Below are 121896 nucleotides of genomic sequence, written 5' to 3' on the forward strand. Positions count from 1 at the left end.
ACACAGGAAAGTAATTATTTGTAAAAGCAACCATTTAATATTAGTGTTGTGTAAATTATACAGTAAGGTTTTTTGCAAAAGTGCTTCATTGTGATTTTCCTTTACTTCTGATGCTTTATGGATAGCTGTCATGTCATGACATTTTAAGGTGTCCAGGCTGTAGCTTGTGGAGGGCTGTCTCACAAAACCAGCAGTAGCCTGAAGAGTGGGGCCGACATGCTTTTGCTATAAGTCCCTCTTCAATAAGTCTGAGCCAGGCAAATTTGTCCAGCCATTGCAGGTCAAAACTACCTTCTCTGTGTTTTTGAGACAATCTAGGAAGTTGAATAAAAAGTGTCATTAAAATCACGTAAACGTCAGCTTTGTGTTAAAGGTGCCATATAATGCATTTCTTCAGTATTTTAAAATTTTCTCTGGTGTCTTTATAGAAGGTATGTGAACTTTGTTTGGTTGAAAAATGCCCAGAATTGCTTTTACGAGCTCATTTACAACCTTATTATTTGGCCCAAGAATGAAACAACAATAGAATGGATGGGGGAAAGCCTTTGGGAGCCCCATCCCTGGACCAGTTGAAACCGTTGGAGAGCTAATAGGGTCAGGCCTGTTGGGGATTGGGGCTGGTGTGGTGCTGAGGCGTCGCCTGCTGCATGGTGGCACTCGGGTCCCAGTTTGAGGTGACTCATCTGGGTAGGCACATGGAACGTCCTGTCTCTCCGGCATGATGACCATCTTTCTCTGCTGTCAGGGGAGCTTCGTAAACTCTGCGTTTTAGTGCAAGCACTCTCTGAGGTACGCAGAGCGGGGAGTGGCCAGATCTCTGTAGGTGGGTAGACCTACTTTTGGTCTGGTCAATCTGACGGCTGCCATACTCAGGGAGTAGCTGTTGCTGTAGCGTATTGGCTCCTTCCGATGGTGTCTGATGTCACTCCTTTCAAAGAGTGTATTATGAGACTCAGGCTAAGGCACTCCTTGGGTGTCTTGTCTGTTGTCTCAGTGATGTCTCGTTGAGGGAAACATTTTACTCGCAACTTCGCTCAGTGGTTGATGGGTGCCCGCGAGGTGACACTCCTCTGGTCATGGGTGACTTCAATGCGACCACTGGCACTGACAGCGCTGGCTATGAGGATTGTGTTGGTCCCCATGGGTTTGGAGACTGGGGTGAAAGTGTCTCCATGTTCCTTGACTTTGCAAAAGGTCAGGGGCTGCGGGTCACTGGATCCTGGTTCCAACGCCCTGAGCCACATCATTGGACTTGGTACCCCAATACTGGTGGTACAGCGAAGGAAATCAATCACATCCTTGTGGGCAGATCCTGGAGGCTCCTGTAGAACTGCAGGGTCTACAGAAGTGCCTGGTTTGTGAATTCTGACCACAGACCTGTTGTTACTACTCTGAAGGTTCAGCTTAGATCCAGCAGGCTACCACCTACCAGGAGAACAAGTCTGGACCTGGCCAGACTCCAAGATCAAGCTGTTTGTGATGAGTCTGCATGTAGTTTGTGTGAGGAACTTGCAGACTTGGGTGCAACTGCTGACTCTAATGTGATGTGGGAGACCTTCCATGATAAGACCCTGAAGGTTGCCAAGGGCTGTGTTGATGCTGCCAGTGTTCCCAGAAGGAGGTGTTTCATCTCACAGGGCACCCTGGATATTATCAAGAGGAGTAATGGACTAAATGGACTGCATTGATGTAGCGCTTTTCTACTCCTACAAGTACTCAAAGCACTTTACAACTTATACCTCACATTCACCCATCCATACTCACATTCATACACCGGTGGCAAAGGCTGCCATGAAAGGTGCCAACCTGCTGACTGGGAGCAATTTGGGGTTCAGTGTCTTGCTCAAGGACACTTTGATGGGGTCAGGAACAACCAGGGCTCAAACCTGCAACCCTCTGGTTGCCAAACAATAGCACTACCTCCTGCGCCACCACAGCACACAACTTGGTGGCAACTCCAGTCTGTACCGGGAGCTGAGAAGGACCCGCAGTACAGCTATGAGGGCCCTGAGGGCAGAAAAGGAGGCGTTTGTTAAACGAATTTGTGAGCAGGTGACACACCATCTGTGGTCTAGTGACCCACATCCTGCTTACAGAGGAATCGAAGCATTACGCACATCTGAATCTGTTCCTCGGAGACTTGCAGTGATGGGACGGTCCTTACGGATGACACTGCAGTTGTGACTCACTGGGCCGGCTCCTTTGAGCAGTTGTTTAAAGCTGACCCTCCAGCTAGGATGTTGGACATCTCTGGGTCCACGGTTCTCGAGGCTGATCCTCCGATCAGCTGTGTACCACCTAGTCTCACTGCGATTGCATGGGTGGTAAATCAGCTGGGGGCAGGGAAGGCCGCAGAGATCTGTGGTATCCGGGGTGAACTTCTCCAGGCTGGTGGTAAGGCTGTCCTCCTGGCACTGCAGGCAATCTTCGCTTCCATTTGGGAGTCAGGCATCATCCCTACTGACTGGAAAATGGGACTTGTAGTCCCTATCTGCAAAGGGTGATCGCCTGGATTGCGACAACTACAGGGGGATAACACTGCTCTCAGTGCCGGGTAAGATCCTTGCTAGGGCCACCCTCAATAAGATCCGTCATCACTTGCTTGCCTGCTCTGTGGTCTGCAAGGTGGAGGAGTGGCTCAATGTGTGGTAATATTGTGCAGTACCACACATGCAACAATAATGTCTCTCTGGGGTCTCACTGGAACTGGGCTTTGAGTATGCCTATACCCCAGCTATGGGTTGGATTGAAGTTTGACTGCGGTCCAAGTGCTGGGTCAGGGTAAGGGGTCATCAAATGGGGCACGAGGAGGTACACTGTGTCCCAAAGTGGAAGACCATCCAGCTGTCAAATTACAAAGGGCATATACCTTAACATTTGTGTTAAAGCTACAAATTCAGAAGTTATGTAGCCTGTGAAAATTTGTTGTACAAAGGACATTCCCTATAAATACTTGAGTTGGGGACAGAGCCCAGGAGTGTCGCAAATGACCTTAAGAGTGTACATGGGTAGGCCCAAATACGTTACAATATAGTGGAAAATAAAATTTTGAAATGTAACAGTGTTCAGACACTATTAATGCTGTAGAATAATTTCCTGTTCAGGTAATTGGCTACATTTACTGAAGGAGCAGTGCTGTCAATGCGAGTTCCATCTTGCTACCCAGTGACATTAAGGAATCCTGCAAAATTCAGACAAATGTATTTATTCATATTGATAAAACTTTATTACAGAAACATTTATCGATGACTTCTAAACATCATACATGCAACTTGCTAGAACTATCCTTTAATTATTGCCAGAGGGTAACGTTGGATTGCATTTTATGTAGCGCATTTTTGCTACTCTTTCGAGTACTCAAAGCGCTTTACAGTTATGCCTCACATTCACCCATCCACACCACGCATTCACACACCGGTGGTGGAGGCTGCCATGCAAGACGCCAACCAGCTCACCGGGAGCAATTTGGGGTTCAGTGTCTTGCTCAAGGACACTTTGATGGGGTCAGGAGGACCCGGGGCTCAAACCTGCAACCCTCCGGTTGCCAAACGGTAGCACTACCTCCTGCACCACCATCGTGCAGTAGCCGTCTGAGTGCTGTGCGTACTCTGCGGACAGTATGACATGCCATTACACTGACAATGTGTTCGGTGTCTCAAATATTACATTAGAAGCCGGGGATGAACAGAATGTCAAACCAGGCTCTAATCAGCCTCTCCAGGTAAAAAGCTCTGAATAATATGTGTTTTATGCTGACCGATTCTTCAGCCGAATGACACGAGATAGCAAACTACTGAATGCTGCCAACTAAGATTTACCTTAAATTTGACAACACACATCGGTGTAACTTACTCGGCGTTGAGATGAAATGCAAATTTTCAGTTCACCAGACACCCAAGCCACATACCACTCCATCCTGATGCAGTTAAAGTCTCAGCACTCGCATAATAGGGAAAAGCCCATTTTCCATTATTAGTTTGCCATGCCAACCACTGTGATGTTCAATGAGACCCAACACTTAGTAAAAACTGCAAAACATGTCATGAGAAGGCCACAGAAGCCTCGTTTCCACCCACGCGGTGCCAGTGGCAGACTTTCTCCCATTCCGGAACTGGTTCCATGCATTTCCACTGCAAAAAATGGCCCTGGGCCAGAAGAAAACAGCTTCAGCTTGGCACCACAGAAAAGGTGGGTTCAGAATGCGGCACCGTAACAGCAGTGAAAGTGGGATGGGCTACGGTGTCCAAACCTTCAGTACACCTGGAAAATTCAATCCATAACCAACAGTTAGTCTAATAACAGCAGTGCTGGCAGTGAAACAACTTGCCAGCTTATTAGCAGAATAAAGTTACATCGTTTTTTTTTTTTTATTCTGAGAAAACTAAAAGATCGATCTGCTGGTCAGATTTAATAATAAAGTATAAATGTTAGATTGAATAAATAAAATATTGTGGCATTCAAGTGGCAGAGAGATCCCTAAAAGGACAGCAGTAAAACAGCCAGTGAGAATAAACTCACACAGACGGGGAGCCTTTACAGAGACAAAGAGGATACAGGTAATAGAATCAGGGCACAACAGGTTACACTCCAGAAACATCTTTCAGTTGAAATCCAAAAAACGAATTACAGATTAATCTTTACTTTACTTTCACTTCCGCCTACGTAACATGTCTGTTCCATACTTTTTTGAAACTGGTGGAAATGCAGGCTGGTTCTCAAAAGGCACCAAGCAAGAACCAGCCCAGCACTGGCAGCAGCACCACGTTGGTGGAAACAAGGTAAGAGTGACGTGGGCAAGACTTCAGTGTTGCTGGATATTGTTTTGAAGGAGAAAAAAAAATAAAACAAAAAAAAAAAAAAACCCATTCATACCATTTATATTTGCCATCCTCAAAAGCAAGGGACTCCAGGGCCGGCTTGGTGATCTATACTCACTCCATAAGACCGCCACTTAACTAGCAAATTAGGGGCAGGTATGCTAAACTGTAAAAAGCAGGTAAAAAGACTAATTTAAATATAGATTTCAGGCCACAACAGAGCACTCAATAGCTAATATCTTTAATTTTTAAATTCTGAAAATCCATCGTTTGCTCACTGCATATAAAAAAAGTTTAATCTTTTCAAAAATATATTGCATGTAAATCACTTACCTGTTACGTATCCCCACAAACAGTAAAATAACTACAACATTACAACATTAAAAAGAACTGAAAACATTAAAAGTTCACATTCAAAATATTCTTCAGTCAACATAAAAACTTCAGATTTTAGTGTTTTGCTTCAATCAAAATATTAATCTATGTACAATCACATATGTAACCATTTTTGGCATTAGCTATTTAAATACAGGAAAACACTAAGAAAAGTCATTGAAATGAAAAGTACATTTTAAAATATTTCAGTACACAAACATAGCAGTGTATTAGTGGTTCTATCATTGAAATACAGCATATACTGAACATTTCCATAAAGTCTGTCTGTCCACCCAACCATCTTTAACAAACGTTTGTCCAGGGAGGGTTTTGGGGGGCGGAAGCCTGCCCAGAGACACACAGGGCTTAAGGCAGGATGCTGGTCCACTGACTGCCGATGTGAGAAGCAGAGTGCAGCTGAGCTGTACCTCAAAGGTGCAGGGAGGTCAGCCCTACCATGAACAAATCTTCACGGATGAAGCAAAACTTGAAATAAACCACCGAGCCTCTGAAACACTCAGGGCATGTAAGTACTGTTATTTAAAGGGGTAGTTCACCCCAAAACCAAAAAAAGATCCACTCCCATTATATTCGAGAGAAGCCTGACATTTCTACAACAAATCTCTAAAACTTGGCAAGTCCCAGCAGAACAACCTAGATGGATAGATAGTACCAAAGCCCATCTAAAACATACCTTTTTTCAGCTTTGGGGTAAACTGTTCCTTTAATGATCAAACAATTGGTTGGGAGGAAGAATTTAAACACCTCACTGATGTACATGGCATACTACGCTAAACCACCTTTTTTTAATTAAAAAAAATAAATAAATAAATAAAAAACGGATAAAAGTACCCCCCCTTCCCCCCAGTCACAAGGGATAATCTATTGCTCCAAATCCAATCTGGGAATAATGGATGTTATAAATTCCCAAACATCTTGGTCAAAAAAACAATCCCTTTCCAGCGAGCAAGACTGGTATTCCTATCTGCGCGATCACCAAGAGAACCTGCGTGATTGTCAGACACGCAGTCATAAAACTCAGAAAATGATTGTCACGCCCCAGCTTGTCAGGAGCTGGAAGTCTCTGTGGATCTGGACCACTGCCACGTCTCCACAAGTGCTGAAGTCCACCAATCGGGCACAGCTGGACACTCTGCTCCTCCTCTTCCCTACTGTTGTATTCTGACCACCCCCCCCCCACAGGGTGGAGCCCGATCACGCTCAGGGTCAGATATCGTATGAAACATTCGAGAAGGTTATCTGATGCGAAGTGTGGCGTTATGCTAAAGGCAGTGTTGGTTAGGAGTTCCCGGGCTTCCTCCTTCCAGAAGATACCAATCACTGTCCTCTGGAAGCGTCCCCCTGAGAAGTCCTCACGCTCAGCTGAAGCCTCTTGGTGAAAAGATGTCCCACCCGGCCACAGTAAGTGTGAGTCGTCTTGCGTAAATCTTCCTCCAAAGGTAGCAGGAGAGACTCAACCAAATCCTCCCCAAACGTGTACTGGGGGGGGGAAACCATTTTAATTATCCAACTTGCCACCAGACACCGAATTCCTCATAAAGCTGACAGCTCTTTGTATATGTGAATGAATTTCACTTTTAATTACCTGTACATATTAAATATGACAAAGTCCTAAGCATACAAGTAGCTACTCCACAGACTTAAGACTTAAATCAGAGACTGTGTAATGTTTGCAGCTCTCCTGGGAGCGTGGTCAAGCCATGACAACCTCGTGCTGGAGAAATCTCCCCGATAATCAGAGAATCTTTAGCAAACGGTTCAGCTAAGGTTATAAGCAAATGAATTCTCTCAGCTTATTAAACACACGGACAGAGCCAGCAGCTCAAACGATGGACTCCGTCACACATTTGCCAGTTAATTAACGTGACTCTGAAGACAGAACAATAGTTAGGAGTGACCAATATGAATAGCGTGCATCTCGTTTGTAAACCAGAAAAAAGGTATAAGGTACTGCATGTACGAAATGCGTAGCGCTGTAAAGCTGTGAAATTCACCGCAAAATAAAGGGCGCTTTTCCACCGCACCAGGTGCCGTACTTTTGGATCTTCAAGAAGGCATGAAAAATACGCTACTTCAAGGTGTTGGTTTTCCACCGAGGAAAAACTGGTACTGTTGCTAAATGACATTACAACGCAAGGCGGGGAATTTTGTTCTGAATTCGAAAAATGACGTGTATTACAGGGCTGGATGATATCCTATATTAATACCAACATCACATGTTATGCACATCCAGTTTACATCGCTAGTCAGCTAGATTAAGATCAAGCTTTTTCTAATCTTCAATAATCTCCACAAATAATATAGCGCAGGGAGTTTAAGTCTTGCTATATCATTCTTACTATCACAGGAAAAAAAACCTAGCAAGTTTAGCTATTTTATTTTCAACATTAACTAGCATACGTTTAAAAATCAGACTGAAGTTTACCTCCGGTGCTTTTGCATGAGTGCTGCATGCCTTCTGAGACAATCAAAATCATTTTCATCCTTAATTGCTGTTGAAATCACTCCTAGACGGGTTAGTGAGAATTTAACTATATTCTGTTTCATTAATACCCCAATATTTTACAACAAAATCCCATTGCAATATTTGAAAGATTTCCAATACCGAGATGTCAGTATATTATGCAAAACACTATTTCTTGTTATGCTATCCTGATCTTGTTGCATCTGTTCTTATCAGATCGCGATTAAAGCTTGTGTCACTTCATTTGTCCACACATACATTGTTATTAATTTTATTTATGATACATGCATGTATATTGGGACAAGGACAGCATTACCCATAATGCCAGCCCTGCACCCCAGCCCTTCCTCACCCTCTGAAACGCCTGGTAAACCGCCCGGAATGACGGCTGCTTCTCGTCATGATAGACGCCCCGGTTGCCGTGGAGGATGAAGACGCCCTCCTGCTCTGCCGGGACGCAGTTGCTTCCGTAAATGCAGTGGTCTGGCCGGTAGTTCCACTGGCAGGGGACGAGGAAGAGGCTCTCTGCAAGGGAATGGTCTGCGGTCAGTCTGGACGAGGCTAACTCCGAGTCCATGGGCGTTGTCACACACTCGCATCATGACGGACAGGGAGGGCAGGGTGAAACGTGGCTCACCAGGGTTGTGGTGAAAGATGATGTTGAGCAGGTCCTGGTCTCCCCAGGTGATGTTCAGCTTATACTTCTGAAGCAGTGGAATTAGGAGGTCCTTCCACCGCAGGGCAACGGAGGTCATGTCATTCTGCCCATGGGACACATAGTAAAAGCAAAGTCACACAATTAGCTTTAAGATCCCATTTAATACAACGGCACACCCACTCTTCCCATTCAATCAAAGCATTTAAATTATCAGCAACTAGCCCACAAATCGGTTTCAATTTAAAAATCGTGGTCATTCATGGGTCGGAGTGGTGGCTCTGAGGCTAGGGATCTGTGCTGGCAACTGGAAGGTTGCTGGTTCAAATCCCATGAATGCCCAGAGTGATTCTACTGCATTGGGTCCTTGACCGGCAGTTGCTTCGCGCTGGGTATGATGTTAATCTACATCCAGACCGACAAGGAGGTCCTCCAACTTACAGGGAATAACTTGGGGGTTGGTGGCAGAATTGGCACTCCAGCCACTGGAAAAAACCTCACACTGCTCCATTCGGACTAGTGTGGTGCTGAGGTATCACGCATCACATGGCTGGACTCAGGTTCTCACCCCTGGGGTGGTTTGTCATGTGATGGGTACGGCAATGCACTAATTAGTGCATGCCCCTTACCTCAAGCTACTGCAGAATCACTATGTGATGCATGATCTTCAGTAAACTACCTTTTACTTTACTGAAATATTCTAAGCTCAGAAGACTGTTTAATTCAATCTTGCCACAGAAAAGCAGGCGCACCTTGAAGTGCTTCTCCCTGATCCTGGTCATGTTCATGAGCATGACCCCGGAGTTGAGGCCAGTCTTGCCGTAGTAGGGGTGCCGCGCGAAGCGGCTGTACCAGGCGATGCGCGGCTCCTCGTGTTCTGGCGCCATAGCAGCCAGTTGGCTGGAGTTGAAATGGGCCAACAGGGACCACAGATCCTCGACAGGCCTTAGAAACAGTATGTCCGTGTCCACATACAGCAGGGAGTCCACGTCCTTTAGGATGATCTGGAGAGGACACACACACACAGACATCAGTACAACTGCTACTAACTGGATTAAACATTCCAGACAGTTCTACCCATTCACACCCTCTATCTCAGTGCTTAGTCACTTAACATGATTATACGTAAAATAACCTCTTCATCTGTTGACCAGTTGCTAATTAACTGAGGGACCACTGGATTCTCAGAATGGGGGGGGGATCTCATCTACTTTACAGTCAAGAAGCAGATTTAAACAGACGCTTTTATCCAAAGCAACATACAACTGAGATTAATGGGATAAACCATCACCTAACGCCACCAGGGTGAGGACCTCCCTGAAGGCCAATACAGAGAGAATGAGGGGAAGCCTCTTCCCGCTCCTCATTCGGACCCTCAACAGGGCAACACCTAGGACTGACCTGGCTGTTAATCACCCCCCCACTACAAATGATTTATTACTTACAGGAATACCCCTGCTCGCTGTTGCACTGCATCATTTACACATATTACTATGACTGCCCATCTGTATTTAATGACATCTGCACCCCCCCGTTAGATAAGAAATTACTCATAGGAATCTAACTCTAACCCTATTACATCTGTATCCCACCGTTTTTACGTTACTGCGTGTCGTAAAATAACATTTCACTGCAAGTCTTACTGTATATTACTGTGTCTTACTGGCAAATGAATAAAATTTGAGTCTGATTCCTGCCTCAGTTCTGCGTTTTTGGATTGCTGCGCTTCCCCAAAACCTCTGCCAGATATTCCCACATGTGGCTTTGAGGACCTGGGGCGTCGAAATGAGTATTTGCGGGTGCGCGAGTGTCCCCCCTATGATGGGCTTGCTTCCCTGCCCCCCGCCATACCCTGGCTTTGCCGGTCCGCGCTCCAGACTCACATCCCCATACAAAGGACCAGCAGTAACACAGAAGAGAATGATGAATACTCATGTGGTGAATCTCAATACCAAGAAAGCAAAGACCGTACTCGGGGTCTTGACAAGACCGGTCTTGCTAACTTGCCATCCAAGAACGAACTTGGGGTGCAATGAATCATGGGATTGGTCTTGTTTGGCAAAGATGCAATCGATGTATCCTTGATATTTGGGGCAGAGCAAGACCAAGATTTTTACCATCCTCTGTACTTCTGCTTTTGAGTATTGGAACTAGACTTTGGCGATGGAAGATGATGTATAACAGGTAGGCGAGAGCACAAGCACGGTCAGGTACGCATGTGGGGATTCACTCATGATGCCGGGGGTTGCTGCACACGGGACTCACAGGCAGGAAGAGCCTCTGAGAGGCACAGGGCTTGAACAGCTTCTTCCACTCAGCAGCGTTGTCGGCAGGGAACGTGATTGGGTACAGCGTGTAGTTGTAGCGGGACCGGCCGGGGCCAGGCCACGCCTCCAGCTGCACAAAAAGGCGGGAAAGGTGAATACAGCACACAAGTGCAGCACACAAGTGCAGCTCACACGCCGCAGGTAGACGCACCGAGTAACAGTGCCAGCAGATACATTCCTGAAAAGTAGGACGGCAGGGGAAGGCTGACCAATATTCATAACAGGAAGCACTAGCTGATGATCTTTGCGCTTGACGCTTTTGGGAAACTCCTTTGGCCATTTTGTAATGCAGAATGCTTTGTGAATAGTTGAGATCTTTGCACTATGATGCTTTTCATAAATGCCTATTTTGTAGCTATCCCTGAGGTAGCTAACTAACTAGCTACGCAAAATATCATGCTATCCTTAGTGATGCACAACATGCATTAGTGATGTTATTGGTATTGGTCAATATTTGTTAATCAAAATTTTGGCGTCAGACTGATGTGACAATCTTGGTTGATATTTAAACTTTATCAATATTCAAAATTAGTAGCACCAGAGCTACAGAGAACCACTGAAATAACAGATGTTTGCATTGCCCGATCAGCCACTTTCTGCAGGAGGACAAGGGATTCATTGGCTCATCCACCATTTAGAAGAGGCCAGCGACATGTTTATAGTTCATTATTAAATCTGGCCTACAGGTCGATGTTTCGCTTTCCACGGAATAAAAAGCCCATGTAACATTGTGCTTAACAGGGCCAAGTTTAACAAGGGCTTGGCAAGTTTCACCCCCCCCCCCCGCCTGGTGGCGGAATTAATTTAATGCGTTTAATTTCTCTTTGTACAGTGAAATTTTACACTGGTTTGTTCTACCCCTGGTAATACTCGTGTATTTTTTAGAAGTTTGAAAAGGTTTGGACTTAGGCTATCAAAATAATCAATTCATCAATTAGTCGGATCAAATATTTCTAATTCATCAAATAGTTTCCTCAATGACCGGAATCGAATCGCCTTAGGACCAATGATTTACACCCCTACGCATGAGTAGGGCTCCATAAACAGGCCGTGCGAGAGTCAGACAGGTGCTCACCGCCGCTAACGGGCCGGGCGAGAGTCAGACAGGTGCTCACCGCCGCTAATGGGCCGTGCGAGAGTCAGACAGGTGCTCACCGCCGCTAACGGGCCGGGCGAGAGTCAGACAGGTGCTCACCGCCGCTAACGGGCCGGGCGAGAGTCAGACAGGTGCTCACCGCCGCTAACGGGCCGGGCGAGTCTCAGACAGGTGCTCACCGCCGCTAACGGGCCGGGCGAGAGTCAGACAGGTGCTCACCGCCGCTAACGGGCCGGGCGAGTCTCAGACAGGTGCTCACCGCCGCTAACGGGCCGGGCGAGAGTCAGACAGGTGCTCACCGCCGCTCTGAAGCCGGAGTGCAGCTCGTCTTCGGCAAAGATGTGGAAGTGCAGCGGCTGGCGGCCCAGGGCGACGGCGGACTTGAGCATGGTGAGCGTCTCGTCCAGCCTCTGCCCACATGCCACCACGGCGAGGTGCACCGGCTCCTGCCTGGATCCCCCAGCCCGTGACGGCTTCTCATCCCGCAGAATGTACCTGAAACGAACCAGGCGTTGGCCTGCTGAATGATTCCTCACACACCCCCTACAGAGCTGGGGTCCAGAACCCAATTGCAAGAGTGATTTGCACATGAGATACCTGGCAAGGGAGACATAGGACATTGAGGGTCTTAAAGGCAACCAAAACATTGCAGAATGACTGCCAGTTTAATCCCCTAAGCCAGAGAGAGAGCTGCATTTGTGCATATCAACCATCAGATGCCCTTTCTGTCTCAATATTAAAATTAAACTATATTTAAAAAACCTGATTAACCATCTTTGTAAAATGGGGTGCAAATACGCCATTTTAAAGTGCATTTTACATCATATAAAAGGCTAATTACTGTGGTTAAGTTCTTCCCCTTTAGTGAAACCAATGCATTATCCTTTAAGAATAGAAGCCTAATGTCAAATAAGCAATACGAGAAATCTTTAATCCATGTTTTCATTTAAGAAACATATTTTGCTTGCAGGGGTTGCCAGTCTCACGGCATGAACAGTGACATGGTCCCTGTCTCAAACTTCTTCTGCACGACACAAAAGCAGGGGGCTGAATTATGGAGATGGACCTGGCAGCCAGGGGTGCTGAACACACATCTGAACACAGCAGGCCAGCCCTGGCTCCCTGTTTTATCAAGCAGGGGTGGCCAATCTTATCCCGAAAGGGCCGCTGTGCGTGTGCGCACGGATTTTCACTGCAACTGCCTAATTAGATTAGTAGTTAGAGCACTGATTGGCAGAAGAGTCCTCACACCTAGATTTGAACAGATGACCTAAAGGTTATGAAAAACAACCTGCATACACACCGGCCCTCTGCAGATAAGAGCTACCAGCTATTATGCTAAAAGAGCATGTCAGGGGTGATAAACTCCAGTCCTGGAGGGCCAATGTCCTGCACATTTTTGGTTTCCCCTCATTTAACACACCTGATACAACTCTGTGCTAATTACCACACAGCTCTTGAGCTGAATCATGTGTGTTTGAACAGGGAAAAAACTAAGCTACACAGGGCTCCGCTGTTTAGTTAAATGGTGATCTTACTTCTTTGACCTAATTGGTTTAGTGTCTGGTCCAGGATAAGCCATGCCCTGTACAAAAATAGGTGCTGGAAAGAACCACCAATTTTACAGAGACCTAGAACAAAACCTGCTTAAGGGTCTCTTACAGTAAATGCTGCTAAACAGCATTTATTCTTGCTTAGCTTTATATGACATTACTAGCAATCTCCAGATTAATCTTCGTTCAGCAGGTAATCCAACAGAACATTATAGCTTTTCCTTCCTATGGCCATCGGGATTAGTCTCTGCCAAGCCTACCTAAAAGACGATTCCATTAAGCAGTTCATTCCACAAACAGCAGGGGGCAGCCTCCAATAGGGATTCCAGTAAGACACTGACAAACTCCTACACCTGACAGGAGGAGAAAAAAACAGGCTCTGCATAAAAGCGCCCCTCAATCACTCCAGTGATAAACGCCACCAAAAGCTGCATCTCCGCCACACAAAGGGAGCAAGTGTTGCTCAAGACACTCTTTATGATCATAAGCTATAAAAGAGCTGGTTATGTGATTGAAAGACTGGTGTCTTGCACTACCAAAAATACTCGGTTTTATGAGCGGATTTTATAATTTTAAGTACCGATTTATATTTAGGGGCGGCCTGGTGGTGCAGTGGTTCACACTGTCACCTCACACCTCTGGGACTAGGGTCCGCAAGATGCTGAGGCTACTTGGAGTTGCCAAATTGGCCATAGGTGTGCCCTCCTACAATAGGTTGGCGCCCCATCCGGCATATCCCTCCGGATGAGCAAAGGTGGAAGGATTAAATTTCATAATCTGACGCCAATAATGGTCAATAAAATCAAACAGCAGCATAGGGTTTCATTATTGTTGCTGGCTCAGGTCAAATTACTGATGGATTACATTGCACGAGTATGCACGCCATTTCGTTGAAATGGAAATGTATGAATATAAATGTTGAGTTTAACGCCCCATTACTGCGTAGTAACTTGATATGGAGGATATCATGAAAAGGAAAAACAGAATGGGTAATGTCTATCACGAACATTTCGGGTGCAGTAAAAATTATCCCTTAAATTTAAAACAGCATAGAGCTCAGCTGAATAAACACTGCGCGCCGCGTCCCCACACATCCCGTCTCACACCAGGACGAGGACATCCCCAGCAATGTAACCACACGTTTCCTGTTTGCAATGCAAAAAAAAGACAGTTTGCACAACTGTGCTACAATGCCAACCCCTTATAAATGCGATCCTGAATAAATCAAAGGCGTGTTTTTTGTTAAAACACCTAGCTTGCTTGGGAAATCTTCAACTCGAACAAGGACAGTGTCTGATTTCGTGACTCTCAAATCCTCCCCGAAAAACCAATTAAGCAGCAATAACGCCGCCGCCAAATAAAACCTCAACCAGACTGACAAGCCACAGCTGCTGAAAAACCACTTTAACAAACCAACAAGCAGGGATCGTTGTGCTTGTGGTTAAACCGACTTCCGGCGGCGGTAACTCCAGACCCCACAAATTCCAACACATATGCTCGCCGCAAAGTCTCGGTAACACATCGGAAGCGGGTTTATGTCCCGGAGAAACATTCACACATGCTTATCTCTGCTAGCTTCCTAGATACTTGGGAAGCCCATCGCTGCTGAACTTAAATTCACTCTTAACCCGTGTGGTTAATTTATTTCTGTTACACAAGGGAAGCTCACCTGTTATACCAATGCTGGTCGCCCGGCCCTGATTTCTGCGCCGCTTTCCCGGCTCCCTGGCGCCCGTCGCCGCGCTGCGCCCTCCCGTCTGTCCGCCCGGTCGCGCGCTCCAGCGAGGAGGCGAACTGGCTGAACACGTAGAGCGCGGAGAGTAGCGCGAAGAGCGCGCACGCCAGGAGCATGCGGAGGTAGCGTCGCATTTCGGCTAAAAACGCAACGCGAAAGCTGCTTGAACCGAAGCTCACGGCATGACTACATAGACGAGGAGAGGGCTGGTTAGCAGGGCCACTTGGGTAGCAGCCTTCCGGCCATCGTAATGATTTAAGTCTAATCTTCCACCGCTGTCAAATACGCTGCCGATGCGTTGGCTTCTGGGAGGAAGGGGCGATGGCAGACATCGCCGACCGCGTCGCCATAGGATAGGACCTTCTCTGTCATGAAAAATTAATCGACCGCGGGGCACGCTGGCCGCGTTTGGCGCATGCGCAGAAAAGACCGGGGAGGGGATAAGGGGCGGGCACAAGATGGCCGCTTGGTGACGGTTTAGGGGTTTTCGAGGTTGTCGAATAGCACATTTGATATAATAGAATTTACTTACCTTCTCTTTACGTTAATTTGAAAAGTCAACTATATCAATTGCAAAAGTGACCACCGGCTATATCCGCTCATGTTCATATCATTAAGACTGCAACTACAACAAAGACTGAGATACTGGTTCAAATTGCCTTAATTCTAAATTACCATAGACGGAGTTTGGGGGGGAGGGGATCACTGCTCCACCCCAGTCGTCTGAGCAGAAATTGTAATCAGTTTGGCAATACCATTTTCTATGCTGGCACTTTGCACCTGTGCATAAGCGGTTTGTCGGCACGCTATAAATAACCTATTCTTTGTGTATGTGTGCATCAGATACCTGTGTTAACAGAGTAAGCAAGACGCATTGAACGCTGTCTGACGACGACGTTTGCTCTCATCTGCATGTCTGTCTCATGGAGAGCATTATTTCTCCATGAGGATTAATAAAATATTTGTATTCTAGTCAATGATTTTAAATTCTATAAATTCTTAACTTCTGGGTGTAATTTGATATTGTTCCTAGTTATTTCCTATTGTTCCTTATTATTGCAAGTATTGCAAATGGTTGACATGTTTTTGTTTTGGATACTAAAATCCGTGAATTCACATTTAATTACTCTGGGTGTGGACGTCTTGTTAGCCCTGACAGTAGCTGTCACACCTAATGATGCATCATGTAGATGCAAAGCACCCTACAAATAAAGGGGATTGTGAGCACCTTGTAGTTATTAATGTATACCTGAGGAAAGTGAGACTACCAAAAGCCTGACTGATTTATGATATGGCAGATGAATGCTGCAGATGAATGTACACAATCGGCGAACAGTTGTCAGATCGAGTCCTAGTGTGAATCAAGTCAAATACATTCAAATTGGATTCGAGTACTAGTCACAGAATACATTAATTCTCTAAAAAGATTAACACATTAAACAATGGCATGCTAACAACAAAGCATAATTTGTCTACTCAACTTATTAAAATGTTGAAGTTTAAAAGTAATAATTTCATGGTTCAGCAGTTTTTAAACCTCACTATGGCACTAGAATGTATACCAAAACATCACACCCCAGTGCTAGCAACCCCAGAAATGTAAACGCCAATAACTTTAATTTCTGTTTTACTAAGGAGTCTAGTTTCTCTTTATTTTGTGATAATTTCTATAATATAAACCACTGTAAAATAATGACAAGCTAGCGTCTATGAAATGAACAAGAAGCAGACAGAGGTCAACCTCTTAACAACAAATTCATAATTTCATTCTTTTACTTATAAACATTTCTTCAGACAGTAAAACAACGTAATTAATTGAGATGTTCATACACATTTAACAGCACAGACTGGTATACCCAGGGGTGGGAAAATTAAACAAAACTGACATGTGCTGTAAGATATTGGCCTAACCATACACAAGTGTCCTTAAAGAATATTCTCTTTCTTAGTTAAGCCACACACCACGTACCTGCAGGTGTATGAAGCCACTGAGAACAAGTAGCTATGTCGTTCTCACAGTTATCAGTTCCACTGTACACCTCAAATACCCTTTTCCCATTATCTGCTATAATGCATATTCTATTGTAAATGTTTAAAACTCTGACCCATTTCATGCCACAACATTTTTTTTGGAGAAAGAAATCGAGTAAGAGTGTATTGACAATATAACACTGACTTTATGTAAAATACTACCACATTAACATGGCACTATACAATTCATACTCTAATTTGTTCCCCAGACAATACCCTCGTTTCTTAAAGTCATGAACAAAGGGCGAGAAAGTTCACTTACTATGATCTTGACAGGAAACCGGTCTCGTTAAAAACAAACCCACCAGGACAGAACACATAGTGGAAGACTTCCAATATGTCCACCTCATCATCTGCATGTCACAAACATGTGGTCTAACCTCACCTGAAATTGAGACTTGTGGTCTATCTTGGCAAAAAAGTTTATGACATGCGTATATTGCGTAATGACTAAAGTAACAGGGGTGTGGGGTGGGTCTGGGTGGGGGGCGGGGCTAGTGGGATTCCCCGTTGATTGACGATCCCTCTCCCCGGGGCGAGGACGACCGGGAGAGACCTCGCTCGGTGTTGTCGGAACTGGAGCCACTTTGGCTGTGCTGGTCTGCCGACGCCGCGCTGGAGGACGCTGGTGGCTTTGTTTTCTCCTTAAAGTCCGTGATAATAACAGTCAGGTCTCCGACTGTGACTTCCAAGTGCTGTGCGCTGCTCCTGTCCACGTTTTTTAATCTTGGCCTGTAGGGGCAGAGTGGAAAAGACCCTTCAGGAAAGATGGAAAACATGAGAACATACACAAGTCTCTGACTGCACTCATAATGTTATCCGGAAACTGATTGATAAAGATAGTAAAACTGAGATTAGCATCATTTGCAGCTTGTCAGGAGAGCCTTAATAAAAAAACCAGCAATTCAGGTGAAAGGACAATTCTTAGCCACGTGTAATCAGCTTCTTTTACTCTGAGGTGACAGTTCCCCACTTTCCACACCACATCTGCCGCAGAAAATAACTGCACAGGCAACTTGACTCTATTTCAGTGGAGGCTGTCGGTACAAGTCAGCTGAGCAATGAGGAGGCCAACTCCTGCTGATGATATTTCATTGTCACAATCAATTTTTCCCCTCTTCAGGTAGAACGCCTGGGTTGTTTTCAGTGCTGGAGTCCCATGCATTTTCCTCAGCGTCATCTTCACTGCTCGTCAGGAGGCGGAGACCGGCGTGGTTTCTCCATCATGACTAACTTTTCACTCTCCCCAAGTTGCATTGTACATCCTTCCTATACTGTTAAGAGTTCAAGGACCCCAAAAACATGATGCCGCTGATCTGCCCCGCCACAGATGAAGAGACCCGGCTTACAGTCATTTACGTTTAATCCCGATACAAACATGTCACCCAGAATTAGTCTCGCTGATTGGATCTCAATTTACTCGCCTAACCCTCATTTCTGAAACATTATCAGCAGAAACTAAATATACAGAAATTCTGAAACATGGTTATTTAAGCTGTTTGTGCATACACACATATACACACATGCGCACACACATATACACACATGCGCACACATGCGCACACACACACGAGCATGCATGTGTGCACAATTTTCCCCTGGTCAAATTAAATTTTAGTTTCTCTGTGAGAATACTTGTTTGTTTACCTCATCTTCTTCTGGCTGTTTTTTTTGACCGCTGGCTCCTTTTCATTCTTTTCTTTATCCGTTTTCTCTCTTTTTTCTTTCTTCGGTTGCGTGGGGGAGGCAAACTGCGGGGTTACTTGCTGCGCGACCAACTGAGAGACTGGACGGGGCTTCCTGGAAGTTGAGAGACAAACGAGGGTGACCTCATGGGACAGTTATGGCCTGTGGATAACAAGTGGGCGGCGCTGCATAAAGGCCAGCATTACATTAAAGCCCTAACCAAGCACGGTAATGACAAACCACCGCACTAATAGACGCCTCAGAACGTCACCTTTGGAACCAGTTTTGGAGAAAGTGATACAGCTGCGACTCGTAATTAGGTTTGGAGATGGGACGTTAGACACGATCTGGCTATTGGTGAAGATGATATGCCGGGTTTGGTAAAACCTATCAGAAAGATTCTAAATGGATATTTAGTATTGAATTACTGTGTTGCAAAGCAGAACATGTGAGACCTTGAAGAAAGCTGTATTAGTTCACAGACGTTCTGTGATGTTTAAAGCAAGCAGCAGTGATGTCACAGTGATAATGCATTTGTCTTTCAGCCAGTTATTTGCTGAAACAAAAGTACAATGCTGACTGGTTCACCTCCATGCTGACCCATTCCATGGCCTGCCACTGGCCTGCATGCCCGTCTACTCCACCAGTTTGAACCAAGGTTGCTCTCCTTCTACGGAACCTCTATTTCTATTCTGTTGCTAATTGCCAGAAGACGTATCAAAGTTAAAGACAGACGTGCCTGTTCCAGCATGCCATCAGTGTCCACGGTCACGGTACTGTTAATCACCTCCGCTGTGCTTTATCTGCAGCTTTGCCGTTCGCTTTTGATCTCGCTGCTGTCCATGACTGACTTTGAAGGGTATCTGCACATTAAAATTAATTAACGATCTAGCAGATGAGTGCCACGGCTTCAGCACCGAACCAGAACTGCTGATCTCCGATCCTCCCAGATTGCTCAGCCCCCTCCATCTCCTACATTCCCAGGTAATATTATATAGATGAGACCTTAACAGACGAAGCCTTCAACACGCAAACATTCTCCTCTTCCCTATAAAACAAGGGTTTGCTTTCATTTCGTCCAATCTGTCAGCACAATCCTCCGGGGCATTCCTAATCTCAAACGCTGCCTGATTAAACATGCTGCTATATGGACCTACACTTTCAGCTTTTTCCCATTTTGACAGCGAAGGTGGGGGCTTATCTGCACTTGACAACAGAAAGAGGCTAAAACAAGAGACACTGTAATGGCATTTCAATGTCAGCAAGAAAAAAAAAAAAAAAAAAAAGCTGCCTGCATCCATTAGGGATTAGTGGTTTCACAAGGAAGCACAAATCTCAGGACCGCACAGCAAAGCGCATCAAGCTGACATGAAATGCATGCTAATGCGGCATAATGTTAGCACCCTTTAGTCAATCACAAGATGAAGGTATTGATCTTGCTGAGGATTCCTTCGGGTTCAGAGCAACACCTCTGGCGTAAACACTGCGTTTAAAAGGCGTCAGTCAATACTGCTCTGGCGCGATCCATTTCCAGCGGCTTAGAGAAGCCCTGCGTAATGATACATAACGTCAAAGGACTTGAAAATAAACCACAGCCTTTGTAAATTTCCTTTACTGGGAAAACAATTACAGCAGCAGCCTATTCGCACTTGATGAGAACTTTTCTCCGCTTCCTAGTCTTCACCTTCTCGTCTCACTCTGTTGACAGGCCTCTTTTCATGCCCGACTCTGCTCCACTCACACTGCTTCCATCCTAATCCAGGCTGATCACTGCCGTTGACTTTCTGTCAGCTCCTCCCACGCAGAGTCCTTCCCTGGACAAGCTCCTCTCTTTCTTCCCCTATTCTTCCGCCTCCCGTTCACATGCAAACATGGCCTCTCGCTGGCAGTGTTCCCCATGGCTCAGTGGCAGGGTCACTATATTTTGCTCCTACTTTCCTCTAATCACACTGTTGCATTTCATCACACACCAACCATTAATCCCTCGCAGTGAATGAACACTAAACCCATCATATTCGTAGGAAGACATCTTCCATTATTCTATGAATACAGATTTACTTAACTGAATGGTACGCTAGCTAAACAACACTTTGGAGACTTGAATTCTAAAAATAATTAGTCTGCATGTGCTACCCAAAGTCTGCCCTTTAAGAAGAGCTCTAAAGAACAAAATAATCAGTAGATACTTACATATAGACACCTAAAACCTCTGTCCTTTCTGTCAGTTTTAAGCCCACTGCTATGACAAAGTGATCAAATTCAGAAAATCATTTTTCAATCACATTTTTTTCAGCTAAAGAAAACATTCAGACAGGTAACCACAAATATTTTGTCTGGCTCACATGTTCCTGTTTCCTCATTTCTGTTCCACATCTTTGGCAGAGTGCTCTGGAAAGTCCTGACCATTTTCCCTGGTTACTGTTGATGTGATCGGCACCAGCCAGCACTTGTGACACACGCAAGAGGCATTTTAGTCGCCCCCCCTCCATTTCTGTAGTCATTATACCACCCTCATGTTCAGATTTTCTGCAATGAAAGCAGAAACGACAAATCGTTTTACAACAAGAGCAGAAAAAACGACACCGCTGTACATGAAGAATTTTGTGCAATGCTGGAAATTAAACCTAAATGTGCAGATTTTCAGATATTTTCCACCCTATCTGCTTATTGCACTTGTTAGAGATGAGTCACGGTAGACAAGCGGTTATAGATAACCAGGGATTGTGATGGCAGCATAAACACAAAAATAAAACCAGTAAAATATTCTTAAGAAGTAAAAGAGGAGTTGTTTTCATTTGACTGCCAAGTTAGCGGATTCCTCCCAGGTTTGCCATGCTATGATGAATCTGCTGCTGCAACACGTTAGCTGACCTGCCAGGCATGGAACACAGCAAGGCGGATGTCAGCAGGCCACGCCGGATCAAACCCACATGCCCGGTACGGTCCTCCATGCCATCTGCACCATGTTGTCCTATGTCAAACAGATGGCTTTGGCTCCCATAGTGAACTACAGCTCCATCGACATATAGGGCACACGAGACACGTCCACACGTCTGCTAAGGTACAGGGTTCACTCCTCAATTGAGAAATTCCTGCATTTATTTGCATTAATGAATAGTAATTAATCAGCATTTGGCATTTCATATTTGTGCCTCCTTATTGAATTATACAAAGGAAATACAGGTGGGCTTCCCCTCACACACCTGCAGAGAGATGAGTCTGATAGAGGATGATGTGGAAATGGCATTGAAATTAAGAGATTTACTACTCGTGTCGAGAAACCCAAGAACTCTGGAACATTTTTCTAGCCATTTTCTATTCTGACTAAACATGTGAGTGTTTTTTTGTGTCAATGCAAGTTTAATTATACGAGTAGCGGTTTGGGGAAAAAGGGACACAGTTGAACAAGATTTTAAAAAAAATCTCTAAAATAAAACTTAACCAGATTGGATTGTTATTGCTGCAGAAGAAAAAAGAAAAAATGTCTCCTTTAAAAATGTCACACAGCTTTTATCAGATAAACTAGGTATCTGATACTTTTTGGTTTGGCAGATCCAATTTAATACATAACATATAGGCTTGTATACACTTGTTTATACAGCTGGGTGTCAATAGGAAAGGAGCTGCAATTCTTTACTCGTATCCCACATTTTATCAGGGTTCCTGAGCAGAAACCTACTGCCCACTATCACAGTGCTTATTGTAACGACCCTCATCTGAAGCCTGAGCTCTTTAACACCTCAGGAAACGGAACATCAACCAATGAAACGTGGGGGAAAAAGTCACAACACAAAGATAAATATGGAACCAATCAGACAACTATAACTACCCTCGAATTGAATGTAATTTGATGTCTGTTGATGTATAAATCCTGGACCATTTTTTTTTAAGCACAACCTACATATTTTAGCCATTGTTAAGTTATTTTCAGAAGCATGATATAATGTTAATTCAACCATTACTTGGTTCAAAAGCCCTACATCTCACAGAAGTAGCTGGATCTCCTGGAATGACATTGCAAGTTCTCCATAAATCGTTTTTGATCCCCTGTTACACCCTCCCCCAGCACTATTACATGACTAATGGCACAACAACGCTGAAGGTGAAATCACACCTACAACTGCCGTTGTCACCTGGGCAGCCGCTGTTTCCTCTTCTCTGCTGCGTAAAGAAGCAGCATCTCCTCCCTGCTGGAAGAGGCCATCAGCCACAGCCAGCCAATCTGTCTGCCTGATCGCAGTGATGGAGTCCTACTGCGGCTAAAGCGCCCAACATCTGAATGGGGGGGGGGGGAGGTGGCTGCACACAAACGAAACCACTGCATGCTAATGAGTCAGGAGCATGACGGTCCTGACAGCTGTGGTAGACCACTGGAGTTTGACCTCAATCCAGCTCCAGCAATGCCTCTGAGAGATTAGGTCATAGCACAGCCTTCTGCATGTAAAAATTCTCCATCACTATGTAACCCGACCAGGTTACAGAATGGGGGGGGGGGTTGTTATGAGATTTCACAGCTGCCGTAACAACATTTAAGAGAAATAGCTGGTATTTTCATTATGTTCATCACCAGGCAATGTTCGGTATACTGCATTCTCCACAAACGAGAACTGTACACTTCTAACATTACGGGAAATATGTAAGTTATTCCTCAGATTTAAACTGGGAGGTCAAATTAAAGCACTTTTGCCAAAAATTTCTGATTGTGACATCAACAGAGGTTAACACGCGCACTTACTGAGAGTCTTCTCTCAACTGATGTGCGTGACTTCTTAAAACGGCTTTCCTGTATTATAATATCTACATGACAGAGCAGTGGTCTCTGATGCTGAACTGCCAAGTAATTCCATCCCAGTAATCCCATCCCAGTAATCCCATCCCTTATTAGAAGCTAACGAAGAGTTCAGATGACGGGAAACACGTTGCTGGAATCGCCCAGTACTGACTTCGATCCAGATGCCAGAAAACCCAAAACTGCTCATTTTTATCAATTACCACTATTCATGACGCTTCCTTTTTTGAAGGAGATTCCTACTACAATAAAAGAGTAAGTATTATGCTTTGGTGAGATGTCAGACATAGACCTAATGGAACGTGGAATCTTGCTCTTTCTGACTGGAATACACAGAAGTCAGGAGAGATGTAAGTATAGAAACAAAGTTGTCAGCTGGCTTTGATAAAGGCTTTCCTGGAAATGCAGCAGTGCTTGCATGATGGATGCAGAGTAATCTATAGTGACTGAGGCCCCCTTCCCAAAGTCATGAACAGCTCCTGCCAGAAGATAAACACATCGTGGATCGACTGTACTCAGCATCCGAAGGGTTCAAGCAAACACAGAAGGATGTGACGTTTTTCTATAGATCAGCATAATATACTAATTTTGGATATCTCCCCCCAAAAATATAATGGCATTTGGCGACATCAGATTGGAAATATGAATGCATGGTTAATTTGTTATTCCGCCGCTTAGGATAAATAACAGCGCGTTAGAGAAAACTGGATTACCAATAACCTGTCACGTACATTGATCGCACCTAATTAAAACTATAAAAAACAAGCAAACGTGACACATCTGTGCGAATTAATTACGACTTGGTATCGTCCTGGAGGGTAAAATCCTGTCATGCTTTGTTTTTGCATTGCTGGGCGATTCTACGGTCATTCACATACGATAACCGAATCTGCCAAGTTTCTAAACATCTGACAATTGATTTATGTATACAGCGTTACTTAAATGCATATTTCTCGTTTGTCTTAAGTGTCTGACTTACGGCTCCCCCCTTATTTCACGGAAATACTGCAGTGTGGAAATATTACAAGTTTAATCGCCCACTAACTCAAACGACCAAGTCATAACTTTGCTCTCCGACACCAAGATGTATGAAATCGGATAAATTTACGGAGGGTATTCAGGAAACCGTCAGTCCTTTCTAATAAAAAGATTACACCATCACATAAGGAAATATGGCCTTTTCATTTGCTAGTATACAATTAACTAGATCGCTGATTAAGTTGAAATGCGTGTGATCAACCCGATCGCATGACATGTTATTGCACATTTACTAACAGTGGGAAGGAAGCACGTATCTGAATACCGAAGCGCAGCAAGCACGGACCATCAGCGCCGACGAGCAGATCGGCTTACCGTGTGGATGTCCCCTTTCTCACATCGCACATCATGCACTTGAAAGCCTCGGCGCTGTTCCGAAACGTACAGACGCTACAGTCCCAGTAGCCTTCGTCGGAGGAAGGCTTCGGCTGCCGCTTCGGCCTTCGGGGACAAGACAACAGGGAGAGAGAGCAGCGCTTTACTCTCGGCGATCGCACACAATCCGTGTGAATGTCCCGTCTGTAAACATCTGCCGCCAGCCCAGTCAACGGGGGAGAGCGGTTAGCTTCCCCGGGAGCAAAGATCGGACCGTGTAATGGAGCGGCCAGTCCGCCATGGCTGCTCCACTAGGAGGGCCACCTCTCAGTCACACGTACCTAGCACGATCGGCGCATTCATTACTCGCAGCACCGCCACAACACGGCCATAGCTGACGGACGCGGAGCGCGCTTTACCTTGTCGGGCTCTTCTTGTCTCCCATGTCGCCTGCCTACGGATGTTTTCAGGGGGGATGTGGGCAGAATTGGGGCATAAACCAGCGACGCGCTCGGCTCGCACAGCTGCCAGCTGTCGTGGAAACTCCGGTCGGGGGCCACCCACGTGACGCGGCTCCACCAATCATGGGCCGATCAGCCTCCCGACTTAAGAACGGCAGGCCGGGGGCGGCAGTTTTGCTTAAAGACGGCTCCGTATCAAAGCTCGTCTCTCGGGGAAAGTCGAAAGGGATGTGCGTTTTGGACCGTACGAGATGGCTTTCCCCCTTGCACCTCTCGTTCGCCTGTGCCTGATGGGGGTTTTCGCAATCGGTACGTTCCTTGTGACAGTCACCACGTGACGTCATCAGATGGGTATTCTCTTTTTGCGCAAGATTTCAATTGTCAGCTGTTATGGACAGAGAGCTGGATGTCAGCAGAGGCACAATTCGAAACAAAAACCATTAATTATGTGCGAAATATTAGGAAATAACGTAATTTTAGTTTGCAATGCGTGGAACAAACTTTCTGCATGCTCTGTAATTATTTACATTGACCTGTTTGCGGCATTTGCGTGTTAAGGTGAACCCTGATGCCCTGGCGCAGTATACATTAACAAATCCTCGTAGCCCACAATGACGAAACCTTATTTTTCCGTCCAACGACGTTTAGCTGACTGTTCTGATGGTGAACATGAAAGTACTTTATTACGATATGCAAATTAACATGTTTAACAAATGCTCATCAAAAGATACGGTTTCTAAAAACAATAAAATAATTGCAATATTAATGGATCTTTAAAATAAAACGTGCCTCATTTTGGGTGGCTGTCAAATGGGGATTTGTCAGTACAAATAAAGTAGGCCTACTAAATCAGCTCTATGTGCGAAATATGAATTTAACTAAAGGAATCTAAATGACAATAAAAAGAGAATGATAGGATTAGTCATTAAATCCTTTGCATTCAGGTAACTAAACATCTGAGCACTACAAAAGACATAACTACTTTATCATCGATTGTCTGTGTTAAATTTTATAGCTTTATAGGACACAATGATTCAAAGTGACAAAGGAACCGCTGTGGTTCTAAAACTGATCAATAATAACTCAGGTTAAGTAATTCTTTGCAATTAACCATCATTTCTTTCACTTTCAAAAGCATGATCACATCATACAACCTCCTGGTGAATGTGGGGAAAACTGACTGCACTCCTCTGCAATCTGGCGTATACACTAGGGCAGGGCTCTTCAAATCTGGACCTCGATTCCAAATCCAGGCCTTGTTTTCAGCTGTCCCAGGCAGTTAGTTTAATAATTACTGATTCTGATTGGTCGGAGGTTTCACACCTGGCTCACAGGTAAAGGAAGGCTGGAATACCATCAGGGCTTGGACCTTCGAGGACCGTGATTTGAATAATAGGGCACTAGAGTAAAGGTGACTCTTAGCTGGTCATGCACTGTTGTTTTAATATTTCTTTTTGACCAACAGAGGGGGGCAACTAAACAAGAGTAAAAGTAGAGGCAATTCCGGATGATCATCATCAATTTCTCCTTACTTCCCTCTCAGGCAGTTGCACAAAATAAAGTTATTAACTGTCATCTGTGCTTTTATGCATTACTTAAGCTATGCCTCACTATGCTGAAATTTGAACACTGTTGTCAGAAGTGGCATGCAAGATCTTCAAAGGAATTGATGACCTCGTCCACTCCTACACACAAGGCTTCTGGTGACATCTCCTGTCTGTGCCACTGCTGGTACTCTAGCAGTTGCATGGAATAAAAGCGTCAACTGTCATCTGTGCTCTTGTGTATTAATTAAGCACGTCTCACCATGCTGACATTGCAGCACTGGTGTCAGAATTGAGATGCAAGGTCGTCAAAGAAATCGATGACCTCATCTGCGCCCTACAGGCAAGGTTTCCCAGATGGCAGCAGAGAGGGAACCAGAGGGAAATCCCAGGAACTAAGCACGGCAACTTCCCAGGGTGACCTCATGGGTCTAGTGCTCCCTCATCCACCGTGCTATCTGGAGGAACAAGTCATGACAGAGAGGGGTGGGTTGAAGACCAGCTTGAATCTCCCTTTCTATAGTAGGATAGAATCCCTGGAACCTTATCTGTCCCAAGTGTGCCTGGCTGCCTGGCACAATCCATGGAGCAACGAGGAGGCCGTGGTGGACCTGGAGCTGGTGCTGGAAGTGGAGGCGCTCCAAGCCTTCCTCAGTCTGACCCCCCACAAGCAGTGGAACTACACCACCCTGGTGGTGGCACTAGAGCAGTGCTTCAGTTGGTGGCCATTAGAGGAAGTGATGAGGGGGGAGCTTTTGAGTTGGTGGAGGCGGGACAGCAAAACCTTGGGGACATTTGCAGATGACCTCCGCATTTACACGAGGAAGGACTATCCACCAGTACCATGCAGGAGGAGCTGGCTTTCCATGCCTTTGTCAAAGTACTAGCATGAACATGTACTGCACCAACATGTACAGCTGCGGGCACCGGCCAAGCTCGCCGAAGCCTTGGCAGAGGTGTTAAGAGTGGAGGCAATCCTGTCCCTTCCTGCAACATTTCACCGGCCGCCGGCCATGCTGTGTCAAATCTGCACCTGTAAGACTGGGGACTCCAGGGGTGATGAGAGCCAGCGGGTGCAAGTGGCCCACACTGAGCAATGGTGGAAGTGTCACCCACTATCCGATGCCCCTTGCTACTGCTATAGGGTAGTTGGGCATTCTGCTCGTGATTGCCCTGCCCCAGCCCCCCAGTTCAACCCTGCACTGCCACCAGAAAACTCTAGGCAGGCGGCACTATGAGGGAGTCGCCTGCACCGCCCACCAACAAGCCCTCACTCCTTCGTCATCAAGTCAGCTGACTGGATCACAACCACAGACGCTATGTAGACTGCACCGTGGAGGACACCCACTGCCAACTCCTGATGGATTCTGGGTCCACCATCACCCTTTTCCACCGGGGTGGGAGGCATGAGAGTGCACCCCAATGAAAGGGCGGTGGTGGCTCGGATCATGCTGGTGGGGTGAAACACTGAGCAGGAGGTGTGGTTGGCCAACATTTGGGATGCCTGCATCATCCGGCTGGACTTGTTTTGCCGTCGAGGCATAAACATCAACGTGCTCGCAGCCACATTCACCCTCAGCACGGGTGCCTCCGGCAGAATGGCGGCCAGCATCAAAACTGGTGGCAAAAGAAGCCACCATGCCCCCAACTGTTTTGAACAACCCTGACACACAGCTAAGTTCCTTGGTGCAGCGCAAAGGCAGCAGCGCAACTTTCCTCACAAAAGGTGCAGGCAATCAAAGAGCTGTGGCAGTGAAACAGCATGGGCTTGATCGCTGAGCATTGACAATGTTCGAGAACTTTGTTGGATGGGCATTTGGACGTCTTTGCTGCCCAGGATGACGAGTGCCATCCCACCATACTTGTCCACCACCACATTGATACTGGAGATGCCCAGCACATTTGGTTGCATCCTCACTGGCTGGTGCTCATGAAGCATCAAGCAGTGGAGCAGAAGATTCGGGAGATGGTGGCAGTGGGTGTCCTCAATCCTTTGGACAATGCCTAGTCCTGCGTCGGCAGTCCTGGCCAGGAAGAAGGATGGGACATGGTGCTTTAATGTGGACTTCCAGTGTCTGAATGCCGTGACCCAGAAGGACTCATACCCGCAGCCCTGGATCAATGACGCACTGGATGACATTGCCAAGTTGACATGGTTTAGCGCCTTAGACCACCAAAGTGGGTACTAGCAGAACAAACTGGCCCTGAATGGTCAACCTAAGATCACGTTCACTATCGGTTGCGGTCTATGGCACTTCCAGTTGATGCTATTCGGGCTCTGCAACGCACCAGGCACCTTCAAGAGGTTGATGGAGTGAGTACTAGCCTACATCCCCCGCAGCCAGGGTGTCATCTACAATGACCTGATCGATCACACCTGCACACCATCTTTGCTGCAATCCAGAAGACTGGCCTGCGCCTCACCTCACTAGAAGTGCTTCCTCCTGTGCCGAAAGGAGAAAGGAGTTTCTGGGTCATATAGTGAGCAGTGAGGGTGTGACGGTGGACCCAGGTATCCGCCCAGCTACAGCTGACCCCCCTGCATAGGCTGAGAACGAAGATGCAGTTGAGGACAGAGGTATGCTGTGGACTCAGGGTACTGTGACATGCAACCTGCGGCGGGAGCATCAGCCCCCTCATTGTTGGTGGGATTTTGTTTTGGATTTGGGTTGGCGGTCACCGGGGACGACTGACCCTTTTGACACTGCAAGGCTTAATCACTCGTAGACTGGCATTCATTGCACCAGACTGTACATAGTGTAAATACTTGTGTAAATAATGTCCGTGATATGTAATTATGTCACTGCATGTAAGTGTGTCATGTTTTCATGAAGTGCCAAATGTAGTGTTCGCGTGCTGTAGTATTACATTTCATTGGTGTTGGTTGAGTAGCCTCAGAGACTTTCAGCCTTAGAGACTGAATAAGTTGTGGTTGGTGGAGAACTGGACAGCTTAGAGTGTGCGGCTAAGAGAAGAACATTGTCCAGACTCCAGGCCATCATGGACAATACTGATCACCCACTTCACAGTGTGGTGACTGAGCTGAAAAGCACAGACTCACCAGCGTAAAGTACTCCACTGAACGCCACAGAAAATCCTTCCTCCCCACTGCAGTCAGACTCTATGACTCCTCCTACCGTCACTCATCTTCACAATAAGGTGCACGATAACTTACTGCTACCACAATACTTGTGCAATAGCTGATGCTACCCCTACTTGGTTTCTAACATATGCAATACATTTACCTATGATTACCTATGTGCAATATTTTTATTTTTACGATCTGTGACTCTGTGATTCCTGGGCAATATAATTAAAAAGTGCAATATTATTATTATCCATGATTCCGTGCAATATACCTCAACTTTTTCCCACAGTTTGAAGTCTAAGTGGCTTTACTAACTAGTGCAATATAACCACTTATGATATTGGTGCAATATATTGTTACCTACTGTTTAATATACTCCTGTACATTTTTACTTTTCCTGTAACTTTTCGACAAAGGTACTTTAGATTCCGGTACAGAGATTCTCTGTTTAATTTAATTTAATTTAATTTTATTAGAATGTTTAACGGTGCTTGTCACGTCTGGTACAGAGAAGCAAGCGAAATGAGCTTTGAATATGAACAAGATGGAGTTTATTGCAGGGTAACACACTCCAAGACAAAGTAACGTCAATGACAGACCTGGGGAAACAGACTTGAATGTGGACTAAATACAGGACATGACATAAAAATAAACGCAAGACAGCTGGTGCGATGGGAATTCACACGCGGGTAACGAGGAGGGCGTGGCACACATGAGGACTGGACGCACAGGTCATGACAGTGCTCCAATTTGCTTTACACTTCATTCCATTTTTATACTTATACTGTATTGTTCTTGTCTTCGTGTCTATGTGTGATTGTGCAGTCGCAATGTGAGCAATTTCCTCCAGGGTTAATAAAGTCTTCTGATTCTGATTCTGATTCACAGTGTTGGGGACCATGCATAAATTTTGACTAATATTATATCCAGTTAGAGGTCTTTTCTGAATTCTGGAGTACCTGTAGGAACCTTTCCCTGACAGTATAGGGCACAGAGTACCCTGGATGAGATGCCAGTCCATTACAGGGTGCCAACTCATACAATGGGCAATATATATAGATACCAGTTTACGTAACTGCATGCTTTAGGACTGCGGGATGAAACTGGAGTATCCACAGAAGACCCGAAAAACAAAAATAAAATATCCGTGGAATCATTATCTCCATTGTCTTAGTACAAACAATTTGTACAATCCGTTTAAAATTTATTTAAAATGCCTTTTGTATCATCAAATGGAAATTTTCTTTGAATCACCTTTAGATTGCTTGTTGAACATCATACACTATACAGTGGTACCTTGGTTTACGAGCATAATTCGTTCCGGAAACATGTTTGTAATCCAAAGCACTCGTATATCAAAGCGAATTTTCCCATTAGAAATAATGGAAACTCATATGATCCGTTCCACAACTGAAAAATATTCATATAAAAATTATTAATACAAAATATAAAGTAAAAATACATAAAACAAATTAACCTGCGCTTTACCTTTGAAAAGAATCGTGGATGGTGTGAGGGAGACGAGAGAGGAGAAGAGGAAGGTTATTTTGTAGGACGATTTTCACTACAACTAACGGAATCACTGCTATCTGTTGGCTCACTGGAATCTTTTTCTGTTTGTGCGACTTTAACAAGGAACCCATCCAATGACAGGCTCTTTTGCCTCCTTTTCGATTTCGCAAAAATGTGGACATTGCATTATCGTTAAACAGATTCATCGCTCGCACTGCTACGCCCTTATTCTGGTGGTTCTTTTCTACTAAATTTTGACTATATGACTGAGGCATGCCGACTGAGACCGAGCATGGGAGATGATTACCCACAATTCCGCAGCGTGACAAAGTGAATAACCATTGGTTCAGTTGTGATGACGTGCGCTCGGCGTCAAAACAGGAAGCGCATGCGTAAAAACAAGAAAAACAAGGAGCGCATGTGTGCCATATGATTTTTGATGATATTTGGCGCTCTTAAACCAGGACTTGCTCGGTTTCCAAGTCAAAATTTATTTAAAATCTTTGCTCGTCTTGCGGAACACTCGTAAACCGCGTTACTCGTAATCCGAGGTTCCACTGTATTGCCAAAAGTATTGGGACACCCCTCCAAATCATTGAATTCAGGTGTTCCAATCACTTCCATAGCCACAGGTGTATAAAATCATGCACCTAGGCATGCCACTGGACTCTGAAGCAGTGGAGATGTATTCTCTGGAGAGAAAAATCACGCTTCTCTGTCTGGCAATCCGATGGACGAGTCTGGGTTTGGTAGTTGCCAGGGGAACGGTACTTGCCTGACTGCATTGTGCCAAGTGTAAAGTTTGGTGGAGGGGGGATTATGGTGTGGGGTTGTTTTTCAGTGGTTGGGCTTGGCCCCTTACTTCCAGTGAAAGGACCTCTTAATGCTGCAGGATTCTAAGCCATTTTGGAGAATTTCATGCTCCAGACTTTGTGGGAACAGTTTGGGGATGGCCCCTTCGTGTTCCAACATGACTGCACACCAGTGCACAAAGCAAGGTCCATAAGGGCATGGATGAGCGAGTCTGGTGTGGAGGAACTTGACTGACCTGCACAGAGCCCTGACCTCAACCTGATAGAACATCTTTGGGATGAATTGGAGCAGAGACTGCGAGCCAGGCCTTCTCGCCAACATCAGTGCCTGACCTTGCAAATGCTCCCCTGGAAGAATGGTCAAAAATTCCCATAAACACACTCCTGAACCTTGTGGACAGTCTTCCCAGAAGAGTTGAAGATGTTATAGCTGCAAAGGGTGAGCCAACTCCATATTAAAGCCTATGTATTAAGAATGGGATGTCATTAAAGTTCTTGTGTGTGTAAAGGCAGGTGTCCCAATACTTTTGGAAATATTGTGCACATGTATTACTATTGATGTGCCATTATGATACATCAGCTGAAGCCATTATTTGTGTCAGTGTATAGTTAGTTCAGGTGCCACATTGGTCCATTTTCCTGGTATTTTTTAAATCCTTGATTTCATGTTGACATAAATTCAGATTTTTATTTTTGGAAGTGACTTCTTAAGCTAATGATTGGGAGGAGGACGCAAGCTGTACTATTAACTGGTTGAATAAATTTATGGTACGGCTGTTGAAATCATGTGACATAATACTTCAGTGATAAAATGATAATGCACAAAACTACTCCTACGGTTTGGAGTATCTGGTGATCAAGAACTGCCTATTATACCTGTCGAGAAGTTCTCCTCTGCGCTTATGATTGGCGTCTACATTCTGTCGCAGGAAAGCACCACACTTGGATATAAGATTTACAATATCGCTGCTAATTGTAAAAACCTTCATCCTTAGCCGAAATCATTGCAGGGTACTTCATCTGTCTCCGGCCACACGACAAGTAAGGAAGCCTCCCAATTTGTAACACGCATGCACCTGGGTAAGAAATGGGCAATCGATAGCACTAGGGCAGAGGACTGTGCCACGCCAAGAAGTACTTCACCTGCTAGATAATGTCATTGTCTCTCACTTCCCAATTAACTCCATTACCAGTAAATTTCCCCAGAGTGGGATTTTTGGGATGGGGCAAAGTCCTGGAGCTGTGTATTATAACACCGATAATCAGGTGTCTTCTAACTGGAGCTAAGACTGGAGCCAAGTCACATGATGTCATTTCAGGCTGTTCCAGGCATCTCTTCCTTCATCTCTTTCTTCCTACCTTTTACCCTGGGCTGTTCTCCACTGTCACCTCTTTCACTGTCCTCTGTCAATGTATTTATTTTCCTTCTGCACCATCCTGTCTCTCCTCCATTTCCACTTCCCTGTCCCACAGTATTTTTCCCTTTTTTTCTGGGCCTGCATCTCCATGTCTTCGGTTATCCAGAGTCTAAATGAGTATCGGTTTTGCTTGAATACATTTGGCAGCATGTGTATGAATGAATTCTTTGCCGTTTCTTGCAAATTTGCCTAAACCTGATGATGAGTGTCCAACTTCTCTGCTGTCTTCTTGTCTCTTCTCTGCCTCCAACATCCAGATCTGGAGCCCTTCTTTAAGATAAGCTAAATACCTTTATTGTCACTGCCCACAGAGCCACGGAATGTTGTCTAGCAGCACCCCATTAAGTAGAACAGTGTATAAATTATCCATACATGATGATATAGAAACATACAGGGATTGACAGGTCCAACCTGCCCTATGGGCAACATAGGCGATCGCACTTATGTGTAATGAACTCCTCGACAACTGCACGTGTTTGTATTGTGCTGCTTGCCTAACCTTTGGACAAAAGCGTCTACTACATAAAAATAAATGTATAGGTGACCATCCAGATTCGCAGAATTGACATTTGCGGTTGTGGTTATTCTTGAGTTGGCCAGGAACAATTAAATTGGAATATTTTTGGAACTTGAAGAAAGATTGCAGAAACTGGTAGATGATGCATAAGGATGGATGCATATGGATGGATACGCAGCGTTTGCCAGGTAGTAAGAGTTTGGATAAGCAGTGTCTGGGTTGGAATGGGATCTTTGGCCACGCTGAGGGATTTCAGCTACAGGTGCATGAGCAAATCCATCCCCTGTGGATGGTAGGGCACCTGCTCAGCCCCGCACCAGGTGTCATTGCAGAAGATGATACACATTGCTCAGGCCATCATCAACACACATTTGCCTTTAGTTCTACACTCAGAAATGCAGGCAACATCATCAAGGACTCTTATTACCCTACAAAGACTATTAGAATTAACTAATGATAATTAGAATGAACCAATGATCATACACTCGATTTATCATCACCAATCTCATTTGTGATGCAATGTCTGTGCTGTGGTTTTTTTCTTTGTTATTTGTCTGTCTCTTCCTGTTGTCATCATTGTCTGATGTTGCCACATATTTATTGTTTGTTAATATCCTGTTAACTAACAGGATATACGCAAGCAAGCTTCTCATCATACTAAGTAGTTGTTCCATTTACAATACATTTATTTAGCAGTGAGTCAGTCAGTCCCTTAAGCAATCGGGGTTAAGGGTTCAAGGACACAACAATGAAATCATTTTGCTGACCATGGGATTTGAACCAGCGACCTTTCACTCATGGGCATGGTATCCTGACCTTCTATCTCTTAGTTTTGATACATTATAAAATATTGTCATTGTGTGCATTGTGCTGCAATACAACAATTTCCAAACATTGTTTTTCAATAGTTCTGTCAAGTCAATAGTTCTGTCAAGCTGATTATTCTCAGAACTTAATTCATAATATGAAAGTCATCAGTCATCACTGAAAGAAAATTATCTGTGTATGTCTTGGCCAAACTGGCATCGTTCAGTGTATCCAGTTTAGCCTTCTTGTGCTAGTCAGTTTCCTGGGGTTCTTGGGCAAATGAGAGCTTTTTTTTTGTTTTTAAGCTTTATTTTATTTGATAATTTTTTTTCTGTTGCTGTTGTTTTAGAAAGCTGTGCTGGCTTTATAAAACAGGATTGTCAGTGGCAGACCTCACACGGCGCCCTCGACTGGAGGTTCACTGCATGACCGTTCCAGACTGTGTGAGGTTCTGTGCGAGGTCACGATTGACCATTCGCCATTCAGAAAAAGACTTTTCGTTTTTGCGAGAACGAAGTTGATTACGATGGCTAATTCTGAAAGAACCTTTTCAGCTTGTTCAGCCAGGAGCCCAAAAGCATGCAGCGACATTCTTCGTCTGCGCAGCGATTGGCTCGTGTGTGTGTGATGTCACCGGCGGTGTCATTTATGATCTTTACTTTGAAGTATGGCAGCGGTCATGTTATTTTCCGTCCAAAATCGTTGATTGGGCTGCCATGAAGCTCACACTAGGGGGTACTGACTGGGCCTGAATGAGCTGCAGAGGAAACAGAACTCGTCAAACTCAGCTGAACAGAATAAAAGGGGTGGTTCTGAGTGAATACCAGCTCTGTGGAAGGGTCAATGAATAGGACTGATGTGCTGTTACCATGGATCCGCCCGGCCCGCCATGCTGGAACCCCAAGGCAACTTCAGCACAGAATATGCAGGCTCTTACCCACAATGAAGCTGAATTTTCATTCATCTTAAATTTTGCATATTTATGTCTTATTATTGCATCATTTTAATCAGTCATGGCTACTGAATTCACAGCATTAAAGTACAGAATGATCTCACGTTTCTAAGTTCCAGTCACATGCTGGCTTGGTGAGTTGTTCAGTGTTGAAATAAGCACGCATTTGCACTAGAGGGTGCTGTTTAAGTTCGTATCGCGAATGGGGCTGAAGTTCAGCTTTTTGGTGATTTATCAGCTTTTTGGTGATTCATCTCTCCATCTATCATGAGGTCAGGGTTGGGCTGGCATTAAAAATCAGCATATATATATGCTGTGTATATATATATATATATATATACACACACACACATTCCATTTCAGAGTCCAATTCGGTGAATTTAAGTGAGAACAATGTAAGTTCTATATGTTGATAATAGTAATAGTACAAAAATATTGTCATACATACATTCATAGTGTAGTATGTCAATTGATTGTGCTGTGATTCCCAATTTATTCATTAATTCTGCTTATTAGGAGCACAATATTATGTACCTGAATCTGTGTGACATGTATCCTTATATTTACAGCCCCTGACTGAGCAGTGTAATTATCCCCTGGGGTGGGGGGGGGGGGGGGCTGGAGCTCATGATGGAAGGGCACCCTTTCTGATAGTGACAGAGATTTCACAGAATTGTCAAAGACATCAAAGACGAAACGCAACTCATTGTGTGCACCACACACTCGGATGTCAGAGTTCAGTAGAAGCTTACATTTTGGGTATGACACACATGTCGTTTGTTGAACCTCAGTCAGATCACCTTGTTAATAAAAATGACTTTGTGTCATTTCAGAGTTTGTTTATTGTTATCAAATTTTTAATACTGTTATACTGTCCAGACATTGTACCACGGTATACGGTATTTTAACAGTATAAACAGCAACACTATTCCAGCATTTCCCGATAAAATTGGCCAAGTGAAGAGGCGGGGTATTTTCACCCGAAAATACTGCGGCATATGTATTTCCATAATGCTGCCCAAGCCTAGCTAGCCCCTCCCCTTGCCTAGCTAGCCCCTCCCCTTGCCTAGCTAGCCCCTCCCCTTGCCTAGCTAGCCCCTCCCCGAGCCTAGCTAGCACCTCCAGTTCTCCCTCATCCACCTCCCTGAAATCAATATGCCTGAAGTGGTATGTTTGGTGCTGTAATACTGACCTGGCTAACTATAGTGAACATCAACTAATCTTTAGTTGGGAATTAAAAGGCTCTCTTGCTATATTACTAAGTAAAATCAAAACTTTTGATTATTACATTTTTATATATTTCACATTAAATGTGTTTGTTTTTAATTAAACCAATTCTCTTTTACTATTATTAATTTTTGGACAAAAGCCTTTGTGAATCTAAAATGTTTTGAGGAAAGTTGCCCCCAGAACTGGTCAAAAATCGTCTTTTGCAGACTGCAGATTATGTCTCTTTCAGTCCAGGTGGCAGATTCGACCTCAGGGTTAATCAAGGTCTTTAAAGAGGTACGCGGTTCCTTTAAAAGTTATATTACTCAGTACCAGCTTTTATGCCTATGAAATATTACAATACAACAATGAACTGTTGACATCATTGCTGATTGCCAATTTTGTGCCGGAACTGAAGAGCTAACCCTAACAGCGCTGGTAAATGTTGATTATAAAAGACATTAAATAAGGCGTGCCAGTTAAGATTGGCACAAATAAATTCACTTCACACAAAGCCGGATAATTTATGGCCATGGTTTTAACTTTGCTATGAGATTGTTTAAGGCAAACGTGTCAAGACAAGATGAAGAAAAGTCAACTCTGGGCTGGACACAAGCAAGCCAAAAAGTTGTGATGCTTACATCTTAGGCTGCCTTCGTAAATATGGAGGGATGAGAATGAAAAGGAATAAGTTAAAAGAAGAAGAAGAAGAGTGTCACACCTACATCTGAACAGACCCGATCCTGCCCACACTCAGCTGAATTGCCATTCTTCCAAAGATTGTCCTCCCCAGAATGCTGAACAGCTGCAACTCATCTCCAGCAATCACCTTCCTGATTTAAACCCAGCACTTTACAAGTTCCCATGTTTACGTGATCTCTGTGTATGAGTTTTATTTTTGACTTCCATGGCTACCAATTCTTGCTGTGGTGTTTTCTTGGATTTGGGTGCCTCGCTGATTGCCTCTTCATTATCGACCTCTTGCCTGTACCTCCGTTTGTGCTTTTGGCTTTCCCCTTCGGCTTGGTTTACTTCACTGCATTTCTATTTTGACCCTGCCTGTTTGTGACTACGGTTTGAGCCTCCACATTAAGCATCAATTCACCCTGCAACTGGATCCTTTCAGTCTGCTCATTATAGAACACTATGCCTTTACCATAGATTCAGCAGAGGTGGAAAGGAGCACGTCCTGCGCTTGGCTACTTAGGTGAGATCCTCCGAAGTAATTAGTACATGTCAACGTAAAGTCACTGTTCCAGTGCAATTGTACTGGCAGCATTCATGTGTCTGTTTTTTTAGCTTTTGATTCTGATCATTCTTCCTGGACACCACCTGGGCCCCTAAGCTTGGAATGCATGTTACTGTTCGAGAAGTGGTGTACTGCTAGCGGTGTATCGGACTTCGATCAACTCAAGGAGCTAATGCTGTTAGAGGAGTTCAAGAATTGTGTTCCCGATCGTGGTGCGTTTCAATGAGCAGAAGGTCACTTCTCTCGCTGAGACTGCCACCCTTGCCGATTAATTTGTTTTAACTCATAGGACTGTGTTTACCCCACTCTGCTACCCTGAAAAGTCCATCCTTGTCCGGTATCGCCTCCTGGGACATCTGCTCTGTCTACCCCGCCTGTGGAAAAACGAGTGTTTCTATTGCCATGAAGTAGGTCACATTTCAGTTTGCCCAGCACTTAAGGATGCACGTGCTGCAGCTAGGAAGGTATATGTTGCTGCTTGTACTGATGATGCCTCACCAACCCAAACTGTCAAACCCGCCTGTCAACCACTCAGTGAAAGTGACATACCTTGCCCTGTGACTATCCTGCGGGATTTGGGTGCTGCCCAGTCTTTCTTGTGGAAGGGATTGTCCCCCTTTCAGACACGACCTATTGTGGCACTGATGTCTTGGTACAAGGAATCAATCTGTTGCACCAAAGTGTACCTGAGTAAAATTGACTTTTCAGGGTATGTACGTGTTGCGGTCCAGACGCGACTACCTGTTCCTGATGTCGCGTTCATTCTCGGAAATGACATCACGGGAGAGAGACTTGTCCCTCTACCCCAAGTCGTCCCCGAACCCCTGCTATGTGCCAATGACGTTGCTAACGAGCTTCCTACGGTGTTTTCTGCCTGTGTTCTCACTCGTGCCCAGCGGCGCAAGCTTGGGGACATCGATTTATCGGAGACGTTTATGTCCGAGCCAGATTTGGATGCCTCTTTGGAGGCGTGCCGCAACTCTATTGTAGTAAAAGCTGACCTGGGGAAACTGGTGGGTCGTGGTGTGGTCAAGCCTCTGGACATAAAGGTCCAGGCTATTAGCTCGTTTCCAGTCCCCCCCATGAGAGCTGAAACGTTTTCTCGGGATGGCTGGCTACTACCGGTGCCTTTGCGGAAATTTCTCACATTGTAATGCCCTCTAAGAACACGTCTTATGTGGTCCCCCGCCTGCCAAGCCGCCTTCACGTCCGTCAAGTTACTGCTCAGTAGCTCTCCTGTGTTGGCTGCCCTGGATGTTACTAAACCCTTTAAGCTGGAAGTGGATGCCAGTGGGATGGGCGCCGGTGCTGTCCTCAATCACCTCGTCTGTTATTCCAAGAAGTTTGAAACACCATTTGGCATACAGTACCATAGAGGAGGAGGCCCCAGCCCTTCTGCTTGCATTACAGCACTTTGAGGTGTATGTGGGAGAGAGTGCTCAGCCGGTGGCTGTTTACACGGACCACAACCCATTAGTTTTCCTGGCCTGTATGTACAATACTAACCAGCACCTCATGCAATGGGCTCCAATCGTTCAACGTGGAGATTAAACAAGAAAAGGGGGCCAGTAACTTCGTGGTAGATGCCCTCTCGAGGACTTGATACCTGGTCATCTTTGGTTATTCGTGGAAGTTTTCTGTTTTGTTTATTGGTGCTCATGATTGTACTGCTCGTGATTGTAATTGTGAACACCTGCTGGGTTCACACGTGTGGGGGGGATGTTGCGTGCCGTAAGGGAATCCTGTGTTGTCTGTGTGTGGCCCAGTTCTGCCTTCAGCCAGCTGCCTCTCCAGCTCTGCCCTGCACTCCGCCTTCCGGATTCGGGCCACGCCTTCCAACATCTGCATGGCTCCTGGCTTCCAGTCCCTGAGGAGAAAAGGCCGCTGTTCACCACCCCTGCAGCTCTGCTCATTACCTCGATTTATTGTTGGTTTGCTTTATTGGTTTTCAGTTGTGTATGACTGACTGTTTTGTTTATTGGTTTTCTGATTTTCGCCTTGCCCCTTTCTGTACTTTTGCCTGGTTTGTTTGCATTTATGGTTTCAATCTCCCACCTGGGTGATTACTCTTTTGCTCGCCCCCACGGACACTGCCATTTGTTTATGCGACGTGTTGGTTTGTTCGTCCGGTTAGGGAGTCAGGTTCTAGGATTGTTTGTTTCCACTTTGTTTTGTTGCACTTGGGTATAGGCTAGATTTGGGACATGTTTGGTAGGTGTTTGTTTTTTGGCCTTGGTCACTCCCAAAGTCTTGTTGCACCAGGTGATTTGTGAAGTGTCTGTGGTGTGAATAAAATATAAAAAATTACAAAAATACCCCTTTGTTTACTTGTGTTCCCTTTTTCCATTCCCTGTGTCTCATCTTCCCCTTTTTCCTTTCTGTTGGGCTCCAACCCTAGACTGGAGCTTGTAACAATCATTTACATTGATTATCTGCTCATCTTTTTTTTTTTTTTTTTCAGCCAGTTTTTACAGAGACCTTGGGAATACAAACTATTTACAAGGCAGAAAAGTATGTGTTCCATCTCCTTCTTAGGTCATGTTCTAGGTCCATAGGAGGTACGAATGCACAAGGGTTAAGTACAAGCAGTACAGAACTGGTCAGTCCCTTCCACCTAGAAAGCGCTCCAGCAAATCCTCAGCTTCGCAAATTTCTACCGGAGGTTTCTGTGAAAGTTCAATTCCAATACGGTGTCTCTAATGGCCATAATGAAGCGGAAGTTCTGTAAACTTGGACGGAGGAAGCCCACACAGCTTTTCAGGAATTAAAGGGGCACCTCACTTCAGTGCCTATCCTCAAACAGCCTGTTGTCATGCTTACCTTCATGGTGGAAGTGGATATGTCTGAGGTAGGAGTCGAGCAGCACTCTTGCAACCTCATGGTTTGCCTTCTGAATTATACCCATGTGTGTTTCTTTTTCCTCACAGAAGCTGTCCTCAGCAGAACATAATTATGATGTAGGAAACTGGGAACTACTGGTCATCAAGCTAGCCCTGGAGGAATAGCACCATTGGTTGGAGGGATCAACGCATCCATTTATAGTATTGACTGCCCAACATAAATCTCAAGTAAATCTGGAAGCTATGGATCTTAACCCTCAACAAGCCAGATGGGCTTGGATTTTGACCCAGTTTCAGTTTACCGTAACTTACTATCCTGGCTCCAAGAATAGCAAAGCAGATGCCCTGTCCTGACTCTACGACCCTCTTCATCAGACCTCCATGCCAGAGACCATCTTGTCCACCTCCACTGTAGTGGCCCCAGTACAGTGGGAAATACGGACATACTGCAAGATGTCTTGCAGACCGATTCCAGCCCTCCTGACCCTATAGTGGGTAAACGGTATGTAGCGTCAACAGTCCATGGCCAACTGTCGCAATGGGTCCACACTTTGAGTTCTGGCCACCCTGGCATCACTCAGGCTTTGAACCTGTTAGATGGGCATGGTGATGGGCAGAGGGATGGTCTATGTTGCGGCTCAAACAAAACAAGGAACTTTAACCATAAAATAAGGAACAGAACTCCACAAGAAACCAGAAACAAAGGACCGTGACGAGTCAAAAACAAAGCAGGCAGACAGGAACTAAGACAACGAGCAACACAAGAATAATCACACAGCAGCACAGGAACAAGCACAATGACTGACTGAGGAAAATAGTAAGGGAAGGCACTTAAATGTACACAAGGGCTTCAAGAAAGCACAGGTACGGGCTATAACTAATCTCAAAACAAGAGACTAGGGCTAATGATGAACAGGTGAGGGTAATCTCAAACACTAGGAATTAGGGCAACACAGGAGATGCAGTGAACATAGGTGATATAATAAAACTAGGTACATAACGATAATCAGAAACAGGTACAACACTGAGAACCAATACAAAAATAACATGAATGAATTCAACTACATGGCTGCCCAAGGACCAGGGGAATACACTAGGGACAGAACAGACCTGGGAAACAATGGGAGATGGGATAGCCAATGACGCCTGCTGACCAAACGTGAAGATGCCTGAATGGACCAATCTTGACAACACCTCCTATCCTGCAAGTTCTGGTGGCCATCAATGACAGATGATATCCAAGATTATGTTCTCACCTGCCCCGTTCATTCCTGCCCAGGCTAAAACCCCACAAAATGTACTTGCTAAAATGCTGGAACCCCGGCCAATTTCCCAGAGACCCTGGTCACACCTAGCTACGGACTTCATCACTGACTGAGCTCCTTCGCAGGCTTTCACAAGTGAATAGATTTTCAAAAATGTGTATGTCCCTCATGGAATGTTTATTTAATCAGGTTTTCAAGACATTATGTCAGATTGTGGGCCCCAGGCTTTCAGCACTTGAGTACAGGTCATGGTAAGGTCATGGGAAGCCTCTAAGCATCAAAGAGGAGTAAATGGTAAATTGGGAAGACTGAACTCCTGCAGGGAAGGCCTGGGTACTGTTGTGTGACATCCTGGACCTGTCCCATGAAGAATTCCAGTGCCTGCACCCCACTCATCTGGCTCCCCGTTATTGTAACCTCCTGCCTCGCAGACATCTGTGCTTCAGCAGCCACTCGTGTCACATCACATCTGAACAGACCGGACCCTGGCCAGGCTCACTCGATCTGCCACACGTCAAGAGACGCCCTCCTCAGAATACTACACAGCTGCAACTCGTCTCCAGCAATTACCTACCTGATTTAAGCCCAGAAAGTATTATGTGTCTGCACCAGTGTTTCCCATGTTTATGCGATATCTGCGTATGACCTGTGTTTTTGACTCCCGATTCTTGCCTTTGTGTTTTCTTGGACTTTGTTGCCTCTCTGTTTGCCTCTTCGATATTGGCCTCACGCCTGCACACGGATTTGTACTTTTGGATTTCTCCTTTGGCTTGGGTTGCTTCACTGCCTTTCTGGTTTTGACCCTGCCTGTTTGTGACTACAATTTCAGCCTCCACAACATCAATTAAACATAAATTCACCCTTTCTGTCTGTTCATTACAGAGAGGGATCATTTTTTTAACATGCGATGCAAAATACTTAAGTGGACGACCGTATGTGGTGCAGAATTTCCCACATTGATGTTTGAGGGCACAGGGGTGGAGCCCCCAGTCGGTGACACACTCTTCTCATTTGGAAATCTTTCTGTTGAAGCCAGGCAGTCCAGGGTGTTGAAGTTGGAGGTGCCAAGGAGACAGTTGTATGAGCTGACAATAGGATTGTGAGGAGGCCAGACTGAGAGTGTGAGAGGAGTGCTAATGCCCTAGTGCCCCCATGGCAGGAGAAAGAAACTGGTCCTTCACTATAAATTCAAAAATCTGATCCTCACATCCCAAAGAACAAAAGCCCTTTGATTGGCGAGTTTTTATTCAGCTTTTCCTCTTCAAAATTAAAGACCGCTTCCTGACAAACAAAAAGGTCACTGAATAGAATTTTATCTATAGAATATCCTTAATGCAAAAGTGTATTGAATATATTGGGCAATCTTAACATCATTGTAATTCTTCAGCTGAGTGGCACTGGATATTTAGGTCCAAAAACAGAACAATACATTAAGGGTTTTTGAAAATTCATAGTACGAAATACAGTTAAGCAATGCCATAGCAAAGAGACTTTTAATTTGTTGATTACTATTTAAATTTGGTGAAAAACTACATCTCTAGCTTCTGTCAGTGCTTCTGAATGCTGTTAAAACCTTTTTTTTTTGTTGGCTCATTGTGTGAGCATTTGAGTGCATGTTTGTGTCCAACGAAATAGATTTTAATAGTTCGACAGTTTAACAAAACACATATGAAAGACAGCTTTTCCCAGAAGAAAGTGTGAAATGTTGATGCTCTTGTTTTTGTCTCCCAGGATTTCCAGCATTATCGTCAGTTGCTGAGGAAAATTGGAGCTGTTTTTGTTCTTCATCTGACTGCGCCTGGTTACCAGCGCTCTGCTGGGTTCGTGTACCATGGCTGCCCGGTTGCTAGGGAACTGAGGCACCCAAACTGAGTTACATTGACATTTTGAAGTAGCCTCTCACTACGTTCCTTCAGAATATGAAGTGAGGCAATTACAGGTGGCCTCTAGTTAAGCCCTGAACTGAATGAGCATGCAGGATTACTATGGCATACACCGTAAGCACAACACAGGCATATCATCTGTTAATCTGTTTACTGTCTTTAGAAGATGAAACCAACAAACCCATTGAAAAGCTTATCCATTCATTCATGGGTGATGACATAAAAATGTAGTTTTTAGATTACCTAACAGACAATTCAGATGATCAACATATACCTACATGTGAACACGCCCACAGTGGCATTTTCTCTACCTTGAGCAGTTATGCTTTTCACTTTATATGTATTTCCCCTCTGAGCCCTTTTGCAGAAGTACAAGATATACTAAGATATACGGTAATACTCAACACCATTGTTCAGTACTGTTTGGGCAGAGCCTAGTTCAGTATATAAAAACACAGACAGACAATGTGAGCATCATGCAGTGTACTTACCATGCACCCAGACAGCCACATAAAACTGACTTTTGTCAGTTATAAGATCATTTACTGTATGTGTAGCTTCCAATTGCAGTATATTTGCTGTCTTTGCAAAGCTCATTTAGGTATTAATGCGCCAATGGTGTTGATGTTTGTGATAATAACTTGGCACATCTGTGAGCAACGGGGGAATAATTACCACTTCATCTTCCAGACAGATGATGGTGAAATCCTTGACAGCAGTTAGACTGAGGGACTCAGTATTATAAAAAAAAAACCTAAAAGGGTATATGCTGCATTAGTTAGTTTGTGTGTGTGTGTGTGTGTGTGTGAGAGAGAGAGATTTAGTGAGTGTAAGAGGGAATGTGTGTGTGTGAGAGTTAGTGAGTGTAAGAGGGAGTGTGTGTGTGTGTGTGACAGAACGCTGTTGCAGTAGCTGGCTCTGTTTCCACTTCATTTGTGTCACCTTGACATGGCTTGGGCTGCTGCTGTCACAGGGCTCTGGATTATTCCCTCTCAAAGTCGGTGTTCTCTCATTCTTTCCCTTCTCTCTCTCTCTCTGGTTCAGGCCCCTGTATGACAGTGCTCATCTCCCCCTGATATCTAGAGAGCTTCATGCTGCAGCACTGGGTCTTCCTGCCCTACAGGATACGTCTGGAAAAGGACACACAATCCTTTTTGGGTGTAATATTGTTATTTGTATAATGACCGGCTTCTGAATGTTGTCTGACTGCTCATGGGTAGTGTTAGCTATTGCATAATCACCCGCTCAGTGGGTGGCACTGTTGTCTCACACCGCCAGGGTAAAGGGTTCCGATCCCACCTCTACTGTGAGTGTGCATGTTCTTTCTGGCTACAATCCAAAGACATGCAGTTAGACTAATTAGAGTCTATAAATTGCCCATAGTTGGTGTATGCATGTGCTTTGTGATGGACTGGCAACCTGTCTAAGGTTGTACCCCCGCAAAGTGCACTTCACTGCCTGAAATAGGCTCCAATCCCCCCAGGACCCTGTCCAGGATATGCAGTTGGATGATGGATATTACATCACTTTGCAGTCAATCTCTTTTTATATGCAGATAATGATGAGCAAACATCTTAAGCCGTATAATAATGTTTTTGGTGTTTGATCATATTCAAGATGACTTTAGGTGGACGGTATTGTGCATATCATGAGCTGTCATTTGACTTTTAATGTCTGAGTTCTGCCTTCATGGCCACCAGTGGTCACACGATTCATTAGATGAGAGGCCTTATCGGCAGAGACCTAATGGAAAGTACAGAGTGCTGCCTCCTGACGTCATCCTGTTTGATCCTGCGAAGCGGCCATCGATTCTCACCCCACACCCCAGGGGCTGAAATAGTTCAAGTCAGACAGCGTAGCTACTTGTCAATAACAGTGACACTGGCTTCTACGCTGCTTTAAATAAGAGCTTCAAAAGAAGATAAATGGAATTGCTGTCACCCATAAGGGTGGAGTGTGGAAGATTAATATCCAAAGAAAAGGTCAAAAAATCATCCATACAAACTGTGGATTACACTGTAGATAAGCCCTCCCTCCTCCAATCTGATTGGGCAGTCCACGGTTATTTATATCACAGTGTTTCCCACTGGGTCGGGTTTCTGTGATGTCGAATGTATGTCTGTGTAACGCAAAACCAATAGCCCTGATCCAAGACCCCCTAAACTGAAACAGGTCGGTCTCACTGTTCTTCCATCAACAAGCCATGCCAGACGAGTTTGACGGTTTCTTTCATTAAATCGGAGAAACTGCTCTCCTCCACAGTCATACAAACCCCTGCCCTCAGTACAGCGACCTCATTCATTCTATTCATATAATAATATATCACTGCTTCTCAGGTCTTATTGACCATACATGTCAAATTCCTTTTCATTGAAATGATCGACTAGTCCTCCGCACATCGACCCACATTCCAGTTATTTTTCTATTGCCAGCGTTAGATCGCAGTAGCCGAATCACCAGCTACAGGATCATTTGTGAGTTGGGGTCCACTGTGGCTTTAGATTTTAAAGAGACTGTTGTGAATACTTTGGCACATCTGGATCTCCTGTGTTGTAGGCAAAAGCTAGCGCAGGTCCTTCCTTTGTTCTACAACGTTCTCATTTAAGTGCCAATAGCTACCACACTGTGTCAAAGGAAAAACAGAAAAAAATACAGGAACATATAAAACAAATATTGAAAAGATATTTATCTATCTTTTCAGTTTTATTTGTCATTTGAGTGTGTTCTGGTGGACCTTTACATCTGCACCCACACATATTGATCCCCTGCAGACCTGCCCTGTATTGTAGTGATTCACTGCATGTCCTTTTGGGTGTTTAATGGTTTGTCTCATCTCGTTTCCATTTCATTATTTCTCTGTTTCACTAGGTTTTGTGAGATTTTTTGCTGCACTGGGTTTTTCCGTTTCCAACCCTCATATGCCTGTGCCATCACAAAGCTCACTAGGAACAAGAGGTCCTCAAGAGGTCTTCAAGAGGTCCTCAAGAGGTCTTCAAGAGGTCTTCAAGAGGTCCTCAAGATTATTTGGTTTTGAACTTTGGACAGATACCACAAGGAAACTGTATATAGCAACACTAAAGAGATATCTACATTTTTTGAACAGACAGCCACACACACACACACACACACACACACACACACACAGAGAGAGAGAGAGAGAGAGAGAGAGAGAGAGAGAGAGAGAGAGAGAGAGAGAGACCTGTACTCATATCTTTGTGGGGACTGTCCCAACTAATCCCAACAATAACAACCTTAACCCCTACCCAGCCCTAACCTTAACCATACTGTAAGTAACCAAATAAAATATAAGACTTTTGGCATTTAATTTGTGGTATTTCATTGCAGTCACAGATTTTTATAAAATTTAATTTCCACTTGTGGGGACCAACATCAGAATAACAGGTTTTTATCACATTGTGAGGACATTTGATGTGGGATCACTGGTTGTGAGTCCTGCATCATTTAAAGACAAATTAGGTTCATTATGTTAATTTATTCAAAACAGGTACAATGAACAACACTGGGGCAACATCTTTATTTAACTATTAAAAATCGTACAAAAAAGATAAAAGTGTTGCAGGTAGAGGAGTAGATCTTTCAGTTTGTATGTGAGTGCTTGGGAAAAACAGACACTGTTATTTAAATACTGTATTGATTTGCAGTAGGTGTTTAACCCAAACGTACTTCAAGAAGCAACCATGTCAGCCTTGTGTTTTAGAGAAAAATAACGTAATAGTTTAAACGTACTGAAATGACTAACTTCTTCACACAGATAGGCTACCCCCATGTTAAATGCTTTGTCTTGTACATAGTTTATATTATGCGAGAGCCATTGTTTGTTCGGTAAAATTTGGTTCCCACCAAAATGACACCACGATTGCTGTGTAATTGGTATGAGAGGCTCCTATAACTTTAAGTGTGCTAAATGTCCGTGTCCCTTTCGAACAATTCATATGATTCAAGCACGCTTCACACAGCGGTCGAGGTTAAGTGTATCGGAGAAAGTATGAATGACCTTGTAATATATGTTTAGGAAGGAAAAACAACCCTCGCGGTGAATAACCAAGCAGGCAATTGCAGACTAATGGTGACAGACTTCGAAACTTATTTTTGTGGAGCCACAAGCGAGACCTGTAGGCGTCTCCGCTTTGGTCGTTCATCGTAATGTATTTCTTAGCCTGCGGTATTTAATAAATAGCGCAGTGAAAGCAGCTGTCAAAGTTAATTAATTGAAGGCTCACCTGGAACCCAAACCTGAATTTCCGCGGCCTCCGGAGACTCGAGCGTGACCCATAACTTACACCTATACATTTTGAAGATGTAAGACTCCATTGAATTTTATGGAAATAATAATAATAATATGCATTGCTTGCTGTAAATTTCTATAGCTGCGCTTTTTCTACCTTTTTTTCCTTTTATTCGACACCCTACTTTACGAAAACGATTGAACTACATTTTGAGTTTTGCCCTGAAGGTTTATCAAATGTTCTTTTGACTCATTGCTTGAGAAATCGGAATTTGGGTACATTTTATTTTAGTAGGCCTATTTCATTATAGGAAAATGGCAATCTGCGTAAAATGCGGTTGTGTTGTACAGTAGGCTATGTGTCTGTGGTTTTTTGTGTTTTTGTAGGACCATGAGTGCCAGGGTGAAATATTATTACTAAAATCTGACCATTTCGTGTTGCGATTCCGCTTGTGGAAATGGAGCAGCTCCTCCCGGTGCCGCTGCTTCCTTCTGGGCTGTGGGCGGCGCACACGCCCAGTTATTCCCTTATTATTTCAGCGCCCCGAGCCCTCGGCTCCTAGAGCCACCCGCAGCAGGGCAGAGCCGGCTGTCAGATGTGGGGACGCCGCCGGCATGAGGAAAATCTAGCATCTCCGTGCACTTCAGGAGTATAATTCCCCCAACGAAGACCGCTTTTTCCCTACTTATATATATTTTATAATTTTGTCTCCAAGTATTCTTTAAAGAGGGAATATGGAAATGTCCATAAAAAGAAGATACCTGTTATTCGCTCAACTGTTCTTCATTTGTCAAATAGGTAAGGTTTTAAGATTCGTGATTTTGTTTTATTTTGCGCATGTACTAGGGTGTTATTTCCTGTAAGCAATAAAAAGATGCGTTAGCTAAAGCTCACGCATTTTCTGCCGTGTTCAGCGCGCTGCTCCGATTTGCCTCTGACAAGCGGATGCTTTTTGCGTAAACTTCATCTTCGCAGTTTATTTTGCGGCTTCTTATTTACTTTAGATTACGAATTATTTATGGACATGATAGACTGTTGCCTTTTTTGTGTCACACTGTTTAATTATGGAAATTCCAGTAGTTCATAACATCCTCAGAAAAAAAAGTGATTTGGACAAGTATTTCAAAAGCAATACGAAACGAAGTATTTTACTGAAAAAGCGAGAAGAAAAATCTCTATACAGGTGTTGAAGACTTAATCTCCCGCTGCTCTAAAAAAAATATCTACTGCATTGATTCTGCTTTGGTGCAGAGTGAATAGACACTCAATGTTATGCTATTTATGAAAATTAAATGCGCTTAACTTGCACGCCCGTTTTAAGAACTGCAGTTGAATGCACGCTGTACTGTAACGGGAACGAGAAGTCCTTTGGGCGTTTGATTAGGCGGTATCAGTTGAGAATTCATTTGTTTGCTTTTTCGGTTTGTTGATACCAATCGGTAAATCCAAGGTGCAGCTGAAAAACCTGACAGGAAAGCGTAGTTTGGTTTGAGTAAGGGTTTTCTGAAGTTTAGATGTGAAGTCAGAGTTTATCTCCCTAAGGTTTTCTGTCTGCCAATCAATCAATTTGTCTAGGCCTATAATATAATTCGAAAGGAAATATTATACTCCGTGAATTATTAATGCCTTACAACGTTAACTGCAAATGAGTTTGTGTGTGTATTTCTCAAAGGGTTGTATGTTTATCCTTTTATTAATACTCCGAAGGATCTGTTGATGGTTTTATCGATTGTGCTGGTATCATGTGAATCAGCTCTCGGTTTCCACTAAGATAGTGGACCCTGTCTGCCGGGAACAGGGAAGGTGTGAAAGAATGGGTTTGATTCAGCTGTTCTTAGCTGTATTTCAGGTTGTGTCTGAACTGAGCTTAGCTTTCTACTCATGTTTAGCCAAGGAGGTGACTGATACTGGTTGGTTTAATCTTTTGGGCGTAAGGGGTTGCCAAGGATTTTAAAAAAAGCTCGCCGGAGCAGAGCAGCTTGGAAAAAGGAGCCTTTTATGGAAGAGGCCTGGCACTGACTGATTTTAATGTGTCAGTACCTGCTCAATACCCGCTGGGCACCCCCTAGCCAGACCTGTCTCTCACTGTGAATGCTTTAAATTTAATCTTTGATGAATTATAGGGCACAAAATGGGGTCTCTAGCCAGTGCCTTTTAGAGGAAGAAAGGGAGAATCTATGTACCATCTGTTTGTTACTGTCAAAATTACAGCACCGTCCCACAGAAAGTTGTCATATCACTAGTATAAGGTTAACGTAAATAAAAGGGCTAGATTCGCATAGGCCTAGTGCTGCTTAACGTTCATAAGTCACCTTTTGTCCTATGAATTTCACTATTCTCGTGCAAATGCAAACCTGCCACACAGCCGTCTGCAAAATTGGATTGATTAATTTATTGATGTTTAGTCAACGCTTGGATTTTATCCAGTTCAATGTACAATTTTCCATACCATAATCAAGGTACAATGCTGAAAGGTACGACAGCAAATCTCCTCCTTTAGTATTTATTAATACGTAATAACTGGCAGACTGCCTGCAAGCCATGTGGTTCTTGTTTTTTTAGCTATATGTTCACTCTTGTCAAGTATGCTTATGTTTTACTTTAAGTAATTAGTCATTATAAAGGAGTCGGATTATTACCTTAAGTCTCAGCTACATTAGGTACATGTACAGCTTGATGGCTCTGTATTCAGTCGTTTCAATGAAATGTTGCTTAGTGTCACTGGTGAACAGCATTCTTGTCTCTGTCCTTGCTCCAGAGGGCTTCTGCTGTTGATCCAAGCGGAGATAAGACACAAACAGAGCACCATTTTCTCGACTGTAGAGGGGACATCCTGAGAGGCTGAGTGGAGCGGGAGAGCTGACCTGGGACTTTGCGTTACAATACAGAATGGAGCCCTAGGAACAGTAACGGCGTGGGGGACTGGGGACCCACTGTGTATGAGAGAGGGGGTGCAAGGGGAGGCATTTAACATCACTGCAGTAAGGATGTTTGACGATGACATTCCATAAGGGTATTTGTGACATCCGGCCTCGCATCAGTGGCTGTGTGTCTGTGGTGTCCAGCCCCCGCGTCGGTGCCCGTGCATGTGCGTCTGTGACGTCTGGCCCCTGCATTGGTGCCCGTGCATGTGCGTCTGTGACGTCTGGCCCCTGCATTGGTGCACGTGCATGTGCATCTATGACGTCCGGCCCCGTGTCAGTGCCCATGCGTATGCGTCTGTGACGCCTGGCCCCTGCATCGGTGCCCGTGCGTATGCGTCTGTGACGTTCAGTCCCACGTTGGTGCGTGTGCGTCTGTGATGTCCTACCCCTGCGTCAGTACCCGTGCGTATGCGTCTGTGATGTCCTACCCCTGCGTCAGTACCCGTGCGTATGCGTCTGTGACGTCCAGCCCCTGCGTCGGTGCCCGTGCGTGTGCATCTGACGTCCGGCCCCTGCATTGGTGCTCGTGCGTATGCATCTGTGACATCTGACCCCTGCATTGGTGCCCGTGCGTATGCGTCTGTGACGTCCAGCCCCTGCGTCGGTGCCCGTGCGTGTGCATCTGACGTCCGGCCCCTGCATTGGTGCCCGTGCGTATGCGTCTGTGACATCCAGTCCCGCGTCGGTGCCCATGCGTATGCGTCTGTGACGTCCGGCCCCGCGTCGTTGGCCATGTGTGTAATGTGTGGTCCAGCCCCGCATCTGTGCCGGTGCGTATACATCTGTGAAGTCTGTTCCCGCGTCGGTGCCCATGCATATGCGTCTGTGACGTCCGGCCCCGCGTCGGTGCCCATGCGTGTGCGTCTGTGATATCTGGCCCCATACATGCTTATCTAAACCCTGTGCCGGCAGGCTGAGCTGCAGAGTTGTGGAAGACAGTAATACACCAGCCTCCTGTGAGTCTCAGCTCACCTACGGATGACACCCACACCTCCGCTGCTGTCTACACACCCCTCAGCCAAGAGGAACGTCGCTGACTTGTGTTTTCACAGTGTGGCCCCTCACCCCAATTTGTCACCATCACATTGTTAACCTCGGCCTCCTGCCCTCTGTTTATGTCGTCGGTGTCCCTGCTCCTCATTCCTGACCCCTGTCTCACCCTGATTTTGCCTGTTTTATATGGCTTTCAGTTTGGATTGTTTGCTCCCCCCCTCCGCATCATGGCTGCTATGACGGGCCCTTGTGGTTCTCTTTGTCTCTCAGCCAGCAGCGTCACCCTCCTGACTGAGACATTTAATGAATTGTGGCAGACAGGGGCAGCCCATAGTCCAAGGCCGTTTTGAGGGGGACCCAGACAAAGCTACAAGTATAGAACTTCCACTTGGGCCTAAAACTGTGCTGTGAACTTCTGCTTGTCAGTTCTTGTTCAGTTTCCGCTGTAAGCAAGCTAGAAGTGGCCTTATCCAAAGCTTTACTACCTTGCCAACGGCTTCTGGTCTCAGCCACAATTAGGTCCCTTTGAATGTTGCCTCATCCAGTGTAGCTAGCAATGGAAAGTGGAATGAGAAAAACCAAATTTAAGGGAATTGTCTGCTCTCTGGTAGGTCAGGGTGCCCTCTTAATAGAGAGCAGGTCTTTGTGGAATTACAGGGGGTCCCCGGGTTACGACATAATTCCGTTCCTACGACAGTGACGTAACCTGAATGTTGGTGTAAGTCGAAACACACCCTTTTTCTGATCTCTTTACAATGTTTAACTTCACTTCCATCATGATGGCTTTCCTCTTCACAAACGGAACACTTGCGCTTTTAACAATTACCGCGTATTACTCCGCCACGCACAACCGAACTACTTCGCCTGCGTAGTCCGTAAGTACGACACTAACGGCGTAAGCCGAAACACTCGCGTCTCGATTTTTTTAAGAAATTATTTTGGGAGTGAGCGTTGTAAACTTGAAACATCATACGATGTAACCCGAGGACCCCCTGAATTCACGTTACTTTGGTGGCTTTGGCTTGAAGAAGCCAAACTAAAATAACCGAGCAGAGTGCTTTCGAAGGAGCAATGCAGCTGTGGTTTTTTGTTTTTATCAAAAAGAATTTCTCGTCATATGCAGCTTGTAAACACTGGTGTGGGGGGACAGAAGAACAAGAATCAGTGTTACCGTATTGCCCTGCATGATGCTAGATTAATCCAATCCCTTAATCCTCAAATTTGCTAACTTTTTAGATGTTTTTTTTTAAAGACTACACTCTATAAGTGGGTACATTGCAAAGATTTGTAGTGTTGTTGCTTTGGCTGAAATCCTGAGAATATATTGTGCCCAAACAATCATAATCTTGATGAGCTCTGCAAATAAGTCTGTACATTTTATCTACTAGATGATTTTCCATGTCATGATTTTTGAGGTGAATCAACACCTTGTGTAAGTATGTTGGCCAAGGGTTGACCAATCATAGAGCAGCTTCCCACTGCCACTCTAATGTCACTGTGGATTTCAAACCCATTCAGTTAAGGTATCATTCAGAAAAGCTTACTGCACCGTTTCCAAGACCATCAGATACATTGAGTAATTTCAAGGAGATATTCAGTCATCTTCTCAACCGCCATCACCGGTCTTAACATCTTCACTGAGCAACATGAATGGAGAGTCAACCAAGTATAAAACTGCTAGCATATTGAATCTCTAACTGCTGCTATGTCCCAGTTTCATGGTTTTCACTTGGAATTAGGTCATTAAACAGTATTGCGCTTCCATTATAGCCTTTTGGGAGCATAAATCCATCAGGGAAATTAAATAGTACAATTTTATGTAGAATGAAAACCATGTAAGGATTCTGGGATGTACTGCTGCAGGACCGTGTGTGCAAATACATTATTTGAAAGGTTTTAGTATCCTTAACAAATCTTATGACAAAATCCGTGTTCTGCATATCTGTGAGTTTTTGAGGGCTGAGTCATTGTAAGCTGAAAAGAAAACTACTTTGCAATTTTAAAACTGTAAGTGATAAACCTATAGATGTTTAAGAGAAAGTCAGGCTTGATTATAATCCAATTTGTAAGTATGATGTTGACGTTTGAAGGGTTTGTGGTTTGCCTACAAGCTATAACCACGCTAATACTACGGAGATGTCATGCGGGAATAGTCACATGAACGGATGGAGAGAGAGCAGGCAGAAGGCGAGGGGATTGGGGGATTGGGTATTGGCGCAGTCTGCCTGTGTGGTGAGTTAAATGGGTCAGATGAGTGCCTCCACACTGCCCTCCATTGAAAGGGGGGGGCTGATATAGGCATCGCTAGGAAGCACCACCCAGGATGAGCTGCGTGTAGTTTACGGCTGAAGCCAATCCATGCGGCGCCGGGGAATTCTGTGAGGAAGGGAGGTTAGGCTGTTACTGAGCTCCAAGCTCACATCCATCACCTGCCTTTGTTCTCGATTTGACGGCTTGGACTGTCATGCGAGCCCAGCTCTGTTGGCCTTTATGAATTCTGATTATAAGTATGCGAGGTCGCATGGGATGGTACCGTATATCATGCAAAGGAAGCTAACCTTCTCAGCGAGTGCTTAAGAACACTCTGGGCCAAAGTACATTTGTTTCGGCCTTTGCTTGGGTGAGCAATGACACACAAGCAGGATTGTTCTATATCTGCTTTTGGGCCACTATTTCAATGCCCTCTTTCCTTCAGGGCTATATTTTGTACCTCCTGTTATGTAAGTATACAAATGTACAGAATTGGGGAGGTGCAGATGTATTTGCTTCCGTTGCTGTTTCTGTTTATTCCTAGTCTTTCTCTTACAGGTTAGCTGTATTTTGTAAGCTGGGTATATGAATATTTTTTAAAATAAATCCCCTAAACCCCATGTATTTATGCTGTTCTCAGATTTGAAGCCATTTGCCTTCACATTATGTTAGGCTGAAACTGAACTTTTAATAGCAGTGGAATGAAGGCATCCAAGCCTCGATCCCAGCGGAGGTTTCTGGAAAGAGATTGCAAGAGCAGAAGCTGAGTGGGGCCACACCATCGTGCTGGAGAGTCGGAATTACAGCAGAGCCCCTCAGCAGAGGGTGTTTTGATTACAGCATCTTTTGGAAGTAATCCATGTATGCCTCATGTGCCTTCCTCAAGAACTTGGCTCTATGACCGGAAATAGGATATGCCTGAAATTCACTGTAAACTAATCAAGAGTAACCAACTGAAGAGTTTGATGCTACAGTGGTGGAATGGGTGATAGAGCTTTAATTAAATCTGTATTTCTACTGTTTCCTTTTACTGTGAGAGAAATGTTTAAGGTAACTCATGTTACATACACAAAAATGTTCTAAGGGCAAAAGGAAAAACAATGATTCTCTCTCTGAACCAATCAGATTTGGTGCTTCCATTTGCCTTCGGATCCGAGTTTCGGTTGCCGAGATTACGTCACGTCCGCTAAAACTCAGGGAAATCCGAGTTGGATGCGTTCCATTTGCCACAGAAGTAGCAATACCATGGACCCGTATCAAAAAGGAAGATTTTTTGCTTAGCCGGACAACTTGTCGGATTTAAGGTACCTCAGTTTAAATGGTCTTTATCTTCGTTCACTTATAGTTAGCCCGAACTACCGTAAATCCGACAAACAATCCAACTAATTATGAAATCCAATTCTAGCCCGGTTAATTGTTAGCAATATCACTTGATAACACATTACGCGCGGTGCTTTACGTATAAAACTCCTTAGCAACACGTCCACAGATAAGTTGGACGGTATAAGGTGTGCGACCGATTTAATAAGCCACAAAGAAGTAGTGCTTAAACAGTATAAAACTACAACTTTCCCTTCTGCTGATAAAGGGAGCAGCCATCTTGGATTTTGAACTCGGGATCCTCTGTGCTGCTCCGAGATATTTGTCGGATCTCCGGGAAATGGGAGCGTGCATGTCGTCACTTCCGGCTTCAAAACTTGGAATCCGACTCGGAAACCGAGTTCCAAGGGCAAATGGAACGCACCAATTGTATAGAAGGTGGGTCCACGGAACTAGAGGAGGTTGGACCAACCAATCAGATGTCTTGTTCCGGCCTCCTCCAGTTGCTTGGACTCACCTCCTCTACAATCTGACTGGGTCAGAGAGATGACCAATCATTTTTTTGTTCTGTCCTCAGAACATTTTTGTGTAAGTAAAACCCCCAGGAGCTTTTAAGAATAGTGAGGATAAACCCTTAAATGTCCTGACAGAAATGCCATCTTCAAATCATGCCATGACTTTTCACAGACGCGGGTCTCAGTAAATTGTCTTGCTGAAGTAAGACAGGGGTTAGCTGATTGGCAATGTGGAGTTTTTGCTGATTTAATGTTTTCTATTCACCAATACACATCAGCCTGTAAGGAAAGCATATTGTTATCTTCAGATTTGCCTCAAAATGAACATACTGTTATGGTCAAGATAAGAATGGAATGGAATGGTTTTAAGGATGTATGCATTTCTTTTTGACAAGCAGGAAGTTGCTGGTGGACGTCATGGCTAAAAAGGGATAGAAGTAAATAGTTTTCAGGTTTGTGATGATGAAGAGCTCTTTTGCAATCCGCTAAATAAACAGCATGCTAAATGAAGTTTGTGTTTAAAACATCTGCACTCTCATGGTAAATGTTTGAAAATGTTCAGTCACTAAAGTCACTTTTGGGGTGGGGCCAGAAAATGTTCCTTTTTCCTGTTTTATTCCCAAGCATCTTCTTTGAAAAGTCGTTCTGAAGTTATCCACGCTGCTGACAATGGTGGGAATTGTGTGTGAAGCCCCAAAAGATGGGGCCACTGAAAAGGTTAACCCGTCTAGTTGACTTCAAATGGGGCCGTTTCAGGTTGGGGAGAGCTTGGCTGCATGCTATCTCGCTAAAATGATACAAACTCATATGGAGCCCAAGTGAAAGGAGAACCCTTGAATATGTGTCCATGGTAATGGGCGAGGGGCCGGACAAAGTCACAATGGTGAGGAGGCATGAGAAGGTTTGCTTGTTTCTGTGGAGTCAAGTTGGACACGTCCTGCATGTTAATTTCTCGGGGCCGGGTCTCTGGCCTAAGGTGTGCAAAAGCGACCCCAGTCACACGGCTGCTGGCTTCCACCTCGCCCATTCCGGCTGCCGTGCTCTCTGTCCTGTACAGATAGCAGTGTTTTAACTGAGTAGGAAAGCTGTCAATCCCTGTCAAGTTTGTCACCAAATCAAATTTCTTTTTCTGTAATATTCTGGTAATTTGTTGACTTAAGAAACCAGTAAATAATGCTGAAATTCGTGCCGTCTTCTGTGTAATTTTAGAGTATTATTCCTCTCCAACTTTAATAATCTGCTTGATACATAAATACATTACTTTTTTGTTACTCATTCCTATACTGCACTGCTTTGTCTTGTACTGTCTTGTCTTGCATTGCAGTGCAGTTCGTCTTGCCCTGCAACTGAGTTTCACTGTGTTCCTTGGAACACACGTAACAATAACACTTAAAACCATCTCATTTCTGCTATTCAGGTAGACAGTTCTGCTACATTGTCATATCCTCCATTCATCTGCAGAGGCTCTTTGCATAATAATGGGAGAAACGGGACATTGAAATGCAGGGAGGGTCCGGTTACTGTATATTGTCAACCACTGCTTGGTTTAATCCATAATTAGCCAGTAATCTAATCATTTGGAAGTAGGGTTGCAAAATTCTAGGAATTTTCAAAGCTGGAAACTGGGAATTAAGGGAAATATATGGGAAGTAATGGGAATAAACTGGATATTTGCAAAATGGCAGGTTAGCCTATAACAGGGATCTTAAGTGTAGTGGGGGGAAAAAAAAACATCTTGATCACAGTAGTAGTGATATCACTGTGTAACCAAGTGTTTGGGAGTAATTATGTGTGTGTAAAAATGCCCTAAAATAAGCACCTGCATCAAAACACACTGCTTATAAGTTCTAATATATTCTGTGTTTGCTTTCTTAGCTGTATCTGACAGCTCTTGCAGAGTTCCACAGACTTCAATATTTCCAAACTTCCCTAGCTTAACTTCCCATGGAAAGTTTCTGGAAATTCAACAGATGTGTTCCACCCCTTTGCAACTCACATTGGAAGCGATTAAAGGTGGCCATTAATGGTAATTCCGCTCATTGCTACTCTGTGGGTGAGCAGTATTTTGAAATCTGACTTAATCTGTCATTTTTATGTTCTAACCTTACAATGTTTATGTTTTTACTGCTGAAGAGCTTTATTTTGTGAAATAAATGATTGTGTGCTTAAAAATTGAGTCGTGTTGTCATTACATTGTGTATCACAGTTGTGACTCATTCAGCCTAAGTGAATTTGACTGTCCTAAAGCCAATGTCATTCTTCATGAGTGTTGTTCATAATGGTTTGTGATTGGAGACTTTTAGCTTCAGGTTGTCTTTTTTTACAATTTGTTTTTACTTTTATCTAATCAAGCTATCTAAGAATGAGGAATTTCTAACAACCTGGGTTTGTTTTTGGTTCAGCAAAGTTATCCACTGATTGCTTGTGAATTTTCAGGAAATGGGCTTCATTCAAAACAACTCCAAAGCATGTAGGTCAGTTATGGAGGGCGGGAGTTAAGTCTTCAAAAGACAATCAATTAAAATCCTAGCTAATAAAAGCCCAATGTCCACTTTATCATTGCAATATTTTTACAAAACTGGGATGTGATCTTCACAGCATAAATTACAAACAGAGCAAAGTCACCCCCCAAATGATGTGTGGTTGCACATGTATGTTTGAGCACGTTTATACAGGATGGATTAGCGCTGGCCAGTATCTCTGTGGGCAGGAACTGCGCTAGCTACCCCAAATCCCAACACGGGAGGTTTACTGGGACTTCATATCTCCACATGGGCAGTGGTCAAAGTCATGTGCTCAAAGGGAATGGAGATTCAAAAATAAAACTCTCAACTCTAGATCTCTGCCAAGCTCTGCAAATGGCTCGTGGGAGTTTTACTTGCGCAAAAATGTTCTGAAGACAGAAGAAAATAACCAGTTAGATTGTAGAGGAAGTGGGTCCAAGAAACTAGAGGAGGCAGGACCAATACATCTGATTGGTTGGATCTAAGTCCTCTACAATAAAAAAGGAGTAAAACTCCGATGAGCCTTTAAATGATTACGAAAGATGTCCACAGGGGTTTATGACCTTAATGTTTTCAGCCTATGAGCTTGTGATTTGACCAGATAGATACAGATATGCATGTATGTTTTGTGTAGTCCTGGGTAAGAAAATACCCAGTGATAAGCTTTTCATGTCTGTGACTGGCCTGATTGTGTGTGATGTATGTTTAAAACTCAGCTGTTCCAGCATGCAAGTGCCTCCCCCACCCCCCAAACCTCATGCCATTCTCACGGTTACTGTATGTCACATGTGCGTGGGCAACAGCTGGATTACGGGGCACAAAAAAGTATAGGCTACCAGTGCCATCAGTCATGTGCTATAAAGAAGTGTGTGGAATGGCTATATATACTGTTACTGAACTGATTCCTACTTTAGCAAGTTCAGCTGTGGACACCCTGATCATCTTTGTCCCTGTGGAATTTTGTTAGTACAAAAGGTGACATGACGTGTTTGACATCATCAGACCATGTGGTCTGCAATTTCCTGTTGGTATGGCCGGTGACACATGTGTGACATCATCAGACCATCTGGTCTACAGTTTCCTGCTGCTATGGCAGGTTACATGTCTGACATCAGCACATGTGGTCCATCAGTTCCTGTTGGTATGTCGGGTGACATGATGTGTGTGACATCATCAGAACCTGTGGTTCACTTGAAATGTGGGTGACATCATCCACTCCGTTTTGATGGGGTGCCATGTGACTTGAAATATGTGTGACTTCATATTTCAAAACCACATTTCCCACGATGTGACTCCTGTCTCATGAAACCAAATGTCTGATGCTCATTCCCACAGTCAGCTGATCAGAGAGGGACTGTTTCCCTATGCTGATCTTGCAGTTTTGGGATGCCTATTCATTTGAAGTGGGACCTTGTAGATGGCTGTGTCTGCTTCCATGATCTGACCCTTTGATTCTTCTTTTTTGCTCCGTCAGTGTGAACAGACAGAGCATTCCAGCATGTTTGACTGATGGCTGTCTGAACTCAAATGGCAGATGGATATGCTTCCTTCTGCTGACACGAGGGCCTGTGCTTAAAGACTGGAATTTAATTAGCATCTATAAGCATCAGTCTACCAAGTGCAACTGGATATGGGGTGAACTGGGGTCTCTTTGGCATTGGATACCCGCTAATGAATGTTGCCATTTGAAACAGAAGTTTCCTTATCGTCCGTCCGCCGTTCTTTATACTCCACAGCTCCTTCCTCTTCATTACCGACTGCCAAACGGTGAGGATAGTTCTCCGGCAGCGCCGGTTCCGGAAACCTAAAAAGAACCCATTGGCTGTTTGCTTACCCAGCATAAATAACACATTACTCTTTTTTTTCCCATAATGCAGACAATTTACACCCTGAGAAGTAAGTTCGCCATCCAGGAAATGAGCACCCGGTGCACAGAATTGTTAGTCGGACATTGACAGCTAAGCTATGGTCTCCCTGAGTTCCAGCCAAGGGTTTCCGCCAAGAATCTCCTGGGGTATAGCTAATCCTCTTAACCAATCCCAGCCTGTGATATTACACCAGCAGAAATCCCCCCTCCCCCCCCCCTGGCGGCAGACAACCATCTCTTGCTTACGGGTCTGCGTCTGTGGATCTTAAACAAGGAGAGCCATCTTTCCTGCTAACTGTAAAAGACGTAAATATTAAGAAGCCTCTATGGCTTCGAATGAAGTGATAATTTAATTAGTCTTGAACAAATTCTTTCCCAGCAGCCACCTCTGTGCAACAACTGCCTCAGACTTCCACTCTTTTGATCTATAGGGATTTATTCTTCTGTAATGCCACACTGCATTATACAGGGGCTGTCCTCTCTGGCTTGTGAGTCCTCTGACCATTTAAATAAAAGCAAAGATGGTAGCATCTGACTCTCTGAGGTCAGGAAGGTAGCCTCATGTGTTGATCCTGACGGTGATGCCTTATCTGATCCCAGTCGGGAGTAGGAACAACTGTAACCCTGATAGAAGGAGACAAACGGCTCTGATGCTGGATGTTATTCCAGAATGAATAACCCACCCAGCTGGCCCTCACTGGCTGGGGGGAGCTGTAGGCATCTCTTCAGTCTGATCGAGTTTCTTCAGCTCGGTTGGTTTCTAAAACAGTAGAAGGTCTTATAGAGATTAAATTTTATTGATCCCATGGGCGGAAATTTTTGTTGTCCAACTGCATTACAAAAATAACTCCCAGCACAATACCCACCCCCCAAATAAATAAGTATATAGAACAGTACAGATTTTATTTTGAAACATACCAAAATAGTTTCTATCTAGCCAGAATCTGACCTCTCTTGCGCAAGACAAACATTTCATTTGCTGTATCTATGTCATATGGGTTTTGTTTTCCAATCTGGTTGGTCTGAGCAAAACTGGCTGCTTTGGGGGCTCGATTGAGGTTTGATCCTCGCTGGCGTCCAGCTCGCACGTTTTGCAGTGCCCTTTGCCCAGCAGAATAAACAGGTGTGTCACCCTGTTTAAAGTGTGTGGACTCAAGTATTAGGACAATAACAAAAGGAAGCAGTGAGTCTTTAATGCTTCCCTTTTGCCTGTGTAGGCCTGTGAAGGAGAATGAGGAAGCATTCGCCACAGTCTGGAAGGTCCATCGGTGTGGTGTCTTGTCTCGGTGAAATGGCGTGGTCCTTTGTCACCGATTACTCGATGTTTCCGGATAAGGCCTGCTGAGGCACAATGGGAAAGTGTGGAAATGTGGCGCTGCTTTTGAGGTTAATTATGCAAGCTAACGTGATTTGCAGTGCTGCCAATGCTCAGGGAATGATTTCTTAAATTCTGGTTTCCGCGGTTATTACTGTGGGCCTGTTGGATGAGCCAGTAACTGTTTATTTCCACATGGACCATGTTTCTAGCAGTTGTTCTTCCTGATAGTCTAAACCAGTGTTTCCCAATCCGATCCTCGGGGACCTGCAGACACACATGAGAGGGAGCAAAAATGTGGACACTTGCAGGGAGCTTGGAGGAAGCAAAAATGTGGACTGGCTGTAGGTCCCCTAGGACTAGATTGGGGAACACTGGAGCATTCAACCTTGGATGCTCTTGTTTCAGCCTCCTTGCTCCACTATGGCCAGTGCTTAATAAATGAATAAACGTTACCCAGAAGTTTTCCAGTCTCATTGTCTAATTAATTTCTTGTATTATTTGGCTAAATGTGTAGGACTGATGCCACGATGAAGTTTTAAATGAAGACTTGTTGCAGCTCTGTGTATTAAAGTTCAACAACGGAATGTTTTGCTGTATTTACATAGTAATTTGCTACATGTTTAGACAAATGTTTAAAGGAGTACAATGTGGCAGTCCGCATATAGCCTGTAGTGGCTAATAGTGTGTGTGTCTGCTTGCTCATACCTATCCGGTATCTGCTGTTGTTGCCAATGTCTGTTTCCAGTAAGCTACTTGGCACCAACATGGTTACATGGGCTAATCCTTCTTGTATTGTAGGGAATGCAGGCATAGCTCTTCAGAACAGCCTTTTTCATTTAATTTAACACATTGAAAATGAGAGCAAGAATGATAGTGGCAGGGATGTGACTGAGGCCTCACTGTTTCTCACACCACAGGTGGGATTATGGAAGCTGAACCAGGTCCCTCGTTCTCTAGCATCCTGTTAGTTCGTCTCTGGTTCCCCTAACCCAACTCAGTCCTTGTCTATGCCTCAGGAAACAGCAGCAGAGCTCCCAGCCTCCTCTTCGCCAACTGTTTTAATTAGCTTCAGTTAATTGGTGTCAGAAACACCAACTCAACTCAAGTATCGCATACGACTGTCTTAACCATAAAACCAGACGATTTTTGTCTCATAAAAGCTTGTTTAGGCTCGTAAAACGCATTCTTCGCTGAAGCCTGCAGATGTTCTTAGTGCAAAGATGAAACGTGTGTGAACATAGTTTTGCTGTTTGTGTGGGTTTATTTTGTAATTCATATTTGTGTTTTATTTCAGCTGATGTTGTTCATGGGTATTTCCGAACGCAGCGGAAGTTCACAGAGGACATCGATTGGTCGTACGCAGGTAGGGAGCATGCAGTAACTGGGGGCTTCTTGAAAGACTCTCTTCCACACTGAGTATCTACTCAGTTTTGGATTTCTGTACCCCCAAACCCCACCCCCACTCTCTCATTTCTTCATATAGTCAAAGTGCTAAGACTTGTGTGTGGTCGTGCAGAAATTTGCATGTACCATGATGTCCTGGATGACCTGCTTTCAGTGGGCCTTGGGACTTTCTACAGGCAAGGGGTCCAGCATGTTGACTCACCGTCAGAGAGTGATTCAACCACGCTGCTGATTGGTTGGTTCAGTCTTGCAGAAGTGTGTTGCCTCTGCCGCCCACACGGGCCAGGATTGGTAGGCCTCTCCATCATCAGCAGGCCTTTGGTGTTGGTATATCTCCCCAACTGGAGTGAATTAATGTTAATGTTACTCATTGACGTTTCTGCAAATGCCGATTCCATTTAACAGACAGAAAATCGGACTCACTGATTGTGGAAATAGTGGGAAACTTTAAAAAAAAAAAATGCAAAAAAAAAACAAAGAATCTGCCTGCCTAATTATTACCTGTTTTCTGTTTCACAACCCTGAATCCTGCTCATTTATGAATCCCATTTCCATCTTTTTTGTTTATGTCATCTTTGAAACATAATTGCTGTGCGCCAGACATTCAGAGGTATTAAAAAAAAGGAAGGAGATGTGGACGGCTTAATGATTTGGCTAACGACTAGACGGCCGATTTGTCAGGGTGTGTGAAACACAGACTTGGCTCCCTATGGGATTTTAATTTATTGAATTGTTCAGTGAAAGTAATTCCAACAGAAGTAAAAAATCAGGATGCGACGCATCCAGTTATCCGTCTGGCTCTTGCTTACTGCTGTTCTAGCTCTTCTTAGAAAGTGCAGATCAGAAAATCCGGACCCGGTGTGGAATTCCGATGAGGTGGGTCTGGCGAACCGGGTGACCTCCATCCGGAGGGGAAGGGGCCGACATCGGCGGCAGGAACGTAAAGTCGTCAGTGTGACGACAAGAGTGTATTGCTGCTGTGTTTGAGTTGGGGGAGGGGGGGCAATGCCCCCCACCCCTGTTTGAGCTCTGCTTTCCTGTGTCCCAGAAATTCCTGGGGATTGGGTGCTGGTGCCACCTCAGCTGCCCGCCGACTTCAAGCTGGGGAGGCAGCGAGCTGTCAGTACAAAGGGGGCATTATGAGAGCCAGACGTGGAGGAGGGATGGGGGGGCATTGGGTGACGTGGGGTGCTTTTGTGTGACCCTCCACTCTACTCAAGGCTTAAACGTTTTCTGCATTCTTACACATATTCAGTAGCTTCCTGTAGGAGTTGCTGCAGTAATCCTGCTCCCCACGGTCTGTGTTATTGAGGTGCTCTTTTGACGTAGGCCGACAGGTAAAGTATGTATTTATAACCAAAGCAGACGGATACCGTGCCACTCTAGGGCAGGCCAGTCTGGGGCAGGCTGCTCTGATGCAGGCCGCTCTGGGGCAGGCCGCTCTGAGGCAGGCCGCTCTGGGGCAGGCCAGTCTGGGGCAGGCCGCTCTGAGGCAGGACGCTCTGGGGCAGGCCGCTCTGAGGCAGGCCGCTCTGGGGCAGGCCGCTCTGGGGCAGGCCGCTCTGGGGCAGGCCGCTCTGGGGCAGGCCGCTGGGCTCTGCCGTGGGAGCTGTCGCCTGAGACATGAGGAGCTCTCGTCCCGTCGGGTAGGTGGCTGTCAGAAATAGGGATCAGTTCTTTTCTATCTCCAGAATAAGGCTGGAGATTTGTGTGTCAATACAAGCGCCGGGGCATGAATAATCGAATTTCCATGTGAAAGAGAGCACTTGAGTGTGAATATCAGGGCACCCTGGTTAACACAGAGAGATTCATAAAAGGGCCTATTGATATTCCCCTGATCAGAGCTTAAAGAAAGGCTTTTCCGTGGAAGACGTGTGTATCGCCGCAGTGTGCATTTCAGGATGACAATATTAATTTTTATAAATAATTAGCGGAACATAGTCAGGGCCTGTAAGCAGTGACCGAGGTGGCGTGTGAAAGATGACTGATGGCTGTCTGACTATGTGCTGCACGGCCTGCAGAGCAGTGGAAACAGAGGAGGCCAGCCTTGCCGGGACTGTGCAGCAACCCTCCCCACCCAAACGTGCACCTTTATCCGCAGGCAGCACTGGCATGTGGTGGTGTTCTCTTCCTCCGCCCACGCCTCCGGGGCCACCGGATCTCCTCCGCTGGCTCCTTTCCCTCCTCGTTGGCTTTCACCTGCCTGTTCCGTCTCCATCTGTTTCGACTGTGGCCTTTGCCTTGAAATGACGCCCTGATTATTGTGCTACACAGCTTGGGATCAAAACTCTCTCAGCCTCTGTCCCTTGCTGGGTCTTTGGGGGGGGGGACTCATGGCAGACAGCTCATGGCAGGAGTGTGATTTAAGGGTTCCTCCATGAAAAGGTGGAAGTGAACTGGCAAACTCACAGTAAGAAGATACAATTTGTCTGTTTGCAACATCTAATGAAGTCTGCAACATCTTTGTCAGGTGTGATTCTAGGATTTTTTAAGGTGGGGGGGCATGAGAGGGGCCATAAGTTATACAGAGGGGCTAACTTTATCAATAGCCAATAATATGTTATGAATCAGTGAGTGACAGGGAAATAGCACTGCGGGGGCCAATCATCTTTCAGCGTCCCTCTGGCCACGCCTTTTTATACACTCCTGGTCATGGTCAATCATCATTTGGCTTAATTCTTCTCTCCCTAGTGGACAGCCTCCAGTCCCAGAGCAGATTGAGATATCGGGTTCCTGGCCGCTGGGGTGGGGGTTGGTTTGGTATGATGTGGTGGTGGTGGTGGGGGGAACTGGATACTCAGCCATAGAGAGGGAAGCCAGTCATCTTGAGCACTAGGGGCTGCTCTTTGTTAACTGTAATCCTGTCTCACATCATGAGCACAAAACCAGAATCCACCGGGCCCTGCGTTTAAAAAAGGCTTTTATTTGTGTCCAGATCCACAACTTAATTTGTCAAGAAAGGAGAATCTGTGCTCTGCTAGGAGAGCTCTGCGGATTTTAATGAGGATGAATTTCAATTTCTTTTTTTTTTTGCTTCAGCACCCTGAATAATTACCTCAGAGCCTAACCTCAGAGTGAAACCCTAAAGGATTCCCTGCACATTCACCTGAAGACTAGCAGGACGTAATATTCATGAATGCGTTCTTTTCTGTCTTCTTTTGACAGCCATTTTTCCAGGGTCTTGAATTACAAGAGAGACTGGATGAAAAAGCTCTTTTGAAGGCTGGCCTTCATTTCAGTATTCTGGGGCTAAATGCCTGTGGCTGAGGCTTATTTGCAGCAAGAAGTTGCATCTAGTGTGAAATATGTATGCTGCAACACAGTAGTCACAAGACAGTGGCTATTTGTGAATTGTGATGTAGCTGAATCAAAGAGGGGATCTTGTAAGCAGGTGGCATGGCTGCTGGAACAAGGCGTCCAACTCCTCCCTTGCGATTAGCAGGCTGTAGTGTTGGTTTCCTCTGCTGGAATGCACACCTTTTTAGGGCGGTGACCAGAGGGAACGCTCCCGTCCTTCAGGCGTCTCAGATTCTAAGTGTTTGCATGCAAACGCCTCTTAGTTCATGGTCTCTCTCCACACAACCTCTGTACTCCAGTCCTCCTCACCTGCGAACGTCTTCATTACGCCCCCCGGGAGGCGGAGGTCAGGTCACGCACCCAGAGCAGGTATATGTGTCATTAGTAGGACAATGCTGTCCCCCCAGAGATCTGATTGGATCCTGATTGGATCTCTGAGATACCTGAGTGGGCGGGGCTCCCTCTGGGACCAATGGAGGGTGCCAGTGTTATTATTTGTTAGATGACCAGGCAGCACCTGGGTGCTCTTCTAACCCTACCAGCATAGTATAGGGTATTTTATCGCCTCATGAAAGACGACACACTCATCCCACTGTATTTGCCAGTGCAGTATTTTCTTTCTGGCCATGGAAGGCAGCTACTGTTGTCCTCATTTTACCGATTTGCGCAGCGTCGTCCTTATGGGGCTCCTCAACATCACTGAGCCGCCGCCGATTCCCCGAAAGTCAGGAAAAGAGTGCTAAAGAGACACGGGCGACAGGCAGATCGGCCCTGAAAGCTGCTGTTCACTGCATGACAGGTGAAGTGCACACACAGAGCAGTGTGTCACAGTGATATTCAGGGGGAAAGCCGTTTGCGAATGTTATGGGCTTCAGCTGATGGTGAAAGAGACGGCGGCTCAGTCTCAGTGTGATGTGACTCAAGGCGATGAATGATAAGCCATATAAGATGATGTGTAGACATTAAATGGTGAATTATGACTTGATGGCTTTACAGCGAGATGATCGGGAATTAAGGTTCAATACACACCGAATCCTGCTTAAGCGAAGTGTTCTCGCTGTGAGATCTCCAGATGGATTACCCTTCCTTACCAGAATGTGCTTCTGGACGGGTGATTTTAATTTAAGGAAGTCTCCTTTTGTACAGTTATTCCTCAGTCCTTATGACCATAGAAAGGCGTCTTAATCATGCAAATGAAGATGAATTTATGTCCCGGGGAGGGGGCTGGTAGGAAACTGACAACAGAGCCCAAATTATTTCACAGCGCCCCATGGTGGAGCCTATTGAGATGTTAATGCAGAGTTCTGGATGACCTAATTCTGCGTTGTCTTTGTTAAGACCCCAGGAGCAAAATACTTCTATATGTATTTTGTTTAAAGCCATCTATAAGACTGTGTCTATTTTAATTATTTATGAGTCTCATTACATTGGAGTTGAATATCTGCATTTATTGCTGATTTCTGTCAACAACAGGTGGCGCCACCATGTCTCTCCTCCCGGGTTATGAGACCTGCGTGTTTGTCTTTTCTTGTCCTTACAGTGTTTGTTATTCTGCTGTGCCATTATGGCTACTTCTGGAATGAATGGATGAGCAGAGAGCATAGTTAAGGGCTTGGACTAATCAGCTTCCTTGGGGGGTGGGGCATCCCAATGGGGGTGCTGCCCTCCTTGCACACTGGACCCCAACACTCCAGGGGGAATAGATTGGTCATTAATAGCAGACGGATGGTTAATCTTCATAGTCATTTTTACATTTATGCGTAGATTTTGTTCTATAATAATCTGGCCAGATTTTGCAATGGGAAGCTCGCTCAAACAGCAAACGGCACAACGGTTAGTCTATATTTGGTTCATCTGCTGTGGGATGCATCATTTTGCGATAGCTGAAGAAGTCCTCAAACTCTTCAGAGTTCATACGTTTAAGCGGTACCTCATGGCAGCTAATCCTGCAGTGCATTGTGGGAGTGGATCAGTGACATGGGCATCACTGGTAATTACTGGGGGGGGGGGAAGCATCCAGTTAGTCAGCAGCCACCCACAAGCTGCCTCTCTGCTCCTCTGCCCACAGCTGACGTGTTTGTTTTCTTTCCCTCTGTCCTTCAGCCCTCTTCCTCCTTCACTCTTGCTTTTATCTCCTTGCCATCATCGCCCCTGGCTGCTGGAGATTGAGCCAAGGGGCTCTCCAGCCCTCTGCATTACTCATGATTGATTGTCACCTTACACTGTGTTTTTACGCCTTCAGACTTTGGTTTAAATCCAGCGGATGACCAGGGAAGCCAAACGTGGGATATGCCATGATTTGTTAATGTTCTTTAATGTTGCTAAATATTTATTTGCACTATAGGTGTTTGCTGGCCATAAGCAGCCATTGTACTATTATTTGCTAGTTGTTATGGTTCTTCCCTCCCCAGGGACTTTAAACCAAAAGAACTGGGCTAAGAAGTACCCATCCTGTAGCAATGCCAAGCAGTCTCCGATCGACATCGAGGAGGACTTCATCCAGGTCAAGGTGCAGTTCCAGCAGCTGATACTGGAGGGCTGGGAGCAGGCGACCCCGGACAGCACCACCATCCACAACGATGGCAAGACTGGTAAGAAAGCATATGGACTGTAACGCGGCCCCTACGTCCCACATTGCAGACGCAATACTCTGAGTGTGTTGAAGTGTGTGTATCGTACGGAACCCCCTTTGCTCCACGTTACAGACACATTGTTGCTTATCTGTAGAAAAACAGGCCTCTGCTCAATTAAAGAAAGAATACATTGCTACAAAGCTGAGATTAAATGAGATGAAAATGTAATTTTGTGGCCAAAATTATCACAGTTCTCAGTATATCGCTGAAAATCTTAAGCTACTGATACACACACTGCAATCATTTTGCCAAGTTCTGTTTTGAAAACCACAGTTAGCAGCATTATGTACATTTTCTTTGCATAAACATTAAAATAATAACTTAGCCAATACCCATGTAAACTTGTGAAAACCATATTGTCTCCTAAGAGTTCGAGTATTCACTGAATTTATTACTTATTGTATGTGTTACAGTATTTTTTTTTGGTCTGTTTCTTTTCTATTGCGTTTTATTTACTGGCTGTTGCAACAAGTTAATTTCCCCAGTGTGGGATCAATAAAGTCTTATCTTACCTTACCTTACCTTACCTTCAGATAAATACAAATAATGCTGTCACGTCATAGTTACGCTGGAAAATCCACACAGAAGAAGGAAACTGGTCTAAATCGTTCTGTTTCAATATATTAATACCAACTATTGCGGAATTAATTCTTAGCAAACGGGTATTGAGCTTAGCTCTGAGGCAGAGAAATGCCACCTCCACTGCACCACTGACAACGTGTGGTCCTCTTACAAGTGGAGAAAACACTGAAAGCTTCAGGTTACATAACTGACAAACTATTAGCAAGTTAGACGGACAAACCATGACATTTATCCCCTATTCTGAAGTTCTTACCTGGCATTCGCTATAAAGTAATACATGGTGGTCGTGAAGATTAAAATCCAAAATACGGCCACACCAGCCTTAGTCCTCTTAAAAGGCTGAATCGCCAGAGCGCTGTAACTGCCTCTTGCCATGTGTTTACTGACGCGTTACTTGTGTCCGGGAGGCTGTTACCTTTGGTTGATGCTGGACAAGTTTTTAAAAGCACCGTAATCGACTGCTGTTTTAACAATTATTAAAATTTGAAACAGTAACACTAACTATTTGGAATTATACCATGAACCCAGTAACCATTTCACACCCAGTACAAAGTAAAGATTGGTTTGAGGGCCATAGTAAATAGTGAATTAAAAATGTCGCCGGGCCGCGTGAAAGTGTTTCGTGGGCTGGATGTAGCCCGTGGGCCTGTAGTGTGAGACCCCTGCTGTAAGGCGTTATTCTGATTGAGTGTGTTGTGGTGTATGTACTGTTAGGGGGGCCCTACTCTCCACATTACATACTCTGCTATGTATGGTGTTACTCTGAGTGTGTTGTAGTATGTGTACTGTTAGGGGGGCCCTACTCTCTACGTTACAGACTCTGCTATGTATGGTGTTACTCTGAGTATGTTGTAGTATGTGTACTGTTAGGGGGGCCCTACTCTCCACGTTACAGACTCTGCTACTGTATGTATGGTGTTACTCTGAGTGTGTTGTAGTATGTGTTACGGACACAGCGCCGTAACGTTTTATGCTAATTGTGTGTGTGGTTGTTTCAGTGGCCATCAGCCTGAATGCTGAGTACTATATCAGTGGGGGAGGACTAAGGTCCAGATCCCGCGTGGGCCGGATCGCCTTCCACTGGGGCAGGTGCAACGCCTCGTCTGACGGGTCTGAGCACAGCCTCAATGGTGTCAAGTTCCCCCTGGAGGTATTTCCAATTTACTGTAGCTCGCCGGAAGACCAGAGTATGATGAAATCCCACCCGACCCGAGAAACACAGCCACATGCTGTAATCCCTAAGGTTAATGTAGCTGGTGTTGCTATGGTTGCTGCCATTATCATTAGTGATGGGAGAGACAGCACATTGCAGGCCACGGTGGGTATGATTAATCACCCACTTCCTGTTGTTTAGTGAATTAGTTCCCTTTGGGTTTCTCTATTGACTGACCAGCCCCCTGTCACCCCACAGCCTTGTTTGTCCCATCATTAAGTGCTTTTTTGCAATTCTCTCCAAGATACAATAATCTTCATGTCCTTGTGGCACAGACCATCACAAAGCAGTGTGTGATGACACAGGCCGATGCAATTTGTTAGAGAAAAATTCCAGAAGAAAAACTGACAGTGAATCTCAGGAGCGGACGGTTGTGTTTTTCGTGAGCACTCAGTGGTGTTAGCAGTATTTGCCCATCTGGTCTGCCTGGCTATCCTACAGATGCAGATCTACTGCTACGAAGCGCACAAGTTCAAGTCCTTAGATGATGCCCTGAATGATGGCGGAAGGATCACTGCCCTGTCTGTCCTGTTTGAGGTGGGTCTTTTTTCCTCTGAGGTGAAGTTTAGTGAGTGAATGAAACAGGTGTGTGTGTGTGTTGATGGTGCAGCTACACAATGCACACCTGCGTCAACAACGCTTCCGGTGGAGCCCGATTGTTTATCGAGGGTGTTTGTTGATGTTTGTACTTGATCATTCTTGTGTACCCGTTTGATGTCATCTTCCATTGCTAAAGTACAGTTCCAATATTCAAAAACAGAAGTACGGTGGACAGTAAAAATACTTAGATGTCGTTCTTGCCCATCCCCAAATATCAAAGATACATTGGTCGCATCCTTGTCAAGCTGAACAATCCCATGATTCATTGGGTTCCACATTCATTCTTGGGAGGCAAGGTGCAACAATGCTCCTGTCAAGAACAGAAGAATCCTGAGACGCTGTGAATCTTGCCCAGAGCTCCCATGCTTGGAAGCTCATTGGGATTTCTTCTGCGTGGATTCATGGTCGATGTTGAAGCCAGTGAGTGTTTGGGAGTTTCTCAATTTGCTTGTTATTTGTGGCTGGGCAAGAACAACATCTGGTGATTTTTTTTACCATCTTCTGGACTTATGTTCCTAATTTTTTTAACTGTACTTCAGCAATGCAAGGTGACATCACGCAGGTATGTGAGAACTGTCAAGTACTTACATTAATAAACACGCTTTGAGAGACTTGCAGCAATGGAAGGGGAGTTCGCATGTGTGTGTGTGTGTGTGTGTGTGTGAGAGATGGGGGGTTCCCATGGATGGAGGTTCCAGCTCTTCATAATGTTTCTCAGTGCCAGTCAGAATATTATCTCAGATGGGCTCTCTGCAGGATCTGGAAAGGCACAGAGGGCCCAGACTCTCATATGTGGCAAAGCATGCTGGGCGGTTATCAGACATGCGCAGTCATTTATTCGGACGTCTCAGCTGGGGTGGGAAAGCAGGGACAGGGCAGAATCCGCTGCCTGAGGCGTGGTCATATCGGCCCTGGATGCTCCAGAGGAGAGGAGAGGAGAAGGCAGGTGAATGGAGAAGATGTGTGAAAATGAAGCGAGTGGAGACAGCTGGAGGCGTGTTCTGTTCCAGCTGCTCCACGGAATCCAGGGCTTGTGGAAGTAGCTGGTTACCTGGTGAAAAGGACACAGATTAATCTGCAGAACCTGAGGGAAAACATTACATCATGTATTAATTTCAGAAAAAAAACAGGTTTACAGTAAGAAAGAGCTGTGATTTACGCATGTCAAGGGGTCTACATTTCTTAATAATTTTAAATAATTGCACAGCATTTGTCTTGTGCTGGTGACACATTTCTGTGAAGGTGCTGCACACATTTTGGGTGGGTTGGGGGTGACAACACAGTAAAATGATCTGCCTGTCTTCTGCAGACCAGCCTGACGGATAACGAGAACTATGAGGCGGTGGTTGAGGGGGTGAGCTCTGTGAGCCGATACGGTACGTCGCTGAATGGCCTCATGTTGCATTACGTTGGCCGGTTTTTGAAAGCATTTTTGAAAGGATGAAAACACTCAGCCAAGCAATCTAATTAATTCATCACCATAATAGCATCTAAGTGCTTGATCCTGGATCTCCGTGTGTCTTTAAAAGCTTCTACTAGAGATGGGATCTGTCCTAACGGTGCTTCATAAGGGATCTCAAGTGAGTCTGGATTTTGTGGTTCTGTGCTATTCCAGGTAAAAGCAGCACCCTGAGGCCGTTCCACATGCTGGGTCTGCTGCCAAACCAGACCGAGAAATACTTCACCTACAATGGCTCTCTGACCACGCCCCCCTGCTCGGAGACTGTGGAGTGGATCGTGTTCAGAGACACCGTGACCATCTCTGAAAGCCAGGTGAGGGGGAGGGGAGCCGTTTCTAAAGGGGGGTTGTTCTGCTTCCGTTTGGTCTCCTACTTCCAAATCACTCGCAGACAAAAACATGTGCACGCTTGTGTGAGGTTTGCTTGGCTCTGTCTGCGATGTTCCCTCGTCGTGACCTCTGGCGTGCGATGCCGCTCACCAGCGCTTCCAGTGCCGTTGGTCTGAAACTGCCCTTTATATGAAGGCGGTCTTCACAGACAGATTCTGCTGCTGTATGTAGGACTACCTGCCCACCAACCAGTTATTAGCATTGGTCGAACAAATAATTATCTTTGATTTCTCACGTCCCCCAGTCAGCCAGGTAGAGTGGGTATGAGTCACATCACGAGGATTACACAACACGGGAATCTGTGGGTAGAGTGAAGGGTCACCGCTGGGATGGTGGGGGACATGGATATAGTTCCATCTCCTCCTGTTTGGCCGCTCAGTGAGGTCATCGTGGCAGAGGCACTGATAGCAGCCTAAGCCAGCAGACCAAAATTAGATCAACTTGGGGCAATGAGTCTAGGAATAGGTCTCACCTTAAAACTCCCAATGTCGCCATTCGCTCACAGAGAAACGTCATGGTTACAGAGCAGAGACACCTCTGGCTTTCTTAGCCTGACATGCCTGATACTCATAATGGCCTGGGATCGCTTTGCCGTAACACTGTCATGTAGTCAATCCAGCTTGCTTGGTTCCTGCCTGCTGACAGACACAGGATGAAGCAGTGAAATGATCCAGGTGCCAGGATGGGTTCCAGCAGGGCCAGGCTGCATAAACTGGGTCACTGGTTTACACTGCAAAGCTCTCACGTCAATGGAGTCTGACGAAGGCTGCTGGGGCTGCTCTCGTGTGGAGAGAAAGAGACCGATTTAACTTAGACTCCCATTCTGACCCTTTTCCCTGCATTTCCCAGCATGCCCAATAAATCCGGTCTCTCCGGATCGTTCCGCGTGCTGTCGTAGCCCAGTGTAGAACATGGAAGGCCACAGATGAGCATTTACAGATCGGTCATATGGAAACCCGGAGTGATGCTGAGCGTTTGTCTTGCAGCTGGAGGTTTTTTGCGAGGTGATGACCATGCAGCAGGCTGGTTACGTCATGCTGATGGACTACCTGCAGAACAACTTCCGCCAGCAGCAGATCCAGTTCATGGGCCAGGTGTATGGCTCCTACACCGGCACAGAAGCGGTGGAAATGGCGAGTATGTACAATACCAGCCCTCTTCTGGCTCGCTTACTCCAAACCTCAGGCCCAATTTCGCTGTCCAATAAGCACACAGTTCATTAAAATGTTCTAAGTTATTATTATGACCTGTTTTGGAACAGACAATGCTGTTTTCCAGTCTAGTTGATGTATTAAACTAATTAAAAGTTAATAATATTAGTCCCCTTTATTTTCAGTTTGGTAAATTAAATCCCTCTACAAAATTATTAGTCAATAGAAAGTTGTTCAAGGGCTAAGAGCAATTAAGTGATTCTAATTAAGTTGAATAAAAATTCATTTTAAAGGGTGAAAACATTTTAGAATGTCGATTGTTTTAGCCATAACTGTAATGAGGCATAGAAATTAATTTTAACTTGACTGGAAAATGAAGCAGCTTGCGGAACGGATACTGGGTTTAATGGAATTGGATGGCTGCAGCGCATTCAGGGTTTTGTTTGAGGCTGAGAAACGAAGGCTGCAGCTGTAATGCAGACCGGCGCGGTCTATGGGCACCGAGGACCTTATCGTCTGACCCCCGTGCTGTGGCTGTAATGCAGACCGGCGCGGTCTATGGCCACCCAGGACCTAAGCGTCTGACCCCTGTGCTGCCTTTGTAATGCAGACCGGCGCGGTCTATGGCCACCCAGGACCTTAGCGTCTGACCCCTGTGCTGAGGCTGGATGGCAGCCAAGCTGCTTCATTGAGGGTTATTCCAGCTTTGGCTTGGAGACATTTTAGGAAATGTCACAAAGGAAATCACTGCATGATTATGGGCATGCCCCTTCAGATGGCTTTGTTTAAAGCCCTTGTCTGAAATCTGCTGCGGATGGACCTGTTTTTAGTCAAACGTAGGATCTTTCCAGTCTCCACGTACGGCTGAGCCTCCAGGTTTTTGAAGCCCCGTAAGTCCTGGTGTTATGCGGGTGTTGGTGCTGTGACGAGCCGCAGGCCAGCAGGATTAACGGCTTTGAGGGAATTTCCTGGCTTTTCGCTTGGCCTGTGCCTGAAAGAGCCGACAGGCATCCTTGTGCCTCTCCGGAGAGACTATAATATAAAAAAGCGCAAACAGACCCCAGGAGGACAGGGACAGGGAGATGAGCAAAAGCTGCATCACATAGCAGGAAGAATTCACCCCGCAGACTCGCATTTAATATTCCTTAACTGTGTTTAGATTTCTCCTGAAATTGTATCTTTATCTGTACTGCACTGCATTGTACGGGTGGCATGTTGCTAGGTAACCCTGCTCTTGTTCATTACTGGTGTTATGGTCGTCTTTTGAAATGTAAATGCTTTGTACTAATCCAAAGTGGTTTGATAGTAAATAATGCTATAACCATCATAGCCGTACAAGACGTGGCAGCGTATAGCGGATGTCGACCAATATGGTACTGAGGAGACGGGTAACTCTGCCTGTCTTTACTGCTGCTGGTTTTTCACTGGGTGCCACTGGTTACCACTGGTTACTCATCTGATTTGTTTCTCTAAAGTTTGCCGCTGCCCTGTGGTGTTGAAAGAAAACTTCTGAGCTAGTTTTTAAATCTGTAATTAGTAACAAAACACGTCATTCACTGTCTAAAAATATGAAAAGAATTATTCATAAAATTCTGTGATTGATACTTTCTTACAGTATGTATCGGTTTATGAGCAAACATGCCGCCCCGTGATCACGTTTGCCCACGCCTGTCATTCGTGACGCTCCGCAGCTTGCAGCTCGGAGCCCCAGAACGTGCAGGCCGACCCGTATAACTACACCAGCATGCTGGTGACGTGGGAGCGCCCCCGCGCCGTGTACGACATCAACATCGAGAGGTACTCTGTCACCTACCAGAGCCTAGAGGGAGGGGACCCGCCCAAACTGGAGTACCTCACCGATGGGGACCAGGATGTGGTAATCTCACGGCGCCGTTTAAGAAATATTCGGTATGGTGTTTGACGTGGTTTTTATTGGATGATTGCAAACACAAATGATGCTCTCCCTCCAGTAAAGGCCCCGTAGATTCCCTGACTGACACTAAGATCCCTGAATTACAGTCATGTGATCAAGTTACTGCTCAATAGCGCACTCTACCCATCGGCACCAATCATTGCTGTTTATTTTGGTGATGCAATATTATTTGTGTTATTTTAATACTCAGAGTAATTTGTTGCATTGTGTTGATTATCTTGTGCACTACTTATTGGTCCTTTGTCCGTACTATTCGATGCTGCTACTTAATATACTGCTGACTCACAGTCCGGGGATGCTCGAGTGCGCCTCCCATTGTCCAAAGTACATATGACAATAAGCTTGAACTTATTGCGCGCCAGGGGGCCATAATCCAGGATCTGCTGGCCGATACCAGCTACGTGGTACAGGTGGTCGCCGTGTGCATCAACGGGCTGCGCGGCCGCGTCAGTGACCAGATGATCGTGGACATGCCCTTGGATGACCCCGGTAAGCAAACCCTGCCTGCTGACACTTTTCACACATGTATAGGTGGCCGATCTGTTGTGCAAATCAGAATCTGAGTGTCAAAGTCGTGTTTTAAAATCCAACGCTGTAGCACCGACCCAGTCCACTATGTGGTCAGTTGTAACTGGTTCTGGTTCATCTTTGGCTCAGGATCAGACTCATGTTGTCAGACAAAGGGAGTCCTTAGATCAGGTCTGCAGCTGGTTTTTGAGGATGTTTCTGCAGTGTTCCATTTTGCAGGGTTTCCATGTGTGATGATCCCCTACAAAGAGGGAATTTTCTCTCTCGGATCTCGCACATCCATGTATGTGCACCCTGCCCTGTGTTACCCTACTTCAATGCTACGTCATCTTTACATCCTGCTGTTTGAATATTTATTTTTATTTGAAATTCAGGAATAATTCATACCATACTGTAAAGCTCACTCCATGCTTTTACAAAAGATGCCTGTTTTTGAACTCACTATGTGTATATTGGCTTTTTACCCAAATGGGTGAAAATGGTTCTGCCATTGCTGTTGAAGGAGATCAATTTTTGTTGCCCCGTGACTTGGAGACATTGCTAACTCGTAATATTGTGTTACTCTTGACAAGATGAGCTGCGGTTGAGATTCATGATGGACATGCAATAAATTCACATCCACCCCTCTCTCACTTTTAAAAACCCCTTTCCCAAAAACGTCCACTCTGTCCATCGTAATGGAGTTCCCCAGGAATCTTAACACCATTGCAGTGTAACTTAGCCCCGCCCAGCAGGTAAGAGCCACGCCCCTCTCCCCTGTACTGCTTTGGGTGAGCTGGTGCATGCGGGAGCTTCTGGTGTGCTGCTCTGGGTGTTTATAATCAGCCTTTGGTGATCTGAAGGATGTTTATAACTGAGAAAGACCCGCATCTGTTGTGATCTACTGCTCCTACTTTTGAGCTCATGTTCTAATCCAGTGATGAAATATATGCAAAGTTTTCGTCATCAATGCTGTTCAATCTGTATGCCATTGTCACAAACACATTTGCTGCGATTAAGTTCAATCGAAACTGAGATCATGTTAAATGAATGGATTCCTTTTTATATTCATGTAAATAATTCCACGACCAATGAATGCTCACTTTGTATGTGTCAGGCTTTATTGAAGGACGATTTCCTTCTGAATGTCTGTGTCTAAGACCAGCCTGGCTGAGATTGTTTGTGAGAATTGGTGTGTTTTATTTTTAGAAGGTATTCAAAGCCTCAGGACAGGCAGCATTAATCTACTTCGTAGACAAAAACAGCTTTTAATTATTTCTTGATTGATTTTTGTGTTTTTTTTTTGTCATACCCCTGAGTCCATGTGTGGCTCCTCATATACAGATAATGTCAAATGTTTGATCTGTAGGAGACTGGTTTTTCTTTAGTGGAAACAAAGACTTTTCTCACAACAACAGTGAACAACATGTGATGTGTGTCTTCCAGCTGATTCTTGGTAGCAGCCTCTCTAGCGCCAGTGAGAATATCTATTCTTATGCACATTACTAAACAAACAGGCATTGTGCTCATCCTGACTGATGCATCTGTTTGCTTCCAGAATCAGATCCAGTCCCCTTCTCAGATTCGACCGAATCAGAGGATGACAGCAAGGTATTTATCTGAATTTTGCTTTTTTTGTTGGATATTATGTAAAGTATGTAAAATATGGTCTGCATAGACATAGCTGATATAATTTTCCATTTGTTTTGTAAAGATTTTTATATGGCAACTAAAAAAAAATTATATAGCTCTGGAAAAAATCGAGACCATTTTTAGTTTCACTTATTTCTCGCTTTATGGTAATGCATCTGTGTAAAATACACATTTTTTGCAAACTCCAGCCTGGCTCTTCCCTGCTTCTCATTGATGAAGGGCTTCTTCCTTGCTTTATGGGTCTTTAGGGGCATCTAGGAGTCCTAACTGTCCTAGCAGTGCACTTCACACCTGTATTCAATGGTTTCCCATTCTTTTTGAAGGTCACTCGGGGTCATGCTCCGATTTATGAAGCACTGTTGGAGAAGTTGACAGTCATCTCTGACATTAGAACATTGCTTCTGCCCTCTGCCTGGCTGGTTTTTGGTTATTACCAGTTTCTCCTGCTTCACCTTGTTCTTGTGTACAACTTTGAGCCTGGAAGCAGCCTGCTGGCAGAACCAGGATCAAACCAAGATTTAAAAATGCAGATTTTAAAAAAATATAGAGTGGTCTCTTTAATGTTTTTCCAGAGCTTTATATAATTAGTTACATTTTTAGAATGTGAGCTCAGTCTACACCTTTGGCAAATAAGTCTTTTTGTCTCTCTGGTGGGTTAATAGCCAAACCCATCCAGTGCGCCAGAAGAAAGCTCAGGAAGCACATTTGAATGGACCTCTCTGAGCTCGGTTCCGGCCACCACCCCCTGGGACCAGCAAGGTATCCGGCATCCGAGCTTCAGAACCACGAGCTCCTCGAGCCCAAAGACGACCACGGAGGAGAGCTCTCAGCCATGGTCCATTCAGCAGAACGTAGCGAGGGAGTTTACGGGGCCGCCCACTCCCCAGACGAGCACGTTGGGTTCTGGGATACCAGCGCGGGACCAGCAACCTGCCAGCAGGGGCGAAGATGACCCCAGCATTCACAGGACAGAAGCTGTGACGACACTAGTGCCACCCCTTAGTCACGAGGGCGTCGTTCTGGGCGCCCCTCCCATGGAGCACTCAGAGGGCTCTGCGGGAGGCGTGGCAAGCCCCACCCCCACGGCCACTATCGAGGACTCCTGGGTATCTGAGGCCAGCCCTGCCCCTGAATCCCCATTCATTATAACCTCTGTCCCCTCCCTCACTGAGACGCCACTGTGGCCCAAAGGCCAGGACACCCAGTACGTCTCCACCCCAGCCTTCAGTGACCTTTTCTCGCAGACCACGCAGCCAGGGTCCACTGGTGAGGCTACCCTCGCGCCCCTCCCTGTATCTAACACCCTGTCTTACCTCGAGTCAGTCACCTGCTTGCATGCTGTTACTTTGTCAAGAGGGATGTTGTTTGAGACCCTCTCCAGCCTGCCCTCTGTTGATGAGAGCCTGTCTGCTGTTGTGCATGCTTCAGCTGTGTTGCTGTCTGCTGATGGTGGTGGTCCCTCCCTCGAGTCTCTATCCTCTCTCCCATGGCCCTCTGCTGGTACGTCCACCTGGGAGACAGCCGACATTGCCAGTGGTGCTGATGATGATGCACTGTCTGATTTAGTGCCTGTGGTCACGGGTGATCTGTTACTTATGCCTAGTCATACTCTTCACCTTCAAACTTTACCTGGTTCGTCTGCCGCTGTGCAGCTCGCGTTGGCCGATTCTAACTGGGATGGCCCTCATCCATCCGGATATCTCAGCTCTGTCGCCGCCTCACAGACTGCTGCTCTCTCTCGTTATGATGAATCACTCCAGCCGTCGGCTGCCGGGTTTAGTGAGAGTGTTGGGCCTGCTGATCTCGCTGATTCTCTTAGCGTGCGCTGTAGTAGTACTAGCTGCTCCATGGACGCCTCAGTGGTAGATGGGGATCCTGGCTATTCTTTAATCAGCCATTACAGGAGCAGCAGCTTCTCCCTGCTTCCCTCTACCGTTTCCGCGCCTCCCACTCGTCACTCATTCAGTGTCGATATTCCGGACGCTTCCAGATCCTCCGTCTCCATCTTCCCGGGTTCTTCAATGTTGGGTGCGCCCTCTGGTGGCGGCGACTCTGATAGCATCTTGCCTTCAGAATTTGTTCCATCCCTGCATGCCAGTGATAAAGTAGATCCATCTCTTGTTCCCCTAGGTCACTCCTCAGTTGACCCCTACAGTTATATGCACATTTTTGTTACAGCCGCTACAGCTAGTGCTCAGAGCAGCGAATTAGCTTTTCCCGCCCTGTCCCCCACGGTCTCCCTTGATGCCAGCGATGTCCGCCCTTCTACGCTTCCCTCCACCCGCCTGCTCTCTCAGGAGGGACAGATAGATGGAAGTGCTTCAGGGAGTGCAGCTCATGAGTGGGAAATGGGCCAGAGTGCCCACCCAAGTCTCCTTGTGCTTATCACCTCTTCCATGGCCAGTGTGGTAACGCCGTACAGTGACGGTGCCACTGGGCACAGGAATGGGAGCAGTACCCTCATGGATGTCAGTATGGGTCCCAGTTCCAGCACCTGGCCACTGGGCGAAGAGAGCGGCTCTGGTCAGAGCGTTCCCAGAAGCTCCCACGACAATGAAACGTCATCAGACTCCAGTATTCCTGCAAGGGAAGTGGAGGACACTCCAGATCCAGGTAATGCCCACTGTCCCGGAGTGTCCCGGCTTTCCAGTAGAGGGCGCCGTGACTGGCAGACTGAGGCAAGTACAAGTCGGTGCTCTGAAAGCTGGAAACGGAGGTGACAAGTCCACCGCTGGAATGGGGATGTCTGGAATCACTGGGTAATGGAATGGCTCGCTAAACTCTCTCGTTCCACAGAAACGTAATACAGGGGGACTTTCGTAAATTCCAGTAACAAATGAGTAAGGTAAGGTTTAGGGGGCCTTCAGTAGAATGTCATCTAACTCACATCAGGTGTGCAAAGTGATCACCACGACCTTTTCACTCTGTAGGAGACCTAACTGTGTGTAGAGGATCATACATATAAATCCAAGAGGGAAAACTGCAATCAATCATTGCATGAATTGCAAAGCTGTCTTTTGTGGGCTGTTTGCTTGTTATTTCATTGTCTGCATGTATGTGCATGGATACCCCATGAAACATGCTCTGTTGTAGTCATTCCCTAGAATCTATACTGTGTCAGACATACAGTGTCATTTGACTGCCATTGCTTTTAAAAAGAGATCTAACCCATTTAAATCCCTGCCATGACTGATGCATGATGGGTAACATAATGGAGCGTAGCCATGTGATCACTAGTCTGCTTAAAACATGCCATCAGCCATAATTATCAATGATCAGGAACTTACAATCGGCAAAGCAGCAATGAGGTGAGTGGGCCTTCAGAGTATGCTTAGCGTTTAAATCTTACACCCTCCATAATGAAATGCCAGTTAACAGAAAGGGAGAGTTTCGTAATGGTCCATTCCATTAATGCATGGCCTTATTTTTGAACCCTAATGAGTATGTGACACTTATAGGATGTGTGTGTGTTGTGGGGGGGGGTGATTTATCTTCTATCAGCATTAATGTAAAAGCATGGAGGTCCACAGTAACATAATTATTTTTCTTAATTTTTTAACTGCTCTTTGAAAATATTTGTTATTGTTTACGCTTAACAGAAAATGGATGAATGGATGGATGGATGCTTACTATTACATGCCAGTGACCAAGCACGTTAGTCATTAATAGCATTAACCAAACACTAGGTAGCAGCAGAGTTCTTCTGCTGTTGGCTGGTAGAACTTTAAGAATATGTCTGAATGGGTCAGAACATGGAGAATGTGTCTGAATAGGTCAGAACAGGGAGAATGTGTCTGAATGGGTCAGAACATGGAGAATGTGTCTGAATAGGTCAGAACAGGGAGAATGTGTCTGAATGGGTCAGAACATGGAGAATGTGTCTGAATAGGTCAGAACAGGGAGAATGTGTCTGAATGGGTCAGAACATGGACAATGTGTCTGAATAGGTCAGAACAGGGAGAATGTGTCTGAATGGGTCAGAACATGGACAATGTGTCTGAATGGGTCAGAACAGGGAGAATGTGTCTGAATGGGTCAGAACAGGGAGAATGTGTCTGAATGGGTCAGGAAGCCTCTCCCCCCTTTGTCGAGTGCTCCTTGAGTGGTGAGGTGCACCACTGTGTGGTTATGGTAGTATTGGGCTGTTATTTGTGGGTTAGAGGGCCTGTTTTGTTTTAATGTTGACTAAAAAATCCTTGGGGGACACTCTTGGTTCTCCCGCACAATTTCTGAAGGAGGTATTTCTCTGGACGTGTTATTTTTATGTCGAGGTGGTACTTTTGTCAGAGTTTTTGGAGGAGCGAGAAAGTGACGTGCGGTTGTGTTCATACCGACCCCTCATCGCCCACAGAAGCCATCAACAGCAGCCGTGAGTCCCAGGTGAGCCTGTTGGGACGGGGGGAGAAGGACAAGCGGACCGTGGTTCCCCTGGCTGTGGTGTCCTCGCTCACCATCCTCTGTCTGATGGTGCTACTGACAATCCTCATCTACTGGAGGTAATCCCAGCATGGGGTGTGTGCCAACATCATCCCTCAGCCAGGCCATAGCAAGCTGGACTTCAGCGATGCTAAATTTCTGGGCCTCTGGAAAAGAACAGAGCATGACTTCTCTGAAAAGCACATATGTATTTTTGGAATATTTATATGTTGTTGGCCAGGGCAGGATTACAGGAGAGGAATGTTGGGTCGCTGGACCTCTTGTGAATTGTCCATCACTCTGGAGGACAAGATGATTTTATCAGTTATATAAATGGGAGAACTTCAGAGAACTTGGAATTCACAGCTATTTACATCACCAGAGTCTTGGAAACTTTGTTCATGTTTTCTGTGTTTTCCTCAGGCTTTCCTGCTTAGTAATCAATTTGATGATTAACAACCTTGAGCATCACCTAGAGATTTTTTAAATGCACATGTGTTAATAAGGTAGTAAATATTTGCAATTTTAATGTCTGTAAGACATAACTGTAGCTTCATTGTGGTGTTTGTGATCAGATGAAAACACGGCACTTCTGGGTTTTCTCCACGTATAATGTTGTCTTCCGCTCCCTTGACACTAGAGTCTGGTGTTTGATGTGAAAGACAGAGGATCCAGTGCTATTGGAGACGATTCAGAATAGAACCTTGGAAGTGACCTTCCTCAAAAGTGACCTTTGTTTTACAGGAAGTGCTTCCAGACGGCTCACTTCTATATTGAGGACAATATGTCCCCCCGGGTTATCTCCACCCCGCCAACGCCCCTGCTGACAGCCGCAGGTACCACACGCACGCCCCTGCTGACAGCCGCAGGTACCACACACACGCCTCTGCTGACAGCCGCAGGTACCACACACACGCCCCTGCTGACAGCCGCAGGTACCACACACACGCCCCTGCTGACAGCCGCAGGTACCACACGCACGCCCCTGCTGACAGCCGCAGGTACCACACACATGCCCCTGGCTTCTGCTTATAAACATGCTGCATAAATCAGAATAATCAGGAAAGTACAATGTTCGGACGTGCACAGGTTTCTCTAAGCTCGTCATTAACCTTGAAATCTCATTCCACCTCTTGATCTCTCCCTCTTTTTAGATGATCATGAACCTCTGTCTTTGAAGCAGTTTGTCAAACATGCAGCAGATCTCTACAACACAATCGGTTTCTCCCAAGAGTTTGAGGTGAGGATTGAATTGCCAGTGGCCTGCACCGATCCCCCACTGTCCTCGTGGTACCAAGATGGCAGTGGTACTGGTTTTTGACTGTAAATTGGTACCAAGGTTTCATTTCTCACCCTCTACTGACACGTTAGTACCTAGCACACTGGGATTGCTATACATATTTTAAAAGCAGCTCATTTTTATTTCAGTACCAAGAACAATCCATTTTCCTTTTAAAATGGCTCAGATTGTAGTTGGGTCATGAGCTGCATTGGGTTCTGTGATTGATTTTTGAATTGGAAAGCTAAGTTATAAATGTGCGCGTGGGTGGTGCAGCCGTTCACGCTGATTCCGGATGGCTCTCTTGCTTGTGGTCCCCATAATGTCGGCTAGCATGGCATCAGTGCAGGCAAAGGCATGCTGGGTAGCCGTCGGCTATCCCGCTCGGTGGCGCGCGGATGCATGAGCCCACGCGCTGCGTTGCTAAGGTCCATTTAGCGCATGGATGACTGCCTTGATTTCTGCACTAATATTCCTCATGAAGATGCCGTGTGCCATTTTGTTCGGTGGCCATCCTGGAGTTCATTGCTGTGCTCTCTGCATTCTCACTCTCATTAGATATTGAAAGAGTCTTACCAGGTAAGGCACCCTTACTTTTTTTTTTAATCACCATTCCATTATAGCTTTAGTCAGTCGCATGTGCATGTCTGTCTCGTGCCTCCTCGCCTGCTCTGTTCTCGCACGACCCTGGGATCACGTTGCCATGCGGGGGCCAAACTTTGCCGGAGCCTAATGGGTCCGCCGACTGACTGATCCTATCTTTGCAGGAGATCCAGTCATGCACCGTTGATCTGGGAATCACATCGGACCACTCTACTCATCCAGACAACAAGAACAAGAACCGATACATAAACATCTTAGCCTGTGAGTTCCATAGAACTTACTTATTGCTCACTACAACCCTCATATTACTTATTGCTCACTACAACCCTCATATTACTTATTGCTCACTACAACCCTCATATTACTTATTGCTCACTACAACCCTCATATTACTTATTGCTCACTACAACCCTCATATTACTTATTGCTCACTATAACTGTCATAACTTATGTAATACCTAATGTCACCCACCGCTGTTGCTTCAGATGACCACAGTCGAGTCAGACTCTCAGCCAGCACCGACAAAGACGGCAAAGGCGGAGACTACATTAACGCTAACTATGTTGACGTAAGTTGCCAGCCACTCTGTTTATACTGTGCAGTCATATAACAAGATTTTATTACATGGAAGTATGTGTTTATACTTGCATTGTGATTGTGATCAAGTTTTGAAAACACAAGTTATGTCTGTTTTTGCCCCTAAGGAGTTTCACCATGTATAATAACGATAATAGAAAATATGTTTTGTCCTCTGAGCTTCCTCCTGGCCACGGGCCGATTTCGGCCGATAGTTGGTGGTTTTTACCTGGAATTTGTGACATTGAGGGAGGGTACTGAGCCGCCCTTGACCCCGCAGGGCTTCGACACGCCCAGGGCCTACATCGCCGCCCAGGGTCCCCTCAAGTCCAGCACGGAGGATTTCTGGAGGATGGTCTGGGAGCAGAACGTGGGTGTGATTGTCATGATCACCAACTTGGTGGAGAAGGGAAGGGTGAGTGTTTATTAGCTTATCATTATTATTATTATTATTATTATTATTATTATTGCTATATTGCAGCATCATAGATAGATGCCTCAAAAGTTAATACACAGTAGTATTAAAAGAAAAGAGAAAGCTGACAGACACCAATGACAGCAACTTCTGTGATGCATGTAGAACAAACTCTAATGCCAATGTTGTTACTGTAGCAGTTCAACTCATGTGTGCTGCTAATCTTTACGTTATAATCCATAAGCTCTAGGCTACCCTCGCTACCACCCTGTTGCGCCTTTGCAGCTTGTTAGCCCCGGGCCGATCTGTTGGTATCTTGTCATTGTTTCCGAAGTAAGGGAGGCCGTGGGGGTGATGGGAAGGTGACGAGGTAATTCAATGGGACTCTGTGTTCCACAGAGGAAGTGTGACCAGTACTGGCCGCTGGAGAGCCAGGAGGAATACGGCTATTTTCTTGTGACCTTGAAGAGCACCAGAGTCCAGGCCTACTGCACCCTCCGGACATTCACTCTGAGGAACCTCAATGTCAAGAAGGTCTGCGTCACCATAGATGTATATTTTTATGTTTTATTTGTTTAGCAGGAGTTTTTATTCAAAGCGACATGCAACTGAGAAAGTGGGGTCATGCAGTCCCCGGGGCAATTGAGGGCCCGACAGAGAAATCACTCGACCGCCCCTGAGATTTGAACCAGCGACCCCCCAGACATGGGCACAGCCCCCTACCACACTGAGCCACACACCGACCCCTTAAGGGTCGGAAATGTCTTGTAAATACAATTTACAATTTATTTGAAAAATATTTCAGTTTATGTTTCAGTTTCTTCCTATTCATGTTTGAGCTGTTAAAAAGATCTAGCATCGATCTGTCCTGAGCTGTCAAGTGGATTCTAATTCCATTTCTCCTGTTGCCCCAGGGTTCACTAAAGGGGCGGGGTCACGAGCGGACTGTGGTGCAGTACCACTACACCCAGTGGCCAGACATGGGCGTCCCGGAATACACACTCCCCGTGCTCAGCTTTGTGCGGAAGTCATCTCAGGCCAGAACTGCTGATATGGGCCCCGTGGTGGTTCACTGCAGGTAGGATGGGGTCACCCCTCTCCCTCCGAAGTCATTTGGGTGTTTTGCTGCTATGGTCGCTGTTTATGAGAATCGATTGATGATTCTACCTCGAGACACGTCTGGGAGAGCCAGCAGATTTTGAATTTACACGGTAAAGACTAAGAAGGCCATCTTGGTCATTTGGAAAGGGATCACATCGACACAAACAAGGGGGACGCTGCTCTGTTTTCTCTCGTTTTATTAGTGCCGGTGTGGGCAGAACAGGCACATACATCGTCCTGGACAGCATGTTACAGCAGATCAAGGAGCGTGGAACCGTCAACGTCCTGGGATTCCTCAAGCACATACGGACACAGAGGAACTACCTGGTGCAGACTGAGGTGAGAGTAAAGCCAGAGTTCAATTACCTATAAGCCAAAATCTATAACAAGCACAGGAAACTAATTGCAGGAATGAAATGATCCTTATGAGATCACAGTGTCCCCAGTGTGAAGCAGCAATGACAGTTCATAACTGCATAAAATACATATCATCTTAAAATATATAGGCAAAAGTCCAAAAACTCTATTCTCTAGTTGTTATTGTTTTGCTGAGTTTAAATAACAAGTAGTGTGTATATATAAGGACCAAAATTCACCCTTCGGCGTGGGACACTTTTAATATGACTCAGACAAAGTAGAAGATCCTAAGGCTGTTTGGTTACCTCCCTCCAGGAGCAGTACGTGTTCATCCATGATGCTCTGGTAGAGGCCATTCTCAGCAAGGAGACGGAGGTGTTCTCCACCCACATCCACAGCTACGTCAGCGACCTTCTGAGCCCAAGGCCATCCAGCAAGTCTCAGCTGGACAAGCAATTCAAGGTAAAGTTCTGAGTAAAACTTAAATATCTGTGGAGACCTTATATGCATGTCTGTAGGCTAATCAGTACTGAAAATATAAGCAGGAGAAGAGGAAAAATATATGCACAAGCACGTAATCAGTGCAGGGAGTCTTACATAGGTTCTGATCACTTTTTAGAAATTAATTTATGATATTTTTCAAAACAGTAGAACAGAAACCTCAGAAAAGCGTAACTGGCTTTGTGTATGGAAAGATGGTAGATCGCGTAGATTGCAGTAGATTCGCAGTACAACAGTTAACAACCATACTGTGTGTGTCCAGCGTTTAGTGTGCATCTGTACACTGGAGTAAAATATCATGTGTTTGCAGTTGGTAACGCAGTTCGATGCTAAAGGATGCGACTACTCAGTAGCTCTGAAGGATGGCAATAGAGAGAAGAACAGAAACGTATCTCTCATACCTGGTGAGCATCAGCACTGTTACCCTCTAATCACACAGCATTTACCTACATGTGTGTAGACATCCATATCAATCAGTTTCAGTCTGCTTCCTTCCAAGGGTTTTTCCTACTAGGGAGTTTTTCCAATCCACTGCTGCCTCTGGCTTACTGTCTGGGGACTTTGGGTTGGGATGTCGTAACGCGATTTGAAACAATGTCATTTTGTGAAAAGGCACTATACAGAAATAAATGTATCGATTTTGATTTAATTTCTTTCTACAAAAGCCTATTCACTTACAGGACCTATTTATTGCTGTTCTTTAATGATATTTCCTTAAGTTTGAAATAATGTTTTAAATAATACAGTTGGATTATACATACTAGCGTAACTACAGAATAGTTTGACGGCCGTAAATTTGTGTTGCAGTGGAGAGGTCCAGAGTGTATCTGTCTCCAGTGACAGGAGAGACTTCAGACTACATCAATGCCTCTTACATTATGGTGAGGAACTTTTCCCAGAAACCCCCGAGTGGCTAGAGGTTATACCACGTCACAGCACTGAGGTGTAATGCTTATGTTTCAGGGCTACAACCAGAGCAATGAGTTCATCCTTACCCAGAACCCACTGCCCAGCACCACCAAGGACTTCTGGAGAATGGTGTGGGATCACAATGCCCAGATCATTGTTTCACTGCCAGACACTCAGAGCATGGTAATTAATTATTGCTGTAATGCAGTGGTTCCCAACCCGGTACTCGGGGAACCCCAGACAGTCTGAGTTTTTTCTCTTGACCAGTTCCCTCCCAGCTCCTGGTGATGTGCACCAGGGCCGGAGTGGCCAATCACAAGACTCTGGAGAATTTCTGGTGGACTACTTATCTGTTGTCAAATATTTTATTTCTGACCGGCACGAGTTTAAAACTCACCTGTGTGATCGCTTGGGCGCAGTGCGCAGCTGCAGAGGTGCTACAGCTAATCGCTTGCTATTGCTAATCAATGGAAGTTTCTCAAACACTAGATGATGAAGGTACCAGGCAGGGCTGACTGCTTAAACAGCTCAATATTTATTATTTATTTGTTTCTTCAGTGTCAACAATACACTTATCAGGATAAGAAGAATGGAACTGTGGCATTTTTTTTAATCAAAGATCCACCTGAATGAATTCAAAATGGCCTGGCTTTGGGCATAGAGCTCCTGGGCTGAAGATCAGTCCGACTCCGTGCCTGAAGTGGCATCACAAACAGCGCTGTAATCTCCATGTGCTCTAAATAAACCGTAATGAATGAAACTACTGAGAATCTAAAGCATTCATCCTCAAGGGCATACTGTACCTTTAGGTTGAGCAATGTGGGGGGGGGGATTCAGGTTTCCACCCATTTAAAGGGGTCCTGGGGGTTGTATTGACTGGGTTTGATTATTGGAGGGAGTTACAACCACCCATAATTTACACCCATGTTCATCCTAATAGTACTACCATAATGTACTAATAATATGGAGTCTTCATCTTAATTGATGATAATACCGAACTGTAACACAGGAAGTGTTGTGTGTGCTGTGTTCTGTTATTGGTAGATGGTTTGTAGCTCAGCTGAAGGGAACTTATGGAAAACACTTTCTCATTTTCTCAGGCTGAAGAAGAGGCATTTTATTGGCCCAACAAAGAGCAACCAATCAGCTGTGAGATGTTCACAGTCACCTTCACAGGAGAGGATCATTTGTGCCTATCTAATGAGGAGATGCTAGTGGTGCAGGACTTCATCCTTGAAGCCACACAGGTAGGATTAGTCTTACTAACTACTCACATGAGCCCAGTTTAGGACTGAGGACCGGACGGAGCATTTTTGTAGGAACAAAAACCTTTAAACGTTGTTTAAAATGGGTTCTGTGCCCTGCAGGATGACTACGCGCTGGAGGTGCGGCAGTACCGTGCGCCGAGGTGGCCCAACCCGGACAGTCCCATCAGTAACACCTTTGAGTTGGTCAACATCATCAGAGAGGAGAGTGGGTCTCGAGACGGCCCTGTGGTAGTCCATGACCAGTAAGACACATTCTTCCAGATTAATGATGATTATAATTTTTTGATTCCCATGGGGAAGTTCTCCTTTTGCCTCCCCCACCTTGATCTCCAGAGGTGAGAGCAAACTTGGCTGCAAAGGGGCAGCCATCTGTAGCAGCCCCCAGGGAGTTAAGGACCTACAGACATGCTGAGGCTGGGCTTGAACTGGCAACCTTTTGATCTTGGGCACTGAGTCTTAGCCAACTGAGCCACATAAGAACATAAAAAATTTACAAATGAGAGGAGGACATCCGGCCCGTCAAGCTCGTTTTGGGGAGAACTTAACTAATAGCTCAGAGTTGTTAAAATCTTATCTAGCTCTGATTTAAAGGAACCCAGGGTTTTAGCTTCCGCTACACTAGCAGGAAGACTATTCCATACTCTAACTACACGCTGTGTAAAGAAGTGCTTCCTCAAATTCATTTTTAAATGTTCTCCTGCTAATTTCCACTTATGGTCACAAGTTCTAGTATTTAAACTAATATTGGTGTAGCCATTTGGCTGAACAGCATCCAGACCTGTTAGAATCTTATATACCTGGATCATGTCCCCCCTAAGTCTCCTTTGCTCGAGGCTAAACAGATTCAGCTCAGCTAACCTCTCCTCATAAGACATTCCTCTAAGACCAGGAATCATTCTCGTAGCCCTACATTGCACCCTTTCCAAGGCAGCAATGTCCTTTTTAAGAGAGATGTGACCCAACATCCTATTGGCCTTTTTTTATTGCTTCCCCATGCTGGCGAGAGTGGGACATGGAAGCATCAACATACACACCGAGGTCTTTCTCATAATCACATGTTGCTTCAAAGTGTGCCAGTCATCTGAACATAAATCAGAGGAGTTAATTCATTCAGTAATAGAACATGTTGTTCTAAAATCCAAAGACTCACACAAGCTGCTGCTGATGATTTTTTCCCATTCATTTGATGTTTACATTTCCAAGAGGCAGAATTGCATTTAGTCATTTTCGACGGCCTTGTGGTTTCAGCAGCAAGTAAATTTTTTTTTTTCCCGTCGCAATATCTCTAGGCGGCGCCGACCTCGTTATTCCCAGCTTTGAGGGGGGGGCTCTTCAGCTCCTCCACTGTCTGGAAACCAGTAGGCTGCGGGTGTTGCTGCCTGGGGAGTTTTGCCATGACCTTGTGTCAAGTAAAAGAAGCAAGAATGAGAGGAAATGAGGGAACAGTGTTAACTAGGGGCCGAGGGCTACGAGCTGATAATATTTCTTATTCAGCTAAAGTTAAGTTGCCTCACATATTAATTAAAACAATTTAGCTGTATAAATGGATAACCTTATATTGGATTAGATTAGAAGTAAAGTTCCTTGCTGAAGCATACAGCATCAGAGTCCCTCCCTGTTGGTCGACTCAGGTCTTTGGACTGTACCTGACTTTCTCTGGTAGTATCCAGGATTCCAGGTTGTCATCCTAACCCTAACCCTAATCCTAACCCTAACCCTAACCCCCACTTTAGGATTCAGGGGATTTGGTGGTTTTATTGTCATCTGTTCAAGTGCAGTAAAGTACTTGCCTATAGCGAATAACAGAATAGTGAGAACAATCATGTACAATATTCATTCAATATATGCAGTAACATAGATGTAGGACAACAATGTGCTGAGGTAAAAGGGACAGTAAATGAATGACAAGCTGCCAGCACTGGCACTCTGTGTTCATCAGAGGAGCTCGCTGACACACTGGCTCTCCCGGACAGGCATGGCGGTGTCACTGCTGCGACCTTCTGTGCCTTGACGACTCTGTCAAACCAGCTAGAGATGGAGAACACCATCAATGTCTATCAGGTGGCTAAGATGACCAGCCTCATGAGACCAGGAGTCTTCACTGATGTAGTGAGTTCCTCTCTCCGAATACATACGTCCCAAAAGTCCAGTGTATTCTCTATAGATATCAGTAGGTTCTGTTGTTTATAACATAGTGGGTTATAACAGAAGACAACACCAGTGTCTTTGCTGTTCCAGGATCAGTACCAATTCCTCTACAATGCAATCCTGAGCCTTGTTAGCACGAAGGAAGATGAGCGAGCGCTTCAGAGTACAGAGAACAACGGGACTGCTCTCAGCTCCAGCAACGCCGCTGAGAGTTTGGAGTCCCTTGTGTAACCATGGCAACAGACCCTCAAACCTCTCTTCTCTGAGACCGTTTCTTTTTTTTAAGAAATGCTGTGAATCCCCTTTTTTGACTTGACTTTGCTGTTGGAAATGACATGATCTTGTAATGTGTGCCTTTACATAATTCCTGTTCAACTCCTAACAGATTTTATACTAATTTTTTTTTTCAATTCACTGCTAGTTTCTCTAATTTTCCTGTTTTAGCCCTTAAAGGGAAGGGTCCATCTTTTTAATATCTTTTTATTTTCTTTTTGTAGATTTGAAAATTTGGGCATTGCTCAATTTCACACAAAGATATTGTAAATACATTGTTAGATATCCCAATGTTGAATAGGACCATTGAGTAATGTTCTAATATGTAAATACAGATAGTATTATAGTGAAGAACAATGGACCAAAACTTTATTTATACCTATAGACTTTTATATTTTACTACTGCATCATTTTCTAGTCATTCTGAAAGGTATGGCTGAATTCTAATAATTAAATGAATGGTTTTAAACAATTGATAAACATATATAGATAATTGAAATTAATGAAGCATGAATTACTGACTTTTGTTTTAGTTGCACACAGATATAATTTAACATTTAATGTGTTCACCTTAACCGGACTTTTAATCAAACAAGTTGCTTGAATTCTCCTTTGGTTAGTTGTCTTACGTCATTGTTAAAATTCAATAAAGACTAGGCTGTTTCAGAGCTGCTGGCGTTCTTAATCCGTTGACCAAACAAACAAAAAAGGAAAACGATATTCATACAAGTCATGGAGAGCAGGGATTCCAACATCATAACATTGTCTAAGTAAACATCACTATGTAATTTTCTTTTGGAGCTTTGATTAGGAAGACTGGTCTGAGATCACAAAAATCTGATTTGTGCCGACGGTTGACTCTGGTTCCTCCCAAGGTTTCTTCCTCCTAGGGAGTTTTTCCTTACCACTGCCACCTCTGCCTTGGTCTCTGGGGGCTACGGGCAGGGATGATGTAAAGCACTTTGAGATAATATAATGTTGTAGAAAAGCACTATACAAAAATAGATTTTCTAGAGCAGGGCTCTTCAATTTCAACCTTGATTCCAAATCCAAGCCTTGTTTTCAGGTACACCGGATAGTTCGTTTAATAATTACTGATCTGACTGGCAACAGAGGCTTCACACCTGGCTCACAGGTAAAGGAAGGCTGGAAAACCAGCAGGGCTCGGACCTCGAGGACCACGGTTTGAACAGCCCTGCTGTATAGTCAAGGAATAGTGTCTTTGTTTAATCTGCTTGTCCAACCATTTGTCAAATCGTTTTAAAAGAGGGGTCAAACGGAAGATCTCCAGTTGGAGAAGAACATTGCAGGGATAATGTAGAGGACTTGGAGCTTGGGTACTTCCAGATGAAAGGGAGCAAAATTTGCAGAATTTAACCCAGAGTCTGCCAAACCTCCAGCATAGTAGGTAGCTGTGTGTGTGTGTGTGTGTGTGTGTGTGTGTGTGTGCGCACGCACGCACACTGCATGCACTTTGTCTAGGCATAGAATAACCCCTGCAAAAATGATTTAATGATTAAAAATCTGTGTGGTAGTCCAGTTATTTAATCAGATAGAATGGGCAAGCTTCCAGACAATGACTTACACCATAGTAGGTCTTTAATTTGTGTTTTAAACTTTAAGTAATTACATTTCTAATTATCTTGTGCATGGTGCCCCAGATTAAATATTCTTAATTTAACTGCTATGTGCTTTCGAGGGACAAGTTTTAAAAAAAAAAAAAAACGGAATTAATTTTTTCACAATGCATACAAGGGAACCATCGACAACTTTGCTTTTATTTACAATGCTGTAGTAACAGATATAAAACCAGTATATTTAATAAATATTGGTGTTTAATAAAATAGTATCATTTGATCAGCTAGGACATGAATATATTTAAATATTCTGCATCTTATCCTCACATGCTTGATTTGCAAAATCTGATCTCTCATACGGTAGAAATTAATTCTTGGAAAAAGACTTGCCCTCCTTGAAAGACATTTCTCCTATTCAGAACAAATGCTGCAGTACTGTTATGTTAATGTACTGGAATGTTTACCTGTAGTGTTATGGAGCAGCAGAGGGTTTTGCGATGAATTCTAAATGCTTGCAGTTCCTTAAGCATTAACCTTTTAGACCCAAGCATGCATGCCACCCCCCCGTTCTAAGCTGCTCACCTGTAACCCTGCTGTGGCTGAGGAACTAACCCAAGAAGCTCCTAAGTGTCCAGGGAGGTGAATGTGCATTTTATCCATGCAAGGATACAGCCGCACCTTTTGAAACAGGCCCATCTTTTATTTAAAGAGCAGGAAACTGTTAAGCACTCAGCAACTCTTACAGCAGCTGTAGGAAGGGCTGGTAACCAGCACTGCCTGTGGCCTGTTGAGCATTTGCCCACCACTGCTCAGTGCTGTCAGTAAAGCCAGTGTAGTGTCCAGTTAATTTCCAGTTAAAGTCCATTAACTGTACAGGAACCCCAAAAATCAGCACACAAAGAAAAGGGGTTCTCTATTTTAGGATGCAGGGAAACAACCTTTAGCTGTTAAAATTTAAGGAGTGATCCATTAAAAGACCATATATTTACTACCTTTACCAAAAGATCACCCAAAGAACATTCCGCTTTTACTTTCATACTTTCAAACATCATTTAAATCATGACAAATTCATTCCAATAATTTATGCCAACCACTCAATTTTGAATTATTTTTCCTGAAATTTTCCTTAATTTAGGAGTTATTCTTCAAAACTGGGTTTAAATATCATTTAAAAAAATTTGTATTCTAAAAATAATGTATCCACTTCATAGAATTTGATACCAAAAATAGCAAACATCTGAGGTGCACATGTGACAAGACGAAACTGTCTAAAAATAGTGGTGAGGATGCCAGTAGGTGGCAGTGTTACTTGGAGGGAGTAAAACCGTGGGGCTTCTGGGAAACTGATTTAAGGCATCAGGATTGCACAATCACACAGACACATCTATATGCGTGTTCTAATGGACAAATACCACTGAGGGGCCATGATTCGTGTAGTGGCTTGACCGTTGCATACCTTAGTCTTTGGAAACTGAAAGGGTGTTAAGCAGTGCAGCACTGGAGCAGCTTCCATGTAGTGTCACTGGAAAAGCCCAGCATGTTTTTACCACGTATACAATGTGTTCTGCCCACTGGAAGTGTGATGTCATTTGTCTCTCTCACTGCAGTTATTCGGAGAAGGAGCTCTTTGTGCTGTACCGAATCCCTTCATCCCTCAGCCGTCTTAAAATTGGGGCGTAGATGTTCTTGGTCAGTGGTAACACCAATCCCTTGGTCTCAATTTCACCTGAAAGGAAAGAGTACATTTATTTTGGCACAAAATGTACTGTTTCTGAAGGACAGTCAGGTAAAATCACGTGACATGTTCACTTCCTGTGTTGCGTTCAAACGACTGTAGTTTGAACTGCTGGAACATGCCCTGTTTGTCTTGGCAAATGACCATGTGACATAGCGTGTTAACTATCGTCAGTACTGCTGGCGCACTGACCGTCCAGGACCATCCGGGAAGCGATGGCCGTGGGGTAGCCCACAGTCTTGGCCATGGCGGAGAAGCCGTTGGGGTCCCCGTACACCACGAGGCTGATGTGTTTCGTCTCCAGCTCACCGGCGGAGTGTCTGATGCCCACATCATTCCTCATGACGATCAAGTCCCTCTCGCTCTTCTCTGCGGTTACAAAGCACATGCACAGACACTCAGTGTTACAGATTCCACCCCTTCCACAGGCCACTAACCCAGGGCTTCCAGTCCATACCAAAGGGGAGCCTCGCCTCCAGGTGTCTGGCGACCGCAGCCAAGATCGTGTCAGCTTGCGGCACTGGTTCGCAGCTCAGCATACCGAACCTGAAAATAAATAAATAGATGAATGAATGAAAATAAACATCCACCCTCATGTCAGCATTCTCCTTCCAAAATCAGACCACTGAGCCCGAACAGCAGCTTCTACAAACATCTCACCACTTGAGTGTCTCCATCCTGTACTCATCCCCTCCTATCCTGGCAGAGACAGCCTCCTGGAAGGCAGATCCGCTGGTTGATGATGGAATTCCCATGAGGTGACAGAGCAGCTCTTTCTGGGAGGGGACAGCAGATCAGTCAGGCCACATTTTATGGAAGCGCTTCATTTGCGGGTGAAGCAATGGATTACAGGCCTTTGTAAAATATTAACATCTGTACTGTGACAAAGGCGACCTGAGACGTCAAAGGCATCTTCATTCTGGTTATCTATTCTAAACTGAGCCCAGAGAGGCGGCTGAGGTTTACCCAGGAGACGGGGCCAGACCCAGGGCTGAGCATCGGACAGGGCTCAGTGTTCACCAGACCCAGCTTCACAAATCCACTCATCGCGTTTGAGAAACCCTACAAACGAAGACATTTCTCACATTCCTACCATTCTTTCATGGAGACTGATACGGGAGCAGGCCGAACAGTGCAGCCTTTTAAAGTGGTCAAAATGCGACCTCAGACGTTGTACCCTAAAGCATGACACTTAAACAGTATCAGTAATCATTTAACATCTGTTTCGGCATCAATATTTAAGGTACATGTCTAGCTGGGTAAATTGATACAAGAATTTCAGCTTCTCAGAGGTGTCATGGCTGAAAGAGAGAGGAGGGAATTATAGGAATTTCCCATGTCCCTCCAAACTGGCTACGTGAACCTTTGTGGCAGGAGGCCAGAGGGCGCACCTTGAAGCGCAGCGTGCCCCGGATCAGCGTGTGTGCGGACTCGATCCCGTACGGCTCTGCGTATTTGGTGCTGTCCCGGTTTGGGAAACCCTCCAGATTGAATCCCGGGAAAAAGTCCATGGGCATGACGGACTCCAGCAGGGCGCCACCAGGAGGGATGTTCATCACCTGCACGTTCGAGAAAAAGAAACGATCAAACGTGCTACCAAAGTCGGCGTGTCGACATGACCTGTGTGGATATTCCCATAGAAAGACCTGTTTGGCACCATATTCCTAAACTCCACAGTCATTTATGAGTGACACACCAAGTGCCGTTTATTCCAAGCCTTTAAGCTTATTCTGCCCTCTGCCGTCCTGCTGATCGCCTGTTTCACACGCTGCTTACACTCAAGTGTGAGCACAACACGGTTGTAGCAGCAGCTGTCAGGTGACTCAGTGTCAATGATTCGGTGAGTGAGGAGAGAGCGCAGCAGGCCGGTGTGTAAATAATCCCACGCACGAGGTTCCCCCCCCACCCCCCGGGCCAGCTCACCCTGCCGTCCTTCAGGAAGAGGGCGGGGCTGATGGTGTTCAGGAGGACGCCGTAGGGGCTCCAGCTGAACTTGTAGCGGAGGGGGTTTTCCGAGCACTCAGGGGCGGGTAGACCCCCGCAGAATGAGCTGTACGACTCCACCTGCGATCACCAGCGGTGTTAAAGCAAGTGACCCGGCTTTTCGCTTACAAAACATGCTGATGCAGAATGAAACCGGTGATTGTAAATAACGACATGGAATAGAAATTTTTTTTTTGAATCTTTCAAAATACACAGCAGAAATGCTGTATATGGAAATCTTAGTAGTAATGAATACCATCATCTTTAATGTCACTATTGCAGAGTATCTACAAGGTCTAAGTGTAACGTGACAATCCTGCTCTTAAAGTACTGAAACACATGCAGAGAGGCGCAGAAAGAGCGACACTCACAGCACAACCATCAACCTTGGCCTGGTCAATACACTCCATAGCTAGCATGTGGTCGATCCCAGGGTCCAGTCCCATTTCATTCGCTAGAGTGATGCCCGCCTCTTTGGCACTGGAGACAGATAAACGATCAGGAGAATCTATCGCAGGACATTTACAAGGGCCTCGGAGTCCGATCCGTACGGTCAATGGAATAACAAAAAGGAAACAGGACTGTTGGAAGTGTGTACGCCAGGGGTCTCCAACTCCAGTGGTATTTTCCTGAGAACAGGTGTGACCCATCAGAAGCCAAGTAGGATAGAAAACCTACTGGATAGTAGCTATCCAGGACCGGAGTTGGAGACCCCTGGTCTACGCACTACAGACAGAACAGGAACTCAACCATATATATCAACTGATAGTGAAACACTCTTTTCCCCTGTAGACGGCTCTCCTGCGCCCTCCCTGTGTACCTCTGCTGAAGGTCTTTCATGGCCGGGCTGAGGTAACTGGCTGTCACCATGTTGACCTTCTTACTGATGCAGTGCTTGGCCACCATGGGATGATGTGCATAAGGCAGCAGGCTGAGGAAAACAAACACGGCCCGTTGACCGAAACCACAGGCGCTCAGACCAGCGTGCATTTAAACATTCGCCCTTCATACCTGATAACCAGATCGTGGTCTTTGACCAGGGACTCCAGGTGTTTCTCCTGGCTGGTTACGTCTAGCATGATAGGGATGGTGTTGGGGTATCTCGCTGCAAGGTCTTCAGCTTGGCTCAGAACCACAGATGCTGAAGTGTAAAAATGAAGAGGACAGTTGAGAACTTCAGTAGATGCTTATGACACCAGATCCAAACATTGGTTTAAGACACCAGATCCAAACTGTAATCTTGCAATGGGTCACTATGAAACTCTGTTATGCGAGTATAGGGGTTTCATCTGTCGCATGTTTGCTGAAGCTTTGGGGATTCTGAAGCAGTCACACGCTCCTTACCCACAGTTACTTGAGTGTTAGAGTCTCGCGTCAAGTACTCAATGACCGGACCAGAGACGTAGCCGGAGCCCAGGAGCAGAACCCGTTTCCTGCCGCTCACCTTCAGAATCTGCGCCCGTTCCCTGGAGAGCAGACATATCACAGCCGTCTCCAAATGGGCTATAGGCTCACACCGCGTGGGCCATGTCCAGACAGGAATGATCTCTTAACTGCTACCGAAATGGCCCACATGCAGATGTTAACAAAAACAAAAGCCAACTAAATCAATGAAAATGAAACGACAGGAGGGCCAGCAAGAACGTCCACTGCAGCGTCATTCGGTGTACTTGGGCAACCATGAGAGCTTTAAACACGCAACTAAAGCGCTTATTTACCAGGCCGAATGGAACATGCATAAGCGTGTAATTAAATCCTTTAAAACCATCTTTTTTGGCTCTTATTTGAAAAGGTGCATTCAGGTGGATCTGTATTCAGGTAAATATTGAGAATTTCGAGCAATGACTTGACGGATCAAATGTGCAAATTACCCCTCATCCTAAAACTAAATCTGAATAAAACCTCGTATTATTTGCATTCATCACGTTCAGCATAAAGAAAGCAGTTTCAATTACAGTCACGCTCTTATCAGGTAAACAGAAGGCTGCATTCAAAACAAGAAACTGGTAACACTGCAGAGAGCCATACAAACCAAATGTGAAATGCTTAACAGAGTGGAGGTGATGTGGTTGGTAATAATCTGATAAATGACATTAGTCTACATTAAAGATCGCTGAATGGAAGGCCTATACAGAGATAAAGGAATAACCGTGAAAATACACAGCGTCTATGGAATAAAATCAGTTGCTGATTTGATGTTCTGCATGATTTTACGCTAATTTGATTCTCATTAGTAAATGTCAAAATAAGGACCAGCTCAGGCTCCAGTTCAAATGAGGGCAGGTTGGGTGAAAATGAGACCTACCAATGAAGACAGACGTCCGGGTCTACAGCAGTGAGGTGTTACCATGGAAAATGCCAAGCAAGACACATTACTGCACTGCGCAACACCAGCATGCAGGGACAACACAGACGGGACAGTCAGGGAGTAGAATCCAGTGCCGGTGCGAAAGGAGTGTGCCCCCTACTGGTGGGAACCGAGACCCTATGACTAAGCTGAACCCATTTTCATCCTTGTTTGAACTGCTGATTGCTTAAATCATATTAAGCCATTTGTGATTATAAACACATTTGAAGACTATTTTCTGTCAGTTGTGACAGTTGATGGATAAAGATGGAAACGTACCTTTTAACATGATGAAAATGATAAAAATTACTGAAATGTTACGTTTTCGGTATGTTAACTAAAGACACTATTATACTATTATTCAAAACGGTTCTGCAGAAAAAGCAGCAAGTTAAATTAATCTTTCATTTATGAGGCAGAATGTAAAAACAGCACAATGCAAAAGAAAAAAAAAACTGATGCACCCCCCTGCAGCCATATTTGGCTGTGCTGAACATATTGTCCCTGAGGTGACCTCTTTCAAGGACTTCAACACCTGATGCAAGAGCAAACGCGCTCATGTTCCTCAACAAAGCAGCACGTCAGTCACTCTTAGCTAATTAGCATAAAACGGACATGCCACAGATGTGATGTCATCAAAAATATACCGGAGACTGTCTAATAAAGAGCAAAAACACGAAATACAATGGCTCCCGGTTCAATCTAGGAATAAGAAAGAAGGAATTGGGGGGGGTACCTTTTCTCTCGAAGGCTTTGGATGTATTCAAACTTGGGGGTGAGCTTTCCGTTTGATGTGATGACAGCCTTTAATTGGGAAACAGCCAAATCAATGAACGTGCAGTATGGAGGTTTCACCCGAGCTGAGCATTAAGAAGGACGTCATTCATGTCTGGGACTCTGTGATCCCAGAAGGCCAACATTAGACCAGGAACAGCTGCGGCACAGACGGTAACAAAAAGCCCCCAAAACACAAAGGATTATAACTCACGTCTCTGACTTGGGGGCTGAAATCCTCCTGCTCCAGGGGTCTCGCGGCATCTGAAAGAAGCTGCAGGGACAGAGCAGAAGCCACTGGAGAAGCAAACTGGCACCAGCACTTTCAGCTAAGGCAGACTGGCCAGATGTAGCTGCTTGCTAATGCTACTCAAACCTTGCATTTGAGTAGGGCTCTTGAGGTTTCGGGGTCCCCTGTTGGCCACATACAGTCACTACACTAAATATTAAATAAATGCGTTACTTATTCAGGAGATGCTGAAGCAACATGTTTTATTGACCAGCCAGCTAGCTACGATATTCTGACTGTACTCACGAGCTAATTATTTACGTTTTAACATCGTAGGGGATGCAAAGCCCTGACGTGACTTATTGAGAAGGACCACAGAACAAGAAACGCAGTGCTGTCCGGGGGGAGCCCTGTCGCTGTCCGGGGGAAGCCCTGTCGCTGTCCGGGGGGAGCCCTGTCGCTGTCCGGGGGGAGCCCTGTCGCTGTCTGGGGGAGCCCTGTCGCTCTCTGGGGGAGCCCTGTCGCTGTCTGGGGGGAGCCCTGTCGCTGTCTGGGGGGAGCCCTGTCGCTCTCTGTGGGGAGCCCTGTCGCTGTCTGGGGGAGCCCTGTCGCTGTCTGGGGGAGCCCTGTCACTGTCTGGGGGGAGCCCTGTCGCTCTCTGGGGGGGGGGAGCCCTGTCGCTGTCTGGGGGGAGCCCTGTCGCTGTCTGGGGGGAGCCCTGTCGCTGTCTGGGGGAGCCCTGTCGCTGTCTGGGGGAGCCCTGTCGCTGTCTGGGGGGAGCCCTGTCGCTGTCGGGGGGAGCCCTGTCGCTCTCTGGGGGGAGCCCTGTCGCTCTCTGGGGGGAGCCCTGTCGCTCTCTGGGTGAGCCCTGTCGCTGTCTGGGGGGAGCCCTGTCGCTGTCTGGGGGGGAGTCCTGTCGCTGTCGGGGGGAGCCCTGTCGCTGTCTGGGGGAGCCCTGTCGCTGTCTGGGGGAGCCCTGTCGCTGTCTGGGGGGAGCCCTGTCGCTGTCGGGGGGAGCCCTGTCGCTGTCTGGGGGAGCCCTGTCACTGTCTGGGGGGAGCCCTGTTGCTCTCTGGGGGGGGGAGCCCTGTTGCTCTCTGGGGGAGCCCTGTAGCTCTCTGGGGGAGCCCTGTCGCTGTCTGGGGGGAGCCCTGTCGCTGTCTGGGGGGAGCCCTGTCGCTGTCTGGGGGAGCCCTGTCGCTGTCGGGGGGGGAGTCCTGTTGCTGTCGGGGGGAGCCCTGTCGCTCTCTGGGGGGAGCCCTGTCACTTCAAGCAGGGGTCGCTAGAAAAAGCAGCATGGCCGCCCTCTCACCATCTCCCACATGTATGGACAGAGCCGATCCCCAAAGTACTCGGTGGCTTCGATGGGAAGCTGAGCGGGGAGGTTATCGATGGAGCACATCAGAATGCCGGTACCTTCCACGCTGCGGGAAACACACACTGACTTACTGTGCAAGCACAGCATGAAGAAGCTTCAGCAGTATAACAGAACAGAAAATGTATTATGTATTTGGTATTTATTTTTCTAACATTCATTTTCAATCATTTGTATTTGTTTTGTACCTGTCATGATCTATATGCTGGTTGGCATCATACATACAGAAAGGTTTATCAATGGTGGTGCACTCTGTCATAAACTCGATGGAGCCCCCCACGTCGGCGGAAATGTCACAGATGGCCAGGAAGCTGTGAGAGAGAGCCAATGAGCGTGAGCGCGTGGCCGGGGGGGCGGGACTGCTGACACACGTCCGGATTGGTTTATTCCTCACAGAGATGTTATTGGTAACAAACAGAATTCCAGAGGCTGTCCACGAGGTTGCACCTGGCACAGAGCTGTGAACAGCAGCTTTAATGGGATTACGCAACAAACACACTGCCCTAAGCCTTTTAGGTTTATTTAACCAGTTAGCATTCAATTCATTCAAAATGAGACCTGCTTACTCAGAATACAAATGGGGATTAGAAACTGTCAGACATAATGCCTCTTTCTTGACTTGATGAATAATAACAATAACAACATCAACAATAATAATGCCATCATGTTAATGGTGACAACTGTCAAACATAGACAGCATTCTTCAAGAACATTCTGTCTTCTATCACAACATTCCTTACAACACATAAACAAACAGACATAATGAATTTGAGTGTTGTTGGGATTTCGTAGAATGGGCCAATTTTATGTATGTACAGGATGTCGACCCAGGAACAGGCCAGCTGAAACAAGACCACTCCAGAATAAGATAACTTCAGGTAAACTGTCAGAAGAGTGGTCTGCATGAGGGTCATCCTACCTTCTAAACCAGAGGTGGGCAGTCTGATCCATAAAGGGCTGGTGTGTATGCAGGTTTTTGGGTTAACCTTTAGGTCAGCTGTTCAAACCCAAGAGTGAGGACTGCAGTGAAAACTCACACACAGACACCGGCTCTTTCTGGATAAGAACCCACCTCTGGTCTAGACAGTCAGCAAGCAGGACCCTTCATGAAGACTAAGGACTATCTAAGCTTAAGCATGTTACCTTGATGCTCTGGAGATCCTCAAGTGATCATGCAAGCTTTAATATATATGCAAATTTCATTCCAGGGCTTACATTTCCGGAATATGTACCATGCTGCATTTGTATCCCTGTGATTTATTTTAAAACTAAAAATAATGAAAAAATATTAAACTTCATGGCAGTCCGGCCACTGAGGCGACCGCCATTCCCATGGTGAGCTACCGGCTGCTGATGAGGACAGAGCTACAGGCCGCTGATGAGGACAGAGTTACAGGCTGCTTATGAGGACAGGGCTACAGGCCGTTGATGAAGACAGAGCTACAGGCCACTGATGAGGACAGGGCTACAGGCCGCTGATGAAGACAGAGCTACAGGCCACTGATGAGGACAGAGCTACAGGCCGCTGATGAGGACTGGGCTACAGGCCGTTTATGAGGACAGAGTTACAGGCCGCTTATGAGGACAGGGCTACAGGCCGCTGATGAAGACAGAGCTACAGGCCACTGATGAGGACAGAGCTACAGGCCGCTGATGAGGACAGAGCTACAGGCCGCTGATGAAGACAGAGCTACAGGCCGCTGATGAAGACAGAGCTACAGGCCGCTGATGAAGACAGGGCTACAGGCCGCTGATGAGGACAGAGTTACAGGCCGCTTATGAGGACAGGGCTACAGGCCGCTGATGAAGACAGAGCTACAGGCCACTGATGAGGACAGGGCTACAGGCCGCTGATGAGGACAGAGCTACAGGCCGCTGATGAAGACAGAGCTACAGGCCGCTGATGAGGACAGAGTTACAGGCCGCTGATGAAGACAGAGCTACAGGCCACTGATGAGGACAGGGCTACAGGCCGCTGATGAAGACAGAGCTACAGGCCGCTGATGAAGACAGGGCTACAGGCCGCTGATGAAGACAGAGCTACAGGCCACTGATGAGGACAGGGCTACAGGCCGCTGATGAAGACAGAGCTACAGGCCGCTGATGAGGACAGAGCAACAGGCCGCTGATGAGGACAGAGCTACAGGCCGCTGATGAGGACAGAGCAACAGGCCACTGATGAGGACAGGGCTACAGGCCGCTGATGAAGACAGAGCTACAGGCCGCTGATGAAGACAGGGCTACAGGCCGCTGATGAAGACAGAGCTACAGGCCACTGATGAGGACAGGGCTACAGGCCGCTGATGAAGACAGAGCTACAGGCCGCTGATGAGGACAGAGCAACAGGCCGCTGATGAGGACAGAGCAACAGGCCGCTGATGAGGACAGAGCTACAGGCCGCTGATGAGGACTGGGCTACAGGCCGTTTATGAGGACAGAGGTACAGGCCGCTTATGAGGACAGGGCTACAGGCCGCTGATGAAGACAGAGCTACAGGCCGCTGATGAAGACAGAGCTACAGGCCGCTGATGAGGACAGAGTTACAGGCCGCTGATGAAGACAGAGCTACAGGCCGCTGATGAAGACAGAGCTACAGGCCGCTGATGAGGACAGAGTTACAGGCCGCTGATGAAGACAGAGCTACAGGCCGCTGATGAGGACAGAGCTACAGGCCGCTGATGAAGACAGGGCTACAGGCCGCTGATGAGGACAGAGCTACAGGCCGCTGATGAGGACAGAGCTACAGGCCGCTGATGAAGACAGAGCTACAGGCCGCTGATGAAGACAGGGCTACAGGCCGCTGATGAGGACAGAGCTACAGGCCGCTGATGAAGACAGAGCTACAGGCCGCTGATGAGGACAGAGTTACAGGCCGCTGATGAAGACAGAGCTACAGGCCGCTGATGAGGACAGAGCTACAGGCCGCTGATGAGGACAGAGCTACAGGCCGCTGATGAAGACAGAGCTACAGGCCGCTGATGAGGACAGGGCTACAGGCCGCTGATGAGGACAGGGCTACAGGCCACTGATGAGGACAGAGTTACAGGCCGCTGATGAAGACAGAGCTACAGGCCACTGATGAGGACAGGGCTACAGGCCGCTGATGACAGAGCTACAGGCCACTGATGAGGACAGGGCTACAGGCCGCTGATGAGGACAGGGCTACAGGCCGCTGATGAGGACAGGGCTACAGGCCGCTGATGAGGACAGAGCTACAGGCCGCTGATGAAGACAGAGCTACAGGCCGCTGATGAAGACAGAGCTACAGGCCGCTGATGAGGACAGAGTTACAGGCCGCTGATGAAGACAGAGCTACAGGCCACTGATGAGGACAGGGCTACAGGCCGCTGATGAAGACAGAGCTACAGGCCGCTGATGAAGACAGGGCTACAGGCCGCTGATGAAGACAGAGCTACAGGCCACTGATGAGGACAGGGCTACAGGCCGCTGATGAAGACAGAGCTACAGGCCGCTGATGAGGACAGAGCAACAGGCCGCTGATGAGGACAGAGCAACAGGCCGCTGATGAGGACAGAGCTACAGGCCGCTGATGAGGACTGGGCTACAGGCCGTTTATGAGGACAGAGGTACAGGCCGCTTATGAGGACAGGGCTACAGGCCGCTGATGAAGACAGAGCTACAGGCCACTGATGAAGACAGAGCTACAGGCCGCTGATGAGGACAGAGTTACAGGCCGCTGATGAAGACAGAGCTACAGGCCGCTGATGAAGACAGAGCTACAGGCCGCTGATGAGGACAGAGTTACAGGCCGCTGATGAAGACAGAGCTACAGGCCGCTGATGAGGACAGAGCTACAGGCCGCTGATGAAGACAGGGCTACAGGCCGCTGATGAGGACAGAGCTACAGGCCGCTGATGAGGACAGAGCTACAGGCCGCTGATGAAGACAGAGCTACAGGCCGCTGATGAAGACAGGGCTACAGGCCGCTGATGAGGACAGAGCTACAGGCCGCTGATGAAGACAGAGCTACAGGCCGCTGATGAGGACAGAGTTACAGGCCGCTGATGAAGACAGAGCTACAGGCCGCTGATGAGGACAGAGCTACAGGCCGCTGATGAAGACAGAGCTACAGGCCACTGATGAGGACAGGGCTACAGGCCGCTGATGAGGACAGGGCTACAGGCCGCTGATGAGGACAGGGCTACAGGCCGCTGATGAGGACAGAGCTACAGGCCGCTGATGAGGACAGAGCTACAGGTCACTTATGAGGACAGAGGTACTGGACGCCTGCGAAGCACTCACCGGTGAGGTAATTCGGGCCAGCCTTCCGTTGCCTTTGCGGAAGGTTCTACAGGTCGCATCAGCCTCTGCGCGTCCAGCCGTCTGAGCAGACGAGGGGTATGAGGGTCCCAGTAAATGCCATTTATCAAGCAGGTGGTGTAGGGCGCGATCTACACAGAGCAAATACACATCAGAGAGGGAACATCCGCCTCAGGACGTCAGGACAATACCACAAACGCATCACGAGAATCAGCAGCACTACATTAACAACAATGTGCTGAATCCACTCAGCCTGATCAATCAGCCATAGAATAATGCAGTTTTGTTACTGCAGTTACTGCAGAATCTGTGCAACCTGTGAGCCTCAATTAGAAAAGACGCCTGAAAAAAAATCATCCTTTATTAGAAACATCAAAAGCAGAGAGGAGCACAAATGTGAAGGACGGGGGAAAAGGGCACTTTATGCAGCATGCTATGCTCAGTGCTTTTCCAGAGTTAACAAGGACACACAATATTATTAATAAATAAAACTGATTTTTTTGAAGGTTGTTTGAAGCAGAGACAACTTTTTAAAATTAGTAGAGAACCTGAGCGTTGAGTAACTGTTTCGCAAGCATACAGCTCTGAACAGACCATTACAGGTGAGGCACTGGAGGTGCACTGGAGAGAAGCTACAGGGGCAGCCGAGAGCAAACCAGCCACGTGGAACTCATACTCAAACTCCCCGTTCAAAGTGAGCTTCCGGGACTTGGGTCCTTCGGAGCCAAAGATAACGAGGAAGGTGAACAGCCTCAGTATTCAGGGCAGAAACACACAGCAGCTGAGTGTTATTCAATAAAAACAAGACTGATGCCAAAATAAGAACCGGTTGAGCCAGGAACTGGACGAACGGGGACTGGTGACTCACGCTGTCCCGGAAATGGGAAGTGTAGCGCTCAGGGTGTTGTTCATACTCCAGGGGGTCATACACCCCATCGCTCTTCCTCACCAGGTGATGATGACGACTCAGCACTGTTGCGTAGACTTTACTTAAATCTGAATACCCAAAACAGCATAAGTTATGAATAAATAAGAATATAGGCATTCAAAGACTACAACTGTTATGGAAAGCTGTTTTACCATTTAATAGGCCTTTCTTCATATTATTATTATGACAGAGTCAGAGAAACAAGCAGGTTGACAGAAAACAAGGCACGGTGAGAGAGACAGACAGAGAGAAAACAGAAAGAGACTTACTGAGAGGCATTTTATTGATCCCTAGAGAAGGGCTTTTCAAAATCTGGCCCTCGACTCCAAACCCAGGCCTTGTTTTCAGCTTTCTCATGTAGTTAGTTTAATAATTACTGATTCTGATTGGCCAGAGGTTTCTCACCCGGCTGACAGGTAAAGGAAGGCTGGGAAACCTGCAGTGCTCTGCCTTTGAGCACCGTGATTTGAACAGCCCTGCTGTAGAGGGAAATTGCAAGTCCTTGCACCTGTCATAAATTTGAATAAGAGCAAAGAAATGTTCACCTCCATGCTTTGAGACCTCCTGCAGCTCGTGGGGCTCCACAAATTCACAGGGAAGCTCATTGATTATCTCTTGCGCACCCTGAAAAAGGGGGAAGTCAGCAAATCAGGAAGGGCTAAGCACACACACCTTCATTCCCGTAAATCGCCCTGCCAGAGAGGCGGCCCTGGCTACCTTGGACACATTGCCGGTCCCGGTGAATACGAAAGTGAGCGGTCCAATAGACTTGGGCATGAGGCCCAGCGAGATCTCATACCCACAATCCCTCACTGCCTGTATCGCCTGACTGACATTCCGGTAGTTGTGGGCCATGCCGATGTGCTGAAAGTAAAGGGGGGGGGGGGGGGCACAGGAAACAGTGTTTATTTCGTGCCAAGAGAAAATAACAACATTAAATATGTGAAGGACACAAGGAGACACGCCCATTACCATAAAAGGAGTGTGGTGACCCAGGGCCAGGAAACGCAAACCCAGACCGTGCAAAATATTGATCATCCCTGTAAGTAAAGAAGAGAAGGAAAGCTTGAACACCAAGACTTTGAAGACTGAACACCAATATCAGTCTAATTTACAGTATTGCTGCGCTGTAACAACGCATTACGTAATAACGCTGCATTATGTAACAACTCAACAAATTGTAACAAATATTCATCCCATCCCAAAGTGATGTTATTACATGCATTAACCCCTAATCGTCTACATTGCCCTTTTGAAAAGGTTTAAACTAAACGTCCAGGTAACATACCAGTCAGAGGCTCTGGAACAAAGATTAAATTAACGGCTGAACACTACCCAACAAGTGCTGAAGTCACCATTAAAAGCGATGAAATTTATAGTGTGATTCTAATAAAGTAAAAGGCACCATCATCCAGGAGAAGCCCCACCTGCCACACCAGCCCACTGTCCAAAGGCAACAATGCGAAAACCATTCGAATCCACCATCTTCTCGTAGTCGATGAGACGGACTTCCTGGACAGAAAAAAAAAAACTAAGTAAAACCCCCAAATTACAAGTGCTTTCATGCCATTGTAATTATTTTCACTGAAATAACCATGATTTGAGCAGACCAATGCCTACCTTTTTGAGCATGTCGTCAAGCAGCCCCATGTTGGCCTCCTGGGCTTTGATAGTGTGGGAAAAGAACGCGTAGGTTCTCTGGGGCAAGACTTTCTCCTCAGGTGGCCTCTTCACCCCGATGATCAGGGAAGCCTCTGAGATGTCCTCCTGAATGACTGCGCCCGCTTTCTCGTAGTACTGAAGAAGAGCATATGCTTTAATTTCGAGGCGGTTGCTTCATGCATAAATAATGATTCTCCAATCATAAATCGAGGACGGGCATGATATCAAAAAAGATGAAGACTCTAAAATTAATGTATGAGAGACATAAACATCTTCATGTTGGCACTTAAGAAACAGGTGATTATTTTGTCTCGCCACTAACTTTCTCATGGATGGCCCTCCTGTTGGACGGTTGCACCAGGATCTTATACCCGGCATTGGTAATCTCCTTGACGTGGCGTGGGGCCAGGGGCGCGCGCCTCTCCCACACATTGATGTCCTCGCGCCGTATGGCCATCACGCGCCCACTGTGCTGGGACCGGCGCTGTCCCCGCGCCACCCATCCGCCGCGGTGTCTCCGCAGGAGCCGCAGCATCTCTACTGCCGATGGGTAGTAAGCAGCAATTAAAACTGAACATTGTTTCGTTATTTAATATTACACAAGTATACCCGCGACAGTTAAACCAAATGTTAAACCAAATGTGTTGCAAAGTCCACGCGTGTTACATTGTTACAAACTGCATTTTTCTTAGAAAAACACAATTCCACTATGATTCCCGGTAAATATTTAAACCACATTTTCTAAGTGCATCTGAAAGCTAGCTAGTTAGCACGTCGCTAACACTAGTGGCCGTCACCCTATCAGTAGCACTGAAATGACAGCGGCTCGCGAGGACGCTTATCACTATTTCCATTCTAACCATGATAATTTAGCAAGTACTAGTGCACGGGCTATTTTCTCCTCCTACACGCCGGATTTGATTATCCGATCTGCTTTAAACTAGGCCCTTGTGTCTATATTTAGGCCGTAGCTCTCCGGCTACATTCCAATGAATGTGCCGAAATTCACTACAACGCCCTAAATGAATGATATTACGGCGGACACGCAAACCTCCACAGGCCACACCTGGGCATGGCAATGTTGATGGCAGATGTTCTAACTGCGCATAGCTAAAGTCATCCTGTTAACACGCTTCGGTGGTTTTTCGCCCGCTTACCTTAGATCTCAACTCCCCCGGCTATTATACACGCAATCGGCGCATAAACCCGCGGCGCCTCTTTAGCAATGCGGCTCAGCACCACAGTGCACTAGGCGTAATGTGAGCTCGACCCGCAGCCGCACCAATCCTATCCCAGATCCCGGGATCGACCCCTTCCTTCCCCCTGTCCTTGTCCTTGACGTGCTTGTCGCGGTGTTATGACTGGCTGAATGAAACACACGCTTTCCAGTGACACGGATCAGCATGTGCATTACATACTGGAACGACTCGGTCAGTCGGGAATACATGCGTTTACTAGCCTCCTGTCCCCATCCTGTAGTCAAGAAAATATCGAGTATTCATTTAGAATAAAAACAAGTATATAAATAATTGATAGTTTATGCTTGAATCACGGGATCTGGTGATTTATTAAATATAATACCGAACAGGCCTATTATACAATTAATACATAAATCAATAATAATACAATTACCGAAATAAACTCACCCACCCATCTTCCCCCATGAACTGCGCAATTCCGTTTCTTAATATCATAATAACTTTATACAGTTTTGTAGTTGATGACTGGCATTTATTCACTGATATCTTCTTTTCTAATTTGATAGCAAACTTTTCAAATGTGGTATTGTTTCCGAAATTTTGTTAAAATTGATATAAAGTTTCAAAAATGTGTGTCTAGGTTTTAAATTTTGAATGGAATGTGTTGATACGCCACGTTCTAAATGTTTTTTCTGGATTCCCTTCCATTACATAATACAGCTTCGTAACAAGATCAGAGCAAATATAATTGATAGTTGAAAACCTTCATGTTATAGGAATGTCTTAATCTAATATTAAAACCTAGACGTCAAGCGCGTTAAATGAATATCAGTTTCTGAAAGCCAGATGTTTAGTAACGTAAATTGCAGAATCCTACTTTCTCTTCCATGTAAGATGCCTACCACAGTCTGTAAATTCCTAATTCTTTAGTACATTCCATTTGTGCCCAAGGAGACAGCAATAGACTGTCAGCTTCTTATGATAAAGCCAGGGGTGCCATTAGAGATGCCATCACATTGCCCCCCCCCCTTTTGGCACCTCTGAATACAGCGCTACAGTGGGACTTTGGGAGTTCACCCTATAATAATTAATTATAGCTTATAATAGCGTATAAACAGCTCCAACAGTACTGTAATTTCAAATTTATTTACATATTATGTTTTACTTTGAGATTAAATAATTTTATATACTACCATCTACTACATTCTGATTACTCTGTTCCTGCATATTGGCACATTATCAAATGAATTGGCATTCCAACAAGAAAAAACAAATGTCACCAATTAGGTACAGCTAATTCTGGTTCAGTACTCAGCGTGACACATATAAAAGACCTATTAAATATTGTCCTTTTCATAATCATTGGCTGCATCTTAGACATGTTTCATGAATTCTTCATACTCTTAAAAACTGGAATTTAATTAGTAACAGAATATAGCTTTTAACTAGGAACAGTTTCAATTTTATAAATTTACACATAACCTTAAAATCTGCTTATTTTTTTGTTGAAAACCATGCAGGAAATAGTTCGAAAAAACTTCTGAAATCTGAAAGCATTTCCACATAGCTTATGTATTACAGGTAAGTTGTATTATTGACATCAGATTGCTTTGTCATGATACTGAATTGTAAAGGCTATTATTGAACACAAAAAAATACAATTCAAACACACCTTTAAAACATTTATATGAACATTTTAAAATACTGATATCACAATTTCAGTACAATTTTTTGAGACGCTGATATCGAGAAAGGTTAATGGTATGTAAAGGTCACCAGTCAGCAGGTCAGCACTGTTCTTTCATTCCTGCCGGAAACCCAGTTCATTAGTCAACATGTGACGGCATTGTGCTGGCATTGTGACGGCATTGTGATGGCATTGCCGAACTGGCCTCATCAGGTGCCTCTGCTGAATGACAATAAAGGAACACAGGTAGTGGAAATGTGAATTGTTTGTTCATTTAATGTGAATCTATACAACATGGATTTTACAGGAAAGAACAGCAAGTTGTTATGATTGATTTGAATTGCATTTGGTAATTCAAATAACATTATATAACACTTCTCTCTGACTTCAAACCCCGAAATGTCCATCCATCTTATAAGCGCTTATTCTGGTCCAGGTGGCCTGGAGTATGTCTCAGGCAGCACAGGGCACAAGGCCGGGGGTGGGGTCCCATCACAGGGCACAAGGCCGGGGGTGGGGTCCCATCACAGGGCACAAGGCCGGGGTGGGGTCCCATCACAGGGCACAAATACACATAATCATACTCTATGGGCAATTTAGAGACAGAAATGAAGGTAACTGCATGTCATTTGGACAGCTGGAAGATCCCCATGCAATAAGGAGAAAACACACAAACTCCACACACAGATCAGAGGTGAGATTCAAACCAACAACCTGGAAGTGTGAGGTTTTAGTTCCACCCAAAATATGAATATAATAAAATTGCACAATAAAACTATTTTGTGACACCACAAGATTAAGAAATTGGTGAATGGCTCAATTTTTAAAAATGAATTTAATTGCTTTTCAGCCCACACGAACTTAACTGGCTTAAAATATCACTCTGCTTCTATTTGTAGAGTTTAGTCAATTGAAGGGAAGAGTGCAAAAGCAGGGATCCCCAGGGATTCGAGCTGTGAACCTTATGGTCACCAGTACAGGCTGCTGATTTTTTCCAGCCCAGAGATTCCATATGGCACTATAATTTAAGGATTTTATTAACATACTTCATATATCACATGTTTGCAATATGACATTTGCAATATAGAGGTTATCCTATGAAATTATTTGGTAAAGCATTCGGTCATTTCTGGAGTTTTTGTTCACAAAAATTCTGTTTGAGTTTATTATTATTATTTATTACTGAATTTTTTAAATACTATTTTATACTATATATATATCAATTCATAAATGCAGTCTTCAGTATTACTAACCTCAATGAATGTATCCATTTTTGCTAACAGCATTTCAAATTAAGGTCACAATATTCCCAGAAGTATGTGGAATAAAGCAGAGTATTCACAATCACACGTGTCACTGCTTCACTGGCCAAAGAAAAATACCCAGAACAACACATAAAATATAGATGCTGACTATTCATTTTTTGATATGCACAATGGTGTATTATTGTTTATTGTATATACTATTAAATCAGCTGTTAAATACTAACCTGTACAAAACAGAATCCTGTGGGTATTTCTGTAATGAGATTAACGCTGCTCATTTTAATTTAAATGCATGTAATCCCCTGTGTATTTACAAGACCAACTGATGACATCTAACTTGATGCCCTGGTGGGGGCTTAAAGCTGGGAGGAAAAACTGTTATTTATCAAAACTTAAATAGATAAATAGGTGGACGAGAAAAACTCTGAATTCCACACTACTCAAGGTACACCACTGAACCAAAACACAACCGTAAGCCCAAATTATGGCTAATATTCAGAACCAATTTTTATCATGATAATTTCGTTTAATTTTGCCCACAAAGTCCCACAAATCCATTCCTGCTTAATTTCTGTGTGAACTGGCATTATCACTAGTCTGTGATTTCAGTCATGTTATATACTGGGCCAATTAAGATATACCAATTAATTGCTTTTTATTATCATATAACCAATGGAAAATTAAAAGAACTGACAGGTACTTGTTAAATTTGAGAAGCGTGGACCTGTATAATCGATTGGACACATGTCACGTGACCCCAGTGTTAATACTAATAAAAAGACTTATTTTATTTCAAGGTTTAAATGAGCAAATAAATAGTGTGTAAATACAGTATAACAATAAATGTACTAAATTCCATTTAAGAGAAAAGCGTCTGCATAATGTATTTCTCGCATTATTCCACAAGAGGGAGATATTTTCTTACATGGTTACCTATACAATCCATCAATTAATATTCCAATCGCTTATCCAAGTATTCTTATAGAGGCCCAAGTGTAATTTTATTTGAAGGAATATTTTTAAGTCGAAACGTTTACTCAAAGCCGTCTACGGTTTTTTTTTCGAATTAAACAGCTGAATATTTACCCAGGGTGAGTTTCCCGAAGCGTTCTTAACGCTACTTCGTTCTTAAGTTCTGTGTCAAAAGATAGAACTAACGAACGACGTAGCGTTAAGAAGGCTTCGGGAAACTCAGCTATTAGGAAAAATCACCTGACTCAAGGATCCAACAGCACAGTCCGCCTTACGGACTTCGAAGCAGCTTCTTTCAGGTTAAGTCTATTATCTGCCCTATCACCGCCAACTATGACTAACTCCCGTGTAAAAAAATAATACAAATACTTTTAAAAAAGAGGTTTTTTTTAGGCCTGAAATTTTCAGTCATAATATTTAGGAATGGTTGTCAGTCAGAATAATATTCTGATAAGGTATTGCGCAGGCTAATATTCCCATTAAATGCATACCTGAAACAATATTTCACGTGCATGCTGTTCAATAATAAGTAGGTCTGTGTGGAGCGATAGCTCTGTTTAACGTCGGTGTTATGAAAACGTCGGTGTTTACCACAACCCGAAATATTTTTAAAGAAACCTAGAGGACGTAGTGATGCATCAGTTAAACAGTCTTTCGAAGCATAACAAATACAGGCCTACATAAAAAGTGGCGTCAAAGAAGGTTGGTGAGACAAAAATAACGATTTTTTATTTAGGCATCTTAATAAACATTTTATATAAATTTTGCGTTTTTTGTTTCTGTGCTAGGGACCACACTGGGATGACTGGGATTTAAACCGCAGATGCATATATTAACGTAAACAAATAAAACGTCGGCAGCGGGGAAAAGTAGCCAGTGAATTATTTTGAAAATATAGCCAGTGAATTATATTGTAAGTTTATCCATAAAAATTATAATAAAATGAAGCTGGTTGTACACAAGGTATAACATCAGAATTTGTCTTTATATACTCATTCTCACTCTTTCTTTTAAATTATAGAATTGCCATCTAAAATAAATATAAAAACTTTCATTAAATACGTAATCCTGAGCTCAAAAATAAAGCAAAAACGGTAATTCTGAAAAAAAGATCATTTACATGGTTCGTAGATGTCTTAACCAAAAATTATAATCCACCAAATAACTTGGCACAAGCAGTCACTGGTCACATGCGGGAATACATATTTCCATTCAAGGTAGATTTTCATAACCGGTAAATGATCTCACTGGCTTTCGTGGGCTTCTGTTTTCGCATTAACGAGAATCGATGGCGTTTGGCACCCCGGCGAATTGTCGTGCAGTTTCCTGATGTGCTTTTTCAAGTCAAAGTTCCTGCAGAATCCCTTTCCGCACGTGGGGCACGTGAACGGCTTCTTGTCGTTGTGCGTGTGCATGTGGAAAGTCAGGTTGTACACCTGGTGGAAGGCCTTGCTGCATATGCTACACTTGAACTGCTTCTCCCCGCTGTGCGTCAGCTTGTGGTTCTTATAGTTACCTTTAAATCGAAAAGGCGAAAAAAGTGTTAATAATAACCCAAAATACACACACCAATAGCCAGGGGCGGATTAACGCACAGGCTAGATATGGCTTAAGCCTAGGGGCCCCGCGTGTGCCAGCCTGCAAGGGGTCCCCATTGGCGCGGAGGGGGGTGGGGTTGGGGGGCCCACAGACTACTCTAGCCTAGGGGCCTCTGTACACCTTAATCCGCCCCTGCCAATAGCCTATCAACAGTCTCTTATATAGCCCCATTTATTTAACTGAAAGATTTATTTAAGCTGAAGATTTAATTTACAGCTATTTTAACCGCTAGTAAGTCTGATTCGGTAGCCTAAATCATTTAAAATATATTATTGTATATATAATTATATATGTCATATTATTTATTAGAACTTCTGTAGTATAGTGAATAATTAGTAGGTCAATTTACCTTTTTGATGGAATCCTTTTCCGCAGAATTCGCACACAAATGGTTTGTATCCCGCATGGATCCGCGTATGCGTGTTCAGAGTCGAGCTCCTGTTGAACGCTTTGCCGCACTGATTGCATTTGTGCGGCTTTTCCTGCAAAAGAGACGTGCTTCAGTTGGATATTAGTGCTGTACCGCGTCATCCAAAACAAGGAGATACAACAGACACTTTATCAGCTCAGAACTTAAAGCGTAAAACTGATGTAAATTGTTATTATATACAAAAATCCACGACGCAAACAAGATAAAATATAGGAATAAAACTGGTATCATTACCTGTGTGTGGATAATTTTGTGACGGCACAGGGTGCTGGCCTGACGGAAGCCTTTGCCGCACACTTTACAGACAAACGGTCTGGCTCCGGTGTGCACGGGCATGTGGCGCGTTAAGTTGTAGTGAGCGTTAAATACCTGTATTTCGAAGAAAGCAAGAACTGATTATTACCTATAAAAAAAAATACTTAATACTGCCACGGTAGATTGATTTCTGGAAAAGCCTTACCTTTCCACAAACCTCGCAGGTAAAAACTTTCGCCTTGCTACTTGGAGACCCACAATTAAGTTTGGAAGAGTTCTTGAAAAGTTTGTCCGAAAGAACCTGCGCGCTGTCTTTCATATAATGTTGCAGCTGGCTTTGGGATAAATCTTTGAAAGTAACTCCGGATGAGAACCTTTCAGCACAGTGAGCGAGTTTGTTTTTCTCCGAAAGAAAGGCTTTTTGGCGAGCATGAAGCGGCGAGTTGAAGATGTAGGAGGCCATGGGGTGGAGGTTGAGGATACTTGCCGGAGGCGGACAGGAGCTCTCCCCGCAGTTCAGGTAGCAAACAGTCCCCATGGTGTGGAAAGATGACTGATTTATCACCCGTGGTCGAAAAAGTTTATATTGCGCCACTGACGGGCTCACGTCCGAAAGTTCATTTTTATAATTTAAACCAATATTTACTAATTCGCTGGAGTTACATGAGACAGCATCAAACTGATTCGGTTCGGATTCAGTGGCGGCTAGTTTGTGACCCGGTTCGTATGCCAGTGGAACGAAAGGTATCATGCAGTGGAGCGAGGATGGATTTACTTGGATCGTCTGAGCTTGGTCCACTTTGTTTAGGTGCGCCTCGTACACGTTTGGAATAGGTATCGACTTTGGTTCCGGTGTCCTGGCCATAATCCGTTCGATCGAAAAAGCTAGGGGCTTAGTAATGGCTATCATATTTTCTCCAGCAGGTATGTTTCCAGAAGCGGAGGGTGAAGTGCGTATTCCCGCTGAGTGGAAGCGTGCACTTTCCATATCGTAGAAGCACTTTTGTGTCGAGTCTGGCTGTTCCTTTGGATTCTTCTCAATGACCTGGAGGAAAGCACATCATCTGATACAGTCTGCGTCCACGCCAGCCCCTCGCAGCTCCCTTTGCGTTAACGTTGACTCCGGACAATCAGCACTTAAGTCTCCCCCAATTGCTCAATAAAACGTGTTGTGTCAATAACGCAGACCAGACCTCACCAATCGTTACCTTCCTGGAGGAGAGGGTAAAGTAGATAATTGCTCAATTCACTTACATCAGTCAACAGAGACAGCTTTTTTTCAGCACTCGTTGTCTAGCTCTATTATGATCGGCTAAAACTCACTGGCTTCAAGAATGAGGTGTTCTTTATCAGTAAGCGTCTTGTGCGACTGTAAAGCGCTTGGCGAATCTGAGGTCCCCCCGCGGCATTGTATGACATCATTTAAGTCGCACAGGATGACAAGGGCACAGCGGGTTTGTTTTGTCACTGTCAACATTTGACATATTTTACCTCATTTTCTTTTCCAGTTTTATTTTTCTGCCTCTCTTCCCCAAGTTTCTTCTTAGAACAGCAGCAATAAAGAAAACAGTACACAAATATACTTAAATAATTCGAAGGCGGAATATTTTCTGTGGCAGATTCAGAAAGAATAAGCACAGGTGTATGTACTTATTATGCCCTTGTGAAATATTTTGTAATGTTTATTTGTATTTTTAAAAATATATATGTACTGTTTATATATTTTATTTTTATTAATAAAACTGCTATTTAAAGTAAGCGCGGCAATTGAACTTCGGCTACACTTCCGATTTCGCCCTTAGTCTTTTTATGTAGCTTATATAGGCCTAAAGATAAATTCTGTTTTGTGGAAAAATTCGATTGGCGTATCGTTTTAAGCCTGTGAGATCGCTTTAAACTACGCGGAATCATTCTCTTAATTCAGCAATGCATTTCATATCTGTTTTTTTTCTCTTCTCAGTAAACAACTGCAGCCTGTGGGGACGACGAACCTTGGGATCAGTGAATGGAAGCTTCTCGTCAGACTCCAGCGCCCAACAGCGACACAAGGACATTATCCCACCAACTCTCTACAAACAGACAAAAAGAAATATTATACCCGTATTCCGCCAGTTCACACTAACATTGAGGCTATACACGGGAGCGCTCATCTCGGCAAAGTTTCGTGGATTGCAATCTTAAACAATTAAAAGGTAAATAAAGCGCGGCTGTGTCTGAGAAATCAGATTTCATTTTATACCTTTGAGAACTGTTCAAAATGTGTAATTTTCGAAATTTGAATTGCTGCTTTGATTTCTCATGCCTATAGCTGTACGCGTAATGTGGACGTGTGATTTATTTTAGCATTAATACCTTCGGGAAACCGATATATACTCGCGCTAAACACCTGTAGCATCGTTCTTATTACAAGGAGACACAAACTAGACTTCATACTTTAATGCTAAACACGGTCACCAAAAGAAATAAAAAATCAGAGAAATCCTGATACATACATGAGATACATATTAATAGACTAAATTTTATTTCCGATAATGACAACAATAATAATATTAATAAAAATAAAATGGAGTTATTATTATTATTATTATTATTATTAGTAGTAGTAGTAGTTTCTTATGTTCTACTACTAATAGGCCTACTACTGCTACTAGTAATAATAGTAAAATATCAATGGTTTTATTTTATTTAATAGAATAATAAGGACTGGTATAACTATTTTTGAGAACAATATTTATTTAAATTTGTGAGTGAAAATCGAAAAACTAATAGAACATATGTATTTTATTTAGTACCAATAAATCATGTTCAAGTGACGCAGAAAAACCAGAGATTTAAGCTTTTAACCGTGTAATAACGGCATAGTCACAAATCTAATTTTTTTCGGATAGTCAAGACACCGATGTTGCACGTTATAGATAATATAAATATATACGAAAGGGGGGAATATAGTCTGCAAAGCTCCATATTATGGTCACGGTTACAAAGCTGCATTTGCCCGTCATCCATCTAGTTCGTGAATATGTTGATGATTTTACGTTGCTGCTAAGAAGATTATTCTCTACGTTCACATGCCTTTTCCAATCAGTTTAAGCAAAAAACTTCGTTCACTGTATTTTTTGTGACGTTGTCAAGTTTGGTATTAATAAAAAAAAAACATTAAAACCATTTTAATGTGAATTGACCGTAAAAATACTTTATATTTTACAATATAAAATGAAAAAATTGTTATACCTGTAGCTACATTTTAAATATGAAAGGCACCCAGTTTGCAATCAAGTGAAAAATGTTAATAGTAGCTTATAGATGAAGCTGATATTGCAGAAAAAAATTCCAGTCAAAATTCTAAATTGACAATAGGCTAGTAAGTTGGGATATAGGAGGAATTAAAACGTACAACACTGAACTTTTTTCATGCGACTTAAAAAGGTATACCCAATTCTTAATTATGATGTAGTTCCGACGGACTTCCGAAAAACATTACAAGAACAAAGATTATTAGAACAAAATATCTAAAGACGTTTCCTATAATGGAATAAAACAATTCTTATTTGTTGAATCATTTACCATTACAATTCAACCATTTTCAACACACGGTACTTTCAAAGTAGAAAACAGTATACTATCGGATTTTACTTTACGTGGCCTACAATTTCTCAGGTTATTAGTACGAACTATCACTATGCTCCTGCTCATTGATCATCCGTAGTCAGTAGTTAACTAACAAGACTCCAGCTTCTTACTCTTATAACCCAATTAAACCAAACGTGAATCGCTACAAATTAACATTGTATAGCGTTTAGCTAAAATTTCTAATAATTGATCATTCAGATATATTCGCAAACCTTCGATGAATTAAGCGAACCAAAACTTCGCTTAACGACAGAAACAGTCGCAAAAAAATTAAACCAAAGATGGTAGAAAAATGGCCAAGTTTGCCTGGTGGAGGACTTTGAGAACGGCGCGCCAACACTAACTGACAGAAGGGCTGCGGGCGGAGGGCTTGTGATGCTCATTTGCACAATCACATATTTCAAGGGCTTCTGCTCTTAAAATAAACAAAGACCTTACACCGTACGCTGTAATGTGGAAAAGGAGATATTCAATTTACCTAAAAACGTACAGTCCAACAACCAATATTCGGCGTATGATATAAAATAGCTGGCATCCTAGGCCAAAGACGGTTACAGCTGGGCAACCACCGGGGGGCCCCCTCTACCCTCCTCACCTCTCCTGTTCCATTAAGCAAAAATGTACATTATTTACTGATCCTTCTTCACAGATTCCTTGACACTTAATTTTCAATGGATCTGTTAGTGTTTTGTGGTGTCTAAGTAACGCATCGACAAAAGGCTGACCATCCAATTCTTTAGTTGCTTAACCTTTTAACGTAGGCTGCTACTTTAAAGTTACCATTTTAAATGTAGGGTTACTACTTGTCGTTACTAGGATAATGTGTAACAAAAGGCACCTGCCTTTGTGAAAAATAAATGATATTTTATAAATCTAGGCCTATATAAATATATACTATAGCT

The 121896-nt window shown here is 44.9% G+C and overlaps 5 protein-coding genes across 12 annotated transcripts; 1 reads left to right on the plus strand and 4 right to left on the minus strand.

The window, feature by feature from the left end:
- Positions 1-3189: 3189 nt before the first annotated feature.
- Positions 3190-15473, minus strand: LOC111851272 (glucoside xylosyltransferase 1). Of its 2 annotated transcripts, XM_023826021.2 has the most exons (9): positions 14978-15473; positions 13569-13661; positions 12055-12250; positions 10598-10729; positions 9085-9336; positions 8315-8438; positions 8030-8202; positions 4873-6692; positions 3190-4260 (listed from the first exon to the last, which is right to left on the minus strand). In XM_023826021.2, exons 1-8 carry the CDS (start codon positions 15175-15177, stop codon positions 6531-6533), a joined length of 1332 nt encoding a protein of 443 aa, XP_023681789.2. In that variant the 5' UTR covers positions 15178-15473; the 3' UTR covers positions 3190-4260; positions 4873-6530. The 2 variants fall into 2 exon arrangements, with proteins under 2 accessions (XP_023681789.2, XP_023681798.2); XM_023826030.2 differs by lacking the exon at positions 13569-13661 and having other exon boundaries at positions 14978-15471.
- A 1325-nt stretch (positions 15474-16798) lies between these two features.
- Positions 16799-25571, minus strand: yaf2 (YY1 associated factor 2). The gene is made up of 4 exons (XM_023826044.2): positions 25322-25571; positions 24903-25028; positions 18722-18874; positions 16799-17806 (listed from the first exon to the last, which is right to left on the minus strand). The coding sequence occupies exons 1-4, from the start codon at positions 25345-25347 to the stop codon at positions 17569-17571; spliced, it is 543 nt and encodes a 180-aa protein (XP_023681812.1). The 5' UTR covers positions 25348-25571; the 3' UTR covers positions 16799-17568.
- Positions 25572-49253: 23682 nt separating this feature from the next.
- Positions 49254-93734, plus strand: ptprz1a (protein tyrosine phosphatase receptor type Z1a). Of its 5 annotated transcripts, none has more exons than XM_023826792.2 (30): positions 49254-49504; positions 63692-63760; positions 69510-69689; positions 71312-71463; positions 71968-72063; positions 73436-73502; positions 73742-73899; positions 74962-75112; positions 76818-77002; positions 77422-77548; positions 79125-79177; positions 79882-81832; positions 83571-83715; positions 84380-84471; positions 84790-84875; positions 85473-85493; positions 85682-85778; positions 86004-86086; positions 86375-86509; positions 86909-87043; positions 87424-87587; positions 87814-87949; positions 88283-88429; positions 88779-88872; positions 89276-89349; positions 89432-89560; positions 90478-90624; positions 90745-90887; positions 92619-92754; positions 92884-93734. In XM_023826792.2, the coding sequence occupies exons 1-30, from the start codon at positions 49441-49443 to the stop codon at positions 93022-93024; spliced, it is 5358 nt and encodes a 1785-aa protein (XP_023682560.2). In that variant the 5' UTR covers positions 49254-49440; the 3' UTR covers positions 93025-93734. The 5 variants fall into 5 exon arrangements, with proteins under 5 accessions (XP_023682560.2, XP_023682569.2, XP_023682576.2 ...); XM_023826808.2 differs by having other exon boundaries at positions 49256-49504; positions 79882-80485; XM_023826817.2 differs by having other exon boundaries at positions 49256-49504; positions 79882-79978.
- Positions 93735-95322: 1588 nt separating this feature from the next.
- Positions 95323-111307, minus strand: aass (aminoadipate-semialdehyde synthase). 2 transcript variants are annotated; one of them, XM_023826844.2, is made up of 24 exons: positions 111115-111307; positions 110280-110494; positions 109916-110092; positions 109723-109807; positions 109268-109335; positions 109013-109159; positions 108841-108919; positions 108236-108363; positions 107350-107498; positions 103275-103397; positions 103024-103135; positions 101697-101756; positions 101445-101512; positions 99706-99827; positions 99373-99502; positions 99182-99292; positions 98733-98841; positions 98302-98442; positions 97770-97937; positions 97345-97440; positions 97039-97154; positions 96836-96924; positions 96571-96747; positions 95323-96369 (listed from the first exon to the last, which is right to left on the minus strand). In XM_023826844.2, exons 2-24 carry the CDS (start codon positions 110490-110492, stop codon positions 96251-96253), a joined length of 2787 nt encoding a protein of 928 aa, XP_023682612.1. In that variant the 5' UTR covers positions 110493-110494; positions 111115-111307; the 3' UTR covers positions 95323-96250. The 2 variants fall into 2 exon arrangements, with proteins under 2 accessions (XP_023682612.1, XP_023682604.1); XM_023826836.2 differs by having other exon boundaries at positions 110280-110497.
- A 4516-nt stretch (positions 111308-115823) lies between these two features.
- Positions 115824-121532, minus strand: fezf1 (FEZ family zinc finger 1). Of its 2 annotated transcripts, none has more exons than XM_023826656.1 (5): positions 121473-121532; positions 117570-118409; positions 117344-117478; positions 117029-117161; positions 115824-116596 (listed from the first exon to the last, which is right to left on the minus strand). In XM_023826656.1, exons 2-5 carry the CDS (start codon positions 118350-118352, stop codon positions 116325-116327), a joined length of 1323 nt encoding a protein of 440 aa, XP_023682424.1. In that variant the 5' UTR covers positions 118353-118409; positions 121473-121532; the 3' UTR covers positions 115824-116324. The 2 variants fall into 2 exon arrangements, with proteins under 2 accessions (XP_023682424.1, XP_023682430.1); XM_023826662.1 differs by lacking the exon at positions 121473-121532 and adding an exon at positions 118619-118682.
- Between the last annotated feature and the right edge of the window lie 364 nt (positions 121533-121896).

Source organism: Paramormyrops kingsleyae, chromosome 1, assembly GCF_048594095.1.
Source record: "Paramormyrops kingsleyae isolate MSU_618 chromosome 1, PKINGS_0.4, whole genome shotgun sequence".
Lineage (NCBI taxonomy): Eukaryota > Metazoa > Chordata > Actinopteri > Osteoglossiformes > Mormyridae > Paramormyrops > Paramormyrops kingsleyae.

Excerpts from the sequence above, each read along its gene's own strand:
- LOC111851272 (XM_023826021.2), bottom strand. The coding sequence starts at position 15,177 with ATGCGACGCTACCTCCGCATGCTCCTGGCGTGCGCGCTCTTCGCGCTA. Across the intron at positions 10,730-12,054 it reads ACTCCGGCTTCAGAGCGGCG|CTGGAGGCGTGGCCTGGCCC; the intron begins GTGAGCACCTGT and ends CTTTTTGTGCAG. Across the intron at positions 6,693-8,029 it reads TTTACCAGGCGTTTCAGAGG|TACACGTTTGGGGAGGATTT; the intron begins GTGAGGAAGGGC and ends TCCCCCCCCCAG.
- yaf2 (XM_023826044.2), bottom strand. The coding sequence starts at position 25,347 with ATGGGAGACAAGAAGAGCCCGACAAG. Across the intron at positions 18,875-24,902 it reads AGAAAGGGGACATCCACACG|GAAGCCCCGTCCAGTCTCTC; the intron begins GTAAGCCGATCT and ends CTCAACTTCCAG. Across the intron at positions 17,807-18,721 it reads AACAGCCAGAAGAAGATGAG|GCCAAGATTAAAAAACGTGG; the intron begins GTAAACAAACAA and ends CTGCCCCTACAG.
- ptprz1a (XM_023826792.2), top strand. The coding sequence starts at position 49,441 with ATGGAAATGTCCATAAAAAGAAGATACCTGTTATTCGCTCAACTGTTC. Across the intron at positions 63,761-69,509 it reads CATCGATTGGTCGTACGCAG|GGACTTTAAACCAAAAGAAC; the intron begins GTAGGGAGCATG and ends TTCCCTCCCCAG. Across the intron at positions 90,625-90,744 it reads TCATCCTTGAAGCCACACAG|GATGACTACGCGCTGGAGGT; the intron begins GTAGGATTAGTC and ends TGTGCCCTGCAG.
- aass (XM_023826844.2), bottom strand. The coding sequence starts at position 110,492 with ATGCTGCGGCTCCTGCGGAGACACCGCGGCGGATGGGTGGCGCGGGGA. Across the intron at positions 103,398-107,349 it reads TGGCCCGAATTACCTCACCG|CTTCCTGGCCATCTGTGACA; the intron begins GTGAGTGCTTCG and ends TCTCTCTCACAG. Across the intron at positions 99,293-99,372 it reads GACCACGATCTGGTTATCAG|CCTGCTGCCTTATGCACATC; the intron begins GTATGAAGGGCG and ends TGTTTTCCTCAG.
- fezf1 (XM_023826656.1), bottom strand. The coding sequence starts at position 118,352 with ATGGAAAGTGCACGCTTCCACTCAGCGGGAATACGCACTTCACCCTCC. Across the intron at positions 117,162-117,343 it reads ACAAAATTATCCACACACAG|GAAAAGCCGCACAAATGCAA; the intron begins GTAATGATACCA and ends TCTCTTTTGCAG. Across the intron at positions 116,597-117,028 it reads AAAAGGATTCCATCAAAAAG|GTAACTATAAGAACCACAAG; the intron begins GTAAATTGACCT and ends TTCGATTTAAAG.